Here is a 140,211-nt window from a genome sequence, read left to right on the forward strand (position 1 = left end):
TGCCGGCTCTCCCTAAGCACGTTTAACCCCCTGTGTTTCTGCTTTCTCTGCCAGGCTGCGGCACCCAGTGGGTGCGCTTTCCCCCAGCAGTTCCTTGGGGAAGGCACTAGGTAGGCAGCGAAGGGGCAAGATTTTGGGTCGTTAGGTTTCTGGGCAGAAAAAAAGCGAGTCACCTAGGCAAAGGCTTATTGCCACCCGTGGTGTCACCCAGTCATTCCCACGGAGGGACAAAACCTCGCTGAACGCTCTGCGGCAGCAAAATATAACTGGTAAAAGCACTAAACCGAATTAACGGTGGTTTTGTAGCAAGAGTCTTGCCCTCACCGGTTTGAGGGTGCTGAGGGTCCATGGGGGGGATGCAGGCTGCTGGGAGCCTGGCACTGAGGTGTGGTTTAAGCCAAGGCAGCTCTCCCAGAAATTGGGGAAAAGCCTTTTTCCCCCCTAGCATCCTATTTCCCGTACAGTGGCTGAGAGCGTTTAATGGGGCAGGAGGAGTCCGAACCCTGACTGCACAAAAACTGTGATTCGTCTTCCCAAGTGTGAGGGCTCACATCCCTCGGGCATTAAAGAAAAAAAGAATTAACCTATTTTTTATTTTGGCTAATGAAAATCTATGTTTGTTCTCACCACCCATATAAATGTTTAATCCATTTTTGGTTCCTGCTGGGCTGTCGAGCTTAATGGTGTCTTGACACTGTGAGTTCCCCGTGTTGTTTTATTGTGCTTTAAAAGAAAACATCCAAATAAAGGATCTCAAGAAGAGTCGTGTCGTCTGTCCCTTCCCTTCCATGTGCTTCCCTCCTCCCCTGCGGTCGTGCTGGGGCTTTAGGGAGAGAAGAAGGTGATGGGGGCTGAGCAGGGACATCGCGCTTAAGGATGTGCCGCCGGCGCCGGGAGGAAGGATGACACAGTGTTCTCAAAGTGTTCCTCCTGCATTGTGCCGTCTCCTTTGTCCGCTTCCCTCCCCTGTCATTATCTCTGCGTGGCTCCTTCTTTCTTTTCTCCGCGTTGCCTTTCTTAGGCTGAACTCTGCTTCTCAGCCCCTCCTGTCCTCCCCACGGCAGCTGCCGATGTCTGCAGCGATCAGCCATGGAAACAACCAGCTAGTCCGGAATAGTTAACAGCCCGCGATGCTAACGCGGGGCTGAAACAGTTCACGGCTCCGAGGGCTGTTCTCGCATAGAGATCTGAATTCCCGTGCGACCTAAGGCAGAGGAGGCTGCAGGGAGAGCTGCCCTTGGCATTAGCGGATACTAACGTCACGATTACGGACTGCTTGGGCATCCTGGTCTGCTTCCAGCTGAGAGGACGGATGTCCTGCAGTAATCACAAAACCTTCTCTGGGAACCTCTCCTTTCCCGAGAGCGTAGGAAATGTCCAATGGTGTCATCAAAACATTCGGACTGGGTTTTCCCTCGTTTAAGTAAGGAGTGGAACATGTGGAAACGCCGTTTAGATGTGCGAAAGGATGGAAATTTTCCGTTGCTGGTTGGAAATGGGAGCTTTTGCGGTCTGGGGAGCTAGGTGTTTTCTGTAGTTAGGGAATCTCCATTTTGGTGATGCCGTGTTTCGTAGAGGGTAGAAAACGTAGTCGGAAATGGTGAGCAACAGGTTTCTGACTCCACTAAGGGTCTGGGAGAGGGCCTGTGCTTTTTTTTTTTCGATTGTGCTTGTATTTGAAGTTAAAGAGGAGTCCCCCTTAACCTGCAACCGTGCATTCCGCTGGCAGAAGCGGTGCATTCGTACCACTCGTGCATTCGCGCCTCGAGAGGCAGCCATCGCGATTTCCCCGCATCCCGTGAGCTGCGCTCTGGGCAGGACTCGCGGGTGCAATTCCTGATGCCTGCCAAAGCCTGCGGCGGGGGGGCGGGGGGGGGGGTAAGGAGCCCTGTTCTGCTTTCCAAGGGCTCTGCCCACCGGGGGGAACGTGTGAGATGGGTTTGCCCGGAGCGCTGGGAAAGGGGGCTCTTCGTCGCCTGCTGGGTGCCGCGTGGTTTGGTGGCGGTGCCTGCGGTGGGTGCTCTAAAGTGGGTGTTGCCCATGTGCTCCTGGGCTACCTGCGGGCGCCGTGAAAAGGTGCTAAAGCAGCGGTGGTTGAGGGAGAGCTTAGAAGACACCACATTCTTCGGAAAGTCACCTTCCTCTTATCGTTGTCTCGCAGTGCACTTTGTTGTGGCAAATCACCTTTCTTTTCGTCTTCCATCGCAAGCAGGAAAAACAAGCCCTAATACAGCTTCCTCTGCTCTCGCTTTCTGGCTCATGGGCTGTGGTATTTAACAGGCAGAATTAAGAACCTTTCTAAATGTGTTATATCAGGATTGGTTTTTTCCTAAAACGTCGTATTTAAGTACGTTCCTTCCTTAAATAAATAAGTAACCGCTGGGCTATCATCACGTCCGAGGGTTTCCAAGAAAATTTACATTTTGAAAGACACTGTTGGAGGCTAACACGGCCATGCAATTACTGTATGTAAATCACTTCACTTGTTTCCTAATCTTGCTGAAGATGAAGTACAGTTTTTGTGCGTGCGCTTCTCTCTCTCTCAAATTTCCTTATACAATGAGGTTTTCTCGTATTTTAATTGCTGACCGCGATTTTTGTTCTGCCTGGCCTGATTGTATTTGTTTCATTGTGGGGGACATTTAACCTTGCAACTCTTTTGAGATTGGGTTGGATGGAGAAATCGTTGAGGGATAGATTGGAGTTGGGTGCGCAACTAATTGCATCCTCCATCCCAGAAATGGAAGAACTGCTTTCTTAATTACAGCTTCATGCGAAGGCTGGGGAATATCCGCTTGTTTCTGTGCGCCACGCATCTGCTTTTCTCCATTTTATCCATCGCTGCCAAATCCTGCTCGGCGGCTCCTGCCACACTTCTAATAAGTCTTCTGAGTTGGGCTTTTATTATAGCTGGTTGATGTCGTCATGGGCACCTGTCAGACAAAGATGGAATAGTTAGCGTCACCAGGAAGGAGTTTGTTTGTGGACATTACGTTCAGCGGGGCGGGATTCTGATAATACGAGCAGTAATTTCTCTGATTGATATTAGTTTCTTTCGTAGAAAGTTTTCCTCCAGGGAGTAATGCAGGGAATTGAGGTGGCAGGAGAAAAAAAAAACTTTAATGGAAGCATTCATCAGTCAAAAGATGCGCTCGGTCAAAATAAAATACACTTTGTGAATTGATTTTGTTTGGGGAAAAAAGGGGGGAAACAGTTGCAGCCCCAACATAACGAACCATTTGCGCATTTTCAGGACAAAATGCTAACTTTTTCCTCTCCTGACAGGACTTTTTTATAACCTGGTATTTCTCCCTGAAAGTGGAGTGGGTTGTAATAGAGGTAAAAATCTATGCGTGTGCTTTTAAATGTCCATCATGGCAGTGCTGTGAGCTGCTCTGGCTGTGGCTGCGCTAACAGTTCACTTTTTGTTGTAAGAAATGTTTTGACTGTAGCAAGCTCCTGCCTCTGGAATGGAAGTTTTCTGCTTCTTTTAGAATGGTGCATTAATTATTAATATGAGTGGGAATCGTGCTCTTTAGCATCCCTATGTTTAAAAGAAATCAATTAATTATTGCTATAAATCTCAGAGATTATGCTGCAGTTGCGCTGCTGGGAAATTGGCCATTAACTACCAGGAAATCGCCTATCTTCCCTTAGTCAGGATTCAGTTGTACCAACACAACCCTTTTCCTTTTATAAATTAACTATCAATGTGATGCATAATTGATAACCATTTATAATAATAACAATAATCTCCATGAAATTGTCATCTCGGTGAGCAGCAGCTTTGTTAGAGCCTTTACCCCTCGCGTGCTCAGCCTATTGGCGTGTGTTAACTGTGTTTTCTGGGAAGTTACTGCTGCGCTGGCAGGGGTTTAGGAGAGCCGTGAGCTGTTGCAGAGGAGCAAAGCGTGGGGTGGAAACGCCTGACCGGACTACGTGAATATGAACAACCTGAAGTGTTTCGAGAGGGTGGGTTAAGTGTTGCTCTCGCTGCTCTACAGAAAGGGAAGCAGAAGTCGAGGTTACAGACATTGTCCAAGGTCAACTTTCGGGCATCAGCCTGGATTTTCCTGGTTCACAGTGTCACCTTCTCGTGTGTCCTTTATGACGTGAACCCGGCGGGGTTTTTTTTTTAGTTTGTCATGAAAATTTTCTTTGCAAATAACGCAGAGTGAAAATGCGCCGACCACGGAGGAGCTGTTTGGGGGTCAGCTTGAACGAGCAGTACCAAGTTTGTGGTGATTGCTGGCTTTTCAGGATCTATTTATTTTTTTTTAACCCTTTCTAGTGCTTTGTAGGCAGAGTGGTTGAGACTTTGCAGTGCCATACAGGTGGCCACTCAGAAGGGGATTTCTTGCTGTGCTTATGCTCACGCTTGTGTTCCTCTTCCCCTTCTCTCCTTGTGGGGCCTCTGAAAAAGTAGTGGTGGTTTGCTTTGTTCCTAGAAATCACGACTTTCCACTAATTCTGCTCTTTCAGTGCGTTTAAGTGGGCTTAAAAGGGTGGTGGGTAGCTGGTGGGGGGCAGGATCCATCCCTGGAAGGTTTGTAGCTTTTATCAGGGTCATCTGTCTTCACCTTCAATTATAAAACAGGGTATTGAATCACTGGCAGTATAGCATAATTTGGTATAAAAAATAGTGCACGTAGCGTTGAATTGTTTGAATTCAGTTGTCAGCGTGAGGTCTTTTCTCGTAGGTCTCGATTCATGAATCCTGTTGTGGAACTTGCTTTGAAAAACTTAGACCTGGATTTTACAGCAAAGCTGTTGGGTGAAAGTGCCACAATAGCACGTCCAGGGTCTGCAGCCTCAGCTGAGGTCGGAGCGTTCAGGGATTAAATGAACCTAGCAACGAAGGCATCAGGCCTGAGAGGATTCACTCAGGGTCTTCCTCTGTGTCACCAAGATGCAGAAAAGCCTACAGCTGTTGTCCTTTCGTAGAACATTTCTTATAAATCAGCCACACACGCCGTTTTATGGATCGCTTTATTTCGTTGGCATTTAAAAGGGCGTACGCCAGGAACAGCAGCTGTGGCGCCCAAAGTTAATGTTAGCCCTTCAAGTACGAAGGTAAGGACAGGCTACGGTGACAGCTGGGATGTGTATCAAGCTCTAGTTGCAAATTCAAGGTCCATTGATGACTTTTACAGGGCGAGGCTTAAATAAGACATGAAAGTGGTTTGTGCATGTGTGTGTGCGTAAGCACTGGAAGAGCAAAAGCTACTTTCCCTTTTTTATATACTTTCTCATAATCTTTCAGTGTCTGTGAGCCTACAAAATAGCTTAATGGGTTTTATCTGCTAGGAATAGATCTTTAAGACAGAAATAAAACTGGGAAGGCCGTACAGCGCTTCGGCAGTTCTCGTGTACAATGTTTTTTTCTGATGGCAGGGAAGATAAAGCTTGAATTGCAGTCTGAGACGTGTGACCGGTGGGATGCTGGGGTTGGAAGCTCTAAACTCGCAGCTGTCCTTTCAGAACCCTGCTCTGCTGCTGGGGATGGGCAAGGCTCACCTGATGTGCTGGAAAACCTAATGAATCCTTTCGTTTCTCCGCAGGATCGACAGTGGCGGTATGCACGCCGATTCCTGTGAATCTTCCTGAGTTCCTGGGGGGCTGCTTTGCTTTTCGAATCAGAAAGTTACAAAATACCGTCAAGAATGGCACTTGTGGATAAACATAAAGTCAAGCGGCAGCGGCTGGACAGAATTTGTGAAGGTAAGAGTATGCTCCGGTTTTTCTATAGAAGTTAAGGTAAAATACCTAATTTTTCCTTGTGTTTTACAGCACTTAGACATAAGGAGATCCAGATCCAGGACTAGATCCCCTGTCCTCTCTGTTGGCTTAAAATGCAGTCATACTGTTGTTGAAACATTAGAAAGGATTTACTTGTTACTCATTTGAAAGTCATCTGTAGTCCTGTGAACAGGATTTTTCTTTCATTAGCAGGTCTTCTCCTTTTATCCCAATTTCTACTGAAATGATCTAGTCGGTCCCAATTTGAAACATTTAGACTATCTTTAGAAAAGGGTTGTGCTCTGTTGAGCGTGCTGCTTTCTGGAAGTCTCCTCTGGCGGGAGAAAGAGCCGGGATTCCGAGGCTGGTGCTGCAACTTTTCCTTCCCTTCCCACTTCGAGCGGTGCTGGTTGCAGCGTCCAAGACGAGCGTCACTCAGGGGGTGTGAAGGAAGACGACCTCCTGTAACATTGACTGTCCTCCTGTGACAAATAGATGGAAAGTTTAAAAGTTGTTGTTGGGGTATTTCTTATGGTTTGGGTCATAGTGTTGGAACAGCTTTTCTTTCGTTGGTGTGTGGGCGATGAGGCAGATTTGCTGTAAATCATTCTTTATTAATAGCATGTTACAGTGTCACAGCACACTGTAGAAAGGTGGCTTTTACCTTCTATCTCAGTTTTCCAGCAGAAAAAGCTTTTAGGTAACCTTTTCTATTGCAGCTCACACAGTGTAAGTTACTTAGGTTAGAAACCAAGTGATGGCAAGCAAGCTCTGACTTCTTGGTGAACGCGCCGATGATTCTCCTGTGCAGACCAACACTCGTGCAAGCTTCACCACCAGCAGCAAGAGCGGAACAGCGTTGTTTTAGGAAGAATATCTTATGTGTCTTAAAGAGTTCCAGTGTTCCTCTGCTCTTAAGGAGATGGATAGTGGCCTGCAGGGTAACAGTTTCCAATACCGGTTGAATGCCAACGTGGTGAAGTAGGTTTGGCTCGTGGATGAAAGCACAGAGCTCACAGGGGAGTTGTACTGTGTCCGTTTGAGCAGATTGTGCGGGGCTTTGTGGAGTTTCCAGTGAGTGTAAAATGCTGATCAGCAGGACAGGGTGTGTTTTGCCTTGATTTTTGTGTGTAATATATTGCTTACTCTAATGTGCCAAAGTCACGGCCCTTTGCTGTTGTTTTAAACTTGTCAGGAGTTTTTTGTGAATTTTGCTCTGTTAATTTTGGAGAGGGGGAGGCAAAGCAGAGAAGATGAGAGTTAAGAAGGAGTGTACAGGGTACCCTGCAGTGTGGAGCTGCATATTTCTGCTATTGGGTGTCATAAACACTCAGGTGTAGTACGCTATCTCACCTTCAAAATTTACTTTGAACTAGACTTAAAAGAGTTGTATCAGCTGAGCCTGGATTTTCAAAAGCTGCCTTCCTGGTTTGATGTTTACTATCAGATCTAGTTGCTGAGTGTACAAGAAATTCAAAAGGATCATACGACAAACCTGCTAACAGAGCTTTAGATGTGATTGAAGTTTAGATTATTTTCCTCTGATATATGAGCTTTTTTCCTTCTTTCTTGGTCAAAAGATATTCTTTTCTAATCTTTAAATGTGCAGCAGACATAACTTTTTTAAGTATACTTTGTCATTTGCCAGTTGGTTTGTGATTTGATTGAAATGAGGGGATTCACTGCTGTAAGAGACTGTCGTGTTGTATTTATTTAACAGATTAGGACTGAGTGTAAACAACATTGTAAAAATTACCGTGAAAAATGCAAAAAGCTTAGGCTTTGCTAAAATACTAGACTTGTAGGACAGCAGTATACTATACTGACATCTCTGGTGGCTGTTATAGGCTCCTAATCTTGGATTATAGCATAGTAAAGCGCTGAAGAGGGGCCATTCCGGCTGCTGTGGAAACACACTTTGAAAAAAATGATCATTTGTCTGGGTTTTGTCGTGAAGGGTGTATGGAATAATGGGTTACAGGTGACGAAACATTAGGGAACTACTTCAGCAGACTGAGGAGAGGAGTCTGCACTAACAGGATGGTGTTAGGTGAGAAGAATCTGTACTGCTCCATCGAGCCAAGTGCAGTGTGGTGCAAAGAAGCTGCTTTTAACGAGTTCCTGTTCTGTGGAAGCACTTGTGCAGCTTTTCTCTTTAAAAAGTGAGTGGGCTACAGAGCTGTATTTACCTGATGAAAAGCTACATGTTTTGTAGGACGCAGGTGGATTCCTGTGCTTTTTATGAAGTTGCAGGTACTGTACCCTCCCGTTCACTATGCGCAGCACAAACCCTTGGAGGGTTCGCCGGGGACGGACTTCATTCCGTGCAGCGGGACGGCGGTAGGTCTGGAGGTGAAACACCCTCAGGCTGCACGTTGTGATCGCTATCCACACCGCCAAACGGATCCGTCTTCACAGGGCTTACTAAAACAGAACTAGTCACATGTTGAGGGAAATGGCTCACAAACTGTCGTGGTATTAAAAGAGTATATTAAGAAGCTGCAGCGCTTGTATTACTCTGTTAAATGTGCATCTGGCGTGGAAAAGTAATCCAAGCTGTACAAGGGGGTGGTATCTTTGAAAACGCCGGTTCGTAGCCTTTATGGGCAGGTTTATGACTCTTCCAGGAGGGGAAGCAGTTCAGTCTCATTGCATTACTCAGCTTGACCAGTTCCTCTGGTTTTTTTTTAATACATAGTTACGGCATCTTTGTGTGGCGGCGTTACTTTTTGCTCTAAGCAGCCCGTTTTGAGCGTTTTGCACCAGGTAACGGATTTTGTTCTGTGGAAACTTAGGGGTGGGATAAAGCGCAGGCTTGAGGGGATGAAGGAGTTTTAGGGCAACAGCCTGCAGTAAAGACGTTTAGAGTAGTCTGTTAAGAATTACATGGTTTTGTGATGCCCGTCCGGATGAAGCGAAGTCAGAGTGTGCTCGCAGTGAGCTTGGCTTACCCGTTTCTTTCTTTTCTGGTTGTCCCAGCGAGTTTGGGTGCTTATTCGGTAATTGGATCCATGTGGGTGGAAAGATGTACCCAGGGAATGGCTGGGGCTTTTGAAAATAATGTATGCAGAGTGGTTTACATAATTCCTGTTTGTGGAATTGTGTCTCATGATGTAGTGGGTCAAAATATGCTTTAGAGGTGGAGCTGCTGGTGCTGTGTTTAGTTAGACTTGTCCAGCACCCCCTAGTTCAGATCCTGTTCCCATTGGCTCGTAATTTTGCCATATTTTAAATTTGTTTGAGCTGAAATTTTCCATTCCATGATGAGTTTTTACCTCGGGGTGAATTAAAAAAAAAAAAAAAAAAGTAGTTCCAGCAAAAATTATGGAGCTGTGTCTGAGTGGGAAGAGGAGAGGGGTGTTGGTTTCGCTGCGTTTGAAACAAAGCAGGGCCAGAGTCCTGCAGCCATGCAGCGTGGAAGCTGCGGTACCCCCTTGCTCTGTTTCGGATAAAAAAGGTCTGAGTTTTGCAGCAGAGTTGCTGTGGTGTCAGGACTGTGCCTGTTACTATTTCCAAATTTGGAGCAACCTTTGAAAGAAATGAAGCGAGCCCAGCCAACGCGGCGGAAGGTTGTGTGCTCTGTAACGCTCCCCCGGGCACAGGGGTGGTGGGTGCGAGGTGGGGACCTCTGCCAGAGCGCAGGCCTGCAAAGGGGGAGCAGCAGGATGGGGGGGAAGACGAGCGCAGAGTGGATCGGAGCAAGGAGGCAGGACAGAGCCTGCGCGAGGAGGGTGAGAGCAGGAGCCCAGACCGCTGGCCCTCAGACTTAGGTGCTGCGATGCTCCAGGTACGTGTGTTATTTCTCCTTATCTTGTAAGCCTGGCAGCTTCTTCCTGCCCGTCCTCAGCGCTCCCAGCCTCTTCTCTCTCCCCCTGGGCAGCAGAAAGTGAGTGAAGCTCCAGGTTGAGGAGAAACCGTGGCAGGCCCGTGGCAGCATGTACTGTTTTCCGTGCTATGCTGCTGAAGGGAAGGTTTGGCCGCAGACGGTTGTGTCCCTGGCTGCACAGTGCCCTGGCCAAGGTGGCTTGTTGCAGTTCAAACCGCCAGCAGCCGTAGCCCTCAGGGCAGAAGCTCACCGGCCTTTCGTTTAGGAAACAACCACAGAGATGGGGTGTCGTTTTTTCATTGCTACCTGTGGCAGAACAAGGTGTGCAGCAGTGCCTCCAAGAAACCCCGAGCTCAGAAGACCGTGGCACTCCTGGCGCCTGGCGTCCATCGCTCCTGTGGGGCTCCAGTGCTCACACAAGGCATTCCTGTGCGACGAAATAACTTGCTGCCCAGCCTGCTGCTTGCTCAGCTGTTCTTTATCCTGTGCTCCTGTGAATGTTGTTAAAAAAATATTAAATAATACCGGGAGCTAGACAGGGAGTGTGAGGAGTAGCTCTCTGCAGTTGCTGGCAGTGTCTTTGGGAACAGGCTGGCTGGGAAGCCAGAGAAGAAGGTGCTATGGCAGCGCGCAAGGTTGCGTTGTCATTTCCTCATGAAATGCAGAAACTTAACGGGGACAAGGCAGTAGTGGTGGCACATCCAGGATACAGGGTGGCAGTGTCTTCTCCGGTGTAAAATACGTGTTCCCCAACACCACTGAATTCCTCTCTGATGATCCCAAGTGCTGCCTCCGCTCCATACCACTGTAGCTGCGCTAGCCTGCTGTCTTCAGCACCACTGCCATGAAATCTTAGTGCCTGGCTTTATAGGTTAAAGTTTGCGCTGACATTTATGACTCAGCCGAGCTTTCAACACACACCCCAAAAGTGGCAGCCCTGAGATGAGCAAGAAGCAAAGAGAAAACATAATTGCAAGGCCAAGTGAGCCCAGACATTTTCTGATAGAAATTTTGCTGCAGGATTTGTCATCATCCAGTGGGAAATCATGTCCTTACGCATCAGTTTGTGCCACCAGAGCTGTCTGTACTTCGCAGAGTAGCAGAACTGTTTGCAGTGCCCAACAAGCCATTCGTGTTCTCTGTTTTCTTTCAGGTCCTTTGATATGTCTAATGGCCCAGAAATGCCAGCACAGTCACGTAGTACTTCTCACTGCTTAATGCATGAGTCTCTCGGCTTTTTGACTTGTTGATTTCTATTCTGAGTGGCACCCTCGTGTCCTCTTTGGATGAGGCTTCTCTGGTGCTACCCATAATTCGTATTTCCTGTAGGAATTCCTCAAGTATTTACCTTCCAGTCACTATAGTATCTATGTGTGGCCTTGACCCTCCACATACCCTTGTTGATCAGTGGGACACCATCATGGATACTGATGCCTCTTGGACAGGTCTGAGTTCTTTGATGCAATAGTTTGTCTTGAAAACCTTGAATAAACACCTTCCCTTGATATACTGGCCAGTTGGGATGATGGTTTTCTCTCCATTCCCATGTTTCCCCGTTGGTTTGGGGGCCATTCAAAGGAAGAGGAACAGAAGCCCTCGAGCGACGTACTTGCATCTCAGGCTGAAGCAGGGAACTCAAGATGAACTAGGAAACGCCTTTGTCCCTCCAGCAGCCAGTTTGTTTGATAGCTTGTTAATTGTTTGTTTGGGGTGGGATCTGCTGGGTGCTGGATTTGGACCAAGCCCTCGTTAAGGAGGGTGTCTGCTCTGACGAGTTCACAGCGTAGAGCACCGGATGGTTAAAAAAAAAGGTACATATGATCTGAAAAGGAGCTGAAGTCAGCAGCGGCTGCTCCGCACAGAATCCAAGCGTCCTAGAATTACTGAGTTGGGGAGCTCTCCCAGCTGCAGTTGCTGAGCCATCCACAAACAACCCAACAACCAAAAATCCGGAGAATTTTCTGCTGGGTTGGTGGTCTGGGTTTCTTGCTGAAGGTGCAGCAGGATGCGGGGAGGGTGCCGGGGAGCACGACGTGAGCGGAGCCGGAGCGGAGCCGGTGGGAGAAGGGTGGTAGCACTGCTGGGAGCCTAAAGCTGGCTCGTTTTTTTGGAAAGGTGGGAAGGGTTCTATGAAATGGAGGAGGTAATTTGGGGAAGGAAAGGATGGTTTCATCATCGACAAAGTTATCTCAGCCGTGGCTGCGTGAGGCTGGTTAAGTCATTTCAAGGGTGGACAGAAATTCTGTATTCCGCATTTCCAGCTGTGATGGAAGTCACTGCAAAGCATATCCAGTGATACTTGAATAAATACAACATATAGTGCTAGGTACTCTGGTCAATACCCACGTGGATCTGTGGCAGGGGTGCTTTTTACCTGCTGTTTATTTCAGTTTCTCATCCTTAAAAGTGGACTTAATATTCACACTGTCAATTATTGCTTGTGGTGCACTTTGTTATCATTAAAAAAACCCAACCAACCAACCTCCCTAAAAGTGCCCCCGAAGAATTGTAACGGTTCTGGCTTTTCAGCAGTATTTGAACAGCGTGTCCTTGAGGTCTGGGCTCACACACCACTAACAGCAGAATACGGAACAGGTTCTCATTCAACAACTACAGTCCCTTTGCACTGAAAAACAGAGGAACTTTGCTCGTGGAAGCAGAGAGGGGAAAGTACTTCAAAACTTCAAGGCAGTCAGAATGAAAAGTTGGGCCAGCAACCTGAATTCTGCCTTGTCTTCCAGGCCTTAGTGTTTTGTTAATGTGGTACTGTGTAGGAAATAATCAGTTATAAGACATTTTGGTACACGTAATGCCAGAAAATGAATTGTTTCAATGCTGAGCATCTCTCTTCCGGAACTTTGCATGTCTGAGGGTCTCAGGAGTGGCTGGGCAACTGTGGAAAGCGGCTGCCTGCAATTCTTGCTCCGTTGTAGAATGTAACAGTGGCCAAAATGAGTACGTTTGATATTTGGGTGGAGGAATTTTCTTCCATTCTTGCAAATTGGAATGCCAAGTAGCATCTGATAATACTTATTTTTACTGCTTAGAAATAGAATCGTGTTATCTCAGGAAATTCTTATCACCAGAAGTCATTTGATGAAAAACAATGAGTTAAAGATGATATCAAGTGTGGAAGAAACTGCTTATCCTGAGTAAAAGTGACTTATTTAGAATAAATATAGACCTTTTTTTATTTCTGGTGGATTTGAGTTTCTTTGTTCCGTGGATATAAAACACAGTACAAGGATTTCCCCCCACACAATAAAGCTTTTTATATTTTTTTTTTTTTTATGTTTCCACCTCAAAGCACATAAACTATCAGGCTTTTAAGGAAGGGTTGCTTACGACATTTTGCCCAGAGAAAAGGCCGAGTTCGCTTGTGAGATCCTCTGCCGTTGCACCCTGTTCTGCTTTATGTTGTCTGGCTGCTCCTGATGTTTTGCTCTTCTGAGTCCATATGAAATTCTTTGGCCTTTATGGAGGTGTCAGAAAATCACTTCAAATTCATGTGCAAGCTGGATTACACCTCATTTTACCAGTGTGGGCAATGGAAAGTGTGCCATCCAGCAGTGCTCTTAGTTACCTGTTTGCTGATGAAAGGCATAGCAGGTTTGAGAATTACTTGTCATTAACAGGTTTGGTTAATTTTTTTAAGATTTTTTTGAAATAAGACAGGGTCCTGTGGATGAAGAAAGGTCAAGCCACCTCAGTAGGTTCACAGACATTATTCAAGCTTATTGACCTTATTCCATGATTTTCAACCCTTTCACGTACCCAATCAAGAGCTCTCTCTATAAGTGGTCGTCTTTGTGACAGAGGTACTGCGTAGCTCGTGTCTACAGGTATGGGGCTGTCCTTACAGCATGGAGGCATAGTCTGCCCAAGTAGTCTTCCAGTTCTGCGTAGCCTTTTTTTTCTATACATTCCCGTGTAGGCCGTCTGCCTCCTGTGACGGGCCGGAGAGGGATCTGCATGACAAGATGCAGGACCTGAGCCAGATAGGAAGCCAGCCTGACAAGATCCCCCAGGCACCCGGAAAGAGTAAGACACATTTAGATAAGGTTTCAGACAAAAATTTCATTAATTTGGTATGCGGCTTTTTGGTAATAGATACATGACTCAAGCTGTTGCAAGGAGGAGAGCTCCCCTTTCCCTGAGCCTTGAGCGCTGTGTGCACAGAAATAGGAAAAAAATACTTGTGTTCTCCTTGTGTTTAAGCCCACATTTATGGTAACTTAATACATGTCTAACTCTTAATTCTGCCGTGTGTTTTTTCCATTTTCCCCAGCCTTAAGACAAGGCTCCATGTAACACGCTTTATAATTTCATGTCATTAATTAAGAAACAATTACAGCTGATGGCTTCAATACCATCAACTTAATTTTCATCTTTACCACATTTCCCATTTAAATTAACTGGTTTAGGGATTAACATGTTGTCATCATATCTGGGTTTTTTTCTCCTTGCTCTAAATCCTCCCCCGCATTTAAAGATTACTCAGAAAAATGATAATATCCCCAGAATATGCAACGGGAAGCCACGTTAAGGGATCGTTGGAGCGGCAGCCTCGGGGCAGCCCTGTTGCCTGTTCCCAAGTCCGGAGTTTGGGAGCGCTGGAGAAGCCGCCTCCAGCATCCAGGGGGTGGAAGTTGGCTGCTCTACCTCTTCCAAATATGTGATGGGAAATGATCAGTCCTCAGGGACAGATGAGAATAGGATGGATTTTCCTTCAAAATACCAGAAGAAACTCGGATCTAACTCCTGAGTTAGAACCTTTCAAGGACTGACAACGTTTGGATCTGGACCAGGCTGTAGGTTTGGTTCTGATTCTACTGGATATTTCCTAGTAAACATTTGGACAGGAGTAGGACATCTGGCTATGCTAAAAGAAAGCTGCAGAGAAACACATTACACAACTTTTCTTTTATATTTTTTGGTATCCACAAACAGATGTAGCGGATCGAAGTGGCTAAACAGTGACGGTTTTCATTATGTCTTTTATATCTGAGAGCTTGCTTCAAAGAGCAAGTTTCCTAGAGTTGGTTGTGCATTTTTGTTGCCTTAAAATTAAACGGCATTGATCATTTCTTACTGACACTTTTATATAGCCCAATAGCTTTACACTGTTAATTCATTTTGTCTTTTTTTTTTTTTTTTTTGATTGTCTTTTTAAGGTTTTTTAACACAAAACACTCTCTGCTGCCATCTAGCACCTCAAATCTTCCTAATAAACAGCTTCGGTTCACAAAATAGCCTGTAGTTATAGATTGACACCCATTTTTGAGAGAAAACAGTGTCGCTGCCTGCTGATGATAACAGGTATTTGATTGAATCAGCAAATGAACCATCAGCAAGGGACGCAGGGCTGACAGCGTCGGCCTTGGGGTCATCCCCGTCGGGGAACAGCCATCTCCCATAACCATCCTCATGGATGGTGAGGGACCACAGCCAGACAGACCTGCACATGTGGTCCCTCCACATTTGGTACTTTGATTTGGTTATTTCAGTACCATAAGGTAAAATAGCAATCTTTTTAAAAAGCAATGCATAAATGGTTTTTAGCTAAAGTAGTATTTCCTCTGGTTCTATTTTGTATTTGTTTTTTATCTGCGTTGGGTCTGCAAGGGTGTTTCAAGCTTTTGACATCATCAGGGGAAGTAAGGCAGAGAGACACCCTGAACCCCAGCCTGTTCATCTCCTCAGGACCGTGTTACAATCTAGTAATTAATTATTTTTTATGCAAAGCCCAGACATGCATGGCAGAGTTCAGAATTACAATATATATTCATTTAACAATGGATTTCTCTACTGCTTTCTGGGACAGATATAATTCCCATGCTTTTCATTACATGTGCTATTTAAATCTTGATCCTGAATTCTTATTAAAATTGATGAGATTTGACCTCAAAGTCTAATACCCAGTTTTGGAGACAAGGTGCTTGATGTGATTTCTAGAGGATTATTTTTAAGAGCATTCGTAGATTAGATCTTTGCAAATAGTTGAGGGATGTGCCCCATGAACCTCGTCTACCGGCTTTTAGACTGCCGTTCAGCATCCAGATGGACTTTTGTTTTGTAGCCCTTGAAAGTGTGTAGTTTTGTGGTACAGGGATACACCTGATATTTTTATTATGCCTTTGTGGATGCAGGAATGTGACAATGCTGTTTCTGCTCAATTTTATTGGAGTCTCCCCATACTTGAAGGCAAAATTGTTTCTGATTGAAGTTTCAAGAGCTTGTAGGGCTCGTTCCAGTGGCTCAAAGCGTGTTTTACAGCTGGGCTTCTTGTTCGTAACGGTGAGTGTATTTTAGGTGATTGATACCTTCCTGGATTTGTTACCTGCAATTCAATTTTCATCCTGGCCAGCAAATCACTGGGACTTTGCCAGGGGATCGGGATAACACGAAGGGCCAAGTTCCTGTGTGCTCGTCAGGGTGCTTCTGCGCATACCGTAGTAGGGTGGTTGGAGGTAGGGTGTCCTTCAGTGAAAGACAGGTGAAGAGAGAGCTGTTGGCACGTGGTAGCGATTTGAGACGTGGCGCTGGCTGGCCGGGAGGGTGGGCAGGAGCCTGTCTCCTACGCCAAATTCCTTCCAAGCCAAGACAGGCACAGAAAAGCAGCGGAGAGGCTAGCGGTCAGGTCCGCAGTGATGGAGTGAAAGGTCACTGTGGTTTCACGGTGTGAAACGCCTCCGTTCGCTTTCTCAGCACGACGCCAGCTGGTGTGAGGGGCAGAGGCTTTGCGTCCTCTCTCGTCACGTTGACGTGCGGGCTTTTGGGGGAAATCTAGGGAAATTGCTCAGAACAGCGCTGCAATACTGGGTCATCAGTTTTGAGGGTACACGTGTGCTTTATTTGGGAGGTAGGCTCCTTTGCTGCGCCTCCACATTTATTTAGGTACGATATCGACCTTTTTGTTTTCCGTATGCACGGGCCCATTTGTACGTAGCCAGTGGGAACAGCAATTGAACCCAGTTAGAGGTTCCAGTTTGTGCGTAACGTTGAGAGGCAACGTGTGTTAGTGCATTCCTGTAGCTTGTAATGCATGTGAGCCGGCGGTTACAGCACATTTCTATCCCAGCGCCAGGGGGGTTGAGTTACAAATGGACGTAAGCTTTTGGGTTTTGCTTCAAAGTCATCAAAATTCAGAGTTGCACGAGGCAATGATTCTTTAATAATCGGCTGATCTTAAAGAGTGTTTTGTTGTAACGTACCAAGTTGGTATTTGAGAGTGTTTTGTTGAAATTACAAAGCATCTATGCTTTTGGTTTGGAAATTGGTAAAAGCATGTGGCATGGCTTCAAGCACTGAGTGCTTTCAGATGCTGTTCTGTTCCTTTGATTATTGAAAATGATTCCAGCACAATCCTGCTAATTTTCTCTTTGTACTCCTCTAATTTCAGGAGACTGTTAGAAAGTCCATCTAGGCAAGAGTGCTTATTGCCACTGTGAGAGGGATTTTGGCAGAGCCAAATTTTAGCAAATGCAGTAATTTCCAAGGATTTGGAACATTTTCTTCCTGCTTTTCTTCTCCCAATTTTTTTTTGGTTTTAATTTGTGTGCAGACACATGTGTGTGTGCTCACGCGTTAGTCACGGTGCATGCTATCCCTTTTCCTCTCCACAGCATCCGTGGTATATACCACAGTATAGTTCAGCGCCAGCTCATTTCTGCTTCCCCAGCGTCCTGGAAGCTGAACGTAGGAGGACAGTGTTCAGAAAAGGCTTCCTGAGCTTCGGGGGTCATTAGGCACAATCACACGGTCCTTGAAAGCCCAGGCAGTGAGGGCAGAAGCATTTATCCTACCGCCAGCTTTGTACTTTGTCGCCTGAGAACATATGACAAACACTGATGAATCTTAACACCATCTGAATGTGATAGGTATGTATTATTATAGCCCTCGTGATGGAAGGTGTGTCTGCAAGTAAGAAATTAAGCAATTTACTCGCTGACAGTGGCAGAGCGAAGTATATATATCTATGATATGATAAAGGCTGTGCGTCCTGATATCTGCTTTCTCCTTTGACACGAGATGTACTTGCTCTCTAGAGGATTTTTCACTGCTGGGGGTAGGATTCCTTTGCCTTTAACAGAGAAATAGCCTTTCCAATCCTCATGCACCTTGCAGTGTTTGCCAGCAATGACATTTGGCGTATTCACTACATTGTTTCAGTTCCACTCTCTCCCAGAAGGAAATCATTTCGGAGAAAACATCAACATTTTGCTACATTAAAAATCATTCTTTTCCAATAGAAACAAGATTTAAGCTTGTAATCGGAAAGTATTTAAAATAATAAAAAGCAAAACTAAAACCAACCTGCGCTATTGTGTTACGCAGAGTGGTTTTCCCAACAACTTGCTTTGAAAATTTGTAATGAAATGTTTTAAATCAATGTGAATTGAATTTCACATCCAACCCCTCCCGAGTCAGTGCTACAGACACCAAAAAAATCTTGTTTACACAGTTGTGTTGCAGATTTAGCATCCTGATTTCTTATCGTAGGGTTGATGTGTAAAACAGACTCTCCTCATGGGAAGAAAACAGCACTTTCTAGCACTGTGTAAGATACTTGTTTCATATCCACGGCTGAGTTGTTTCCAGAACCAGACTTCATGCCATCCATTTCTCAAAGTGCTGTTCAAACGATGCGCCCACCTTTCTTCTACTCTGTTGTTACCTTTTTTCAGAGCAGAGTTCTTCTGTCGTCGTTGTATCATAGCAAAATTTACTGTGTATTAGATCAACACTAAACTGTAACTCAGGGTATTAAGTCAAAACTGTGTATTTTTCATGTGATCTGAAATACCAGAGCATTTAATCCCTTGATGAGCTTTTTCTTTTTGCTTTTGTGTGGGGGTTTTTTCCCCCCAAATACCTCTAGAATTAAAAGATAAAGGGAGAATAAATTTTCTGCCTGTTCCACAGTCCTTCATCTCCCCCTCATGTTGGGAATGCCAGCACCTCCTCTGCTCCCAAGAAGCGCAGATGAGATCGGTTGGGTTGTGCCCCGGTGCCTCCACATCCTCTCTTGGCCGTTGCTGCCTCCTGGGTCTGAGTTCAGAAACAGCTACGGAGTTACAGGAATTTGGATAGAGGCGCTGCTTTAAGAGTGCCAAAAAAAAGAAAAATAAAAGACCCTTACTGCTCATCCGTAAATAATTTCATTCCGGTAATTTCTTATTCACGTCTTGATTCACTGGGGGTGTAACATTTCCTCTGCAGCCGTGGTGGCATGGGAATCTGCCCAGCTCCACGGCTCCTGGGCACGTCTTCCCCGCTGGCTGTGGGTTGGTGGCGGCTCTTGGTCAGCAAGAAGAGGGGCCAGCAGAGCCCTCCAAAGAGGACATCTGCCCCGTGGCTGCAGGGAAAAGCACAAGTCCTGCAGCCCCTGGTCCTGCTGGTGTTTTCCTCTGCTTATCGCGGAGCACAGGAATAGTTAATCTGTTCCATTGAGGTCAGCGCGTGTGGGGTAAATCATCCATATGCATGAGTGTTCCCAGCAGAAGGTCTGAAGTTAAAGTGTCCTGGCTCCTGCGACGAGGGCGGGAGGTGAGCACGGCCTTGCCCCAGGCCTGCGAGGTTGTGCCCCTCCGAGGGCAGGCTGGTGCTACGGCGCGTGGGTGGTTTTGGGAGCCCAGGGGTGCGGCTGCTCCCGCGCTTGGGCTGAAGGGAGTTTGGAGGTGGGTCTTCTGGTCCTGCTGTCACCCATGTGTCCGCTGGAGCCGGGCAGGGCAGGGCCGCCAGCTACAGATCTGTTGGGTTGGGCGAGGTTTCTTCTTTTGTGTGTGTGTGTGTGTCATGCGACCCAAGGGCTTGTTAAAGCTTTTGGGTTTTTTTTCGGAGGTGGTCAGTGCTTAAAGCCCCCTTCTGACTTCTCTTGCAGTTGTTCAGAATCAGCATTTTGAAATTCAATCTCTCTATGGTGTGTTTCTCTCCATTGTCAGCCAGGGCTTAAGATGGTGGCTATGGTTATTAGTGATCTCTTTCAAGACAATGGTGGAAGATGCCCTTGATCTATAGACCAGCATTTTATTTTTTTTTTTTGTATACATTTTTGGTAGCTTTCTTCTGCTGCTTCAGAACAAATGGCACAGATCTCAGTGTATCCAGTTGGGAATACATTTTATTCTTTAGCAAAATGTTGTTGTAATAAAATGTTTTTGTTTGTTAAAATGTTCTCTGCTTTATTTATAAGCCACAAATGTGTCTTCCCATTTTGACTCTCACAAAAGAAGAAATTTTCCAATGTGCCTTAAGTTTGTTAGTTAATTCAATACGATGCCAATCAGATACTCTCTGAGAATTGCATAAATAATCTTTTGGGGCCCATGTTTTGCATGTCTGTGTAATATCCAGCATAATTTTAAAGACTGCGGTTCTTGGGGATGGAATTGGAGGAGAGAATGTTTGAAGAGGATTTATAATATTTACTGCAATAAAGAAATTTAGGGATTACTCAAAGATCCTGTCAGTATTTGGGTCAGAAATATAGCCCAGAGGTATTAGTATGATAGGCAAGTATAAGCATTAGACTGTATTAGTGATTTAGCTATCATAATAGCACAATAGTCTACCATGTGATGGCTAGTGCACTAAACATTTATTGTGGATTAGCCGGGAAAAATGCACAAGCTGTCTTGCAAACAGACCAAGGAAGGTGACTGTTATTCCTTTTACTGGGTCCGTCCTGGAAGGGGCACGCTGGAGGTGAAGAAATTTGTGATCACAGCAGAAAAAGGCAAAATCGTTTCCGTCTGAATTTTTTTAATTAAAACAGGAAGATGTTGCTTCACTAGCAGTGGTTAGCAAAATAAGTAACGGTTGACCTGTTCTTCTTTGAAAACTGAATATTTGAGCGTGAGCAGCATGTGGTAATTTAGATACATGTTTTGGGGAGCCATTTTAATATCTCCTCTGAAAACGGTGACTATATATGGAAATTTTTATTACATTCCCAAATAACAATTTTCTGTGGTGTGATTCCATCTAAATCCTTTTGCCTACTCTAAGTGTAAAAAAAAGCTTAATCCATATGAATATTGAAATACCGCTAGATACAAATTGAGTTTTGTCTGATGTTTCTGAGTGTTTTCCCATCTCATAAACATGTAGTTTTCCCAAAGAAAGAGGGAGATAATGGGCGAAAGTCTGCTATGCCTTTTTGCTTTGTAAGACCGGGCTTTAGATCCTTTGATCTTCCCCTCCTTTTCCGTGACCTCTGCTAGGGTCTTAAAATTATACATTCCAGATTACACCTCCACAATTTTCTGTCCTGGGATGATGAAAGGATTTGCGTATTACGATAATAATGTAAAGAATCCTTTTGGAGCCTCGTTAGTATGGCTAATTTGAAACTTCAACAAAAAATGTAATTTCCAAAGCAAATTACAATATTCATAAAGTGTTAAACAGATACCTAACTACTTTCTCGTCGCTCCTGTATCCTTGAGTATCTTGCATTGGCCTTTTTTTAGGCCCGCCTGCGTGCTCCCATTTAATTTGTCCTTAGCTGTGTGCAGTGGATTAGCATTTCATCAGGGTGGATTAAGATTGAGCTGACACTGAAGCTTTCTTTTTTTATTTTTACATGCCTGTGTGTGGGGATGAGCGGGTACCTGCACGTTCCGTTATCTTGCTGCCCGTTGCTGGTGGGTGCTCGTGAGGACGGGAGCCCTGAGCTGGCGTGGAAGGAGACAACTGAAATGGGTGAAACACGTGTTTAAAAAAAAACAACATTAAAAAAAAAAAAAAAAAAATTATTCCCCGGGGAGAAATTGCATTGAGGTTGCTGGCTGGGTCGACGCGGGAGATTTCATCGGGCTAAAATGATGTCACATGGAGCGAGGGCTTTAGCAGTTTTATTTAGCTCCTAATCCCCGCACACTGCTCGGCCAGTTGTCCATGTGCGCGCGCCCTCCCCAGCGGCAGAGGATAAAGCATCTGGGCTGAGCGCGGCCGCCCTCTTCTGCGGCTGCACCGCACGGGAAGGGTCTCTCCCTCCGCCGACCTGGAGCGAGAGCGGGTGGCAGCGGCCGCTGCATGCTTTCCCTGCTAAGGTTTCGGAGAATTAATAATTCAGGCAACGCTTTGAAAGGCAAAACCGCCGGTCAGTGGTTTCTGAAGTCCCGGGAGGGCTCAGGCGGAGCGCGGTCTGGTTTTGATGCACGCCGGAGAAGCGCTGAGAAGGAAAGCGCCTCCTCTTCTCCGTTTCGGCAGGACCAAGCAGCCTCGTGGCGATGCCCATCCCCAGCAAGCACCCCAACATCGGCCGTTCGCAGAGCTGGGACGCTGCCGGCTGGTATGAAGGCAACTGGGAGGGTGAGAACACCTTCGACTACCAAAGGCCGCCGGGCAGGAGGAGCTCCCTGACCTACGGCGGCGAGGGCGGCTGGTACGAGCCACCACGAGCGAACGATATCATCTTGCAGGGCGGCGCAGAGCTGAAGCAAGAGGCGTACCCGTACCAGGATGCCACCTTCGCGCCGGGGCCCCTCAGGAAGGGCTCCGTCCCCGACTTCGCCTACTGCGACCGGCAGGCGGCCATGGCGGGCCGGGCCTCCCTGCCGCCCCAGGATTACTACAGCGACCCATCCCTGGCGGCTCGGTCGCCCAAGGACCCCCGCTGCTACCGTGACCACATGGTGAGCAGGCCGCTGGCGAGCTACGGGGCGCCCGGCAGCCGGCTGTCCTGGGACCAGGCCCCGGGGCGCCCGCCCGCCCCGCTGGAGGCCACCCGCCTCTACAGGGACCCCAAGATGGCTCTGGATGGGCAGCGGATGCGCAGCAGGGATGTCTCCCCGGCACGGTACGGTGCGGAGCCCCCCGGCCCGCGGTACGCGGTGGAGCCGCCCGCCTTCCCCGGCAGGCAGGCCTACGGCGATGGGACAGAGCGGCCCCCTGAGCCGTCGGGGGGCAGGCAGGCCGCCCCAACCTGCCTGGTGGTGGACCCCACCGGCAGTGCCAGCAGCGGCTACGGGTCAGGCCGGGAGTGCGCCGGCACCAAGGGCCCCTACGACAGCTATGAGGCGGTGGTTGCGACCCCTTCCCACCCACCAGTGCCCCCCACCTTCCCCGGGCCGGAGGGGAAGAGGAGCTTCGACCCCGAGTTCGTGGCGCTGCTGCGCGCAGAGGGCATCTCGGAGAGCACCTTTGCTGCCCTCCTGCAGCAGGGCTTCGACTCCCCGAACCTGCTGGCCATGATGGAGGAGAACGACATCAAGTCCGTGGCGCCGAACCTGGGGCAGGCCCGCGTGCTCTCCCGCATCGCCCACAACTACAAGGCGGAAATGCAGCTGCAGAGGCAGGAGCGGAGAAGCGGGGCGCTGCGCCCCAGGACCCGCTCCAACAGCTTCAGCCACCGCAGCGAGCTGCCGGGCGACTACGGGGCACCCCTCGGCTCAGGGCCCGCTGCAGATGGCCCGGCCGCCCCGCAGTCCCTGCCTCCGCTGCAGCCGCTGTCCCCGAGGGGTGGGGAGATCCACCGCCGGCCATCCAGCGCTCCGACCCAGCACCTGCTGGAGACCACCACCTACCCCCCCTCCGTGGGGGCTCCTCCAGGGCCACACTTCCTCCCCAGTTCTGGATACAACACCCCCCTGCCTTGCAACACGCACCCGCGTCCAGCCTCTGCCTACTCTGCTCCAGCTGGCATGCCCATGACCACGGCCAACCCGCACGCCAGCCCCAAAACGGCCTACCCCACCACCTACACTGTCCCCATGGAGCTGATGAAGAGGGAGAGGACGGTGGCGGCGGCGTCACCAGCACCCAGCCCGCACGGCAGCCCGCAGCTCCTCCGCCGGCCGGGAGCAGCGGGGGACGGCAGCCTGGCACCCACCGGACCCAGTTTCCCTGCCCAGCTCTCCCCGTACCCGAAGCTCAGCAGACGCACAGGGCCCCCTGTCATCGTCTCCACCATGGCATCACCTGAACCAAGTAATTTCCGAAGGGTCTTAGCCCATATAGTAGTTTAGAACTGCCTTGTTGTTGCTTACTTTACCACCCACAAAAAAAACACAGTCAAATATATTGGGGTTTCATGCCTAAATGTTAGACACTTCCCTGTTTAGAAGAGGAGGCAAACAGGATTTCTTCCAGGGCCACGCTGGCTACGCAGAGCAAAAGATGCTGGTTCTTGCTCTGCGGTTAAATTCCAAATATTTTATTTGTTTAGCCAACTTCAGTTAAAAGTGAGTGGTATCTCAGATAATGCTTCCAGGGTTAATCTTGCCATTGCTGTTGTTTGTAGAGAATGGGAGATTAGATACTGCGCTGGCTGAGCAATTAGGACTACAGGGTTTGCTGCAGATTGACTTTTTACCGCTGTTATCAGGCGCAAATGTGTTTCTCCGAGGAAATGGTTAGCATTGTTTTGACTAAATTCATCAGATAGGTAATGGTGTTATTCGAGAATCGACTTACCTTTGGCCATTACCTAAGTCTTTTGTTCTTATTATTAATTTGCTGTTTTATCAGGCATACAAAATAAAACCCTTGATTTCCTTCTAGAGATGCTTGTAAGTGAAGTGATATAGCTGTTAAAGTAATAGGTCTGTGCTTAAAACTAAAAGCCTGTCATTAAGCACTAGAACAATAAAAATGAATGGTGGCTCCTCATCTTGCCTTCCCCTTCTAGAAGTGCTCAGGCCCTCGCCTGCTCAGATGTAAAGCTGGATAAGCTCAGCAGGCTCCACTCCTCCACTCTGGAGATGTACATTGATGATAACACTGAGAGCCTGACAGAAACTAATCCCCAAAACCACGCTGCTAAGTCCGAGGAAATGTGGCAAATCCATTCATTTGTGGTGTGACGTGTTTGAAAAATGGGGAAAGAAATCCCTCAAAATGTTGGTTTTTTTTTTCCTGGTAGTGACTCTACGAGCAGGGAATTTTCTCCCTGTGCAGTTCAGCCGAACTCCCATGCAAACAAGCCTCGAACAATGTGCCGTACCAGCGTACACGCACAAAGCTTTAATAAAAGGATACCATTTATAGGCATGGAGACGGTGCCAAACCGGTGATGCCATTCCACAGGAATCTAAATAAAGAATGATTTTGTGAGTGGAAAAGATAAAGTTGTCAAAATGCAGACGCTCGGCGCACCCCTTTCCCTGGCTTACCATAATGACACGGTTAGATACCGTTTCTGTCACGCGGTGCGCGTCCTTTATGTAACTGGTGTCATGTATTGGTTTCTAAAAAATGCTTAAATATTAGGCAACGCGTTCTGTGTTGACAAGGCTCAGACGCCAAAGTAGTCCATCCAGGCAGCATTTTTAAATAAACAATTTCCCAAAGCCTGAAAAAAAGACAAACTGGCCTAATGCGGGGAACACAAACACGTTCGTTTATTTGCGGTGCGTCGGTTTGAGCCGGTCAGGACCGATGCCGTGAAAGCCCTGGGGTGAGGGCCCTCCCGAGCACACGCGTCGGGAGCTGCGAGAAACGACCCCCTCCTTCTGTGGGTCTCGTGTATAAGCCGCAAACCCCATTCCCTAAAAATCCAGGTATTATCCCTTCCCTTTAAAGGAATTACCGGTGCGCAACGCGAGGAAGCCGGCAGCATTTCGGTGCTGCTGCGCTCTTTCTCGCTACTCAGCCCCCTTTTTTTTTATTTTTTGCCTACGACCAACTCATTTGCATGAGGATGACATTTGTTGCTCCAGTAATTTCATCTGATAATGGCCAGCTTGCAAAGCGGATCTGAAAACATATTCCTTAATTATGTGTTGCTAAGCAACGAGAGGGTTTGGCCATAATCACAGAAAGATTATCTTCTCATTGAAGTCCCTGAAAGGTTTAGCTGAAGTAGGACCTGTAAAATTGTCTTCATTTTTATTTATTTCCCTTTTTTATTTTCCAAATAGCCTGAGAGGTTTTCTTCCTGTTAAACTATACTTTAAAAGTAGAAGCCAAGGTAAGACACATGGCAAATGGCAGGAGACGGATTAAAAATGGAAGGCGTGGCGGTTTGTAGGTGTTCGAGCTGTGTTGAGGAATTACTCTGCAAGGAACACCATTGCTAACGAGTGTTCACACTTAACACGCGAGGCGATAAGTGAATATTACAAATATCTTTAAGATGTTTTGAAACATTGAGCGGGTGACAGAAACTTGACTAAATCCAGGAACATTGTATTTGCCAGCAGGAAGAGACAGGATGTGTTTTTAGGAGCGACGAGCCTTCTCCTGGCTGTAGCTTTGGCCGTGGATGCTTGAGCTGCAAGGTGAAAGCAAGTTCAGTATTAAACTCTGTCTCTAAATGGCTGCAAGTATTTTCTGTCAGTATAGGTTAATGTCTTCTCAGTCAGCAGAGGGTTATAAAATGTGTGTTACAGTCCAGTGGTGTTTTGAAGCTTCTTATATGGATAGGGGTTTAAAATAAACCGTTGGGGTTATTTTTGAAGTCTTGTTGGACTGTGTAGCGTACTCCTTCTACAGTGAGTTGTTTCTTTGCGCTGAGCTTTGGCACTCCATGCGGATTCTGCACAGCTACCCTTTACTTCGGAGTTTGGGCAGAGGGCTCACAGGAGGAAGGCATCTTCTCCTGCCCTTTATTTCCGATGGTAGGGACAGCATCCCAGGCAGGGATAAGGGCCTGCCCCCCATGCTTGTGGGCCCCTTGCCTCAGTATGGTTAGATACGGGAGATTCAGCAATGAGATTTATTGCTGCAACTTCTTGGCATTTCATAAAATAATTATGAAGAAGAAGTTAGATCAATTGCCCTTCCTGGGAGCTGCAGAGTTGTATGACGAGAAGGTGGTGAATAAGCCCGTTGCTGTGGCGGCAGAGTGAGCAGGGTGTAGAAGCCGAGGGCGATGTTTCCGGAGCCAAGTTGGCTTCCCGACCCGGGAACTCCCCAACCACAGCTCTGCTGCTCTCTGCATCACCGAGACCTTGTGCGTGAAGCCGTCGGGAACAGCTTCCCTGGGGAGAAACGTCGTCAGAGCCGGCTGCTCCTGCAGCCTCGCCATCCCTAGCGTCACAGGGAGCGCACGCAGCGAGTTCTCGGTGGCAAGCAGGAAAAAGAAACCCTGCAAAGCCCGAGCGACAAACCCATGTCGGCGGGCGCTCTGCTGCCAGAGCGGGTTTGTGGCCAGCCTCGTGCTGAAGTGGGTGGTAATGCCGGGAAATAAATAGTGTGGGTCAGCAAAGCTGGTAAGGGCAAACCGCGTCTAACGGTCACTGATCAGATTACTGGAGCTCCACCTCCAAAATGGTGCATCTTCAAATTACTGTGTTTGCTGGTATTTCTGTTAGATTACTCGATTTGTGGGGTTTTATTCAATGTTTCAGTCTTAAAGCAGTTGCCTGATAAGAAGTCTCGTGTTTTTGTAGCTAGCCTGGACCTCTCCCAGATGAGGGGTCGGTCCAGATTTCTGTTTCTGATGATGGACTTAGGGAGCTCCCATGAGGAGCAGGGATTCATTGCAAATATGTGTCTTCGATGGTTTTTCCAACTCTAATTTACATATGAAGATATGAAAGCAAATGATCACAGAGGGGAGATGCTTCCTGCAGGGGTGAGGAACAGGGCTGCCCCGTACAAGTCAGGTAGGTGTCATAAGGAACGAGGAGCTGAATTACTTGGCTGCAAGATTTGGTTAAAAGCCTGACCTTTTCCTGAGCTGGGACAGCCAGGCTGAGGGTAGCTGCCTTCCTTGGACAAGCAGTTCTCTCCAGTGCGAAGGAGACTCATCTTTGGTTTTATCAGCTTAGAGCCCAGCTAGAAATGCCTTTCACTGTGATTAGCTCAGCTCTGCTTACACTGTTTAACACTCGATTGTGATTCTTCTTATTGGTATTTTCCACCCTGTGACAGATAAAAATTGTGTTAACTGCGCACCGGTTGCAGGCTGAAGCGCTCTTCGTGTGGGCAGCCCCCGAGAAGGAGAGGGCGTAGTCAGGAGCAAGAGCCTTGATGGTTGTTCAAGGATGGCTGAAAGAGCAACGTTTCTCCATTCCTTTAAGAGTGCTGCATTGAAATTGTCATGGCTTTCTATGGGCAGAGGGAGATTACTGGTGATATTTCATCCACAATATGAATTTCATGAGCATTTGGTGATGTTGGTTTGTTCTTTGCCCTATGTACCGTGTAGCGGTCAGTTCAGAAATCAACTTCAGGTTCCCTTCACTATGTTTTCTGTACAGATTTAGCGTGTAATCACAATGTATACATGTGAGGCAGCTCAATTAACAATCCAGACTGAAACAGCACCAAAGAAGCTCCGTGTACTGAATAAATCTGATTGAATTTGCACATTGACCTGACAGACCATCGCAGGTCCTTGGAGCCATTCCCAGCTAGCGTGGTTTTCCAGGTAGAGTAAGTCCGCGCGACATTCACTGGCACAACCATGGACTAATGATTTTAACTGGGACTGTAAGGTCCATACAAAAATGCCTGACTGAAATAAGGAGACATGTCTTGCTGGTGACTGCTGTCCTGATGGCCACAGCATCGTTTGCAAGGCATTAATATGCAAAATGATAAGGGTGCTTGCTGGAAATACCCAAGGGCTTTGGGAGAGGCTTTGGAAGGCTCACAAGGACGCTCACCAACCTCAGCTGGGCAGAAGGGTGTGCTGATGTGTATCGTGTGGGGATCTTAAAATTGAAGTCATTAGAACTGCTCGCATTAGTGGGGTAAAAGGCTGGAGAATAGAGCGTGTGAGAGAGGTGCTGAATATTACCTTGATAAAATATTGGCTATCTTGGCCAATGTGCACACACGATTTACTGATTGCGGAGAAGACGCTTTTAAAATACTTTTTTAAAGGTTGAAATACGCCTTTTATAATGGTTTTATCAAAAGCAATATAAAGTGTCAAACTCATTCCAGTTGCAATTCATTGACTTTAGTGCCGTGGCAATAAAAATGAATTTGGCCTGTCGGAGGAGAACATGTTGCCAGTTGCACAAGCGTTGTCATCTTCAATTTACACTTTTCCTTTTACCCTGTGTCTGTAATTCTCTATCATTGTTAGGACTTTCATATATCCAGATCATTCTTTGACTATATTTGCTGACATTTTTTTAGCTTTCTCCTAAGTAGTTTCCATAGCTACAAACTTGGTGTTCACAGAGGGAAAAAATTTTAAAGGTTTCTGATCATTATTGTGTAAAACATTATTTATATTTCTTCTCCTTGTCTTTCTCATAGCATTACGCTACAGACCAGTTTAATGAAAATGCTGCACAACTGAATTGTCTGTTATTTTTGAAGGCAAAGTAGGTGCCGAGCTGAATCCTTAAAAAGCAGAAGACCAACATCATTAAGCCACTGATGTAGAATAAATGTTGCAGACGTAGGACATATATTAGTAAGGGTTATAAATAGCAACTCGCAGATGAGCTTTTGACTTTTGCACCTAAATAAAACCTGACGTTAACACCAATTCCACTGGCTTTTGGTAAAGAAAGCTAATTTTTAATCTTTTCTGTCCGCTGTTTCTAGTGTTTTGTTAAAGGTATTTGATACTTCAGGGGGGGTGAGATTCACATGTGCTGTTTTTCCAATATTTAGTTCCACCTCTGCGGTGTAGAGGTGCTGGGCAGCCATGCCCTGCCTCAGTGCGTCCTTGGGAAGGGTTTGGCCAGAGCTCTCTTTGGTCCTCTGCACTAGAGCAGCTTTGTTTAGCGAAATAGGAGGTTTCTGAGTGCCTGGGCCTGACCACCCGCACCCCGTCCGGGGCCCTTGCCTTGTGCACTCACAATCCAATTAGCTGCTCCGGAGCAGATGGAGCGGATTAGTGCCTGGCTTTCCTTCCTCCACCCTCTCCCCCAGTGCAAAGGGTGTCGAGGCCAACAATCGGCTTAAACGTGGGTCCCATGGCACGACATAACACAGCCCTAGCTCTGCCTGCGCGGGGCCACCCTGTGCCCCTCTCCGTGGGGGGGGGGGCTTCCCAGCTGCGAGGCTGCTGCCGTTCGCTTCCCCAGTGGGATGGCTCCAGGCCTTGGGTAGTTTGGAAGACATTTTCCAGGCATAAATTTCATTTTTTTGTTTGCAAGGAGTGTCTGCAGACCCCGCTGCCAGGTGCACGAGCAGCGTGCCCCAAGTTTGAACGGTGCCATCTCTGCCAGTCATGGGGTCAGTGGTGGAGCCTTGTGGTCCCTTCCCTCCTGCAGCGTTCCCTCCCGGGACTCTGGGGGTGCCTCTCAACCACCAAGCGTAGGGTGGCCGAAGGAAATGGCCTCTCACTACATCTTGCACATGGAAGCAGAGGTGGCCAGGGAGGGGCTGGGAGAAAAGCGAGAGTACAGTACTCTCCCTGCAGCTCCCAAAAGCGTTATAGTCGCTGGGAGGAGGGTGGTTTAAGGCTCTGTAATCCGAGAGATAAGCAGGTTGTCACTGTAAGAAGGAAACCAGCAGGGCTTACCTGAACAGTTGGAGCCGGTGGAGATCCTTGGCAAATACTCACATGAACATCCAAGATGGCATTCTCATGTTTTATTTATATATGCAGGTACATATACACGTGAAAATGGGCAGAAAAACTCTCAAAAGTCTAATCAGTGTATCAGTCGTTATCCATGTGGATCAGTGCTTTTGCGGAGTCTTCTTTGTTTGCCAGAAATGTCTTGTTTTGGTTATCAAGCAATTTATTATATCCTAGGTTGTCGTACTGACTTGGCAAGTAAATCATATAGAATCACAGAATCATTAAGGTTGGAATAGACCTCTGAGATCATCAAGTCCAGCCGTCCGCCCCACACCACCGTGCCCACTAAACCATGTCCCAAAGTGCCACATCTACACGTTTTTTTAACACCTCCAGGGATGATGACTCCACCGCTGCCCTGGGCAGCCTGTTCCAATGTTTGACCGCTCTTTCAGTACAGAAATTTTTCCGTATGTTAAATCTAAACCTTCCCGATGCAACTTGAGGCCATTTCCTCTTGTCCTGTCACTTGTTACTGGGAGAACAGACCGACCCCACCTCACTCCAACCTCCTCTCAGGCAGTTGCAGGGAGCGCTAAGGTCTCCCCTCAGCCTCCTCTTCTCCAGGCTGCACAACCCCAGTTCCCTCAGCCGCTCCTCATAGGACTTGGCTTTGCTTAGGGAGCAGACACAATGATAAGTAATAATTTAGGATACACTTGCAATGAAAAAAGTCAGAAAAAGAGGATCAAAACTGAGGTCCCCTTGAAATGTTCAGCATGTATTTTTCAGATCTGAAGGTGGTATCTCGCGGTGCGTTACCTCTGTGCCAAGGAGCCGTATTGGGAATCATGGGGTGGTGGGATGCAAGAACCTGACGATGCCCCGTTGACTTCTTTGCTGGTCTTTGTAACCCTGACACCTTTCCTGATGCTTGTTCTAACACTGCCAATCCCTGAGCAGTTTCAAGCTGCCTCCTGCACGCTCCTTTACTGACCCTGTAGATTATCAGCCTTTTTTAATGATGGTCCAGGCTCTTATTGGAGTCTCCCACTGCTACCCACAGAGGGAAAAAAAAAAAAACAGGAACGGTAATGTCACATGCAGTCATTTGTTGTGTTCTCTGCCTTCCTCTGAATGCTTTATTATAAAGTTTTAACTGAGTATTCAAATAGTACAGTAGTTCATGCAAGTGCATATATTTTGCTTTGTCAATGAAAGGAATCTTGATTACTACGTATTGTGAAAGATGAAAGAATTCAGTGAGGACAGCAGATTGCTTCTCAGTATCTAGACTGACCTGTTGGGACACTGAAGTAATCAGGAAAGCTGAAACGTGGCTTTAGCTATCCCACCTCACCAGCAATTGCAATTCCTATTCATCTCAAGCTTTCCCTGTCTTTGAATGCTTGCTCATGTTGAGCGGGCCTGCCTAAGAATGGAAGTTGTTATCTTACCAGCTGAACCATTTGGCTTAAGAATCTTAAATGCCCGTTTCATTCTTGTTTGCAGCGGTTGTGGTTCTGTTTCATCCGCAGTCAGGGCTAAAAGGTCCAGAAAGCAGAATTACTGTAATAACGCTGATGATTGCACTGTAATGCAGTGCCGAGCAACCTGTCACGCTCTGCACTGGAAGTTTTCCCCTTATGATTCGTATTTATTTGGCAGGGGAAGGCGTTCTCCGCAGTTGCCGTTCACCTTAAAAGCTCAGGCTCCCGAGTAGCGCTGTGGCATCACCCATGCCTTGCCACAGGACAAGCCTGGCAAGGTGATGGGTAAGATCCAGAGATGTGTCTTGTGGACTAGCAGCCCCACGCTCTGGCTCATCATTTCTTTTTTACTCCAGTTTTCTGTTTCCGATGCTTGCGTGAGAAAGGCCAATGAGATTAATATTTCGAATTTTTGGAGAATTTCTTTCTGGATAAGCAGCGTCCGAAATAGGGCAGTGAGTGAAAGTTGTGCTTCCATCTAAAAAATGGTTGTTTTGCCATTGATTTCAATAGAAGAAGGATTTTACCCTCTCCTGCAAAAGCCACCAGCTCCACGTAACTTACTTTTATTGTATTTCTTAAAATTAGGTCTACAAAACCCAGGGTTTCTTTAAGCAAGAGAAGCTGTAAATTTCACGCATTGAATGCCCGTGCATTATTAAAAATAATAGGTTATATTTGTCAAATGGATAATGAGTAGGTTTCTTTCTCTGTTTTTCAGTATTTTAATGAGTACAGGAAATGTTTGCTATTTATTTGCCTTCAGATTTTACCAAGGAGCTCTGGAGATAATTGTCAAATTTCCAAGTCCGTATCAATATTTCATGAAGTGCTGTTTTTCCTCTGTACATTCAGCAGTTAGGTCATTAGCGCTGGAACTGTTATTAACAGTCTGAAGCAAGACATAAAAAAGGAATTCCACTGAACACTTGCAAGTTTGCAATTGCAAATTTCTGAAACAAAATTCCAGTAGAGGACGTACGGGTGAAATAAGTATCGGTAATGTGGCTTGGTTTCAAACTTTGTGTGTTAAATCTGCTGGAGGATTTCTTGCTTGATCTCAGTATCTGCGGTTTGTGAGCCTGATCCGGCGAATGCTGGGGCTTTGTCTGTGTGTGTGTCTGTGAGTCTGTGTGTATGTGTCTGTGTGTCTCTGTGTGTGTCTGTGTGTCTCTGTGTGTGTCTGTGTGTGTGTCTCTGTGTGTGTCTGTGTGTGTGTGTCTCTGTGTGTGTCTCTGTGTGTCTGTGTGTGTGCGTTTGGCCCCATGCCCAGCACTGGTTGCAAATTGGGGTGTACCTTACAGAGATAGGATATCCATCCACGTCATGCTTTGGAAAAAAAAAAAAAAAATTCCACCTTTCTTACTGCCATCAAATTAAATTCTACTGAATTATTAAAGCTCAAATTGCTTTTAAATGTAGTACCGATCGGCACTGGAGTACTTAGTTTTCGGTTGTTTTTGCGCGGTCAGCCTGGCTTTGAGGTGCGGTACTGGCTGTGTGTTAAGAGCTATTGTGCTGGTTTGGACATTTGCCATTTAAAAGTGGTTTAGTTGTGCATATGGTTGAATGTTTTCTTAATTTCTGATGGTTCAGTTTTACGTGAAATCATAATATTCCTCTTCTCAGTCTGATTAGGCAACTTAGCACGTTTTTGGTTTACTCAGCCTAAAACTGCGAAGTGTTGGGCTGGCCCCTGCTCCTGTTGATGAGCTAGTCCGACTAGCTCACCGCGATGCACTCAAGAAAAAAAAATGATTTATAGGTATGGACCCACTGTGCTCTGCTGTAGAGAGGGTGCTGTACAAAAATAATGGATAAACTCTTGTGGCATCTTGACCCTTACAAACGGCTGGGTTGCCATACATGCTTCAGGAGGCACCGTGGAGTGGTAGCTGTGCAAAGAGCAAAACCTGACACTTTAAACTTGATTGAACTACACGAAGCGTGGAGCATTAGTGTGGAAATCTGAAAGCGTACGGAGGGGTGGAAGGTGGCTGCAAAGAGCATCCAGGTCTCCTGAAACAGGAAAAGTGCTTCAGAGTTAGAGGTGATTAAAGCAGAAAGGGAAAATACCCGAGGCTTTTAGATCTCTGAGAATGAAGCAGAAGAGGACTTCTAGCTGGAAGCAGGTGGGAAGTCGTGGGAGAGTCCCTGGCTGCCCCAGAGAAAAGGACCCCGGGTGAGGAGATGGGACATGCTGTGGCAGCAGGAGGTGGGACACACTGTTTACAGAGTGGTTTGAAGAAGGTCCTCAGAAGTGGCAGAAGACATCAGAACTGGCCTATCTGACTGCCTGTATTTTGGGATCGTTTTAAGGTTAGTGACATTATGGGCTACAGTAAACCAAAGCAGGTCACTTGTGAAAGCTAACAGCAAGGAGGATCGTGGTAGCAGTTGAGAGGGGGAAAGAGAAATGGCAATTGTGCAACATTGACACGACAAAAGTGTGTGGAGATAATGAATTTGTCCATGGCTGAATATTATAAAGTTTCAGGTTGTAAACAGAGAGGTTTGTCAGAGGGAAGGTAGTGCTTGGGGTGAAAAACAGGTGCTTTGCTAAGTAAAAGTCACCATGTAAAGGATTTGCAGCTGTGAAAGGTGTGTAAGAGAAATCCATAGCAGATCCATTTGACAATCCTGTTCTTCTAAGGTGACAAATGGAAAAGAAGGAGCTTGGGAAGTTGGTAGTAATAAGACTTTTTGTAACTTGTGCTTACTCTGTGTAACAGAAAAACTGGATTTTTCTCTCTTGGTAGTTGTTTCGTGGTGGTAGAATCATAGAATCATTTAGGTTGGAAAAGACCTTTAGGATCATCAGGTCCAACCATTAACCTGACACTGCCAAGTCCACCACTAAACCATGTCACTACGCGCCTCATCTACACAATAATGCTTCGTCCTGGGAAATTCAAAGGGAGTTCCCGTCCTACTGTGGCTCTGTCCCCAGTACAGCGGTGGGACTGCTTGGGCAGAGGTTGGAGACAGCTCACATCCACAGTGTCAGGTCCTTAGTAGGGGTGGCACTGGAGTGAAGAGTGGTGCTGGGAAAAGTGAACCCGACCGCTCGGTACCCATGCACGTGCATCCGTGTGCAGCCAGCAGGCGGGCTGAGGCAGGGAGAGGGGTAGGATCAGCAGAGGGGGAGACTGGTCTTTCACAGTCGTGAAGAAGGCAAACACATCGGCAGAGACATATGGAAAGCAGATCTCACAGAAGGACTGGGAGAAACAACATTGGCTCCTACGAGGCTTGGTGCTTGAGAGGTTTTGCACAGTGCAGAGCCGTGTGATGCAGCCGGTTTACAGCAGGGGAAGTTGCAGAGCCCGTAGCGAGAGCCAAAGGAGATGCTCCACCATTCTCCCAGGGGGACAGCGAGCCGCTTTTGCTCCAGGAAGGAAGAGGCGTCAGATGCCGGTAAGGAAGAGTGCTGCTTTAACTCCTTCTGAAAAGCCTCCTGCACTCCTCCCAGAGCCCTCAGGCTCCGGAGCAGAAGCTGGACTTGAGAAGATAAGCAGTTTGCAATGCAATTCTTGTCTTGCTTTTGGTGGCTTTATGGTTTGGTCGTGGATTGTCTGCAGCAGGTGCCAAGAATAGGTGCCTCCTCTTTGCAGTGCCCCCTGTGACGGGGAGAATCTGGCCGTACTCTGCATACTGGGACAGTTTCCTGGGGAATCTCCAGTTTGCTCTACTCACACTCTGGGAAGTTACTCGGCATGCTGAGTACCTGAGTGCCTCTTACCTATTTGTTTGTTTAATCCATTCGTGAGGCACGTAGCCAAAGCACCGCAGTACTGAACAAGGAGGACGTACTGAGACATGCCGGACAGCCCAGGCAGCAACCAGGCTGAGCGTAGGCCAGGCTGGAAACCACCCCGCAGGGTCAAAAGGAACAGCTTTCCTTTGGTGCAAGCACATCTGGAGAAGCGGGAGAGGAAGGAAGAAGGTAGGAGAGCAGAAGAAAGGAGAAAATACTGGAATCAGCAACAGTAAGCCAACCAAAATACAGCAGCGGGACAGACAGTGCCCTAAAGGTAGCCAGTTTCTAGGAAAGTATTCCACGCTTGGGAACAACGCTGCCGGTAACATTCACAAAATGTTTGTGTTTCGAATTTTTTGTATGCTCCTCCTCTCCAGTTGGCGTAGGTACGTGCTTGTGTTTGTTTGCCTCTAGCTTTTACCCTTCATGGTGTTAGAAATCCTCTGACTCGAGTCCATCCGAATAGAGCAGTGCCGTGTCTGGTATGTGGGTCGTGAGCCCTTGGGGTCTGAGCAATGATTTTCAACCAGGATTTGGCAAAATAGCAAGTTAAAATTGTTGAGTTTTTTTAAAACTGGTTCGTAGATCCAAGATTTCACTCCATGTTGTTTAAGATGAATTTTCTCATAAACGGAGTGTGTAACCTGTGCTTTGCTGCTTTGTATCAAGCCACACGGAGCTTCTGGGCATCAGCTGGGAGGTAATTTTGCAGGTCTCCTGGGGCGACGGCCACATTCCTGCTGCAGAGGTGTTCGGGGCAGAGACCCTCCGAGGAGCTGCACCTCTCCCTGCCTGGTTTGGGATGATTCTTTTTCATCTCCTGTGTGGAAGAGGATCATGAGGGTGTCCTCTGCGATCCTCTTTTTGGAGCCACTCTTGGAAGACTCAGCCTTCCTTTTGCCATCGCTCTCATGGCCGCAGCCATGCCCATCAGCCTCCCTCGCGTCAGACACTGGCGTTTCGTTGCATTCGGGCAGCTGGTTTGAAGCAGAAAACCACGAACACTCCGTGCTCAGTCACCCAGGGTGGCAGCCCGCCATGGCAAGGAGCGTGCGCAGCCCTGGGAGGCCACAGCCTCACGTTCAATCACAGCACGAGCATCTCGAGTGCACCCCTGGAAACTGTCCACGACCCATGTTTCTCCTTGGCCGGAGTCTTGTGCTTAGGAGAGGCATCAGTATGTTGTTTTTTTGCTGCAGCCAAGAAGTGTTTTCTCCTTTTGCCTTCCCGGTCTCTCCAGACGCACGGCGCAGCTGCCTCTTCCCCGGGAGCGCTGTTTTGGCACCGGCCGTTTGAATTTCCATAGTGAGATGCTTGATTGTCTCAGCACGACAGGTACCAGCTTCTTTCTGATCGCAGGTGTCAGGTGCTGGGTGGATTGACAGAACCCACGAGCAACCAGCTCAGGGGAAAGCTGCAGTTCCTCTACCTGGGGTTTTCTTCACTTTTCTGTAGAGTAATAATCTCTCTGTCAGGATGTACCCTGTGCTGCCTTGAGACATGTGCACGGTCTGAAATGTCTCTTTTTAGAGAGTTTCTCCTGCTTTCAGGTCTGATCTGCTGTTTAAAAAAGCACACAACCTTCCTGGTTAGTATTTTCGGTTTGCTACACGGCTCGCTAGTTCTTCTGCAGCAGCACACCGGGTCTCCACGAGGACAGCCGGGCAAACCTGGCCAGCAAGCGAGCAGCGACATGTGGGTGTCTCTGTACTCTCCCAGTGCCAGAGCAGGGCAGAGGGCTGGGAAGACCACCACCACCGCCTGTACCGACGGGGATTCTGGGGTGCGGTGGCCACTGGGTTGACTGATGCTCTGAGAACGTGCTGGTAGTCCCGTGGACCACGTTGTGTGGTTGCAGCCCATGACGTGAAATGTTTAGCTGCAGTAGGGATGTCCGGGGGATAGAGTGACAGCTCGTCAAAACTAGACAGCAGTTCTGTATTTGACATCTTGAGGTCAAAAACTGTCAGTTCCTTGATTTTTTTACAGTGTCTTAAGTCGCCTGGGGAGTGTTTTGAGCCTTGTCAAAATGTATTAATTAAGGCCAAGTCGTATTTGCCGGCTTGTACTGCTCTGATTCAGCGGCACGACCACGCTTGATTTTCAGCCTAATAATTACAAGTGGTTTTGGAGGATTCGGGGGGGCGGGGGGGGGGGGGGGGTGTGCTGATAGAGCTGGTTTCTGTTTTCTGCAGAGCTGCATGTGCTTCAGTTTTTACTTGCTCTTTGCCTTGGCTGTCTGTACCGTTGTTTTCCTCCTCCTTACGAACACGGCCAACTTTCTAATTAAGGAACCCACTCTGCAGCCGTTGTGGCTGTTCGTTTGAGTTCTTTGTCCGTACCAAAGTTTCCAGCTTCCCAAAAGATCTTAAGTCAGCCCGTGCTACAGCTGAAGGAAGATAGGAGCTTTGGCTCAGGGCAGGCTCTTCCTTCAACTCTGCTAAGAAGCAGGCGTGCCGCACCAAGCGCTGCCGCATGCAGCACATGCTTTTTGTCAGAGCTTCAAATCCACCCCTGGCTACGCAAATACTGCTGAGGTTATTTTCCTGTTGGATTCTTATATGAAAAAAAAAAATCAGTTATGAGAAATAAATATCAGTTTATGCTGGGCTTTACTGCTTACTGGGCTTTGAGCCTGAAAGGATTTAAAAGTCATCATGCTCTAAGGGAAAGTTGTAGCAAGAAAGAGGAGGTGGAGGGTTGCTCCAGCCAGCTGTTGTGATTTGGGAAAAGGCTTGTCCTGACCAGTGGAAAGGAGACCGGGACTGAGAGGCAGCCAGCACTGGTGCAGCTACGCCCAGTGAGATTAAGACCAAATTAGAAACTTGGCTTGCAGGGGTTTATCGTTTCCTTTGTATTGTGACATTAGTAAATGCAAATCTTTTTTATCTTGGTGGTTATCTTCTTTTGTGTCTTTTGTTAACGGGCATTGTCCTTCGTTCAGGCTGCGCTGATAACCGTAGGAAGAGGATGGAGAAGTATTCACGTGCGCTGTTGCGCCGTGCGAAAGTACCCGGGTACGCGAGGAAGGAGTATGGGCACTTCTTGCTGCCTGTGTGCCAGCTCCTCTTGTCAGCCGTGAGCTGGGCGAGAGTCCTGAAGACAATGCCATGTTAATGCATTGCAGTTCAGTGCTTTTGATATTTCACAGCGAAGCACAGTAACTTCTTCTTGTGTCGTTCCTGAAGTACACAAAATTCGGAACATACGCACCGCGTCACGATTAATTGCTCGTGCCAGTCAACCCAGAGGAAGTTGCTCAGATCAGGCCTGGTCGCTCACCCGGAGGGAGCTCCTCGTGTCCGCTACTCTACCTTTGCATCCCTAGCCGCAGCAGCACCTTCTGCTTTGCGGATTTGCTGTAGGTTAAAAATAAACCGCAAAGACCCAGCCGGTCACACCTGGTTGCTGTGGCGGTTTATAGCTCTTCGAGAAAAGTGGCGCTTGGCGCGATACAGTCCTCGTGCTGGCGAAACTGGGTGCGTGGAGGGATGGTGATGGGAGCGTACAGCATGGAGGAGGGTTTGCCCAAAGCCTGCTCTGCCCCATCAGTCTGGGGTGGAGTGGGAAGCTGGGGCAGGAGAGCACACCCGGCATCGCGTAGGGACTGCGCTGCACGGCCAGCACAGGGGAATACACCCACACCCCTGCCTGGCCGCTCCGGGGAAAGGGGAGCAGCCAAGGAGCTGCCCAATTTGCACCCTTTGCCCAGGACTCCTGCATGACTTGGCTTCGCTGTGGGGGGCCGCGCGGTGGCCTGGTGCTCAGCCGGGGTTGGGCTCTCCATCCCAGTAGGTCTGCTTTCCATCCCAGATAGGTCCCATATGGAAGGGAGCTCTCGACTAGCCAAAATAAAGACACTCAGCAATCTGCCAGCGCTGGTTTAAAGCGTGGAGTCTGTTACAGGCAGAAAGAAATACAATTTGGGGTAGAGGATACAAAATACATTTGCAAGGCATCTGAGCCTGATGCTAAGACATTCTTTCTTTCAATGTTGTTGTTGCCAATAGCTTCTCTTGTGCTCAGACCAAAACTATTTTGGGTGGAACATTTGCTCCCTACTTTCTAGCAAGCCTGGTCGCAGGAATGAAGAATGGATTCTTTTCACTGGCCGCAGCTGGTTTGAATGATCCCCACACTGAACCCATTGACTCCAGGCTCTCCTCATGTGAATCGCAAGGAAGTAGCAACTGGGTTTTTTTGTTCGTGTGCCTGACAGAGGCAGAACCGGCGAAGGAGCCTCACGTCGGCTGAATGCTTGAACCCAGGCACATGCCAGGGAGGAGTCCTGGTGCGCGCTGTGGACCTACTGCTGGCAGCCAGCACGGTTCACCAGCGCAGTCCGAAGTAAGGAGGCAGAAGAGGGTGTTTCTGTCGTGGGTGTCTGCGCAGTGTCCTCTCCCGCTCTTCCTGCAGGGCCCCTGCAGGGCACACCAGCGTGGCTGTGTTGGATACAGAAGATCCATCATGCTCATTCGATGCGAGCTCGAAGAGAACTCCTTCAGGAATTGTGACCCTTGCATTACATACAAAGCAAAAAAAAATAGTCTTGAAACCCATCGATGTCAGTTGGCTGGACCTTGAACAAGACATTGAGAGGGATCTGCTTCAGTGCACCTCTCTCAACGTCTTCTCCTTCCAAGGAGCCACAAAATAGCTTGGTTTTGAAAACTCAGGAAATCTTTTGCAGACCCTGTGGCTGAGATCTGCGTATCTTCTTGTAGGTGATCTCTCTGCTGAGAGCAGCTTCTGACAAGCTTCTGCAGAAGAATCACCTTCTTTTTTTCCTTCTGAAGGAAGAGGATTTCAGGGAAGCATGTAGACACAGAATTTGTCTGCTTGCAGAGACAGGGCAACAGGTCAAGGAAGGTGACCCATTGGTTGGGCTGAGAACCCAGGAGAGGTTTGGGAAAACTCATGCTCAAAGTAATGCCACTAAATGGAAAGAGGTTTGGGGATAATTATGAAGCCACGTCTGTGTTGTTAAGTATTCTTAAGCAAGTCAGCTGGCCATGTGTAACAGATTTATTCACAATATTGGGTTTTTCTTTGTGCTATCAAAGGTATTAATTAGAGGACTAGATTACGCTGAGCACTGTACAGTTTACCTCTTGGGTATTTGTGGAATGAACCATGAAAACACAGACATATTTGTGTGTGAAATCGTAAAGTGCTTGTTTTGCTGCGTTTCTTGATGAATACCGTGTCTTACTTCACTTCTTTGCCACGTAGCCTGTACCTCTTGATTACAGCCGGCGGGGTGGTTTCATGTCAGTGGCCGCTAATGTGTGAGGGGCTTTGGGTTCCCCTAGGACACAGGCACTACGTAAAATCGTTGTTGCTGCAGGAGCCTTCTTTTTTGAGATCCCAGGGAGTTTTCTCAGCACACTTGATTCATTTGATAGGTTTTGTAATCCGTATGATGTAATCAAGTGTATAAACGTGTAAACGGGGGTATGGTGCATCAGCATCCATTTTTGCTAGCTTTCTGTCCTGCAAGGCGGGAAATCTTGTCAACTTTCTGAAACTTCAGTGCAAGACTCTCCCTTCCTCCCCCCCACCTCCTTCCCAAGAAAGAAGTGAAATCTGATTAGTTCATTTTGCCATACCTCGCTCTTCTGGTGGGTTTGTGGCACAATTTTAAAACTAAAAAAAAAAAAAAAAATCATTTAATTGAGACTAACTATAGGGTGTATAACTAGAGCTCTTAGGCTGATAGGTGATGGGGTTTATTGAACTGATAAAATATAGAAAACTGTTAAAGGAAAATGGCTTACTGCAGTGATACTGCTCAGTGTGATTTACGGTTTTATAACTGTAGGCAAATCTGAAGTATTTTTCACTATCTTCAGTATACCTTATTAGGTAAACCTATAGCCTGTGCTTACCGACATCACCGCTGCCTTTCTTCTCTGTGATAGTGAAAAGACATAAAAATGAAGACATTTTCAGCCCATTATGCTTTAACGTGGTTTCAAGAGCAGTCAGTTTCTCTACAGTTTGGATTTTGTTTGCCTCTTAATGTGCTGAGGATGTCTGTAGGAAGCGCCTCCCAGCAGTTGCAGTGAGGCTATCCTTTGCGTGCACAAGAAAATAAGACACCTGAAATATGAAAATTATTGACCAAAATGTCAGCTCACAAGACACAAGAGAGAAAACACAGATCCTTGCAGGAGTGCTGTATTCCAGCATCCTGAGCTCCCTCCTTCAGCTCTTGTTGCATGGCTGAGGTTGCCCCCATGAGAAAAGCCACGCGTCAGAGCCGGGGAAGGCGAGGGCAGGGCTGCCCCATGCTTGGGTGAGGTCCTTCGTGCCCCACGCTGTGACCAAATGAGTGTGGTGAACGTCGGGGGCTGCTGGGACACAGCCTGGAGCTGGGACACAGCCTGGAGCTGGGGCAAGCCAGGGCTGCAGCACCATGGCCCCTTCCCAAGGCGGTGGGAGGGTAGGAAGGAGGCGCCCGTGGTGCTCCAGGGTGGTGCTCAGAGACCTCCATGGGGCCCCGTGTGGTCAGGGGAGAGGTGGGCGTTGAACTGCCGTAGCACAGGAATAGCTCATCGTTCTTGGAATCGAAAAATAAGAATCTGCCAGTGTGTTATCTAGATTAATGAAGATGAAATGTGCTGTATAAATACATCAGAAGCATGATCGTGCCGTTATCCCTTGGGCTACTCTGGCTCACAAGGAGAAAAGGTTGATTTGTATTTGTAGATGATTTTGCTTGCTCTGCCAACGTTCATTTTTGTTTTGGTACAAAACCCAGGGAGCGTGTATTTCTTCTGCTCAAAGATGTAGCAGACCAGCAAAGATTTTTCTAGATTATCACGGCTTAAATAGGTCTGTTTTAAGATAAATTTTTCATCTGTCATTACTTGTGAGGGTTAGTGATGCTATTTTAAACACTGGTGATAAATTAGGAAGGTTTTGACTCTTATTATTCAAGGAAACGTGCAATATTTGGACATTGAACATGGTTTCCATAAACCAGAAGGCGCTTGCGTGCAGTTGACCGGGCTGAGTGCCCTCCAGCTGGTGCGGGAGGGGTGGAGATAAAGCAGCTACAAGGGCAGGATTTGCAAAACCAGGAGAGTTTAACCTAGCCTTGACTCGAGCCCACCCTGGGCGTGCAGGAAAAACGCATGCAGAAACCCTCGACAGGGTGATGACAGATGCAGTGTCTGAGGGTGAAGAGGTTCTTTTGGCATCAAAGTTAGTGATGGTGCTTAGTAGGCGTTGCTTGGTCCACTGTCTTAGTTAAAGATGCAACACGTGTGGCTGTGGTTTATCAGTAATCGGAGGAGAATGTTGTTAGGGTCAGGGATGAGAAAAAAATGTTAGGTGTGATCTTGCCCGTTCCTCATCCAGGGCCCAAGAACAGCCCTGCTGGAAAGCTCTGGAGGGGTTTGATTCAGCCTCCAAAAGCCTTGAGAGGACCAGGGGGGGTGAGGTGGAGTGGCCAGAGGCACCGCAGCTGCCACCCCGGTCCTTGCTCAGAGCTTCCTGCCACTGTAGCAAAAGAAGTCACGTCTCTGATGATATCTGAGATCTTTCTGGAAGAGTTTTGGGTTGTTCCAGCCCCATTCAGGTCCCGAGGCTGTCGAGGTGGTGATCCATCAGGAGAAGGTGTGTGGAGGCTGGGGCTGAGGTCCCCGGCGCTGCCTGCAGGTTAGTGCCTCCAGCCCCCAGACCTGTGGCCCGTGTTTTGAAACAAGGTGGGAATGCTCGTGGCCAGGAAAAGCCTGATAAAGGGGGGAAGTAGAGAACATGGAAGTTAATCATTAAACATTTTGTGTTATCTTTATTTGGCCGGGAAAACTGAAGCCAGGCAAGGTTGGCAGGGAGAGATAATATCTTTTATGAGACCAACTTGTGTAGTTAGAAAAACACACGTGCTTTTGGGGACCACATGCTTTTCTTTAGATCTCCACAATTGCACATTACGTTAAAAATAAAATGAATTTAATTTTCAGGAGATTTAACAGATATTTGAAAGACCTGATTTTAAAAGCAACTCACAAAAAGTATCTCATTTTTTTTAATTTGATTTGGACATTTTAAGAAAGAGTTAATACCGCTGAATTACAAAAGACTTTTTTCTGGCTTGAAGTTTACTAGTAGAAACCTGACAACCGTATACATGGAGTCAAGATTTCTACATGCAGTTTCAAAAGCGTGTTCGTTGGCACACCTGAGAAGTCTTCCTAAGTGTAGGGACATGTCTTATTTCTTTCCGAAATACCTACAGTGCCCTTTTGCAACGCCAGGATGCTCTCAGCATACCGTAGTTAGTAGTGGGAGGCTAGTAAGGCTTTACAAAGGTGCAAAGTCAGAAGGTTTAAAAAGGGTGAGTTTAAAACGCAGAGTTCTCTGCCCTGACCACCAATTTCTTCCCTCGGTCTAAAAAAAAAAAAACCCAATTAAACGATAGATTTGTGAGTTTGTTACTAATCAGTGTGTTGTTATTAATCAGTGTGCTTCCTGTGTCACAGGAGACAAGATGCTATTATTAATAACATTTCCAGTGAGAGGTTTTGTACGTTCACCCTGACCTCATGCAATCTTCAGCTTACAATCCAGTTTTGTGTTGAGTGTTTCCTTTTTTCTTTTTGGAGTGCTTTTATTTTGCTTTTTTTTTTTCGATAGACTTTGTGTTGTCCAATACACCAATTTAAAATTCCCTCAATCCAGCTTAGTCTCAGCTGTATTAATGCATGGCTCGAGGGCACAAATAGCTAAAAAGCCCTGTATTGTGTGGCATCTCTAAAATCTTTTTTTCAGAGAAGTTGGATAAAGAGATTGAGGTTTCTTGGGGCGGCGGGGAGGTTTATGGGTTGTTTTTTTCTTCCAGCTGAGCGAGCAGCCTTGCAGGTGACTCAGAGAGAAGACGTCAGGGCAGGAGATGGTGCTGGGCCCTGCGTCACCCCGTTCCTGAGCAGGCTCCTCAGGGAAGGCGGCTGCAAGCACAGGGTGGGATCCTTCTTCGTTTTGCTGGTGTATCTGGGGAGACAGCTTTACAACAGTGTTAAAAACGATAAAATATATTAGTTAAGGAATATGGGTTGAAACAGGAGTGAGTTTCTTTTCAGTACTTTTCCTAGGATGTTACATACAGAGCTCTGTCTTCTTAATGCAGTCATGACCACTAACTCCTGCCCGAGGTAGAAACAGTCTTTTCCAATATGTAGTAAAAAAGAAAAAACAGAAAAAAATTGGGCTCGGTAAGGTTCAGGAATTATAACCCAAGGAGAAGGTCAGAACCAGCTGGTTGTTCCCCCGGCTCTGCTGCTGCCTGCAGGGCCATGCCCAGGCGGAGCGACTGGCCTGGGGTGGCCAGGGGACAATGACCGCAGCTGAGCTGCTTTGCTGACTTACCCCCCATAGCGGGGAAGACCCACAAGGCGAACAAACCTCCTGTAAGCTGTTCCTGCAAAGGATAAAATCAGCTCTCATGCACATCTTTCCTGTGCTGTGTGGTGGGATCATCTTCTTTGTCTCCCATGAAGTGCACCTTCTCGCCCGGCGAATGATTGATAACGCGCCTCGAGGGGATATCAGCCCGACCCAAGAAGGCGTTTCTGTTAAGGACAGCACGTGCTGAAATACGTGCTAAGCTGAAGCACGGGCTTGAGGGTTGCCCTGCACCACAGTGGGTTTCCTGGTGGCCTCAACGTCTTCCTTGGGTGAAAGCACAAGGGCCAGGAGCTGGGGAGCTCGGGGATGAGCGCCCTGCCTTCGGGGAGCGTGCCGGGGGACCTCCTGCCCAGGCTGGGGCCGTGCTCGGGGCAGCAGAAGTAGTGGAGTGCAGGTTGTGGTCGCTAACTCTGGGAGAGCAGGTGGGGTTTGGTGGTCGCTGCTGAGGCTGCAGTTTTGTTTGCTGTGTTTTTATGGTTCTGGGCTGCTTTCAGTGTCAACAGGAATTCAGCGTGTGCCCTTTTTTTTTGTTCAGTTTCACCATGATAAAATCCTACGATATACTTGTAAAGCATTAGTTGTAAATCGACTTTTAATAGCAAGTAGGTTGTAGTTAAGTGCTTTCAAATGTTAGTATTTAGGGTTTTTTTCTTTCTTAGTTATGATCCTCTGCTACAGAGAAGTGAGGGCGTTTATCTTAGGGAAATGAGTGGGATTCGCAGGCGTTCAGCACCTCCCAGGACCTTCCCAGGGTTATTCCCTCGCTCATGAATTTCCATTTTGCCATCCTTTCTGCACTAAGCAGACTTAGTCTCAAATTGCTCAAAGAGCGAGGGGAGAGCACGGGGGGCTCCGGGTACAGAGTGGGATGGGGAAAGAAATGGAAAACAAGTGAAGCAAGAAACTAGGACAACAAAAGCAGGAGCCTTGTACGGGCTTTAAACCACTGCAGGAAAGCTGGAAACGCGGCGGCGGTCGGGCTTCCTCGCTGAGGTTTCCTTCGTTTGAGCTTCGCCCGGGAAGAGAGGCGGGGATCTGAGAGCGGGGACGCGGCCGGGAGCAGCGGTAGGAAGGGAGAAAGTTCTCAAAGGTGCAGCGCCCTCAGCAGAAACGGTTCCCATTCGTAGGTCGAACAGCGGCTGTTTCGGTCTCCAGAAGGGATGACCTTGCAACAGGGTCGCTGAACAGACGGTTCCAGCTGGGCTTGTGCGCTTGGCAAGTGCCCAGGAGCTATTTCAGTAGGTCTTACAAGGGACAAGGCCCTGGCAAGACCTGTGGGTTTTGGAGTGCGCTCGCCGTCTTTTTTCCTTTAGTAGCGAGGAAGCTGTGGAAGAGCCCCCGGGAGCAGACACCATGCGGCTCACAGGGCTCGGGGACAACCAAGCACGTGCTTCTCTTTCTGCTGGTCACCACAAACGGCGTCACTCACTGCCCGTGGCTTGGAGGTTTTGTGCCTTTTATCACTTTGAGTGGAAACGCTGGAGGTGTCCAGGTGGATTTAAAGGATTGAAACCATCCCTTGCCCCAGGCCAGGGCTTCAGGTAGCTCCCTGGATGGTCACGGCTCCGGCCGCAGCCCACGGCCCGTCTGCGGCGTTTGCAGGAGGAACCGAGGCAGCTGCCAGACCTTTTCGGCACTTTGCACTTGGCCAGAGGTTGCTTTGGGGAGGTTCTTGCAGTCGAGCTGGGCTCTCACCGAAGGCTCCCCCATTGCCCTCGTGGAGAAGGCGTTAGGTAAAGCCTGGGCTGGATCCTCGGTGAGTTGTTCTCCCTTCCTGCTGTAAACGAATGACTTGAGATGACAACAGCTACAGGTGGACGTGGAAGTGAGGATTTACCTTCCGAAAGGCTGCCCAGGCTCCCACCCTGGCAAAGCAGTCCTGTCACTCCAGCTTGCTCATCTGTGCAGTAGGAGCATCACCGTGCAGGGAACGCTGCAACCTACAGTGAACAGCATCCGCTCTCCTTGCCAGCACAGAAACTCCTCCGCCGCCTTCTTGACCCTCCTGTGGGATCTACAGAGGACATCCAGCAGATCTCAGAAATGGCAGCAGAAGAGCAGAGCAGCGTAGAGAAAGCCCTATGTATATCTTGCTTAAAAGATTGATAGCAATTTCTGCCCAGCATGGTGGGAAGGACTAATGTCAGTGGTTAACACCAGCATAATTTCATTCCTAGAAGTATTTCACAACGTGGCGTTTTCTTTGTTTTCCACTCAGAATCACTCATTATCATGTGCAAATGCAAGTTTAAAAGGTGGGGGTGGCACACAGACAGCTAAGTGTGATTGAACCCCTCTCGCCTCCCAAAAGCTGAACCCAAGTGCTTGCTTTGATGGATTGCCTTTTTTCTTTTTTTTTCCCCATTCGAGGGGAATTTCCAGTCTAAACCAAAGGGCTGTCACTTGTCCGTCTGTGTGATAAAACCAAGCTTGCACCCCGCAACGCTGGCACGTTGTCGGCAGCCCCGCTGCTGGTCTGGGGGTGGTCTCAGGCGGCGGTGCTTCAGGCTGTCCCCGTGCCAGGGCTGTCGCTGCCGGTCAGGCGGCTCATCTTTAGCCTTGGTTTTTACATCTCATCTTCTGAAACGTCTTTACAGCCTCTGAATCACTTGGGGTGACTGAAAGTCCGAGTGTCCTCCTGCCCAGATGGCTAATATCAGCGGCTCTCCCCTGCGCCCTCATGTAAAGCATCAGCATCATTTTCCTTGGGTTTATTTATTTTATGGGTTTTTTTTAAAAAAAAAATAAAGGACAAACAGTGAAAGCTGTCCATTTCCTGGAGCAGCTCATTTGTTTCGTACTGCTGCAGTTTGTTTCCGTTTGGATAGAAGGGAAAAGATAAATGGATAAAGAGGATAGGGAGGGACCCGCAGGAGAGCTGGCGTGGGATGTCATCCCTCCTGCATGATGCCGTGCGGCTGGAATGTCTGTCTCAGCGGTGAACGTCACACGTATGAAATGGAAGGAATATATACTGCAGCTGAAGTGGCAGCACTGGAGAGAAAGTATTTTCTCAAGTTTCTGGGTAATGCCAAGAAAGCCATCCGCTAAGGACTACAGATACCATTTGTTTTCAGCTCTGGGCTTGGTAATGGAGCACGTTCGAGGAGAGTTTATTGGGTTTTTTGCTGCCTTCTCCATGTGGTTTTTCATAGGAGCTGCAAAGCTCAGCCCTGGGTGGTGGGATGGTTTGAGAGTCCATATAGTGTCTGACTCATAACCACAACACAAACCCTAACTGGGTTTTTCCCCTTTTTTCCCCCGTCCCTCTCTTAAAAATAAACAAAATTAATACAGGAAACAGCTCCTCTGAGCAAGCATTTTTTTCTCCCAGGTGCTTCTTTTAGCTGTCTTGGTAGCTTCCCTCACCACCCCATATGGCCTCTCCCATCTGCTCTGCCATCTCTCTCACGTGTCCTGGCAGCTCCCACTGCCTCTCCGGACTCGCCATCCCGTCCGTCCATCCTGCTCCGCCCTCCTCGGAGTCCCTGGCTGGCCCCTGGGGCCAGTGCCTCCCTCGGCATCCCCTGTCTCCCACCGCCTTGCGTGGCCGTTAGGAGTTTCACCCTAAGCCTTGCTCGGCTTCTCTTGAAGTCGCTCCTCTTCACCCGCCTGTGAGCTGGGGTGGAAAGTCACAGGCTGGTGCTCGTAGACAGCTTTACCCACCTGGAAGCCTGGGAATAACCCAAACACTGACGATTTGATGTGGCAGGTATACAGCAGAGGCTACATATTACTGTTCTATTACTTTTTTTTTATTGTATTACACTGGTTTATGTACTTGCAGCTGTGTCTGGATGTTCCTGGATGAGGTTTAGTTCAGTCCAGAGATTATTTCGTAGAAGAAGAGCGCTCCAGGGTTTTGCAAACCTTGTGGTTGGCTTCTCTGCTCCAAGACCGCATCCCCGTGGCATCGGCAGTGGGTTGTGTGTATCTCAGTGCTGTAATGGGGGTGTGCAAGAGGAGGTGAAGAGGTGTATCTGCTTCGTGTGTGTGTCTACAGGAGTTCAAATAAGTAAGAAAATACCACATATATATATATACTCCCTGTATTTTTACTGAGTGTTTTTGTGGTTGCTGTCTGCTACTGTAGTTCAGCTGTGGACTGTGATCATGGTGTTTGTATCAGCTAATAAGGCTGTCGTTTTATGTGGGAATTTCCTATGCATTTTTAAAAATACCTTCTTAAAGGAAGCCCTGAAAAGTTATCTGAAAAGGGAACTGGAAGAAGGCCAGCTGTTATGTGCTGATGGGAGGAAATGTGCTGGAGAGGCCAGGGGTTTGCACAGGCTCTTCCCGACACCAGGTACGAGTTTTTTCCTTTCCAGCAAGGACCCTGCCTCTCACGGGGGAGGATGGGCCTTGCTGCTTCTTTGCCCATCTTTCTGGAGCTCAGGAGTTTCTCTGAACAGTGGCTTCCCTCACCGGAGGGGACTGCCATGGACCTGTGAGTTGTCCCAGCAGGTTGGAAGTCACCTCAGCTTTGCCATCGTCCCCCTTCCCTGTGGCAGCCCTGGCCGCGAGCGTGGAGCCCGTCGGCTCCAGCTGCGTTACAGACATCGATTCAAACACCCAGGTCTCCTCTGAACGAGAAGATTTCGCAGCCTTTTCCTGGTGGGATCCTGGCAGCCTCAGAGATGCTTTGCTTTAAAAAAAAAACCCCACAGCATGATTATTTATAAAGAAGAGATTTGATGTCACTGTCCAAACCGGCTGTGTATTTGTGTGGCTTCTGTCTGGACAGTACCAAGTGCCTCCAGAGTATTTACAATTAGAAATAACAGTAAATATCTGTTTTCCCCTGACTGCGAGATAAAATCTGTGTCTTGCTGCATTTTTTCATATGCATTTACTATGAGAAGCATGTATTAACAGGAAAAGTTAAGTGAAAGAAAGAGCATCACTTGTGAATGTGCTGCAGCAGAGCAGGGTGGTCCTCTTGGTCCTGCAGCATCGGCAGTGCTTTCCAAAACCATCCCCGTCCTCACAGAAACCTTCCTTCAGCACCTCTTTACACCTTTCTCCTTGCAGGTGATACCGCTACAGCTTGAAACCACCACCCCATGTGCTGTCTGTGAGCCACAGAGGGGGCTTCCCGGAGGTTTCCCCTCCAGGCACCCCCGAGGCAGGATCAGCACTGGCTTACAGCCCGTGGAGAGGGTTGTCCAGGGCCACCAGGGAGTGGGGACCCCTGAGCTACCTCGGAAAGGCACTGCGTGACCCCAGCTTTCCGGCTTGTAACGCAGGCGTGGTGGCTGGGACAGTAAATCTGTGGAAAATTTGAAGTGCTCAAGTGATGGCAATGTAAGTTCAAGAGAAAGATGTGCCTAAATCCCCTCGTCTTGTACTCGGAGCCTGGATTTTAGGGAGGCTGACAGGTCTTTTGATGTTTATGTTACAAGTCGGTACCAGCTTTGGGTAATAAACCTTTGTTCTCCTTCTTCCTGACCCCGTCGTCCGATTCCAGGACTCTCCTAGGCATCCAGAAGCATCCAAAGGTCAGCAGGACCCTTGTCGGTTAGAGGGCTGCGTGTGCCGATGGATTGCTGCCCGGTTCTCCAAGGTGTTTGCCTTGGGCCAGCTCCGGGTGGTTGAGACCCCCCTGTCTGCAGAGGCGGCGGGGGTGATGCTGTTTGAACCAGCAGGATGGTGATACACCGGTGATGCAGAAACACAGATCTGCCAGGCTCAGCTTGTTGCTGACAGATATCCCCACGTGCTGCATTTCTCCCAGGTGAAGCGTTGCCGCCGGTACCACCAGTGCGCCGGCAGTGCTCTGGTTTGGTTTGGGCATCCGTGGCTGAAAATCAGTTCGGCAGATCCGAGGTAGTTTGCACAAAGGCCGCCTAGGTCCCTCTGTCAGCTGCCTTGCCCCGCTCTCTAGCCAGAATTGTCAGATGCAGCACTGCCAGTATCAAACGGGAGGGAGAGGCAGATTTTTTTTCCTTGTTTCTTGGATGAGGAGTGTCTCCAGCTGCTGCTGCCGCCGGTGGCAATGAGGACGGCCGCTGGAAAGAGAAAAAAATAACTGCTCCAAGCCGTGAGCTGCCACGTGCTTTGGAGACGGGGCATCGCACAGGGACGACCTGCCCTCCCTCGCCGCGTCCCGCGGCAGCAGTTCCCCGCGCTCTGCGGGGGTGCGGGATTGGGATGGCGATGCTACGGGGCTGCTTTTACCTATGCAGGACCAGGAGATGGGCATTTCCGAGAAGGGGTGACTCCTTCCAGCAAGCGAGTGGCATTTCTGATGCTGAAACCCAGTTGATGTATACCTCAGGGAAGGATTTGGCCCTTTGTTTCTGGGTGCTAGGTGAGATCAGCACAGCCGTGCTCTCCCCCAGTGCTTTGTGTATGTTTTCTGGTGCTGCCGGTGCTGCTAAAGGCTATCAGCCTGCTTCTGTGTTCAATATCCGCCACATGGAAAAGCACGTTTCATTTTTAAGTTAAAAAAAAAAAAAAACAACAAAACCCCACGCACACACACACAAAAAAAAACCCAAACAAACATAAAACACAGCGTGGCACAGATTAAATCCATTTGAGACGACTCGAAAAAAAACCCGCCGTATGTGCAAGTCAATAGGAGGAGGGGAGTGGAAGGGGGAAAAAGCAACTGTGACATATACAAACCCTTTAGTGTGCATAGCATAAGATTTTTTGGCTGGCACTCACATGATTTTATTCAAGGGCTGGGAAAGAACTACGATTAGTTAAAAGCTTCGGCAAAGTCTGGAGGGAGTGCTCTGAAGAGTTGGGAGCCGCGCAGAGGTGACTGTAACTCCTCTCGCAATTTCAGACTATTCTTCTGTGGCTCAGGACAAAAGCCTTTTCTTTTCCCTCCGTGTTCAAAGAGACATTTGTCTTGAGATGTTGCAGCTGTGGGCCGCGGGATTGCTTGTTTGAAGATACCCCCTCGTAGACGAAAGGAGAGGCAACGCACTGAAAAGTGGTAGTATTTTATCGTGTGTGGGTTCCCCCCCCTTCTCCTCCCTCCCTCCTCCTCCACTGCCATGTGTGGTTTTTAATAAGAAGAAGAATGTGGAGGCAACATTTTCCAGGCAAGGGGAAATTTCCTGTTTCTTTTCTGTTTGTTTAATAAAGTGTGTAGTTGACTGTAAAACTGTAGCTACTTTGTCGTGAACGGGTAATTCAGGCGAGTGTCAGGATTGCTTCTTGATGCACTTTTATATACTGCAAGTGAACATGTTTAAAGCCTTTTATTCTTTTTTTTTTTTTTTTTTTTTTTAATGCTGCGTGGCGTAGGCAACTGAGATTAATAAGAATTAGGCAAATGGCTTCTGCTTTTGTTTCTGTGAGATAGTACCAGCCGTCTTGCGGTCACACAAAGGCTGCCATTTAGCAGGGAGCACTCCCTAATTCTCTTGGCAGGGGTGCCATTGGGATCGGATACAAGTGGGTGGCAAAGGGGAGGAGCGGCAGGAGAGGACAAGCAGGCTTTGTGTATTAAAAATGAAACAAAAGCACTTTATACGCGGGGCTGCGTGCAACAAGCAGCGCTGCCTGTGAGCCGGGGTGGAGTTTGAGTTCTCAGTGTGACTGCAAAACCTTTTCTTTTTTTTTTTTTTTTCCCTTTTTTTTTTTTTTCTCCATAAACCCTTCCTCCTCTCCCTCTTCCTTAGCAAGCTCTCCCTGCAACGCTGGCGAGGGTCCGCGGGCGGCTGAAAACGCCTAAAAAAAAAAAAAAAAAAATACATACCGAACAATACTTGCCACAACTTTGCGAAAAAAACGGCAAAATTAGCTTCAGATGGCGGGGGAGCCGCCGAATTTGTGAGGCTGTTGGGAGGGAGAGCTGATCCCACCCCAGCCCCAAGGAGAGCTGGAGCTCTGCCTCCTGCCCGCACCACCCCGGCGTGCTCTGCTGCCCGCGCGGGGCTTGGGTTACGCGGCGGCGGCGTCCTCCTCGGTGGAGGGAGCCCGGTGGTTTTGGCAGAGCGAAAGGGTTAATGCTGCGATGTTCTGTCAGAATTTGGGCGGGGGGGGACACGGGGGGGACGGGGACGGGCATCTGGCTGTTTAATTACTTTCTGATCCGTGGCGTACCTTGTTGATGAAGCAGTCGCGCACAGAACAAACGTGCTGTGTGCGCTTGGGTTAAAAGAAAAGCGGGCTGAGTTTCGCTTGGTTTTGTCAGCCCGAATGTTTGGGTTTGAACGTGTTTACGCAGGAGGTAGGAACCGGGGCGGTGAAGAATAGCCGCAGGGTGGTGGAGAGGCAGCAAGAGAGGCAGGCGAGGAAAATACACCGTGGTTTAAGTTGCAAACCTGCCAGTGGCTTTTATTAATTTCCATACATTCTGCACTTCATCTCGTATTGATTTGCTTCAAAACTTTCCTTGTCAAGCCGAAGTAAATTCCCTCATGGAAGCAGGAGGAATGAGAGACGTTCCTCTGCCTACCTCGCAGTTTCCAGCCACCCTTCGTCCTCAGCAACTGCACTTTTGTGTGCGGGCGAGGGTGACATGCCTGAGAAGCCTCTGTCATCATGCACAATTACATCCCTAATCCCAAGCAAAGACACAGATGCTGTTTCAAAAAAAAAAAAACCAACAAAAAAAACCAAGCGATGTTTCGTTTGACTTTCAAAGAAGCTTATGTAATGGCAGCATAATAAAACCGTTATTTTGGGGCTCGGATTAAATGTCAAAGTTTCAGATAACCCGTGGTTTTGTCTTCCACGTGCCGTGCGCGCAGGAAGCCACCACCAGCCTCCGTGTGCCCGCTGCTCTGCCGGAGGACGGTCCCGGTGCCCTGTTGGGCACCGAGCTCCAAGCTCAGCTTGCCCAGGCAGAGGCCTACGGCTGCGCGGCGTGGGGATGGGGATGGTGGCCGCCGGGGCTGGGACCACCACGGCCGCCTTGCCCTGCGTCAGGTTCCTTTTTAGTTACAGTTGTGGTGTGAGGCTGGTAGGTGACGCCCTAAGCCTTGGAGATCGTACGCTTCCGTAAGCGTTTAAGGCAGTGTTATAATTCACTGGCTTGTTAACCTGAGAAAATAATCTAGCCGCGGTATAGTGCTTCACAAAAGGATTGTGTAAGTGCTCTGAGATTTGTACATGTTTTCATTCTTGCTTATCTGCTTATGGCAAGCTTCTTTCAGTTATCCAAATCGTCTCGGCACTCTACCCTGCCTACTGACACAGTTGCGCTTCCATCTGGATGAAATGCATGCGAACATAATGTATTCCTTCCAGTACACGCTGAAGGAGATCTCAGTAGGAAAGACAGAGAGAAGGAGCTCTTCCAAAAACGTTCACATGTAACGCTGGAAATCTTCAGCCGGGTCTGCTGGGTGGGTTGGTTCTTCGTTTCTTAAAGCAGATTCAAATAGAACAGGAACGGGGAGCCGTTAGACCTGCCGGTTTCCATGGGGTGATTTTTGCCCGTGTGAAATAAATGTAACTCCGTGCTGTCCCACATTTCACGCGCAGCAGCGTCGGTCCCTCCCCGGGGCGATGGTCTGGGTGCCGGCGTGGTCTGGGAGGCAGCGCTTTGGCCCGTCGTGCCCGCGTCTGTCACGCACGCATCAGCCGGTGGAGCTCTCGCTGATAGTTTACTTGGCAGCAGTCTGGACAAAAAGGCACATTTAGTTTTCCCTTAAAAAAAACCCAAAACACCGATGCGTTGCTCTTCTCATTAGTTTCTCCCCCTCGTTGCCGTTTTTCTGGCAAGTGGCGCTGCAGTGACACGACTCCTGGTGTTGCCCACAGCCCAGAGGGCTGGAGCGGCTCTCAGCCCTGCGGACAAGGGCCGGCAAAGTAGCCCCCTGCTCTCGGCGTTAGTCCGACTTACTCAAACAGTGCCCCGGACCAGTAGCATTTCTCCTGTAATACTCCATGTGAGATGTTCCAGTCCCCAAAATACCCCACACCAGCTCCTCGGAGTTCCCTCAGCCAAGCCCCGTGCTTGTCCAGCTCAGCAGCATCAGCAGTTTCGCTGTGAGCAGCGGTACCTGTGGTGTCCTGTGGCAGGGGAAAACGCTCCGATCCAGATGTAGCGAAGGCATTTACGGCGTCTGACAGCCCCTCGGTAAAAGGATCGCCCGGCCGCTGTGCTTAAAGGCGACACAGATGTTGGCTGGTAGCCCTGGGAGGTTCTTGGGCAGAAGGGGGATTTTGGTAAGGAGAAGGGCTTTGCTGCGGCTCCTTGAAGTTTCAAACCCAAGCCCTCCAAGCCTGGCCATCTCACGGCGCGGCAGCAGAAATAAAACACTGCTTTGTGCCCTGAGCACCCGCTCCCCCCACCGGCGCTTTTCCAGAAACCGCCTGGGTAGCCGAAAAAGATAGCTGAGATATTTTGGTACAGTCCTAATGTAATCAGTGCCCTTACGGAGTGGTAAATGGAGGCGTGGGAATTTCTAAGTTGACTTGTCCAAAAATGAACCAGTTAAGCCCCAGCAGAGCAATAAATAGGATATAAAAATCGAGCTTCTGCAGCCCTTGGTGGTGATCGTTCCTTTCCTCACCTCCGCCTGGACAATGTGTTGTTGTGAAATGGGGAAAAAGAAGCACCTGAATACACGTATTTTTAAGGGAGGTGAGGTGTGTGTCAGCCACGACGGAGCAGGGTCTACAGCTGTTTCATCCCCTGTGTGCTGGTCCTTCCACACTGGCTCCAGCCCCACATCCCAGAGCGTCCTGTGGGCTGCAGGGATGCGCTGGGTATGGTTTTACAAAGTAAGCTGAGCTTCACCGGTCCCACCTTGAAGCCTTTTGGTAGTTGGTCACGTAACAGAATGTATGCCTGTATGCTAAAGAGGTCTTTGGTGTCCTGCTCTTTCTGTGATTTTCCAGTAATCCTTTTTTTTTTAGTGCCTCTCTGTTTGGACTTGTCTTTCTGAGGTGGTCACAATGGTAAAGTCATTCTGTAAAAAAACAGATCGAGTGCCAGCGTGCGTTTGCGGAACGAAATCCCGGCCCTCCTGCAGGCAGGGGAAGACATTACCGCTGGCTTGGGTTTGGCTCCTAAGATGCCAACCAAACCGGTGGAAGAAGCCGGCAGCCCCGGCTGATTTGGTTGAAAGGCGGCCTGTGTCGCTGAGGATCGGCACGGAGGAGACACGTCCCCATGAAGCCACAGGTGGCTGCAGTGGGGGTGTCCATCCCCGTCCTGGGAGCGAACCTCGCCGCGTTTTCCCTCCATCCGGGGCAGAACTGCAGTCGCACTCCCAGAGGGACACCTGGCCCTTGGGCACACCTTGGCCCTGCGTTGCCACCATCCCCTGACGTTGGTCGGACGAGCTGAAACCACGTCTCGGTGCCCGTCACCCTGCACAGGAACCCGCTGCCGCCGGTGTAAAAGCCACGCTCCTTCTTTTTCGCAGGTATTCGCCCTCAGATCATGAACGGCCCCATGCACCCCCGGCCCCTGGTGGCGCTGCTGGACGGGAGGGACTGCACGGTGGAGATGCCCATTTTGAAGGACTTGGCGACGGTGGCGTTCTGTGACGCACAATCAACTCAGGAGATTCACGAGAAGGTAACGTGAGCGGCGCGGGCGCGGGCAGGCCGGGGGGCGGCGTGCGCCTGGCCTCCCTCTTCCCGGTCTTTTTGAGCAAAAAAACTCCACAAAGCTGCACTTTGCGTCGATGAGCCCGTGACGTCAACAGAAGTCGCTGCAGATTAAAAATTCATCGAGGCTGTTTTAGAAGCCAGATGTTATTTTGGAAAAAAAAAAAAAAAAAAGTCAATTTATCTCTTCGCATCAGGTTTTTTACATCAATATTACTAAGGTTTCTCATTTTTTTGCACCTCCTCGGGGTGCAGGGCAGTTGCTCTGGCTTGGCTAACGCCGTCCCGTGCTGCAGCGGTTGGGTCTCCTCGGGTGCTGGCTGCACCTCAGCAGCTCGTTTCTCCCCAGCAGCGAGCGGGTGAGGTTTGGGCAGCGCGCAGCCAGATCTCTGCCGTGTGGATGGGTGTTTCTGCTTGGAAGCTCATCTGCTTGTAAATACTTTTAAAATCATTCTTTGTGCACGTTTAGATAAACGAGGTTTGAAGTGATCGGAAATCCCTTCCAGGATCTGGGAAAGAGAGCTACAAATAGCGTCAGTGCTGATCTTTGCAGTGCTTCGGGTGTTAAATGCAGGGGAAGGAGGACGGAGGGGTTTAATGAGACACTGATAGGTGATAGGTGAGCTGATCTCGGAGAATTCGGATCGGTTTTGGATTTCCAGAGCACCAAAGTAGCTTATGGTGAGCACCAGTGGAGGTCTGAATCACCACTGAAGGGAATGGAGTGCAGCCTTATGTGGCTGTACAACCTCACACCAATCTTTTTAGGTGCTCTTGAAAACCTACAGGAAAGGGTAATGTGATAGTGTGACAGGTATTCGTACTTCCAGCACACAAAAGAAGGTCGAGGAGCTGCGAGTGACACACAGTTGTGTTCAAAAACAATAGATATCGCCGTAAAAGGTAATTCCTTTTTAAAAGCAGGGTTGCTGCTGGTTGGAAGCAGGAGGATTAGCAGATAACCGCCTGGAAAAGGGTCCAGGGGAGCAACTGGCTCAGTTTTCCTCTGCCTCCTCTCCCCAGATGTAACGTCATGATTTTCAGATATTCATCCAGTCTGTTCCCAAACGGAATGGCCTCGGTGCCGGTGGGTCACGCTCTCGATGGTTTTGGTGACACGTGGAAGTGTCGGCTTGCGCCGTGCCTGGGTCAGACAGTAGGTCAGCGGGAAAAATGTACAATTCACCGTGTAACATCCCTGGTTCAGGAGCTGCAGGTGGCCCCTGCAGGTGTCCCGGCGGCTCCTGACGTCTCCGTTCTGTTCCAGGTATTAAACGAAGCTGTCGGGGCGATGATGTACCACACCATCACGCTGACTCGAGAGGATCTGGAGAAGTTCAAGGCCTTACGGGTCATTGTTCGAATAGGCAGTGGCTACGACAACATTGACATCAAAGCCGCGGGGGAGCTTGGTAGGTCTCAGCTCTGCAAGCGATTCCCTCCCGCATCCCTCCCGAGTCTTTCAAGTCAGCCCCAGCACCTGCTGGCAAAGCGGCGTGGCAGGCAGGACCTCCCAAAGGGGGGTGGTTCAGCCCCTAAAATTACAGGTAGAGTTTTTTGCATGTAGAGACTGTTAGGACAAGAAAACTTGACCATGAAGTAGATGAAATGGTGCCGGTTTAGAAGGCAGCTTTGAGGCTCCTACTGTGTTAAAACTGCCCCGTCTGAGCCCCTCGTTCCCACCCTGTCCCTAGCTCCCGGTGCCCCCTCGTACCGATGGATATTTGTATGGCTGTTCTGTTTCTGGCACAGGAGAGTCCATCTAGCTTTAGAAAATTTGGAGGAAGGTGGTTTATTATATTTTGTGAAGCAGGATGAGTCCCTCGGTCTGCTCTGGTTCTCAGAGGCATGCCCGCAGTGCTGGACGGTGGAGCAGGAATTGTGCCTTGGGTTGTTGCTGCCTCCTGTGCCACCTCACCGAAGGTGCCTGAGGGACCTGGAAGGGGACATTTGCTCTGGGTACATGTTAGGTGGACTCCCAAAATACGGAGGGTCACGTGGTCAGACAGCAGCCCCTGCGTCCAGCTGCGGGGTTTTTCTGCACCCCTGGGCTCGGGGGGGTGGGGCGTGCGTGCAGGCTGCATCGCGTGGCTGGCGTACGGTGCTGGGGCCACCCCATTTCCATACCGGTTTGGGTGGTCACGGAGACCTTTGGCTGCCCGCCGCCAGCTGCAAGAGCTTGGTCGTATCCGTGATTTTAGCAGCTGGGTAGCAACCGGTTTTGATCATCTGATCCCAAGATTCAGTCTATCCAGCCGTCCTGCAATAGTGTTGAGGGTATCTTGTATTAAAGGTTATCTCTGGGGAAGGGAAGAATAACAGCCATTTCACGTGAGCTGTTTTACGAAGATAATTGTGATAAGAGAGTTTCAAATAGTCATTCCTAAAAAAGCAATTCTCAATATAGTGAATTATTTTTCGAGAGGAGAACGGTGTCTTCTCAATCTAATGGTTTCTCCATGTTTTTAACTCTTATTGTTATTATCCATTATAACAATGTTCCGAGGCTTTGAACATCAAGAAAGGAAAAAATATAACGAATAAAGTAATGGGATACTGCAGTATAATCCTTCTTTTTATGCTTGGCAAATTGGGTGGCCAAATGATGTGGTTTCAAGTAGAAAATGTAATGACTACCCACAAATGTAGCGTAAAGTTTAATTGGTATTGCTTTTCACAAGGTAGTTTTTAAACTGTGCAGTCAACAAATGACCAGTGTCTAAACACAGCGCCTGGCCAGGCGCTAGCAGCTGCCTGCGCCTTACTGGCCGGGCTGGCGGGACCAGTTTGGACCCACTAGAAGACCCCCCCCCCCCCCCCCCCCCCCCGGGAGCAAGATGCTGGTGTTGAACCTTCCGCTGTGGGTGTTTATAACCCCCCGGTGGCGGCAGCTCCTGCTCGGGGGGCCAGAAGCGTAAATCACAGCGGGAGAAGCTCGCGGGAAAGGCAGCCCCGTGCCCTCCAGCTCCGTGAGCGAGCGGTCCTCCCAGCAGGGTTGGGGATGGGGGCCCTGGGTGGAGCTGCAGGCCGATGGGGAGCGCTGCCGGGGCGGCCCGTCGCCCTCCAGCCTTCTTGGCTCTTCCGAGGAGCCCCGGCCTCTGCCCACGGAGGGGCAGGAGCAGTTTTACTGGTACGTAAACGTGGGCTCTGCTTGGGAAACCCTCCGTGCCCCTGCGTGAGGGGCTTGGGCAGGCGGGCAGCGTGGGTTCTGGGCTGCACCCGCAGGTCAATCAAAAGTTCCGCTCTGTGGAAGCGCTGGGGAGTGGAAAATGAGACAGCATCAGCTGTAAGAGCTTGAGGGGACCAGAGCGTCATGTCCCCGTCACCTGGCGGGGCGAGGAGGTGGACAGTGTTGTCAGGGGTTGGTTGGGCAGTCAGTTTTTCTCCCCGTTTCTGTAGGTCTCTCATCAAACAGCCATGGGATGAAAACCAGTTTCAAAACCAGAAAAGCAGCTCCTGGCAGCAGGAATATTGGCAGGGGGATGGGAAACAGATTCTTGGTTTTGAAGTGGTGCCCCTCACAGTGGAAAGGGATCTTCTGAGTATCTTAACTGTCTTTATCTCCTACTTTTTCGTGGTTTCTACTCAGTAAAGCGCCTAAATACACATCTGTCGTTAAATCACGTTGAATCAGGTGGGATGTAAGCACGTGCTTAGCTGCTCTGTGAAATGAAGCACACGCTTACACACGTTACCGAGCCGGAGCCTGGCGGGGGCAATGACCAGGGAGGTGTTTCCAGTGAACTGAATACTTGCAGCTCCGAGCGGGGACACGGCAGTTTAAAAGAAACCTTTTGGGGCAAAGGAACAAAGGGTCTGTTAGCGAGGCCCCCGCGCCAGGGCAGGCGGGTGTGCAGTGACAGTGCTGGGGCGGGAGAGCGGCTCCGGTGCGGCCGTGGCCCCCTGCGCTTCCCAAATTTTGGGAAAGCCTCCCGGTTTTGTGGCGGGGAGCTCTCGGTTCCCCCTGCAGGAGCGCGGGTGGGTGTTTGCGGTGGGCAGAGGCCACGGTGAGGGTGCACGTGGCGTGGTGGTGGCGGTCACCCGTGTTCTGAGTCCTCTGGTGTGGGGCTGGTTGGTGGAAGGGGAAGCCGGCCCTGCCACACCGACCTGGCGCACCGTCCTGCTTGAGCGCCCCAAATTGCTGGTCCCTAAAGAATGTGATGGTTGAACAGTCCCACTGCGGAAAAGGAGTGACTTGTGCCAGCGTGATTTAAGTGGCTTTGAAGGCAGATTAAACTCAACAAGAGTAAGCTTTTCTGTTGCAAAACAAACCTTTTGCTGCTGCAGTTACTCCTGCACAGCGGCTGCGCTTGTGCCTGCTCCAGCGAGATGCTGGGGCGTAGGGGAGCCCTTGAGCATCACCGTGGCTTTTGCAGAGATTTCAGACTGCTGTACCTAACCCACGCACGTCCTTGGAAAACATCACTCCGAATGCTTAAAAAAAAAAAAGGTGGGCTGGGTGGGTGACGTGAGGGTGAAGGGCCAGGAGCCCCTCTGCTTTGCTGTGGGCTGGGCGGCCGGGGCTGCTCCCCGGCCCCGATCCACGGTTGTGCTTTGCGGTGTCGCCTTGTGCAGGAATCGCCGTCTGCAACATCCCCTCGGCCGCCGTGGAGGAGACGGCCGACTCCACCGTCTGCCACGTCCTCAACCTCTACCGGCGGAACACGTGGCTCTACCAGGCGCTGCGGGAAGGCACGCGGGTGCAGAGCGTGGAGCAGATCCGGGAGGTGGCCTCCGGCGCCGCCCGCATCAGGGGGGAGACGCTCGGCCTCATCGGCTTCGGTACGTTGGCGAGGGGGCGGGCAGCCTGCGAAGGGGGCGCGGGGCGCTGCCGGCCCGGGGCTCGGCCTCCGAGGAAGACTCGGCACGGCTTCGCCGCCCTGGGAAGGACCTCAACGGAGCGCTTTCAGAACCAGAACCACCGCAGTGGATCGGTGTGAAGTCGGGAGAACGTCTTCTGCTGATTTTTGGCGGGGGGGGGGGAAAGGGCTGTATTTTGTGAGCTGAGTGCTTGGACAAGCGCTGGTGAAACCCAGCAGAGCCCCAGGAGGGACCCCGCCTGGTGGGGCTGCCGCCCTCGCCCAAAACACCCCGTCCCTGAGCCACAGCTGCACCAACCCGGCCCTTCCTGAGCCGTTCTGCCCTGCGCAGTGGCAGGGCTCTGTAAAGCCGTTTGTCCTCAGTTCACCCGTCGCTGTAGGGAGTTTCAGCCTCAGAGGTAGCCTCAGCCCCTCTGCCGACAGCCCTCCTGGACCCCCCTTTTGGGAGCGGACTCATGGGGTGGCTCAGGAGGTGCGTTCAGGCAGCAGCAGCAGCTCACCCAGCGCTTGGTGGCCAGACACAGTGACAGAAACTTGAGCAGAGGAGATTTTAGTGAGGTGCTGGTTTAGGGAGCAGTTCTGCCTGCGTTCCTGAGCCCCTGCCCCCCCAGTGTAACTGAGCCCCAGCCCCCAGGGTGGCTGCCGTCGAGGCAGTGCCGACCAGGAGCCAGACCACAGTATTTCCGCTTGCTTTCCGTGCAGCAGGCCTGTTCCCCACGTGCTTCATGCTGTTGCCTTGCAAAGCCCTGGGCTAACGAGTGCAAAAAGCTGGCGTGTTTAAATGGGGAAACTGAGGCAAGGCGGGTGGGTGAGGTTAGAGCAGGAGAGCCGGGATAGCCCAGGTGTGTCCGGCAGGGCCGGGATGAGGGCGGCAGCGTGTGCCCAGCTGTGTGCTGGCAGCTGGACGCCCATGCAGGCACCCTGTCCCCTGGTCCACCCCGCACGGTGGCGGTGTCAGGGGGGGGGTGTGTGCGTGCACGGGGGGGACATGGCTGTGCCCCACACGGGTGACTGGAGCCAGCCCTCGTGGCAGCGGGGTCTCCAGCACCACCAGCCATCCTTCCCCAGCGCAGTGGCTGGGGTAGCCCTTCGCTTCCGAGCCACGGCAGTGGTCTTCGTCAGGCCCGGTTAACCAGCCGTTCGGCGAGAGGCTGAAAAAACCCATCCCAAACAAATTGCCTAAAAAACACGGCGCTTTCTTTCCCCTTCCCTTTTTCGGCATTTCTTGGTAGACAGGGGGTTGTTTCTCGGCGATGACCGGGGCTGCACGTCGGTGGGGCTGAGCTGCACGTTGTGCCTCCCCCACCAGACCTGCAGGGCCGTGGACGGTGCCGCGTCGTCCAGCGGCCCTGAGCTGGCACGTGCCTGACGGCCTCACGCTTCGTTTTGTTGGGAGTTTTCTTTCAATTTTAACACGAGCCTCCCACATCTGCTAGAGCCGAGCACAGCCCTCCCTCTGCAAGGTGGCCCAGGCTGGCTGTCTTCCAGCCAGCATCCCTTTGTCCTGGAAGCCTGGCAGGTCCCAGGGGACCCCCACAGCAGTCCCCAGGCCAGGCTGGGGGGGCGGGGGGGTGAGGCTGTGGGGGGCAGCTCAGCTGCGTGGAGCCGAGGAGGTGGGAATTGGTTCGATTACCCCGTCTCTTTCCTTCACGCACAGGTCGCACTGCGCAGGCGGTCGCGGTCCGAGCCAAGGCGTTCGGCTTCAACGTGATCTTTTACGACCCGTACCTGCAGGACGGGATAGAGAGGTCCCTGGGAGTCCAGCGGGTCTACACGCTCCAGGACCTGCTCTACCAGAGCGACTGTGTCTCGTTGCACTGTAACCTTAACGAACATAACCACCACCTTATCAACGACTTCACGATTAAGCAGGTAATTGGCCTCGCGAGGAGAGCGCTCTGCTCTTCGGCGGGCAGGCCCCGAGCGGCGGGGCTGGCTGTGGGTCCCTCTGCGGTCACGACCGCAGCAAGCCAGTGCCTTGGTGCCTTCAAAGTAGCTCGTTGCACCCAACAGCTTGTCCCATCTCCCCATGGTGTTTACTGGGGGGGTGGGGATGCTGCAGGGTAAGCGGGCCCTACGCCCGCGGTGACAGCAGGAGGGCGGTTTTGCTTGCCGATCCCAACCAGTGATGGACTTCCCAGAGAAAACCCACGTCCACCAGCATGGGGGTTGCTCTGGGGTGCGAGCACAGCTGCTCAGCACGAAAAGCGGGGGTGCAGTCCCGCCCGGAGGCACCCCGGGCACCCGCTGCTGCGTCGGGGTGGCGGTAGGACGGGGTGGCCGCACCCAGCTCACCCTCTCGCGCCCCTCTCTCTCTCTCTCCCCGGCCGCCGCCAGATGAGGCAGGGAGCGTTCCTGGTGAACACGGCGCGCGGGGGGCTGGTGGATGAGAAGGCCTTAACTCAAGCCCTGAAGGAGGGACGGATACGAGGGGCTGCGCTTGACGTGCACGAGTCCGAACCGTTTAGGTAAAGCTTGTCCTCGGGTTGCCGTCCCACGGGGGACACACCACCTTGTCACACTGGGGGGGGAGAGTCCTGCTGGTTTGAGGCAAGGCCGCGGCACCGCGCAGCATCCCTGGGGCGGGGGCTGGCACCGGATTTAAAGGTGTTGGGAGGGACCGGGCGCCTGGAGCGAGCGACGGGCCTGTGGTTTACCAAACCGCTCGCCTAGGAATGGCTTCGCTGCGGGAGCGTTGGGTATCTCTGCCCGCAGGCTGCTGCTAGCTGGGAAGGGTGGGTTGTAAGCGGGGGCGCAGCTCGTCTCACCGCAGATTGGGGTGGTACTACTGGTTTGCTCGTGTTTTCAGGAACAATTTAAAGATTTTTCTTAAAAAAAGAGAGGGAACCTCCGCGCCCACCCCCTCCCACCCTGCGCTGGGTGACGCACAGCCTGTCCCCTCATCCCCGTGCTGCTGCAGAGACACCCCCAGGCGTTTATTCCTGGGGGAACATTACGAACAACCACCCAGTAGGTTGGTTTTTCAGCCCTGTTGGCTTGGTTTTTTGGGGGGTTTTTTGGTGTGTTTTCAGCTTGTGCCCTGCACTGGAGCTGTGCTGCTTCCCCCAGCGTTTCCGTGGCCGTTTCGGGCTGGCAGGACGCTGTCGGGCTCCTTCCAGCCCAGGTGCTGCCAGCAAGGTGCTGGGGACCGAGGCTCGCACACGCAGAGGACAGGCCACACGCCTTTAGCCATTTGTAACGTATTTTATTCTCTTTTTAAACACTGATTAATCTTTCTGGTTTTGTTTTCTTTTTCTCCCTGCTCCCAGTTTTGCTCAAGGCCCATTAAAAGATGCTCCTAATTTAATCTGTACGCCCCACACGGCTTGGTACAGCGAGCAGGCGTCACTAGAGATGAGAGAAGCTGCTGCTACTGAAATACGGCGTGCGATCACAGGTACCCAGCCCCGCGCCGAAGCTGGGGTTCGCTCACGTGTGCGCCTGGCACGTGAGCCCGGAGGGGCAGAGACGGGGCTTCACCCTGCCCCATGTCTCAGCAGGAGACTGGGAAAGGAGTCAAACCCTGATTTTTCTTCCCAGCGAACGAGCTGAGAAACCAAACTTCACTTTTCTGTCGTTTGGGCATGTTTGGGGTTAGGTGAGGGGGTTTTGTGTGTTTTGGTTTGGGTTTTTTTTTAAATCAATGGGGCACTTGTGCAGCATGGCAAAGACTAGTGTCCGTGACTGGGAAAAAAAGGACAGCGAGGCAATTAATTGCTGCCTCTTCTAATGGTGCCAACCCCAAAGGTGGTGCAGACCAGAGCCAGCTGCATGCCAGAACCAGATCCCAAAGCAGTGAAGGCACCTGTGTCCTGCTCTTGCTGTAACTGAGCTTGCTCCAAGGTGGGGGTCGTGATACTGCAGCAAATGGGTGGTCCTCGTGTCCTAAAAATTGCCCTCCTTGTTGCTGTGGAAGGCGTAGCTTCATGTCTGGCTAGCCCTGCTTTGAAAGCGGCGGGCTCAAAGAAACAGCTCCCCTGAAAGCAGAGAGTTGGGACTGAGGGTAGGAAACTGGTCTCCAGCCCTGCACCTCGGGCCAGCCAAAACATCCTCCTGAAACAAGGGATACGGGAATTTTTTTCCCCATCCTTTACGCTAACAGATAGAGTGAAATGAAAAAAAATTGTAGTTTATTGGAGAGTGAGAAAGCTGGGACCCGCCTGACACGTACTTACCTTTATTACCAACTCCAGGGCGCATCCCAGAAAGCCTAAGGAACTGCGTGAATAAGGAATTCTTTGTCACAACAGCCCCGTGGTCAGTAATAGATCAGCAAGCGATTCATCCGGAGCTCAATGGTGCCACGTACAGGTAAGCCAGAGAACAGGACCACCGCAGCCCGCCCCACCAGCCGAGGGCCGGGCCGGGGTTCCAGCTCTAAACTGGGCGGGAAAGCCCCAGCACCAGCAGCGGCTCAGCCGGTGGCTGCGCAGGCCCCCTCCTTGGGGACCAGGGGTGACATCGCTGGGGGGGTCACTAACGCTGCTTGGTTTAACCACGGGTTTATGAAGCCTCCCGTGTACAAAGCCTTCGTTCCGGTGGGCCAGCAGTCACTCGTGCAGCTTCTCCATCAGCAGCAGGACCCCCCCAGACCCACCAACAAGCGGGACATCACTCCCAAACCGAGGAAGCGCCTGCAGAGCCGCACGCTGACCGCTGCGAGCCTGCCCCAGCCCGTGGGTTAATGAGCCGGGGTAAAACCGCCCACCATCGGTCTGTAGGCAGGTGGTCTGATTTCCACCTAAATCCCCCGAGATTAGGGTTATTTATTGCTGCGCTTTGGACAGCTCAAAGCACGCTGACAGGAGACACGAGGACTCAGCCGGAGCACGGGCAGCCTTCAGCGTATCACCATTGCCAAAAGTACTCTGAAGATACAAAAAAAAAACCCCCTGCGGGGCCCGTCGGGTCTCGTTCCGGGGCAGAGGCAGGCAGGAGGACATCGGGCAGCAGAGCCCTTGAGAAGGGAAGGCCCCGAGCAACGCCGGGGCCGGGGCCCTGCCCGCTCCCTGCAGGTCACAGGCAGAAGGTGTGGACCAAAACACCCAAACCCGGTGCAAGCGTCCCCCTTGGTCCTGCTCCGAAGCACGTGGGCAAGGCCCTTGCCCTGAGGACAAGCCTCGACTTCCCAGCTTACCCGCTGCAGGGTGCTTCATCCTTGCTAAGCTCCTCGGAAGCCAGGACCCGGCGCCCCCCTAAACTGGGGTCAGCTCACCCCCTTCCCGGGCAGGTAGAGCCTCCCTTCCCCTCCCCCCTTTCCCCCTCTGCTTTCCCCTAAGGTGACGGCAGCAGCAGGGAGGCGCTGGTGGTTGGGGCCTTCAGGGCCAACAGCCCTCCAGGGCGTTCTGGCCTCGGCCCCATGTCTCTGTGGGCAGCTCAAGAAATGCTCATTCCTCCTTTCTCAAACACGATGTACTCTTGGCCCACGTGTAACTCGCCCTGCTCTTGGAAAGGAAGAGGGGGGTAGATCCAGCCCCGTTTCTGGGCCGTCCTGGCTGGTCACGTGAGGAAGACGCCGCTCCCCTTCCGTAGAGGGAGAACTTACAAACCAGATGCAGGTGCTCAAAGGTGCTCGGGCGCAGGGACGATTAGGTCGGCACGCTGAGCCTCAGCGAGCGTTCAGAGACGATTCCTTACCCCATTTTTCAAAAGAGAAAGGCTTCCTTACGGTTCAAGAGCCTGTTAGAAGGTACTGAGCAAGATGCAGTCCTGCTGTCGTAGTAGAGGACGCTCACCCCCGATGCAGCAGCACTGGTTTAGCCTTTAACATGGAGCATGTCCCTTGTGATTTCAAGAGAAAAAGCAAGCTCAGCTCCAGCAGAGGAGTGGAGTCGCTTAGCTGCTCCGTTTCTCCGTAGCCCCTGCAGCGGTGGTTGGGTGATTCGCGCTGTCCGGGGCGAGCTCTGACGTGCCAAACCTGCCTCTCTCTGTCCCCTCCCCAGGTATCCCCCTGGGATGGTCAGCGTCGCACCGGGAGGCATACCGGCCGCGATGGAGGGCATCATTCCCGGAGGCATCCCTGTCACTCACAACCTTCCCACGGTGGCACATCCTTCCCAAGCTCCGTCTCCCAACCAGCCCACAAAACACGGGGACAACAGGGAACATCCCAACGAGCAATAGCAGATAATTTAAAAATCATTCAATAAACTTAGGACCAAGAGACGTTGGAAAAGAAGTTTTACGTGAACTGCAAAAAAAAAAAACAAACAAACAAAAAAAAAGAATTTGCTACGAAATTTGTAACGTTGATTTCGGACAGACGCATCATTGATGTTCCAGTGTTACCGACCAAGCGACAGCCGCCAAGCCTGGGGAGAAGCCCTGAAGGAATCACCTGCGTACCGAAGCGCTGAAAACTAGGACGTGATACGTTAATGATCAACTTCTGTTCTTGTGTGTTAAGTTTCCTTCATCTGTGCATCAATCACATGAATAAAAATAGATATTTGCCCCCCCCCCCCTCACCCCCCTCAGTTCCTTGGGAAGGACAGGGCTCCTGCACCTGCGCCAAACCCCTGCATTAAGCCATCTTTACCGAGTTAACGTAGAAATGGTAGAGGAAACCATTATGTGGCTTCAGCCCTTTCCTTACTCTCGCATCTGGTTACCTCTTCTAACGGGAGGCATCAGTACTGGCTGAGAAGCGGAAGCAAAAAAAATAAAATAAAATAATAATAATAATCATCATCCTTTTTGCAGTCTCATAGGGCTAGTGCCGTGTAACAGAAGTTCTCCTGCCAGGTTTAACGCCAGCCGTTCCAGCTGGGAGCCGTGGGATGGGGCGGGGAGAAAGGGCTCCTGGCAACGGCCGCTGCCCTCCCCGCTAACGAGGAAACAACCTGCCAGCCTCTCCTCTGCCCGACACACTGAGTAAAGTAGCTGTGCATTCACCTACGCCCTGCAATGATGCAAGAAAAAAAAAAAAGAAAAAAAAAAAAAGAAAAAAAGAAGAAAGTATTAAGTTTCACACACTATTTGTACTCAAATATATTTTCTCAGTTTTAAATCTGCAGCTATTTTATCAAGTGGAAAAAAAAGAAAAAAAAGTCTTGAGCTGGAAAGGGTTCAAGAATAATGTTGCATTTCCTTATGTCTCAGGAAACACTTTTTATGGTAACTTGTCAGACTGTCTATGAACAAACCCCACTTTTTTAGACATTGATAAAAGTCTTCTTTTCTTCACGTGATATTTTATACAAGAACACTTCAAAATGTGTTATTAGATGTGACTGATTTTAACAAATCCTATTAGATTTGTATCAACTAGTTACATGTTATATTCATAGTCTTTTGTGAATCATCGCCTTTTTGTTTTTAAAAAAAAGATGGCCTGTTTTGAGCCTTTGTATGGGTACATTCCTGTTTCTGTGACAAAGAAATCTTAAGCTGTCCCAAACAGAAAAAGAAAAAAAAAAGAAACCAATGGCTATCGGCAGTATGTTTTGTTTTAGTGTGTTACCGTTACTGTATTTGTTTATTGTAAAGGTGGACATTTAGCGTTCAGTGCAGTTTTCAATAAAAAGTGATAAAATTTCTATAATTTCTGCAAGGTCAGAGCTCTGGCTGCAGTCTGACTAGCGCTTCACCTTGAGGACGAGGAGAGGGCACCACAGGGGTGTAGCTCCGAGCACACGGTGCCCCCCCCGAAACCGAACGCGCTCTCCCAGCCGGGAACGGGTAAGTTGTGCTGCGGCGACCTCGGTGCCGCCCGGGCCCCCGCGGCAGGAGGGCGACGCCGGGAGCGCCGCCATGGGCACCGGCCACGGCTCGGCCCTCGGCTCCGGGCCTGGAGAACCGCCGGAGTCCTTGGTGCCTGCAGGTCCCTTCCGGGACAGCGCGGCGGGGGAAACGCTGGCGGAGCTTCGTTTCTTCTCCGGCCTTTCAGGGGTCGGTCCATAAGCTGGAAACTTGTTTGTGACGATCTAAAAATCCAGCAGGACCTTCTCTGCAGCGTAGGTGGAAAAGGACCGCTGTGGTTTCCAGGGAGCTGCGAAGGCACCGACACCTCAACCAACCTCAAGAACCGAAGCATTAACAAACGGCCGGGGGACAAAGCCGCAAACACACCCGAGGGGTGCCAGCAGCTTCCAGCCTCGCTAGGCAAGAGGCCCCTGCTCTCCTTTCTCTCCTTTCCGCCCCGAGTTTCACGCTGCGCCGGAGCGCCGGCACGCCCGGCCTGGGATGGGGCAAAGCGCTTGGTCTGGAAAGGGACTAGGGAAAAAAAAAAAAGCTGAAACCACGAAGTGTCCAGGTTACAAAACTCCGCCTTTTGCTTGCTTTGAGTTAAGCTGAGGGGCAGTTACCAGCTTCAGACACGTTAAAAAAAAAGACATCACCCTTCATAGATGAGTGACCGCTCTGGCAGCGATGAGCAGAACACACCAGCGATTTTCATTGAGCACCACGAGAAACCAGGAGGATAAAGCAGGGTAGGGACAGAGAAAGTGTTTGGGAAACACCTACATGGCGGTGAAAACCATGAGGAAAACACGTAGTTGATGTTCAGGGTTTTTAAAGGAGGAGTCACAGCCCAGGTGGGTGCAAAGTACTTCCCGTGTCGCAGGATCTGGCAGTTCCTTGGGCACCCGCTGCCAGGGGTGGACTCTGCGCCAGGACAGCCCCAGCCCAGAGCCCAGGGGGAGCGGCCAACGCTGTCTTTCTCATCCGACACCCCACCTCCCTCTCGCCCAAACCCAAGGACGGAGGCAGGAGCCGGCCGGCCGCTTCTCCCCAAGTGCTACAAGCCCAGCGAGAGCAGAAACGGAGCGAGCCCAGGCTGACAAACCAGGGGACACGGTGCAGTTCTACAAGTTCCCCCCTCGCTGCTGGGCTTCCAGCGCCTGCGCCCCACACCAGGAGGAGACGTGGGGAAGGGGAAAGGGAGGAAAGACGTGCCACAGCAGGGGGGAAGCTGCAGCTCTCCAAAGGGAGCGGGCAAAGGAACAGGAGACGGAACAGTCGCCGCTGGAGGGTTGCGCCGTTACGTGGCCAGAGCCGCGCTGCTGTTGTCAGGCCCCAGGACGGCGGGCAGGGAGGCGCCGCTGGTGATGGGTGTCAGAGTAGCTTAAAAAAAAAAGAAAAGCAGCTTGAAGGTGACAGATGCTAAATAAAACCTAAAAAAAAAAAAGGTGTGAAGGGAAGTTACTGAACAAAAGGGGGGAAGAAAGAGGAAAAGCAGCAATTGGGGACCCTGATTTAAGTGCGCACAAACCGATTTTGTTAATGGAGGAAACACGATGTAGTAATATTTGCTGTAAGCTCTGCAGCAGAACTTTGGAAGAATCCAGAATTACTAAATTTTAATATATTAAAAACAAAAGAAATACAGGGATTTGTCACTGAGGAATTCATAAATAAAACCAGAAAAACCGACCAGATGTGAAGGAGGTAGCAATGAAAAGCCGAGTTGTGTGCTAGGAGAGCTGCTGCGAGCAAGACGAGGAAGAAGAGGACGTCAAGAAACCCAGTTGGATAGATGCAGGCGGCTGAAAGAGCAGAACTTGCCGACGAGCTGCAAGGCAGCCTTTGCCAACGGCTGTCCGTGTTCGTCAACCTCGGGGTCCGTCACTCGAGGAGAGCACCCAGTAACATACACCGACCACCGCGCTAGCACAAAGCAGGGGTTTGCATCTCTTTAATCTACAGGTACATGAGGTTTGGATGACTTTTGAGTCTGAAAAAAAAAAAAAGAATACTTCACCAGTTCCGAAATGACCCGTGAAGCGCGTTAAACCTGAACATACCATTTTACAGCACATCAGAACAAAACAATAATGATCAAGAAAACCAAGAGCCCTGACGGAGCAGGGCTGTCCTCTCATACCAGAGCTAGCTAAGTACCGGGGAGGGCGGTGCATGCTTGTGAACAACAGCTGGACTGAGCTGACTGCACGGGGAGCTTCCACAAACAGCGCAACCGACGGCACGGGGAGGTGTTGAGTGGGGACGGGGATCGCCGCGCCACAACGCCGGCTGCCCACGCACGGCGCCGGGGGACAAGGGAAGGCGTGCGCGGCCAGTTTGGCTCAAGGTGGGCTTTCACCTTGGTTATTCTCCGCAGGTGACAAGGAAGCTTCGCCTCCTTCAACGGAGCGGCGCTGCAGAAAGCCAAGGGGCGGCGAGGCGGGCGGCGAGAACCCTGCACGGCCTTTCCCGCACCCCTGGAAGGAGCCCGCCGAAGGCAGGAGCTCGTCCTTCCGTCCCTTCGCCGTGGGCTGCCCAGGGGAGCTAGTCCTGGGTAAGCTGGGGTTGAATTTCCAGCGATCTGGTCATGAGCAAGAGCTTCCAAACCTGAGGCGTATTCGGCCTTGACCTAGGAGGACCTCCGGAAGCGCAGGGGCTTACACCGCGCCCGGTGAGCGATGCCACCAAGGACACGGCGCGGGCCAGCTCAGACCGTGGCGATTCCCAGCCCAGCTTACTCGGCGTTCAGCTCCCCGACAGAAGAGCTTCACCTCCTCAGCTAGACAAGGCAGAAAAGGATTTCACTGCAAGGGAAGGGGGAATAAAAAAAAAAAAAAAGGACCAAAACAAAGATTTAAAAAAAAAAAAAAAAAAGCAATTTGGAAAGCAAACGTGGAACAGGAGCAGGAGGCTCGGGAAGAACCTCTTTAGTATCTGCGGTTGGCTGTTTGGTTCAGGTCCATCGTACGTACAGTGCGGAGAAGCATGCATTCTGTCACCTGAAAATTTGCACATGCACCAATCAGGAGATCTAATGGCCAAAAAAAAAAAAAAAAGAAAAAAGAAAAAGGTGAAGACGTTTCCTAATAAACCTCAACGGAATCCGTGACGGGAGAATTGCTACGTTAATACAGTACTTCATTATTTCTAGACTTCTGGTGTCGTCACCAAGTTTACGTAGGAGTTGTGCACATTTCAACACCGTCTAAGCAGCATTTGGAAGAAAAAGCAGCAAGTTCCTCAGGGTTTCCATAGCTCTGAACTACATAAAAATATGTGCTATGGGGCTTCTTCCCAAATTCTAATGAAAACAATTCCATCTACTGCAGAATTCCTTAGTCAGCCACCACACCATCAAAAGTGCTTTTCAAGACAACCTGAATTGCACTGCATATGTAAAAACTGGCATTGACCTTTAGTGTTTCAGTGAGATTTTTAGATAAACTTTATCCATTACAGGTTACATGGCTAAAGTTATCAAATATAATAAAATTTCTACTGGAGAATATACTCTGAACTTACAATCTTAGGAACTTACAGAAGTTGAAGTATGGCCACATCAATCAACATGCAAGAAATTCCCAGGTTTACATACCGAGAAATACATAACACAGTGCTTTTAAAAACAACTTTAGCATAGATCCTTCTTTTTAATTCCAACTGCCAAGGGTGTTCTCACTAGATTTAATGACCGAGGAGCAACCCTTTAAAAAGGTGTTTTTTCATTTGCAGCAACGTTGAAGTTGATGAAAGAATAAAATGATAAAATGATAAAGATTGTGTCACAGCAAGGCGGGGTTCTGACAATGGGAACTTCTCAATCGTGTCCGAGTTCTCAAAATTTCACACCATTTTGTTTAGCATATGCTCACCGGAATAAAATCCCTATATTTTAGGTCACTTCTCTGAATAAATATTCTTAGTATACTGAAAGGAATCTATTAACTATTAGAAGGAGAAAAAGAAAAATACCCCAAAAATAAAAAAACCCCCACTTTTTCAGGAAACAAATCATTCCACTCAACGAAAAATTTAGCTTCTCTTCCAGTTTGTTCCGTAGAGTTTAGCTTTTATTATATGGGCACAGCAGTAACTAAATTATTAGTAAAATAACGAATGTATTTTTGCTTACGACTTGCTGTGGGTATTTTGTGCAAACAAAAAAAAACCCTCACGACCTGACCCGGGCACTAGTGAGATTTCACATCCAAGGGCCGCTCACGGCAACGTGTCAGAGTATCTACGAGGTGACGCAGAACACCGAGTTCTGCTGTAAGAGAATCTCGGAGGGAAGAGTCACCCGTCTAACGTGTGCTTTCGGAAGTGCCCTTATTTGAAAAGATTTCCTGGCGATCATGAAGATGCTGGTATGCTTTTCCTATTACACAACCTCTTACACAACCACATGCGGTACATTTATAGACAGATTTACAATCAGAAAGAAAAATGGGTTTTGTGTTTTTTTCTGTCTTGATAATAAAATTAGCTGTTTTTTGTTTCTTTTTCTTTGTTTTTTATACAAACTGTAGTCCAGCCCATTTCGCTCTCTCCACACGGCAGGTGAGCTTCTAGACTCTCCCCGTGCTGGCTAGAAAAATCCTTTACAGCACGTTTCCCCCTCGAATTGGGTCGTTCCGCAACCAACTGCTAGAGCACAACGCTAACTCCGGGTCAGACACTCTGCGCTGGTCATTCGCTTTTCAATTTCTTCTTCATCCTCCTCATCAATCATTCATCGTCGTCATCCTCGTCTTCCTCGCCATCGGAAAGGGAGGTACACGGGCGGATCTGCCGGTACCGATCGAGCCACTTCTCGACCATCTGGGTGACCAGCGGATGGTTGCGCCTACGAGAGCTCTTCTGCATCGCGACCAGGACCCCTCCTTCCGTCACGCAGCAGTCCAGCCACTCCCGAAGCAGCTTTTCTTGCTGCTCCTCGTTACCTATCTTTGGGGGAGAGAAAACAGACTGAGAATGAGGCTCGAAACGTTACGGGCAGACTTGAAGCACAGGCCGCTGGTGATGCTGGGGGCGGGGGGGGAGCAGCCCCTTTTCAGAACTGACGGGGGTCGCGTGCTGCTTCCCCGCAGCTGGGAGTCTCCAACAGCCAAACTGGTGGTCGCTGCGTTTTCAGCCAACAGCGGAGGGCTCTGGAAATACTCTCCAGCGGTTCTTCCCTTCTCCATTTGTCAGCTGTGTATTTCCAATACAGCCTTCCTGAATCTCAGTTATTTGGGAGCAACTCATTATTTTATGGTAGGCACCACTGAGGAGGGCAAGTCCTCAAAGAGCCTTCTAGCTTTCCAAAGCACTTTTCAGGAGTCTGTCAGTCCTTGCAGTGAAACATTCCCTCTTGTAAGACAGAACAACTGCTGCGGCTTGCCAAAAAACCACCCCTCTCTAGACTTAACGCCCATACTTCTCCTCTGGCTACAGGATGCCCACTCTTTGCAATTCATTCAGGTTTTCCAACCCTCCCTTGCCCCACGTAGACACCTGACCGAAGTGGTTCCCTGTCTTTATCATAGCTATTAAAGAACAAACGAGTTGAGTTTCATTAGAAAGAGTTAGAGCACGCTGTAACTACTGGCCAATATTTGTGTTGCACCCTTTTAAAACCAAAAAAGGCCCATTTCAGTCTCGCGTTCGTGTCCGAATCCCGATTTCCTTTTCCAGGTACGCGGCTGGGACAAAGGCTCCCGGCTCCGCGGCTACTTCTTACCTCTTGAGCTGAAAGGAAGTGGATGTGCAATAATTTCCTCTCGCTATCCACCAACGGCAGGAACGTGACCGTAACGTCATCGTCCGTGTTCAAGTTAGCACCAGCACCGCGATTGCCATAACCATCGTTCTCCATGGCAACCAGAGCAGAGAAATGGCCCCTCGTGTAGCCCAGAGCAATGGGACTTTTCCAACAAAAACTCTGTTCCCATAACAAAGGCAAATACACACCTAGGGCGAATTGAAACAAAGGGTGAGACGCAGAGCGACAACGTTCAACAACGAAGAACTTCGATACAAACCTTGTGCTTTCGGCTGAACACGGCAACAGCAGCAGGTTAACCCGCGTTTGAGGGGTACGGGGTTGGGTGACACTGACAGGGGTCACCCTTTTCCGTACAGCTAATTATTACTGGGGTAACAAGAGCTTAGTCAAGTATCTCTGCAGCTGTACAAGTTTAGCCATGAAAGGCATTACGATCACAACCAACACCACGTTATACCGTTCCCCCAAAATCGACGGTCTGCAGTACAGCGATGAAAAACAAGGTTAGAAAAGCAGGTTTTTTATGTTTGGTAACTCTCCTTAGGAAAAGAAAATAAAGAAAAAAACAGATTCTGCATCGCAGAAATAAAAGCTGCAGTCAGATGTCTATTTTTACCAGAATAAAAATTCCACCATCTGCTTACAAAACTTATTATTAAGAGAACTTACTGCACTAAGTATTATTCAGCACCTAAGTATGTAGCTTGTCCCAGAGACAACAGGACTTCTCATAAACATTGTATTAATAGATTAAATTAACCCACATCAATTATGCATATCCAGCCTCCAAAACACAAAAAAAAAAGCGCCACGGAAACGCCGATACCATTTCGCTCCGATACAACCCATGACTGATGCCACAGATTCTGAAACAAACTGGGTTTTCTCCCCACCGTTTTTAGCAATAAAGACAGCAATTCGCTTGAAGCCTCAAGATAAACCTAGAATTCCTTTCTTCTAGGAACATAAATAATTCCTGGTGTGTACTGCTGCAAGACAACTTAAGCACAAGCACGCCTCACCTTGTGACAGCTTAAAATAGCCAGGCATAAACTTAAGTGCGCGCGTAGCATAGCAACCTCCCGTAGTACAGCTGCTGCCAGCGAGCTCGGAACAGACGCTGCAGCAAAACAAGGCACTTCAACAGCCACGGAGATGGCAGGACAACGCTAAAATGGAAATCTGAGGCAGGGGGTGGGTCTGGAGGTTTTGCTTCAGTTTAGAACTCATCTTTCTCTGCTGAAAAAAAAAAAAATAGTGGGGGCTACCGGTACGTTTTTGTCCCTTTCTTCCCCATTCTTGAATCAGCAGTCAAGAAATACCTGGAAGTCTTTCCATGTCTTTTAGATGAAGGTTCATACAAGTTTTTACAGCATCTAAGTCTAAGGACAAATCTATTTAACACCTTCCTAGCTCTCCTTCCTCCCATCCCCGTTACAAAGAAGTCTCACTGTAATTCAATGCTAAACACAAAAGGGGCAGGACAAGGGATTAAGTGTTAATCAAAAGATTTCAAGCCTCTTCATTTAGGGAAAGAACCAACCATCGAGTCAAAATTCAGAGTCACGCTGAAAATAACAGACCAAGTGCAAGGCAATGAAGACAGTCCCTCCGCTCCTGGAGATTCACTCTTCATGCACGCTCAGAGAAATCACTTCATGCTTTTTTCCAATCTTTAGTCTGAACCATCAGCAAAACAAGCACCGAGGGTTGGAAAGTGATTTATCGATACTGTATGCTTCATTCCAACATGGTGCTGCTGCCCACAAACGGGCTGGTTACGCCACCGAGGCCTTTCAGAACTGAAAGCATCAGCACAGACTCACGGGGTTGGAACAGACCTCTGAGATCATCAAGTCCAGCCGTCCGCCCCACACCACCGTGCCCACTAAACCATGTCCCTAAGCACCACATCAACGCGTCTTTTGAGCGCCTCCAGGGATGGTGACCCCACCACTGCCCTGGGCAGCCTGTTCCAATGTCTGACCGCTCTTTCATGAAGAAATTTTTCCTCATGTCCAATCTCAACCTCCCCTGGTGCCATTTGAGGCCATTTCCTCTTGTCCTATCACTTGTTACTGGGAGAACAGACCAACCCCACCTCACTCCAACCTCCTTTCAGGCAGTTGCAGGGAGCGATAAGGTCTCCCCTCAACCTCCTCTTCTCCAGGCTGAACACCCCCAGTTCCCTCAGCCGCTCCTCACAGACCTGTTCTCCAGACCCTTCACCAGCTTCGCTGCCCTTCTCTGGACACGCTCCAGCACCTCAGTGTCCTTCTTGCCGTGAGGGGCCCAAAACTGCACCCAGCGTTCGAGGTGCCCCCCTTCTCCCACAAGCTGTGATCAGAGAGGGCTATCATGCCAAGGTCCCCTCCTTGCACTCACAAACCGTGCCAGCTCCTCAGGATACTTCGGCTAGCGGGGTGGGCCGGCCTGGGCTGGCTGCCGGGTGCCCACCCAGCCGCTCTCTCACTGCCCTCCTCAGCAAGACGGGGAAGAAAACACAAAAGCTTGTGGGTCAAGAGAAGGACAGGGAGATCACTCACCAGTTACTGTCATGGGCAAAACAGATTCAATTTGAGGAAGATTAATTTAATTTATTGCCAATTAATACAGACAGTTAATGCCCTGCTGACCTAATCTGGTAGGTTTTGACCCCAAGCACCACCCAGTGCTGTTGGGGCTACAGGAATCACTGAGAAGCAAAGAGTCTCATCTCTATGAGCATCTCTTGTCTCATCTGACAATGCAGAACTCCTGTCAGGCTTGACTTTTCAGGAGTGGAACTCATCTGTTTGCCTTGATGTAATCTCTACATTCAGCAATGTTTTGGATATTTTTTTCACCGCTGTTTTATCTTAGTAAAAATTCCACACTAATAATTTCCCCAAGACAGAAGGATGCGTTACGCTTTCCGTTCCTCCTCAACATGACGTGATGAGCTCCACAAGAAGGGAACTTCAAGCATTACCAGGGAGAATATCTAGTGCTTTTAAGATTTATACAAGTCAATCTGACATAAATGGAGATGGCAGCCTAAGAACAGCTGACGTGCACACAAGCCACAGAACATAAGAGCACGGGCCAACACCTACCCTGGAAGCCATCCACATAGGACTTCAGTTTCTCCAGCCTGATCTGATGAGAATTTCAGTCAGCCACCGTTTTTCCTGTTTAATTTTAAAAGCTCCATATTCATGCCCCTAAATACACGTGGCTAGATCAGGAGCTGAGTAAAGGGATCTTTTGCTGTTGGAGCCTTAATATTTAAAGGAGCATTAACAGTCGATTGCAACATAGGGAACAAGGGGGCTGTCAGTCAATGGATTCGGAGCAGTTACAGCACGGATGCCTGCATAAGGAACCCCTGGAGAAAAAAATTCTGATCAGGGAGGAGATTTTGGGAGTGGGCAAGGGGTTTACAGTACCTTCCAAGGTGCTACCAACTGAGCCATGATGTTAAGCAAGCGGTAAAAAAAAAACCCAGTTCATTTCCCCATCTCTGTTACAACCCGCAATCCATCTTTCCTCTTTCTTTTTTAGGGAATATGATCTTAAACACAGGCAGGGTGCTATACAGCAAGGCAGAGAAGCCCGAGCACTCCTCATGGCTTCACTCACCAAAGGGGCACGCGCTAAGCAAAGCTCCCAGACCAGCCCCGAACAGCAGCCCTGTACCACTTACAGGAGACTTGTGCCACTCCGAGTCTGACGGCTGTTGTGTTTAATTAGCACACATTAACCACAAAAATGTGGTTGGACAGGGACCAAAGTCACTCCAGGTACTCTGACACAGGAGTCCCGAGTTCACCTGCGCAGTGTCGTGTGTTTCTACGGGTGGACGGAGGCGGTTTGTGGCGAGCAAATCGCAAGTCATAAATATTTCTCTGACTAAATTCCTGGAAACACGTGCCTAGCAAAAGGTTGTCCCAGACACCTGGTTACCTTCTGGTTCAGAGAGAGAGAGAGAACAATTTCAGTATGTTTAGGCCACATAACACTTGTCTGCCTCAACGCCCAAGCTATGGAATAGAAACGTTTTGCAAACTGCTCAGCCTTTGAGTTCAAAGCCACACGAACTGCAGTGCCAGAGAGATATTCCATGAATAACTGTTCTTTCCCAGTCTCTCCTTTCATCATCTCAAATGAAAGATAACAGGTAACTATAAAGAGTACCAAAATTTTATACTCTTCAAAAAAAAATATTTCATTTCCTCACACAAAGAAGTTTTACTTGAGGCCAGGAAGATGAACCATGGGCAAAACCAACACCCCAACACCCTGTTCCGTTTACTGCTGAGCACGTACAGATGCCCCCAATCCCCTCTGACGTTTTCATTCTCTAAATAATAATTTAACTTAAATAATAATAAATAATAATTAGCGTGTAATACAGAGGGAAGTCGCCCAAACACGCATTTGGCTTGCAAAACAGAATAAACATCTTTAGAATCTACAATCCTATCTCTAAGCAAAACCGGGCTGAGTCAGCCAAATTAACATCTCCATATTTATCTTGAGGACAGTTAGGCTGTCTGCCCAGCAGACTCGAAGGACAGTCGGAAAGAACCCGACCAAGCGATGCAAAAATGACGGCACCACTTCAGAAACGGGTCGGTGTTTACATCACACTTGCCGCAGAGCGGGGCATGACCGAGGCACAGATAAAAGTTTAAAAACTTTGTTTTAAGCACACCACGGAATGCCCTTTTGCAGAACGTGAGATCTACCTTATCAGCCGACCAGCGCCCTGCGATCGCAGCTACGTCACCTGCTCTTCCGCCCCACGCGGCTTCTGTGGGCCGAGCCTTTAGGAACAGAACCCCCTCCCCTTCAGCCTCTGCGGCACACGGTCCAGTCGCCACCTCTTGTTACTCGAATCCACCACAAAGCTCAACTTGATCGTTCCCCACCCTACTTTAACTTCTCTGCCCTTCCCCCCCCCACCCTTGCCTCTTGCTTTAAGGGTGACTCCGTGCTCGTAAGGGCCGCCTCACGCACCCCCTCCTGCGGTGCTGCGGAGCGACAAGGCACGTCCCCGCGGCCTGAACACGCTCCCGGCAGATACCGCTGCCGCTCTGGAGAGAAACTATGCCAGTAGGTTCTACCTTCTGCCTGCCTCGCCCCCAGCTCTGTGAGCCTCCTGCAGGAAGTGCTAAATACAGTTTAGTTTCCAAAATGAACACTGACAGCCACAAGTACCTCAAGCGAACGGAATTGCCAATTCCCTTTATTAAACCCCTTGTGTCTTACAGCAGTACAAACCACACAACTTTTGGGAAGTTTCCACCATCAGGATATTTTATATATATTACAGACGAAAGGCATTTTGAATGGGGGGGGTCAAAACTCATTTTTACTGTGGCTACAGGCAGCATGCCCACTATACAACGAAAACCTGCCAGTTTTGAAGGGATTGTTTTGTTCTTTTTAATAGCTAATGAAAATCTACCTACAACAGAATTCCATCGTCTTCCAGCTTAAGGGAAGCTGAAAAGGGAGCGACATTACGTTTATGATTTACAGCTGAACCTTGTTTAAAAACTAAATTTGAAAAACTAAAGGCTTACCTTGAAAGCGGGTATATCCTAATGTTTCTCCTCGGAAACTCTTATAATATTTTACTCCATAAACTATAATTGGTCTTCTAAGAATATGTGCAAGTACAAAAATGTGTGTCTGCTCCAAACTTGCTCCAGGCTGAACCAAAACACAAAGACAGACATCACTTGAAACAGAACTTACCGTCCTCTGTGCTGAAATTTGAAAAACAGCCTCCAAGCTGAGACAGAAAATGCTTTTAAGAGTGACCTAGCTTTGACAGAAAAAAGGGAAGACTGGAAGACTATTACATATCAGTTGGAAATAAGCAAAGACATTTCAGCTTGCACAAGAGCTTAATCTGTCTGTAATAATAATTTGTCCTATTGCCCAGATTCAGTCTAACCTATTTCATTCCCCAGTTAGGAGTGAAACTACATGTTTAGTCTAAAAATAACCTGTCCTCAGATGAGCAAATTAAGGCAAATACCTTTTGGTGACAGGAAAAGAGCACATCCAAAACAAATCACAAGAAAACAGCACCAAAATCATGTTTAACAAGAGGAGCTAAAAATATTCCTATAGTTGGAAGCTTATAGGAATGTAAATCTCGTTTTAGAAGGGAGTTACAAAACATGAGCTAGCTGAGGTAGCCTAAGCTAGTACGGCCTAGGAGGTAAGTGTTGCAGGAGGCAGGACGTTAAACAGACCATGGTGTATTCGTTTATTCTACAGACTTCCCTCCGACACCGAGCGCTCCACACCTCCTTGTCCTGTACTGCTTGATGGTAAGCTCAAACCTGAGAATTTAAATGAACCGTTCCATCTTGGCAGAAGAGCCTACCCAGTACTACTGCTGGCTTAAGAGGAATTTTTTCCTTTATACACGAAAATTCTCACTCTGAAGGACACTTTAGGTTCTTGAAATTCTTTTTCAGAGCTTCAAATTCCCTTTCTAACAGCCACCTTATACAGCAGTTCTCTTACCTGGCTCGCAAGAGAGAGTATGAATGCCCAATCTTCCTGCCACTGTTCCTCTCGCAGTGAGAAATGTAAACCAAAGCTTTGGGAATACCACGATTCCCACTCTTTCCAGCGTGTATAGAACCTAAAACGTTACAGATGGAGAAAGAGTAGTAAAGACAAAAATATTTACTCAACCACCACACACCTGACAGCAATATTCAACCCTTGTAATCCTTTATCCCAAGCCGGTGAAGAAGGGGGAAGAAAGAGAGCCTACACCAGGAAAGTGGGATTTCGATTTGTTCTGAATCTTCAGGAGGCCCCTCCTGGCAATCCTCATTCCAGAAATCACTTGGGATCGCAATGCTTACAGCCAACACGCCGTGATAGATCCGAGTTCCTAACAGGCTCCTGGCTAGCCTGGTACTTCTTGTAACGGGTTTTCTGAAGCCTTATTTAGGCTTATCCAAGTGTTGATGTACAGGGAAGACAACCAAGACATTCCGTTCCACATAAGAGGAGCTGCTCATTCTTCTCACTCAAATAATACAGATATTCTCCATTATTGACCGTATCAGGAGCAAATTAACTCCAAAGTACTTGTGCATCAACTTCAAACCACAGTAAAGAGGCAGAATCTGGTTTGCCTCAGTTTTTGGAGGAAGGAGTATGGTAATTTCACCTCATATGGAATAGTTACAAAGCAGCGTGGGTAAGAATCGAATATAGAAGGTGGGATTAATCAAATTTACACTGAAAGTTTTAAAGCCACAGGATTTCTATTTTTCTGTTTAAATTAAAATTAGCATTTTTGTACGCTAGCTTAGTCCTCGTGTTTTCTCTTTCTTAATCAATTACAAAGAAAAGTGACCTACACATTAAAAAGCGGATGCTGGCTTTTTAACCTTTTAAACTCAGTCTGATCACGGCATTATGGAAAGGCCACAGCTCCACATCAGGGACAGGGGTTTAGCCAAGAGTGCTAAGCCAACTTCTAAACCACAGCCTTTGCTGTGAATACAAAGAAACCACTCTGAAGTTCAGCTTATTAAAAAAGTCATTGAAATGAACTCATTTAATTAAAATCTGAGAAAATTAACAGACTCTGTGTGTGTATGAAGAAACCTTTACTATGCCTTCAGTAAAGATGTAATCACCCTAAAATCTTGGTGTATATAATGGCTGTCACCACCCAGGCTGGCTTTCCTGTACAGCTAACACCTTTGCATGGCTGAAAAGGCCTATTAGTAAGACATTTTGATAGGTCTATGTGCTCATTCACAGTAATACATCCACAGGGAACCTTCTGGATCTATCTACCTTCCAGTTCCTATCCAAATACATCAACTGTTTCCATCCCTGCAGCTGATTTTGCCTGTTTTCTCCTAGAAATCTCTAGCCAAACATCTTCTGCTAAATGAATTAATTGCCAGGTCTCCTGAAAGTTTAATGAGATTTTGCTAAAGAAAAAAAAAAAGAATAATCAAAAAAAAGAGTCCTAGCCCACAAAATTAAAACTAAATGTATCTTCCCACGTAGAATCCATATAACAAGTATAGGATGTACAGGATGATCAACTGGCAACAGCACTTCACTACAAGACTTCTCAACACCCTCACTCTGGATTTTTTTGAAAGGAATTACGGCTCAAGTCTGACCTAGCATCACCACTAACACGTCAGTTGATTCTTCAGGAATCTCCATCACTCACAGCCCCTGCAGGCAGAGCAGTTCCTATTAAGGACGTGGCTCTGTAGAGGTTTGTACTAGAACCTGCACTAATTTTTTCCAGTGACAAACCAGCAAATACAATTATCCAGACTAAAGGCAGGCAACTGTATTCAAACAACTATAAAGGAACACATGAATCAGTTAAAAAAAAGACACCACCCTGTGCTTCCAACAAGGACAAAGATTAAGTAAAATGCAAATTCTGCCTAGAATGTGAACTAAAAAGCTTAACCAGATTTAATACACTCTAAACAGTGAGTGTCATGCTAGATACAACAGTAAATCAACAATAGTTAACACTAACATTTTGAAACTTTGGTTTAAACCTCAAGGGCTTGCAGCATGTTTTTGGATACCATGCTTGTTTCTGTTACCATGAAGAACAAAACCTGATCTCTCATAAATTTCTGTTCTGGCCTCAGGGGAACTGCTGGTGATGCCAGGGACATTCCTGCGTGGTCGAGATGCACACTCCGCTACAAACTACTCTGGAGTAGTGACAGATCCCCTCGGAGACAGGTTCTCGGGAGAATTGTTACTGAAGCTGCCCTTGACTGACTCCAGCTCTGGATGCCCATTGGGGAGTTTTCTCCAGGCCGCTGGGGACAGCGGTGACAAAAGCTACTTCTCGGTACCCCTCAAACGAGCCTCTGTTGTTGACGTCCCGTACAGCACGCGGAGCAAGGGGACAGGCTCCTTCTCTAGCATGCCTGCTGATAGCGTTCCGCTTGTCCTTGACTACAAGGACGTAAGAAAACTAATCGCCTGGGTCTTACACGATTAGTCTTGATGAGTCTCTTCCCTTAGTCCCCTTATGCACTTGAGAGCTGTTGGACACCACTGGGGGTCCAGCTGTAAGAATTTTTCCTCTAGCAGAGGCAAACCACAGTATCGGACTCAAGAAGGTTGCCAGGGTAAAACAACAAGAGTCGTTCTACAGAGTGACAGATTAATTCTATGGCCAAATGACAGCACCAGTTAAATGTCATCACTCTGCTTCACTGCCCTTCTTTTAGCAGACAGAACAGGAACAAAAAGAGCAGTTCCGAATAAAGCTGTAACTAAGCAGATGGAATGAAAATACCGAGAAGTTTACACAGGACTAAAAGCCTATCTTCTATTAACCATCTTCTGCAAAGCTTCCACCCAGCAGCAAGGCACGGCGTGTGCGTGATTTACATCGCAGGGATACAGAAATTCCAGTCTTAACAACTGGGGTCGGCGCACTCCTGACAAGCACACAGCGTAAAGTGTTTTCACTCTGGTTTAAAGGCTATTTGCTGAATTTCGCATACCGTCACCGAGTTCAGAAGGTCCAAGTTTCTATTGCTCACATTTAAAATACACTGGGATCTAGATTACCACGTGAATCCCCCTGTAACTCAACATCTTTGAGGCACACAATCCACAGTAAATTGGGGAGTGGTGGTTGAGTTGCTTTTTAATACTATACTACGATCAACTCCTATGCTACACGGAAAGCTATCTTTAAAGGTGACACAAAAAACCTAACTTACCAATGCGAGCAGTCGTGTAAACTGTCGTGAAGAGCTTTCCGCAGCACTGAATCCTTGTCGTAAATGCCCCAAGTGGCTTGTAGTACTGAATCAAGCAGGCAGTCCCCTGCAGTCCGATTCCAAAGTGCATATAACCTGCTGTCCAAGCGCGTACCCAGCTCCAGTGACCAGTTAATAATGGGAGATTCCTCTTCTAGCTCTGCAACATGACAACAAGCTCTTTTAAAACCTACAGTCGTTTGAAGTCTCAGAGACTGAGCAGCACAGTAACAGCACAATCTCAGTAGTTTACCCATTCACACAAGCAAAACTAAGTTTTCCTTTGTACTACAAAAACAGGTGAACTGCAACAACTAAAGGCATTACTTGGGCAAAATACTGCCAAGAAAAGAATAAAAAAACCCCACGCCATAGCCTTAAACAAAGCAGCGCATCACTTGTTTGAGGATTGTTACTGAAGCAGAAAGATTTGTTCAGTTTTCTTTAAAGAGCTGTAAAGCTTTAAAAATCTTTACAATTCAAAGATAGATTACAAATGTGCTTTCTACAGACTTCACTCTCTCTCTCTCCTCATAAATAGACTGTAAATGTTAAAATTAAAATAATTCCAGGGTGAAGATTAACTTGAAAGCATCAAATCTGTATTTAAAAAGAAATTCAGGCAAAGCATGAACATAATATACACACACACGCGCGCTTTTTTTCTTTTTTTAACCACAGAAATACTCTCTGAGGAAAAGCAAGAGACATTCTAGGCATTCTCAAAGCATTTACCCTTCTGAACATCTCTATCAAGTACTTCGTCAAATAACTTTTCTTGGACCGTGGGTGGTAAGTCTTCAATATCTGGAAAAAACCAGGAAACAAATACAAGAGTCACTTAACATTGCTGTAAGAGACACACGTTACCCGCTGGTGCTCAAGAGAACTTTCACAACAGCTTTCACCCTATCACCCCTCATGTCTCCTCTGAAAAGCTGCTATTATTTTCAGATCTGTCATTTGTGACCATAGGCTTCCAAGAGCACGCTGAAGTAGGTATCTCAGACTGACTGTCATGCCTTTTATGCAGAAAGGGTCATCACAGCATGCACAGGCTAAGAACGGATTTCTCTGAAGGAGAAAGTGAAGTAAAAAAACCACTCTGAGGTGTGTGAGGGAGAGAATTTTCAACCTTACTGTATTTAGGACAGCTTCAATCCCAAAGAATAGTTTTCCACCCATCTGAATGGCTTCCCCTCCCTCGTCTCCCCCAACGGACACACACAGTTCACCAGGAGACCTGTTTGTGTACGGAACAGCCACTTTGTCATTTCACAGACGTCAATAAAATAGTTCAGAGCACCCCAGGGGTTTGCAGGCCACAGTTTGCAGGTTAGGAAAGAACAACTGGGGAAACTATTGAGCTACGACACGGAAAACGCCACTACGGACAACTGTTCCAAGGGCTTTACAGACAGAATCTGCAACTGTGGATCTACCTCTAAAAAAAAAAAAGGCAGAAAATTGTAGAACGGGCAAAACTCTCGTGACTCCTCTATCACGGAACACAGCAAACGCTGTCACACGTTCTAAACCACAAACATCTGCTACACCTTACAGATTTGCTCGTGGCCTGCATTTCAGTGCAGGACAAGCAGTAAAGGGTTGCTCGGCAGAGCAGCAACTAGAATAACTTTGCTAAATTCAGCACAATTGTGACACTTAAACATATAAAAGTTAAGAAAGTGAATCAAATAGTTAAACAGAAACACCCAGCATCCCTTCAGGCAGTCTAAGAGATAACGACCGGGCTCTGCACAGAAGATCTCTCTTCATTCCAATGTCCTATCTGCCAGTCCTGCTCAGATATCCAACACCCAGGGCTTCTAAAACTGAAGTCCCCAACAGGAGTTGCCACTGAAGCACATTACTGTTTGGTGCAGGCAGGGTGGGCTTTGCTTTGTAAGACTGATTGGTGTTTTTAAACTAAAACTGGCTCACAGTGCCCAGCGATCAATTCAAGAGTTTCACACTCTAAGATCCATGCACTGGCTCTTCAGGAGGATGCTAGCCATTTATCTGAAAGATCGAGTGGAAACTGGTTCCTAAACTACATCGTATCGGTAACGCCTGAACAGGACTGTGTGATTTCTACCTCTGTCCTCAGAAATGCCACCTCGAGACCAACTGCTAGCTGCTGACTACAGAGGATGTTCCGTTGACTAACTGTGCTGGAAGTGGCAATACACTGACAGTCTTGATGTACAGAAGCTTCTAAACATTCTTAGTCCTTAATTATTTCATGGCTATTACACATGTCAGAAAGTTGCATAGCGGTTTAAGACGTGTCTCTTGAAAATACTGAACAAATTCCTCATATCTGGCAAGAGCAATATTTTTTGTTGCCCCTCTTCCCCGTCTCTCCCCCAAACAGCAATGAAGTGTCAGTCTCCAGCCACCTCGTACACCCACACCGTCCGCCTCTCACACGTGGCCCACAGAGTAAGACTGAATACAGCACCTCAATCAGATCGTTGGTAGACAAGTGGTAAATATCATCCAGACTTTTTGCAGAGGAGGAAATGAGGCAACACTCAACCAAAGAGGTTCCAAATACAATTCTTACAGCGCTACTGCTTTAAACCAAAGACAAATGGATCTGCTGATTAGTAGTTGCCACCTACATGTTTTCCTACCTCTGCTGGCAGCATTTCTAGTGAAGTAAACAGCTCTTGAAGACTGAAAGTCTAATAGCTTTTTGTTAATAGACAAACATTCTCTTGATCATGGAGTACCTCAAAATAACCAAAAAGTGCCACTGCTGTAAGCAGGTACAAATGCAAAGAATAGCTCTGGGCCTTAACGGAAAGGACTGAAAGCTAAACACAGCTATGTGAAAAGTCGTATTAGAGCCCAGAAACGTCTGGGCTCCAATCTTAACTTTAAACACAGCTTCTCCTTCAATTTCCTCGTGTCTGAAGAGGGTAACAGATGTTCACTTTGCAGGGTTGACGTGTGCAAATACTGAATATTAATAAGCAATAAGCAAATTCAACTAGTAGATCTGACCTAAGCTATTAAAACTTAAATAATGAAGTCTATACATAGGCACCACCCCATCAGAAAGTCAAGAGTATACATCCAAAACAAACAATTCTTAACTATGTGACCAAAAAAAAAAATTCTTCCATCAGGAAGATGAATTTTGTTCACTACCTGCAGGTAACGTAAATGTTACAAGGTCAGTCAGGAAATAGCAAGCAAAGTCCCCCTTTCGTTGATGAAGGGATGCAGCGATTTCACGACGAATTTGTTCTGTGACCTCTGGACACACCATGGCAGGAATGCACTTCGCTGCATGCTGCGATACCTGTAACGTAACACAGTTATTATTTCTAGCTAAACATGAAGACTTCAGAGCGACAATCACCAGAGGATGGTATTTTGTTAGCAAGTCATGCAAGTATAAACATTGGCACCCTGAAAGATTAAATGTTTAGAGGCTCTCAATGAATTAATGTCTCATTTGTAAGGTTAAAAACCTCTTTAGATCAAAGAGGTAAATTAACAGGTGACCACTTCCAGGAGGAAAAGGAAATGCAAAAAAAATAGTTAAGAGCTAGATAAACAACAGGAAACATCCCTCAAATCTTACGCATGTAAGTCTACATATAACAAAGAACTTTTTTACCACAGCTCAAGACAGTTTCCTACAAAACCTAAGATATTTAAATTTCTCAAGATTCTAATCATCACTGGCAGCAGGGACTCATTCAATGATATGCGGCAAGTGACACAGGGATGACACTGGATTAAAAAAAAAACCACCAAAACCAACTCAACTTTAAGACACACAATTTCACTAGTTAATATCCTGGCAAAGGAAAGTATCGCTGTGGCTCAAACACTGCTGAGCGTTTTCACAAATGGTACGTCGAGTAAGTATTCCTAGAAACTGAAACAAAACCAAACAGAAAAATCCATGACAGTCTTTCAGCAAATTACTTCGTTTTTAAACTTGTAATGCCATCAACCCAGATAGCTACGTAAGCAGCACAAAAGTACTGATATTAGCCACGTATAAACATACACTCTTCTCAAGGCTTTAGCTACATTTATCTTGCTTCATCTACTCTTTTTAATTACTCAACTCTACACATTCCATCATCTTTACGCGCTCCTCGGGGCATGCTACTTCCCAGGAACACATGCATTCAGAACTGCATTAAGCATCAAAAGAGGGAAGGAGGCAGAATAAAAATTTGGCTCCCATCAGGTGAGGAAGCAGAAGTCTGAGATTAAGAAAACAGACCCAAAAAAAAGGCAACAGAATTACTTATGGCCTAGTACGAGGGCAAAAAGATGGAGGAGGGCAAAGATCACCAGAAGCGAGGTGGACTGTACAAAAATATACAAGGAAATGGAACATATAAAACCAAGGAGACCACAGAGAGGAACCAACCAGTCTATAAAAGAGACAAAGAGTGGAAAAAACACAGCAATTTTGCAAAGCAAGAAATTTGCCTTTCTCCTTCTGGAGATACTCAGCTCCTTCTGGACAAGGAGCTCCCAGGAAAACCAGGGAAGAAAGACCAGGTAGCCTTATTCATTAACAAAACTCAGAAAAAAGCCACGCTGTCATTCATCTCGATGTTTTTTGCTTTCAGGGCATTTCCTCTGCCCCACCCAAAGCGCAGGAAGCCTCACAATAGCTCACTTCCACCACCAGTAACATCAGAACGGGTGCCAAGACCTCTCCTTAACGAGAGAACTGCACATCCTCAAGACCACCACGTACATACAGTCTCTTAAAGTAAGCTGGCTTCTTGAGGAGAAACATCAACAAAGGCACAAAGCAGCAATTCATGTATTCTACCAGTATTAGCCTCCATCTTCTAGCAAATAAAGTTACACATCACTGGCTGCAAACAATGGAGAAGTTACACACGGTTCCTATTCCGTCCCTGCAAGGGCCAAAGCCACTCACCTCCGTCAGCAAAATGGCGAGCATGTCTTGTCTCTGGAAGCGGATCGCCAGGTGCACCAGCGTGTACCCGACGTCAAAAGCAGAGGGGCGATTGAGCAGGCGAACTTCATCTGCAGTAAGCTGGCGGGCAATATCTCCTCCCGATGACTTGTAAGCTTCAACAGCAGCTAAATCCCCTTCTACGACTCCTGAAGAAAAAAAAACAACAAACCCAAACCAAACCCCAGTTCATTACAGCTAGTGAATGAGCCATTTCGGATCAAGCTAACTTACTCAGCACAGTTTACCTCTACCTATTCCAATACAGACCTAACATACAAACATCAACTGCGTACCAAGAAACTTGCAAGTTTTTATTTATTGTTTTAAACAGAAGACTACAAAATACTTACACTTACCTCACCTCCTAAGTCATTTCCACTATCCAAACCAGCTGGAAGATACCAGCAGATCAAAAGCCAGCTATGAAGAGTGGCGCTGAGGCCCACTGATGAACACCGAGCGTAAACAGACTCACCAGTGTCTCATTTGAGCAGCAAAGGAGGGAAAGTCATTCATTCAGAGCACAGAGATTAGTTTGATGATCCTATCTTCCCTTTTAACTTATCTTAAACTACTGGATCTAAGAAATAAAGCTATTAAAAGGCTTTTAGAATAAAAGGTGGGGTTTTTTTCCAAATATGCTTTAAAAGTGTTGGAAGAGAGTATGGAGCGGAAAGTTCCTCTTCAGCTCACTAGCTTTGCTACTAATTGAACTTATGCCATTATTCAGGGTACTCTGTTAAAACTGAATTAAATAGAAATTACACACACACACACAGAGACACTGTGTGTACTTTCTAAAGCAAGACTCGGGGGGGGTCACAACGTGACCCTAACATCTTCTAGAGCCCCTGGTAACCTCTACCTTCTGCACCAAGCTTCATAGCAAGGCCACGCATGCTGAACGCATTCCTTAGCTGCAATTATCAGAACACACCATCAACAAGCTGTGGTGGTGGTACCTGTAACCAGTTCCAATATAAAACTTACTAAATTCAGAAACTCCTTCAAATAGAAAGATTCTAGGTTAGATACATGCTTAAGAGAACAGTGTAATGCTGAAGAAACAGAAAAGTGATCTTAAAGCCATATTTAATAGACAAGTAAACTGAATAGTTCCAATTCGCTACTGAGAAGCAGCCCTATTTGCAGCAGCTCAAGAACAGAAGGCAAAGAGTGCAGACCACAGAAGTGAGAAAACCCTCTCCCCTGTTTTCTGCAGCTAAACCTCCTTGTCAGCTCCCAAGAGTCAGCAGCTGAACAGAGGCCATGAGGCTGGAAATTGAGACTCAAGTCTATCCTTCACTCAATTTGCTTACCAAAACTCAAAAACTGATCAGAAGGGAGAGGGAGGTCTCAATCAGGGCACTCACTCCCCTTCAGGACTAAGATTCAAACAATAAACAAAGAAAAACCCCAACCAAACAAAAACAAACCCACCAAAAACCCCAACCAAACGACCAAAAAACCCAACACAACAAATTGAACTGCCTGCTCCCAGAGAAGCACACTAACACCAGGTTCTGGTTAACCCAGGGTTTAGGAAAGCATCCTTAGCTCAGCCAAGCAGGCTATAATTTTCAAACTGAGATTACAAAACTTAAAGAGGGAACACAGGGGTGAAAATCGATTATCAGTGTAAGACATTTCTCTACAAAGTTACCAGCTCTGCTTAGTAAGCCTCTACAGATAAAAGTTAAGATTATTCATTTCAACGGCGGTCTAAAGTAGAGAAGCTCCAGAAGACACACTCAACTGCAAACTTCAGTCATACAACATCCACCCATTCATCAAGGACCCAAGAGTCCTAACAGGCCAGGGCAGAATGAAAACAATACAGGACAACAATTTCTTAGTTCTCTGATGCATGTTCCTGGTCTGCCTGTACGGGAAGACATTCCCATTCCACTCCAGCGTTAATGTCTCATTCTGCTTACGTGCCTGCCTGCGTATTCACCTCAGATGAGTTAAGGAGTGAGTTAGACAAGAGTTATATCTGTGCAGTTTTAGTTCCTGTTCAATAAGAGTTAGAGTTTTCCTGATGAAAAAATATGTTATTTTAAAGAAAGGAACTTCTACTGATGGAGAAAAGCTATTTCAGTGGAGGGAAATGAACACTGAAAATTCATGGGTTTTCAAGACATTCTCCAAAACACACATCAAAGGAATGCAATATTGGATGTGACCAACATAGCTCTGCTCCTGCTGCAACATTTCCACTTCTGGGTGGAACTAAAACACATCGAAGCAAAAGGTACTGTTTTGTCCATATATGCCATATCCATAACAAAAAGGCCAAGTGCAGCATTTTATTTCCATGCAATCACATTTATGCCACTGACAAGGCAATACCAAGGCTGCTTGTGCTAGGATTCCAATCAAATGCAAACTGACTTGTTGGGTTGTTTGGGCCTTTTTGTAGATGAATACACATACAATAGATATCAAAGTCAGACAATTTCTCATGACCTACCCTCTTAAAACAAATTATACTACAGCTTTGGCACGAGATCACCTACTGGCAAACACTCAAGAACCCACAGGGAGAGAAGAATCTTGATGGAAGAGCAGATTCTCTGCTACCTTATGACACCTTTACTTTTTTATTACTAAATTAATTTAGGAAAGACACCTTGTTAAAGACCAATAGCTACTTCATACCCTTTCACATTTTAACCAGTTCTATTGACAGGGCAAAGATTCCAGTTATCATATCGTCACCTTCAACCACACCACCCAATGGCAAACATACCAAAGACCACCCAAGACCAGCAGGTGGCCATCCTGACAACCCAAATATCCCAGACTAATTTCAAAACTCAAATATACAAACACCCTCAAAATGATCTTTTGATGACAGACGATCAGACCCAAATCAACCTAACAGCCCCAGTCAGCCAGCCTGTCAAGTACACACTACACAGTAGTACACGCTACTACAGCCTTAAGTCAGCGCCTGGTCAATTTGTAGTTGTAATTATTCTTTTAGTCGCCCACCCTCAGCTGCTAAGGCAACTGATTATCATCCCACTCTTAATCAAACCTCAGCAACAACTGAGGTCTAAGACTGACGCTGAGAGGCAGTCATGTGAGGTTTGGCAATGCCTTCAAGCACTAACCACTACAAGCTGCAGTAAGGATCCAAATCAGACATGTGCTGTACGCAGCACTGCCAGTTCTTGCAGTTTATTCCCACGTCTCGCAATACTTGACATTCCTAAAAGCCCCATGTCCTAGAATTAATTACTAAAATTGTTATATAAGCTGTCATTTTAAAAGTACATTTCTAAACCTCACCGGTGAAGTTCAAGCTAAAGATCAAGCCATACCTCAAAACCAGGCAAACTGTGTATGCCTGCTAGGCCTGATTTCCAAAAATGGAGATTGTAAATGTATTTTAGGTATTGGGTTGGCAGTGCTTTATCTAGAAGTGAAGAACAGTGATGATCTGCTAAATGACACCTCAAACTAGCACAGTTGCAGCTCACGGAGGGATGGTGATGTGACCATGGGCATGCATCGTATCTGCTCATCCTTTATTCCTTAATCCAAGCAGCCAAGTGACCAGCGAGGGGGGCGGCATCATTTTTAGATCAAGTCCAGACAAACTCCCTTCTGGATGCAGTCATTGTTTTGTAACCGAGTCTCAGCAGATAAACATGACACACAAAACCAAGCCATACAGAGCTCGTTCTGCATCATTTTTTGTACAGAGCCCATTACAAGCCTACTTGCTTCTAAGAAGCTTCCTCTTGCCGACCTGCTGCATGCCCTAACGTCTGGTACCAACCTGCACTGAAATACCGTAACCCAAGTACCCAGAGCATCACTACCGCAGGGCCGGTACTCGATGGTCACTACAAACCTCTTTGGTGCCTCTTAGCCACAGCAAGAAAAGTCCAAATTTCTCTTTACCCAGTCTACCAAACATCCACTCCATTTTAGCCACTCCAAAAGAACAGGGAAAACTTCTAACAGCTCGTCAGGTGCCAGCCTGCTCACAGTGCCAGTCAGTACAATCCAAGGCCGCAGCAAACACTGAGCAAAAAATAGAGTAATAACTGGCAGATTGCCAGAAATCTCAACCACAAAACACAAATCTTGCCCCAAAACTATGAGGTAAAGTTGCCTACATGCAACATCCCTAAGAACGGCCTGCAACTCCTCAGTTCAGTATCACCACTCTAAAATGAGATCCTGATATGCTTTTATTGACAATAGGAGGCACATTCCTACAATGGCTTTGATTTCTGTCCGATGAATGAGAGGCTCCTATTCATTAAGCCTATTTAAATAAAGCTTAACAAAACACTATTTACAAGAAATACTACAGAAATATTTACTGATGTTCTAATTCAATACATTTCATAACACACAAGTGCTTGATTACTTGCACAAGCAGCCTCTGAATCGTGCTCCGACACAGCGCCGTGCCAGTTGGATTACTCCCCACTGACACCCACCGCATTCCTCAGACTGTTAAAACGTCAAAAGAGTGGCATTTGCCTTAAGATTGTTCACACGGCACCCGTGAGCGCCCCAGCAGCCAGACCTCTTGCGAGGGCATAGCTCCCATCACCTACAAGAGCTACACAAAGGCCAACAGACCCTTATGGCTCGGTGTCCACTTCTGATCCACGGCAAGAACAGCTTTTCTTCAAGGTGGACTCCAGAAATGTTAGCTTGGTGTTGCAACCGCAGACACCAGCCTGTGTGTGTATGTCCCAACAGGTTTTGCTTTGCTTAATGCAGCACAAACACAGGACTTACAGCCTGACATCCTAAGCAACAGGAGAAGAACACCAAGTCATATGTAAGTCATAAACACGAGTGCAAGTTTGTATTTTGCGTTTACAGGTTCAACTGTGCTCCCATTTGCAATTCAGGCATTTCCTCTTATTGGAATATTCCTTCACAGCAGCAGGAGCCAAGGTTTTTATTTTTGCTAATAAAGCCCCGACTCTTACAGACAGCACAGATCAGGAATATGCAGTCTCAGTATACAGGAGAAGATACATGATAGAGATTAAGAAGGTTCACGATAGAGATTAAGAAGGTTATTTAAAAAGACTAATTTAAAAAAATATTAGTCACCCAATAACAATTTGTATTATCTTGATCCCGCATTCTTCCTGCTATAACCATCTTCTTTATTAGATACCAATATTACCTTTGCTCATATTGAATAAGCCCATAATTAGCCTAGCTGCTAAAACCAAACTACTCCAGCTAAGGTGCTATTAAGTTGATTCTTTACAACATGTAAATATTTATAGGGTTTAGCACAGTTAAGTAAACTTGGAAAGCACACAAGAGCTTACAAGCGTATCTAGAAAACTAAATCCCATTTGCACAGTCCCAGTGACTTCAAGAAAGCCAGATGTAAAAGTTTCCAGAGAAACTACTACAGCAGCAGCCTGCATTTACTTCATGATCTGTCTGATACTTCTGGAGCGCGCTGGCACAACCTGCAAATGAAAGAGGCAAATTCCTTCCAACAGACGAGCCCATCAGCTCCACATACGCTTCCCAACAGCAGCGAGGTTTAAATACGCAGCGAGAGAGATAAAAAGCAAGTAAGAGCAGAGAGTAGTAACCTTCACTCCAACCACGTTTGCTGTCAATTTAGTTAGAGGTTCCTCAACAATACCTCAGGAGCCGAACTGCTGTGGAGACAATGAGCGACCGCAGAGCAGCAAAAAGCAGGGGGTCAGCCAGCCTCCAGCAGCTAGTTCTGCAGTAGGCTTCTGACCCTCAAAAACTGTGAAAGCATCACTAAAAAAGGAACACACGCAGTCTTACCCATACTAGAGGGCAGGGATTCTAAGTCTTTGAAAAGGCTGAACAGGATTAAGTCAAAATGAAACAGGCAAACCCAAGGAGAATTAATTCAATAACGTATCTGCTAAAATAAACACAACGCTTTTTGCTAAATTAAGAGCGTGAAGATGCCTCTGTTTAGATAAAATCTCAAGAACGATGCAAAGACTCGAGATTTCTTTGATTCAAGGAGGTAGCAATGTTACAGTAAACAATGCGTGCTCACATTTGAGTAGACTACAAAAGGAAACACTTCGCCTTAAGGAGGTCATTGTGCCTCATATGTGGGACAATTGTAATCAACTTCAATTGCTGGGTAATAGAAGGCAAATTTCTCAATCAAACTATACATTTTAAGAGTCAGAAGTAGAGACAGATCCTTCTGTAACACACACCAGATCAGAAACACGGAGCCCTGTGCTGCTTCTCTTCTGCTGCAGATAAAATTGCAAGCGGTCTACACCACATACATGCTCTCATCTACTCATCTACAGACCAATCCTAAGACTGGTTTAAGCGCCAAGGTGACCTTCCTGCAAGTGAGGGGCTCATCAACTGACCCATTAAAATCTAATTCTGACACTTGTTAAAAATCTTACTGCCCCTCTAGCATGGAGAGGGCCGAGACCTGTGGTTTGACCACACAGGCTATAGCATTCTCTGGAGCTCAGGCCTCACCCTCTTCCAACTATTCACCAGGGGCGCATCAGGTGGCCATAAAGAAAGTTTCATTATCAATAACTACTCCACCATTTCAGCATTTTGAGCACCAAAAACATTCAGTCTGAAGGATTCTTCCTCTTAGAGGAAGAACTCATTTGCAAGCACATATGGCACATCAATTAATACAAAAGAGAGGGATTGTCTGAAAAACCTTTATGGGCCTCTAACCACATCCTTCTGTTCATTCTCCTCTTCCCTCATTTCCAGGTCCTCCCTTGTTAGTATTAGCACACAATCAACAGCAGATCACTCTCTAGGTAGTGACAGCTTGAGTCAGAACCTTCTGTATACTCTTCTTTTTTTTTTAATTCTTCAAGCTCAGCAACTTGCATCAGCTTAAAAACAAGTAACTAACTTCCAAGACGACACATACCTTACACCTGAAGCCATCCGATGCATCAGAGTATGACTATCGCCTATTCTTTTTTCCACACAAACAGCTCTTACCCCTACACACAGTCCATGTAGCATGTTTCTAACGTATCGTTACGAAGCAAAGCAGCACACGTGTAAGAAGGACTGTTGAAAGATGTCCTTACCCCCAATCCCATCTGTCAGAGGTATCCACACCCCTTGTCGCTTTAAGCTGATCAGCTGCTTGCAGGGCTGCACCATAAAGGGAGGCTGGACAGTGGAAAATCATGAATGATATTAACCATCAGTGCTTCCAAGACAAATTTTAATAACTATTTTTAACTTGATCATTTATTTAATTGTTTTTAGCATAAAATATCACCAAGTGCTCATAAAAGCCGTCAAGAGACCAAACTAAAAGTTTGGTTCAGGAGTTAAGATTTTCTACCAAGGAGTGAAGCATGCAGAGTTTTACCTGCTCTGAAAGATACAGGCATACACACAAATGTAAAGTGTTTATGACAGGATTATGTGTATGTTCTGGTTTGGGCTAAACCAGAACTAATTCTGTTTTAGTGCTTTAACTTTTCAGTTCAGTCTCCTCTAACTAATGGCACTTTCTGAAATAGCAGCCTGTTTTTCCAGACAGTGACTGCTCCAGCAGTGCCAAGGCCTGATGTTTATAGTTGGTACCAAGGAATGGGATGCAGAGAGGCCCTGGCTTGTACTGGTTCTTGTAGCGACCAAGGTCACTGCTAAATCTTGTACTGCGTGTTGGGGTGCTCGAGGTGAAAAGGGTCACAAGCAGGAAAAAGGCCACCCCTGCAGGGAGGAGCGAACCGGACAGGTGACCCAAACCTGACCCACAGAGTGTTCCATCCCATAGACGTCATGTTCAGTGTAAAGCTGAGGGATCACGAGGGTCAATCTCTCTTCTTCGATGGCCGACATCTGAGGAGGACTCTGTCTGTCCTTCTGTCGTCGATCCCGATCCGTGCATCCCTGAATCCAGTGCCTGAGCCCAGCTCCTGCATCCCATCCCTGTCTGCTGCCCAGTCCAGCCTGGGACTGCCCTAGTGCCAGCCCTGCAGCGTGGGGGGGACGTATCGTCATTGGGGTGGGGGGAGTTGGGTTCGGTATTGGGTTTGTATCTATTTGTACATATTGTTTATTTCATTATTTCCTTATTATTATCATCTTTTCTTTTATTGTTATTTCATTAAAGCTGTTTTAGTTTTCTTTTCCAAACCATAAAGTCTCTCTCCCTTGTTCTCTCTCCTTTTCCTTTTGGGAGGGGAGAGAGGTTAGTAGAGAGCGTCTGTCATTCATCAGTGGCCGGCCCAGCCTCAACCCGTGACAGTACAGGACACAGACGACACGGCACCAAGATTTCTCACCCAGGTGAAAGTCGCACACTTACATCCTTGTTACGTGGCACAGCAGACAAGCATGCCAAGTCATCCTTCCCAGTATCACAAAGGAACGGGGGAAGGAGGCCAGGCTGTACAGCTCACACCAGGGACTCTTGCCCTCCCAACCATCCCAACAGGCACTGTTTGCCCTATTTAGCCAAGGCCAGCGTGGCAGGTCATCACTGTCAGTGACTAATTCACGCTGTATTTCCCCAAACAGTTCCAGGCAGCCTAAACCAACACCAGCAAGGAACACGTGGCCTTTCCCCACCTCCAGCAGCTTGTAACCACCCATACACTTCCCACTCCCTTATTACAGCGTGAACAGCTCCATCAAGGTTCAGCTGTATCGTGGATGTGGTGAGGAAACCAGTCTGGGTTTACTAAAACAGCAAGACCGAAAACCAAAACCATCACTACACTACCCACAAAAACACCCCGTAACCAAGCTCCACAAGCTTCATTTTTAGCAAGATTAGTTTCCAGATGCACTTCATCTTAGTGCAAACATGCCAGGAGGACAGAAACAAGCCGCTAGGAGGACTACTCTGGGTGGCGGTGCCAGCTGAAAGCACCTTGGACATCAGTCCCTTCAGGCTGCCTTTATTGTCAGCGAAGAGCTACGTGCTCTGCAAGACCAAGAGCAGGAGGTGGCCTCCATCTCTCCTGCAGCTCCAGACCAGACTGGGACACTGCCCAGCCAACTCCACATCTAAATCTGGGCAGAACAACTCTCCTTTTCCCACAGGGTTTCTGAATGCTTGGGTAACGTATTTTAGAAAACTGAAGGGAGAAAAGGACAAAGGAAAAAAAAAAAACCTCTATGAGAGATAAAGTAGTCAACAAAGGAAAAACTAAGCAGACACATATGTAGGAACACTAGGAACGAACTACCAGCCCTTTTAAGGATGTACTGCAAAACAGATTGCTCTAAATATTTTGGATTTGTTTAAGAAACACACTCTTAGTTGTTTCTTTCATACAGTTAAGAAGAATGCGTATGCACTTGGTTTCAGAGCTGCCATCCCCAGCTGGGGAAGTTGGGCCCATGATGGCAGCAGCCACCTTACTGACCCGAACCGAAAGAGAAGAGCACACTTCTCACTTACAGCAGTTAGTAAGCAGGGTTGGAGGAGAAAGGAAAAGGAGCAGAAATGCAGTTCACTTTTAATCTGTGGGCTACAGTTCGAGCTCAGAGTTGAGCACACAACCCAAGGTTCCCCAGCAGCGCCCTGCAGCAGACACACTCTGATGCCATCCCTGAAGTGCCAGGGGAGAGGAAGCTTCAGCAAGTCCTAAAGCGTAAGCCCCAAGCAAACGCTGAACACCAGGAAGGTTTTATAGTCATGACCATCTTCATCCATTTGTACTACCCAAATCCAGAGCCAGGTGCAACCAGCTTCACCAGTCCCCCCAGCAGTCCTGCTCTTCTTGCACACCAGACTCCCTGAACCCCACAGGCCACCAAACCCCTCTTACAGTCTCTTTGGCACAGCTACCACGAGTTACGTAAAAGACAACGGAGCTTAATTTTAAGTATACATTAGCTTCCCTGCCTCCCCCAAGAAATGAGTCACCTGGAGCCTCACATTAACCTTCTACTAGGCCAGTACAGCAGAAAGCACTGGTGTCCTTGCAGAAGCCATTTGTAATTTCTCACTGTAATCCAAACTTGCATTTGTAGCAAGTCGTTATTCAACAGCCACACTTACTAGATGTTCTGCTGTGACTTTAATAAACTTTAACCAAATCATCAGTTCTAAAAATCTCATCCTTTCGGGAAAGTTTGACAGACACATCCGCTGCTGCAAAGCCCAAGCCAGTAACAACACCACAGTCAAGTACATTCACTTGCAGAGTTTGAAAGGGGGAATGCCACTAATCCTTCTGATGCAGAAAGAATACCCTCCATCAAGGAAACTATTCATGCTGAAATGCGAGAGTTGCACTTATTTTGCAGCCTAGATTCGCAAGGAACAGAAGCCTTGATGGCATGTTTATTTACCGAGATGGGTACAGCATTAATGGATGTCTCCAACAAAACAAAACAAACCTAAAAACACACAGTTACTTTTCTAAATCCACACAAGATACACATGTATCTTCAGGCTTCAGCTAAAAAGAACAGCTGTGGGGAAAAAAAAGTAGTCTGATACATGGTTTTAATAAAAGCTGACATTAAATTTGAAATCTAGTAAAAAGCATTTTATACTAGAGTCGAGATGGGAAGAGGGAGTTCAACTACACAGCTGTCCGAGAGTATCAAACATTTTCCTCGGTACCTTCTGAAAGACAATTTCTTCCAAGAGAAAAGAAAATAACCAGTCTGCCAAGAATTACTCCTACTCCTGCTCCTCTGATCTTTAATTTTAACTTCAGGGAAAGCTACACTTCAAACATCCAAAGATTTTGAACTGATACATCTCTCCCACGTAAGACAGTTCCAAAGCAAATGGACCCACCACAACTGATTGAGCTTGAACTTGGAGGTGCGCAGTGTGAAGTGACCGCATCCTAACAAGCCACCACTTGTCAGCTGGACTGTGGTAACAGACCACACACCAGCTCTTACTCCATCGATTTTCACAAACTTACTTGACATTTAACATGAACTTGTCCTGTTTTATAACTGTGTTTGGCTAAGGACTGACAAGCGTTCAGCTCAGCTAACGGTTCACAAGAGCTCCAGCTGGCTAACAAACAGTAACTCACTAAGTCACAATAACTCGGCTGATTTCAATGGTAAAAACATACGCTTCAACCAAAATCGTTCACTTGACAGTTAAATTGTTTATGTCACACTAAGACAACAAAACAACCAGCACAACTGTGGCTTATTGCCTTTAAAATTGCTGGTTAAACTGGTATACCTTCCCAATACAGATACACTCTACATCCGGAGACAACCACAAAAGAATCTACGAAGCTTTCATCAACCTTCCTAAGGATATTCCTGCTACAAGCGGTATTTGGAAAAATATGACACCTGTGACACGCTAAATAAAATTCTGAAACGAAGGATTGATAATTAACAGCTTTGGTTGCTGGGTTTTTTTCCCCCTCAGTTAAAAAGCTGAAGTACAGTAAGTGTTTAAGTTACAGAAAGGAATCCAGGAAGACTTTCAGCAGAACAGTAGTAAAAAAATCAGCAGAACTCCATTTGCCTTCTAGCTCTCTCATCAAGATCCCTTCAAGATATCTTCAAACGGTTTTCATTTTAAAAGAACCAAATCATTATTGCCTTACAAAATTTCTATGAACAGAGTTCTGAGTTTCATGTACAACTGTATAGTCACAAGCAACATTAAATACTTGCGAAACTCATGTTCTTCAACACAACCATTCCCACACAGATTAAATCTGAAAGTGTGAAATACTTCAAGGAACACTGGAGTACTCCAAAAAACTTCACTTTTCAAAAAGCAGAGTGAAAAAACCCTAACATTTAATATAATTTCTATCAGAATGCAAGATAGACTCCCGTAAGGCACAGGAACGACCTCCAACAATTGATCTTGGGTATCTGATAACTAACAAAATACCCTACAGAATTTCAACTGCTTCATTTCAGAAGGAAAAAGCACTGCACGTCTGCTAGTATGTAAGGAGCTGAAGGTATCAGTAAATAGAGAGGCATCTAACTATTTTCAAAAGGAAACATGCTTGCCCAGCTATTGGCACAACACAAAAATAAACTGGGATATTTATTAGCTCAGAGAAAGCCAACCCACGATACGCATACACACATTTAAACCTGATCAAATATATTAAATAAAGCAGCTCCACCAGTTAGTTTTTTGGTTACCACAACCGTGAAGCAACTTCATGAAACACTAAGGAACAGCATGAGACAGACTAGTAGCGCCAGAGTTTCAAATGAAGTGTTTTACTCTAAAAATAGTTGCGTATTTCAAGTGTTTAACCTGCCTGTATGCTAGGGCACAAGATATCTGCTTCTGGGAAGCTCCAGCACAAAAGTTAACTCACAAGGTCAGTAACTGAAGAAAACCCTGCTTTCATATGTGTCTGTTCTTTAACAGCATTGGGAGAACTATCCAGAATTTCCTTAGGAAAGCACAAAAAATACAAAACAAAATTGGTATTTGAATTTTTTGAAGCAGTTGACTACAAAAATACTTTCAGAAACCCTGTAAACATTTACAACACAGTATCTGTATTAATACAACATTATTACTTTCAAGGTCAGTATTACACATGCAGTTTCTTGGAGCTACATATTTTGGTGTTATTTTTAACATCTGACAGAGCATCTTGTACTGTTGCAAGCTCTACACTGTTTACAAATACTCCCAAGCTGCAGCTGCTGATTCTACTAGCGTATCTTGCCATAGCAAAAAAGAAGAGTAATTTTAATTATCCAGTAATGGCATTTTTACAGTACTGTATGCATTACATTGTTCTGTAGACTGGTTTTGTCATTTTTTTTCCACCTTTCGACGACTACAGAGAACAACAGGATTTGGTTACAAGGATATCCATTTCTACAAAAGGTCAAAAAAGTCCAAGTGTAGCTGGGAAACATGGCTAACCCTGTTCGGATCAATGAACTCTGCACCTTCGCTTAGCAAGTGCTATTTCAGGAACTTCTACATTTAGTTTACTTTTTAAAATTAAAATGCAGAGGTTAAAAAAAGCTGTTTTGAAATCAAACGTCAAGTTTACGTTTTCATTCTTCCTTCTCCCAAAATACCTAACCACAGGCATGACAGTATAAGGTAGCAGCAAACAACTTACCCACACAAGCATTTAGAAACAGCCAGTCAGTCTTTTTCATCCTGTTTTTTATTTGCTTTAGTTTTTTGAAGTCAACTTCAAGCTCTTCCTTGCTGCCAACAGCTCCAGCCAATTCGATCCTTTGGAAGTCCATTTTCACATCCGATTCACGTTTGGTTGTAGGTGGAGATCTTCTTTGGCTATTCCCACTACTACAGCTTCCTCTCCATCGAGCTCTGTCTTGCTCGTTTATGATGGAAGAAGCCTCTTCCGTGTCTGCCAGTTCTATTGCTTCTATGTTGTTAGGCCTGGGATGATCACACACAACACATTTCCTGGCCTTCGCCCAGTTTTCGTATGTACAAACAGAACAAGTCCAGTGCTGAGCCCTTGTGTTCAGTTTATTTCTGTCATTATATTCCTCACAAGGATCCACAGAAAAAGGGACTGGTCTTGAACCAGAACCCGAAGACTGAGGAGACTCTGTGGGACTCCTGGTCCGGCGCTGAGACAAGCACTGAGTACACCTTATCGCCCGTGGCCAGTTCAAGTAGGTGCACATGTGGCACGACCATTTATTTGCACTTTCCATACTGTAAGATGATTTAACCCTTGGTCTTGCGCTAGAATCTGGACATATCAAAGGGCTACTCCCTCCTTCAGTGCTCGTAGGATCCCAGTCTCTACCAATATCACTTGAACCACTCTTAAATGGATCTTCTGTGATAATTGTTCCACTAGGTCTCTGGGCACGACACATGGTACATTTGATTGCAGATGGCCAATTTTCGTATGTACAATACTCACAAGCCCATTTAATTCCACGCTCTGTCATCGTGCACTTCTTGAAATGAACTGCGTCAGGCAGAAAGCTAAGTAATCAGAATACATCATTAGTACACAACAGCTGCATAGGAGCTCTGTTTCAAAGAAAAAAAAAAGTAAATGAAATTTAACCCAGTTGATGCACCAAATATAAAAATCAGGATGGACAAATGGGCAATCTTTTTTTTTCTTGCTACTACTAGAACATTTAGGAGGAGAAAAACCACTATGAAAAGGGTAAGACTTGAGCTAACAGCATTTTAAATGCAGAATTCAAGATTTCCTAGTGCAGAAGTGGAAAGAAAACACAGTCCTGCGTTTCTGGAATTTCTTAAATTTGCACAGAGGCTTCCAAAACAAATTCAGAAAACAGACACACATTGAGCACTGAGAATACTGGAGAAGAGATCAGTATGGCTACAGAAACAAGTCACAAATATTAAATTATTAAAACAAAGCTCCATATGAATACAGCAATACGAGAAAATGAACACAAAGTCTCGGTCCTGTGAGGTCTATTACCAGACGGCACAGGATTTGGAAGGAGTGTACCAGGTGGGCAGGTATACAACCAGTAAGCAAGCTGGGGAGGGACTTTTTACTAGGGCCTGCAGAGATAGGACAAGGGGTGATGGTTGGAAGCTGGGAGAGGGCAGGTCTAGACTAGATACAAGGAAGAAGTTCTTCACCCTGAGGGTGGTGAGACACTGGCACAGGTTGCCTAAGGAAGCTGGGGATGCTCCATCCCTGGAAGCGTTCAAGACCAGGCTGGATGGAGCCTTGAGCAACCTGGTCTAGTGAGAGGTGTCTCTGCCATGGCAGGGGGGTTGGAACTGGGTGATCTTTGAGGTCCCTCCCTTCTAACCCAAACTATTCTGTGATTCTATGATATGACACAATTCTTTTGGAAAAGCAGGGTGTAGAAGTTTACCTAAAACACATACATTTGAAAGCTTTATAGATGTGCTTAACCAAGACTAGGCCTTGATTGGACACCGCTCCTAACAGTAGTGTTATGAAGTTAAAATACCACTTGAAAGCAAGCACAAGCTGTGTGTTGACAAGCTAACATAGCATTTTCATTCTACAAATCCCGATTTCAATCCAATTCCAACTCACTTTTTTCCTCTAATGAAGAGGGGATTCTGTCTTCATGCTGGCTCAGACCTTTTCCTCAGATTGCCAAATATGAAGGATGAGACTAAGCAGATAACTATTCCTGTAAACAAAATGAAAACAGACTCATTATAGGTTTCCTACTGGACCTGAGTAACCAGAAAGTTAATTATTAAATGCCACACCTATGCTGATCCCAATTTACTTGTTTAAACTCAGTCATGACCTGCTGGGACTAACATAGACTGGTTAAAATAAACGAGAATTTATGAAGAACCAGTTGCCACACAAGTGATCAATCAGCTGAAGAACTAGATCCAAGCAACACCAAATTCACACCAAAGCATCTATAAACACTGTTATTGCAACCTGAAACTTAGGGTAGGGAAGGAAAAAAAAATAAATAAATAAAAGCTTTGTGTAGAGGGCATAATAGAGGGAAAGGGTGAGGCAGGTAGATAAAGGACACAGAAAAATGTATAATCTATTTCCTCCCTTACCACAGAATAGTTACCCAACATATATGACTCAATTATGTGCTATTTTTAAGCATGCAAAACTGTTTAACACACAAAATTTGTCACATCAATTGACTGACAATGCTCACTCATCATGCTGCAACTCTCTTGGCTAACAAAAACACCCAGAGTCTAGTAAACAAAAACTTGAAAGAGAAGATACACAACAGGATTAAACTCAAAATTAGACACATCGAATTAAAAATTAGTTTATACCTGTTCTCCAAATAGGAAATGTTTTAGGAGTTAGTACGTTCCTTCACCGAAATACCTTCGCACACACCTTGCTCTACCAAGGCACAGCTAGATGTCCATTTAAATTTGTCACCCTTATTCCTACTCTCTTCCTTCTGTGGGCTCCAGCACACAGCCTAGGCTTTTTTCCAACAGCTCGACTGATCTATTCACCAGATCAGGTGGCTGCATGAATGAGGGGCTATCGTGTGGCCAGGACAGAGGAGAGGGCAGGACTATCCGTTTCAGCAACGATCCATATTTATGCTTCATGAAAGCAGATGAGCAATCAGGAACACATACAGCTTTCTCATAAAGTTCGGGTTCTAACATTACTTATTTGAACAGCCTGCAGAGCGCTTCACTCCCACCTCTATGTTATAAAACTGTGTCAGACTAAGGAATGTGCTGAGAAGGCAATTAGGCTTCCTACTGCTTCCCCTCCACTGTTCCTCATAAGTGTCCATGCCCAATGGAAGACAAGAGCAAGATCATACCAGGGTCCCCATATCTGTAATTAAATAAGTGAAAAGTACATACATATACACGAGAATACAAAGTCAACTTGATTTTACTGCAGGCGACTTCATAAAGAAGACGTTTTACAAACTTGGAGGAAAAACAGTTTCTCTGCCCCATAAACATAGATGCTAGATTTATCTATTCCACGTCGTCAAGGCTTTTCCCTCCAATTCCCAAAATAAGTTTATCGTTTCTTAATAGGCTTAATTTCTCTATAAACAGCAGAGCTTCCTGAGATATTAATGTTTCCTGGTTAGGACCATAAGCCAGTTGCACAGGGTTTTCAGAAAAGAGAAGGAAGCTGCACGGCGTCCGGGCACCTGCCAACGGCCACCAACAGAACTGTCAAGAGCAGTTTCACTTGTGCTACCACAGACAACCAGAAAGTGGCTGTCCCAAAACTTCAATGCCCGATACAAGCCTGGGAGTAATTTCCACCTGAGCAGAAGCTGGTATGTTTTGAGCAGGTGATGCTTTCCATCAAAGGCCAGATCTGTACACAACGCGAGACGAAGCCCCAGAGGGATCTGTAACTGTAAATGGTCTCCCCACCTGCCCTCGTTTGCAAAGCCTTAAACCCAGCAGTTCCCACTGCAAACAAATCCCAACCCACATTTGGGATGGGGCAAGAGAACAAAGCATCATCTGTTTTACGGTCATTAAGACTGGGAAAAGAGATTGCTGCTCAAGTTGAAGAGCAGCTGGTTGCAAAAACGATCTAAACAAATACTCTTTAGGAGATACTCTTTAGGAAAGTAAATAGCACAGTACAGACTGTGTTACAGCAAAGCTTTCACATGTATCATGAGATTAGGTTTTTAGCTGCAGTTATTCTCTGTGCCCCTTAAAAAGCTAGATGCTTTCAGACATAATTCTTAAGAGAGGCTGAGTATCTGCAGCTCTGAAAGCCTCCGAGATAGAAGCTCACCACCTCAGAACACAGGGCCTCAGCTTATTATGAAGTAAAGAGTATAAAAAGGCTCAATAGAGCAAAGCAATTTCTGCTCTCCGATAGCTCTGCCAACACCCGCTACGGCACAGCTAGATGAGGAAATTTAGCAATTCCACGTACCAGGTTTTTTTTACTTTTAGATCTCAGCTGCACCCCACCCCAGGGACACCAGAACCATCTGATTTACTGGTGACACAGGACCATCATCCAGCCACTGAGCAGTTTGAAGCTTGTCACATTTTTTCAGAATTACTTCTTTGCCACTCTGTCTTCAGGTTAACTTGTTATTTTAGATTCTTCACAGAGGAGAAGTTGAATCATGTAGTACCTCCTCTCACAGAGGAATAGCACAACAGTGACTGTGAAGCGCAGGTGCATGCCTTCATGTCCAAAAAGCATGAGCAGGCAAGAAATTAAAACCCACAAAACTCCAAGCAAGTTCCGATTGATCAGTTTATAGTGTGCTAAATACCTTCTGCATAGACTAGTAGAGTAATTCAGTACACTAAAGAGGAGAATACATTAAATTCTGATACATCAACAAAGAAAAATCAAAATATTGTCTGACTACCTTTTTACTAAATAAGGTCAGCAGAAAAGGTCACCTAGAATAGCCACAAATTCTTCTTTTGCTTTGTTTCAGCTTGTTAAGCGTGTGGGAAAACACAAAACGGCACACAGAAATTGAGAAGAAACAATAAGTCCTCAAATAACATTTTTATGACAGGATACATTCTATTCCCCTCAATGTAATTATTCATTAGGTCCAGACGTTATTTTTCCTTTGGCTCAAACAAGGAACAATATGGAGCTCCAGCTCATTAAATGATCAAGCCCTTCCCCATAAACAGGCCAGACGCTGCTTTAGACCAATCTACCCTACGGATTTTTTGCTGGGATGGTGCTGGCATCTGTGCTGGCAGAAACCTTACGGGATTATACTGATCCGCGTTCCCACCTTAACTCCTTTTGCTCATGAATACGGATTTTGGAACAAAGCTAACTGCTTCTGTATTTACAGGGAAAAGGGAGCTTAGGGATCAACTTAAGCCTTCAGAAAGACTTGCAAGGCAAAAGAGATCCACCCTCCTTCGCCCCCATCCCGATGTAGCTGCCTCTCTTAAGCTGCTCCAAACACAAAGGCAGGCTGGTTTATTTTTGTTTTGAAACACTGAAGCAACTTTTCAGAGCAACAAAACAGGCAGAAGTATCTTGTTCTGAAAGAGAGAGGGGTGTCTCTAATCAAACACAGAAACTATTAATGCAACAGTTAATCAGTGGAGAAGTAACACCTTTCACACATCCAACCACAAAAAGCAGCAGAGATGAACAAGACTGCGAGTCAAAGCAAAAGATCAAACAGCAGCACTTTCACTGACAGTATTCTTTATGTATTATGAAACACGGTGTACTTAAATGTACATCTACCAAGAAAGGGTCTCCATCTGACAGCTGTAATTGCTCACTAACAGCTGGATAATGTTGCTGGGAAGTTTATGTATACACACGATGGACAAACAGCTTTTTAAGAAAAATTGCCTATGATTAACCCTGCATAATGTGATGCATTTTCAGAAGTGTTCCCCCTTGTACATCACCACCCTGAGTTCTCCTCCAATTACCCATAAAAAATTAGCATACTTCTTAGAAAACTCAAGTTCACTTATACATAAATAAGCTTTCTAATTAAAGCTGTAACAGGAAAACCTGTTAAAATCACATCTGGACTATCACCTCAAATGGTTTTGATACAATATGCACTAGTCTGAATTCAGATAGTTGTAGCTGGTTTTGTTCTGCAAAACTGCAGAACGTTTTTGAAAGATGCACAAGATGAATTTGAGGAATCAACTCTTCACAGTAGGAAACAAAGCACTGGTTTGATTTCACTGTTTACAAACAAATACATTTATAAATGCTGCCACTCTGCTTCTGACTCTAACCGCGGTATTTTTTTTAAAGCTCCCATAAGCTGAACCAAGAGAGACATCAAACAAAAATTTTGCCAGTTTTTAAATACAGCTTGTAGGAAGGAGTAGAAGATAACAGAGCTGCACACAAGCTTAAATCAAAAAGGCCAAGGTGCCTGTTTCAAACCTGTAAACTCTCTGAAAACCTCCTCAATGGCTTCTTACAAAAAAAAGACATTGCTGTTTAACTGGCTCAAATTCACTTTTGTGATCCGGGTCCAAGAATCCTTGTGAAGTATCACACTGTCAATACTCTTTGACTAAAGTCAACTGACATTTTTTAATCACTTATTTGAAATGTATTGCCAAGTATTAATAATCGATTTCCACACGAAATTTGCCTTGCCTAATTTTCCAAGGTGGAATTCTACTGACGCTTTCTTCTCTTAACTTACTGAACCTACATGCTCCACCTTCAACTATTCACTGTTCTTGCATGACTGCTTTCTCAAGAACTCAGCATAAGCCTCAATGCATCAGTGTATTAAAAGCATAGAACTTAACCTCGGCTTCTATAGTTTGAAGGGAACTAACAACAAGTTCCATTGTTGTCTCTGCAAATTAGTTTTAAAAAAAAAAAAAATTAAGAACACTGACCTTGTCAATGGGACAACCAAATCAGACCAGTGCTCAACCTGGAAGCCTTGCAGTAAGGGCAATAACTACGTATTACAATAAAGAATGGAAGATTATTGCAAAGTCACAAACATACAAGTATTTTCTGCCGCATTTCTGAAGCAAAGAATTTAAGAAGTAAGCACAGTTTGCTTTAGTTGTTAGGACAGTCCTTTGAAAATGCAAGGATACTGTCCCAAACAGACGAGCAAAAAGGAGAAAATACTGTGTCACCTCAGGAACGAGCACTGAAATAGTTTTCGACAAGCTGCTCTATGAGGCGGGTTTTTGCTCACAACATTTTTATTACTTTAAAGAACACCAGCCGGCTATTTGCGGTGCAGACAGCAGGCACTGGTCTCGGACTGCAGCCATCATTGCAGAACGCAGAAACCCCTTTCTTATAAAAGACAGGCACAAAGCAAGAACCGTGTGGGAAGACAGAGGCTTTTGTCAGACTACATTATCCTTCCCATCCTCACCCCAGTAAGAGCACCGCTCTCAAAACACACAAGGATCACCTCTGCTCTTCCGAGTAGCAGAGCTGCTCCTTTGCTCCCCATAAACAACAAGAACAACAGGAAGAATGCTGCCATCTTGGGAGAGGCATCATTGAGTTCAGACTGGCACAAATCTCAGTTCTATTACAGACCAAATCATCGCCATGTAAATCACAACACAAACTATAAAGCTAATGGTGCATGAGAGAAACTGAAAATATTTTAGTTATAGTTGAGTAACTATTTACAATCTAGTATGATATACGAGTTTTAACATTTTTCTTCAGTTTTGATAGTCTAGGCTGTCAACAAATAGTCTGTCCTGTGGATTTTTCTTCATTACGTATAAGTTTCCATCTACCCTCATAAGTGGGCAATTTGTTAAAATCTAGAAGACTTGATCTTTCACAAAGAAACATGCTGCAAGAAACGCAGTTCTCTTAACCAGAAGAAATTCTGAGAAAGTATGCAGAATTAATAAAAAATTGCTTTCATTTTGATTTAGTTTCACATCTCCTTTCAAAGCATCTTAAGTCTACCTTATTAGGTACTCATGGTATTCAGAAAAGTTACACTGCTTTAGCTCCAACTTTCTGTTCAACATTCTAGTCACACTTCCAATCCAACCGCTATCATTTCAAATAAACCTTGAAGCCTGACTTCCCATAAGCAAGAGAATTTACATGCTGTTTTAATGCAAGAGGATGCCTAATTCCGCAAACGTTCTATGCAGTAAGAAGTCAAACATTCGGGAGGTTACAGATCCGAGGAAACATTTGAAATACAGGAATTGACAATGAACTCTAGGTTAGGATGCAGAGCTAGCTACAAACAGAGTCTTCGGCAAAAGCTGAAAGCTCATCACCGAATTAACAGGTATTTGACAATACTAAACGCTCACTCTTTCTGCTGCCTTTTTTTTTGGGTTTATGTTTACGCTTTGAAGCATTTTTCTGCTCTTAACCACTACAGTTAATGCTGATGTGTAACTTGCAAAGTCCAAATTTCCATTTTATTTGTTACTCATCTCAAATGCTCTATTAAATTTGTGACTAAAAGCTAGGAAAACCTTAACTGCTGAAAACAACCTATAAAAAACAATAGCGGCTTGCAGTTCAGTCCTCTTTCTTAGTTCAGGAGACAGTTATGGTTTTCAGGGGTTTTTTGCTTTGTTTTAAACTCAATTAAACATGAACAACTATTTTGATGAGATGTGACTACACATTAGGATGGACTAAACACAACTGCTTACTTAGAAACCAATACCATTTGGGAAAACGAGAGTAAGCAGATCAACAGTTACATAATACACAGCATCTCCCACACAATCCTAAACAAAAACCCAGCAAAGTGACTCAAAATAATGAGCTACGATAGATTATTCACATAAATGCATCCAGCGACATTTAATTAATCTGATCATCATGAACAGTCAGCAACAGATGAATACTGACTCAAGATCAGATGTACAATTCAGTAACAAACACACGTAATAAAACACAACAGTATTGTTACAACTTCACTTTTAAGACATTTGCATTGGACAAAGTACAGGCGTTGAATCAAGAGGATTCTTTATAAGAAGTGAGGTCAAACACAAAAATACAGCTTATCTGTGTTTAGACTATATGCCTAAACCACGAGACTCGTTTTTGTTTAGATCTCAGCCATCCTCACACACGATGAAGAAAACCAGATGTCTTGCTCTGAATAAAAACACACTGTGGAGCCAGACATCAAAACTTAAAAACACTTAAACCTGTCCAGCAACCAAGGAACATTATACTAAGACTTCTACCTTTGACATTGAGTTCTAGTAATTATCCTTTGGACCTCCTCAGTACTGGCTGACCATAAATTAGATTATGGCTACATGCAGACATAGTCACCATTTGGTGGAGAAAAACCGCCTGCCTCTAAATGAAACAAGGAAACACACACTCAACGTCAACTGCTGTGTAGTTTCCTCTTAATTAATGGCAAGCCACCTTCAGATACAGTTCAGGACCGTCTTTGGTCTACACATTCGCAACTGGGCTATATTTTAGACTAGTTCTAGCTCAAGCAAGCCATACAAGCTACCGTCATTTTATCCAGCTCTTCTTAAGGTACTGGCTAGACAGCAAAGTATCAAAAAAGAGGAAGAAAAGGAAAAAAAAAGGGGGGGGGGGGGTGTCAAAAATGCTATTATCACAGCACACACAAACCACTACTGTGTATGTCACTGCTTGACATAGTGCAAAGAACGAGTATCAAGCATCACAGTGAAAACAAATTCAAATTCCTTCTAGAGAAGGAGTAATGCCAGGTTTTTTGGGTTTGGTTTGGTTTTTTAACTTCATGATCAGTAATCTGTATTCTGCTCATAATGCACATCCAACAACTCCAAGCTATCACTCCAAGGTACTCAGCGGCCAAAAAGTTTCAGGGTAACAGCTCTAAACCAGTAAACCTTCTGCTTTTGGCGGGTGGGAACAACTTTCTGCTAGAGACAACACTGAACAACCTTCTTTAAATAAACCATTTAAAAGCCATGAGGTGACAATTATTTTTATCCCTGCCAAGCTAAACAGTAACACAGAGGTCAAAAAAAAAGTAAATAGTCCAGCAGACCACCCCAACCCTTCAGCAAGACAAAAATTTGCTTCTCAACAAGCACAGAGTAGCGGGAAGCCTTTGTAGCCAAAACCTAAACCCACAGGCCCATCCGACAGAACGCATAAACGACAATCAGACATTGTGAAGCCACCCAGGACAAAGTGCTCCTGACTTACCGTGGCAGCGTGAACTAAAAAACCAGAAAAGGCCTAGCATGAAAACAAGTATGTACTCAACACTTCCTGAAACTGTGGACGATTTAAGACACAGACCTCCAGATTGAAGCTGTTTCAGGGGAGTATTCAGATAGCAGCAGCTAATAAATATGCCAGCTGTCTCTACTGAATCCTGCTTAGATACTGGGAAGATGAATGGAGACAGAAGAAATACTTTCAAGCCCATCAGCCTGAAAGACATACAAGTCAACACTTACACGATGCACTTCCAGTCTTTACAGCCACAAGGAACAGGATTCTCTCATAAACCGACAATCACCTTCACAAAGCAAATTTCCTTTCTTCCCTAGAACCATCCACATCTATCAAATTTATGACTGTCATTTTTCTTCCCGAATAATCAACTGACTGCATCAAGAACCGCACCGTTTTGGAATGAATGGACCTACAAAACTGCGTGCAGCTTCAAAGCCACCAAAAGTTTACTTGGTCATAATAGTTCTAATCTACTAAGAACAAAACAGACCATTCAAGTTTATTTCTCTTTCCAGAGACACGTAAACCATGGTTCTGACAGTCTTCTCTAGCTCAGGAAAGCTAACTCCTGAGTATCTAGAAGACAGTAGAACACCAACGTAACTTAAAGTTATTTAATGTCTGTAAACTCCCCAGTAACTCAGACTTTTTCATCAAACAGTTACTCAAGACGAGATGCTAAATCAAATCGACCTCTAAGAATCACACAGAAGATTTTTAAACCTTAACATTTGTTTACAAAAATAACAGCAAACGTAACCCAAACAAAACGTCACCATGTACTGGCTTCTGGCACAGTGGGAGGAAGAAAATTAAAAAAAAAAAAAAAAAGAAAGACTGCAGCCACCTTGCTCACAACTGACAAGTTTCAGAAAGAAGTCCTATTTACACTTACCAAAATAGACACAGGCCCATCCTTCCAGTCCCCCCATCCTCTGGACAGCAGGTTGCACGCTTGACATTCGTTTTGTACCTAGCTCTCATTACTTCAAGTATTTTCAGCTCAATTCTGAACTCAGCCTTAAAGACAGATCTGAGCCTTCTCCAGCATTTGTCTTACAAGTACTAACTTTTGTTAATTTAAAATGCACATGAGAATATGACCAAAATTAGCAGCCGTTCTCTCCAACAAGAAAACTCCACCTTACTAGAAATTAAAAAAAAAAAATGACGCAATAGTATCCTTGTTTTAAGAACAAGCAGAAGAGATACCAGGATAAATTCAAATAACCAAAGGGAAAAACACCAAATTAACTGTGTCTGCTGTAAAGCAGAAAACGCAAAAGGGCCGCAAACTTGGTTGCTCTGTAGGCAAGGTGCTCTGCACATACCAGCAACTATCACTCTTTCCAAGGTATCATCCTTGTAAAAATATCTACCATTCCTCCCTTCTTGAATTAAGGTCTCCGTATAAGCCCCCTCTGGAAGACATTTCCTTCTTCAAGGATCACTGCACTCATTCCTTGCTCCACCCCCTCCAGACCTCTCCTCTCTCCGGTCTTCATCAAAATGAGTTTTCACATAAATGGGACAGCAGTGCAGGAAAGAAGTTGTTTTGAGAAATGCCAGGCGGATACAACTCCAGTCAGACTACAGAGCTTCTGAAAACCTGCCCACGCCACAAAAGAAGGAAATACAAAATCATCCATATTATCATAGACTATCTTCTCAGAACTGATATTAAAAGTACTACAGTTCTTCTAAAGTATGTTAGCTGTTGGACACCAAAGAGATAACAGTCCTATTCTCAATCTTCTATTTCAAGACAGTTCCAAAAGAATTAACCACACACATCAGAAGCTGTGCTTCAGCAACCGGTGATGCAAAAATAAACACTGTCACAAAATCAATCCGATTCTGTGGAAGTTAAAGCAATGTCAGCTATGCAAGAGAAAGAGTAAGTACCAGGAAAGTGTCTGAATTCCTGACATTTGAGATCTTAAATAGGAGAGAGAAGTTTTCTTTTTCAGGTGTAATAAATTCCATTCAACTGACATTACAAAGTTATAATTATCTGTTATTTAACTGATTTTACCAAGCTACACCATTTGACAAGTGAAGTGGTAAGCTCTTCATCAGCTGTGTCAAAAAAAAAATTCTCTTTTCAACTTTGACTCATTCCCCTCTTCATATGTAGTAGTACTAAAAAAAAAAAAAAAAATTAAGAACTCTGTTACAGCTAAGCCAGCCATTTCAGCTGCCAAACTAAAGTATAGTTCCATTTTAGTATCAGGAGACTGTGGATCATAATCCATGCAGTTAAAATGAGGATTACTTGTTGACATAAATTTTGAACAGCTCAAAATAACCCAGTCTTCAAATTTTGGGGAGAGCAAGGAGCACGAGGGAGAGGAAGGAGCATTACTAACAGAACCAGCCGCAGCAGTTTAAATGCTTTGCTGTGATTAGTAGATGGTACATCTCGATAAAGAATGTATTGATCTAAAGTTCTACACAGTCTCAAGCCAGTGCAAAACTGATACAGCAAAGAGAAGCTGGAAAGAGAAACGTTAACACCTAAGTTAATACCACATGAAGGAGCCAGTAAATCTCACATTAAAGTGCCTGAGAGTACATTTGATTATTTAATTGACTGCATTAAAAAAAACCCTCCCATACAGTCAGTAAAGAATTTTCTACTTACACTTCTGACTGACTTACAGATCCGTCTTGCACAGAACACCAAAGATGGATGGGATTTCCCATCCCCAAGGAATTTATATACTGAATGACGCACGATTAGCATGGCCACACACAAGGCTAAATAAGACTGAATATGTTGCCTTGACCAATTTGGTGTTTTAACTGGTCTCCAATTTAAGTCATGCTTCTGTGACGAATGCCATTGATGCTTTTACGCCACTCGGCATTCCAATTAAATTAATATTTCTAATTACACTTCTCTACAATACAGATTATGGCCTCACCGGTCATCCCCATCTGCCTGTCCTTACTTAAGCAGCACAAGAAAAGGTAATAATTCCTTTTTACTTCAGGAGAATTACACCAAATAATTACAGAGTTTCACGACTCCCACAAAACACAACGCATCCAAAAGCATTATTCTCTTTTAATGCTGTGACAGACTTAAATCAGAAGGGATCTTTTACAGATGACATGCTAGACGCCGCATGCTGAGACACCAATTCAACCTGGCCTTCAGAACGAGGCAAATGAAAAGAGTTTTGGAACACCTGCTGCTTACCTGTTCCCCCCCTCTCTGAGTAACCACTGAGAAAAGGAAAAGACGGGCTTCACAAATCTCTTCTGCAGCCACCAAAACCAAAATGCTAGATAAGCAGAAGGAAAGGCAAAACTAAGTGCAACAAATCTCTCCTGAACTGCTGTTACAGGGTACTGTTCACACCAGAATGAGCTTTAATACAACACATGTTAGAGAAAGGAGGAAGTTAAGGTATTACACAGAAACCATCTCACCTCTCAATTTTTGCATCAATGTATTGAACTCACGTGCCAGCTTCACCACTTATGACCCAGTACGTAGCTAGTGAGTAGAGACTGCTGAAGCACCGCACAAAGCCTGTCAAACAACATTTGTTTACTACACCGACTCCCAAGAATTCTAGAAAAAGTTGTCATTATTGTTATCGCTGAAAGCCACCGTGGCAGCAAAAAGTTCTCAGCAGCTGTGCTGCGCCTGCCATGCAGAGACCCAGATTAATTTCTCTCCCACCATTTCTCCCACCCGCTGCTCCTAAGAGAGCGGCGACTCGAGTGGGGACGGAGAGCCGGAGGTGTGGGCTGAGGGCTGGCAGGAATGCCTTTTGCCACTCCAAAGGAAGGACTCGCAGCCACATCCGTGACCTCCGCAGAGAAGTTTACCTTATCCTGGCGTGGAACTGCCGCAGTGTGGGACTGTGAAGGTAGAGTCAGAAAGGCGCTGAGAGCGCGGGTTACCAAGGTTTGCCTCCCTCCTTAACTGAACTTTTCCAATTTTTTTTTGTTTTAAACTTCAGCTCACCAAACCAAGCCCGATTTTGAGATACTTCCCACGCTGCACTTCATTTCTGATAACGTAGCGACAATACGCGATACCGTACTACAAGCCACATCATGGAAGTTCTGCCACCCAAAAATCACAGATACAAGCAAGCAGCTCCCACCACCTCTTCTACCATGGCATACAGCTCAAAACAAGCATATCCCAAAAGAATTAAAAAAAAAAAAAAAGGGGGGGGCGGGGAGGGGGGAAGAAGTGGGAGGCAGCCGAGCCATGATCTCACCCCAGCAGAACGAGGTACTGCAGCCCAGCGTCTGGAGAAGCAGCCACGAGAGAAAAAATCGGAGTTTCCTGCCTTTGTAGCGAGGCTCTCTGCTGTAACACAGCTTTCCCAGCGCGGGGGTACACACGGCGCTGCCGGGACGGGGCCGGGGGCAGGGGAGGGGGGCGGGGGGTGCACGGAACACCGCATCCCGCGGCGGGCGAGCGGGCTGCCCTTCCCCAGCGCTCCCCGCCGAAGAGACACCCACCCCCCCCCCCCTCCCCTTTCCACGCGGGACAACGACCCCAGCGGGGCCCGAGCCGGTCACGGGGGCCACGGAGGAGGCGACTCCTCACACCGTCCCTCGGCCGGGTCCCCCCCCCCACCCCGGCCCCGCAGCAACCCGCTCCGCGGGTCGCCAGCCGAGGAACCACAGCGAGCTGGCTCGGCTCGGCTCGGCTCGCCCCCGCCGCCGGGCCCCCGCGGGGGGCCAGCCGGCCGTTTCCCCCCCCTCATCGCCCCCTCCTCCCCCAGCGCTGCCCGGGCAGGGGAGAGGGGCTTTACCTCGCCGCCGCCGGGAGCCGTCCCTCAGGCACTCGCTCGGCGTTGGAAGCCGCCTGCGCCCCGCGCCGCCGCTGCCGCCCCCCCCCACCCCCCCGGCCCGCTGGCTGCGGCGTCCTCTCCCCGCTCAGGACATGGTCTCTCCCAACGCGGCGGGTTGCCGCGGCCGCGGGCGCTCCCACTCGGCGGGGCGGGGGGAGCCTCCCGCCCCGCTCCCCGGGCTTCTCTAATGGCGGCCACTGGAGCGGCCCAAAGCAAAATAAACCCCCATACGGCCAGGAACCCGCACGTCAGCCCGGCCTGCAGCCCTGCCCGGCGCCTATTGGTGGAGCCTGAGCCTTCACCTCCGCCAATCGAAGCGCGCTTCTTTGGGAAGAACGGGTGATGTCATCCCCGCCGTTGGGCCGCCGGGCCGGGGCGGTGCAGGGGTTCGCCCCGGGGGGCTCCGCGCCTGGGGCCAGGTCCCTGAGGGGGCCGGGTCCCTGAGGGGGCCGGGTCCCTGAGGGGGCCGGGTCCCTGAGGGGGCCGGGTCCCTGAGGGGGCCGGGTCCCTGAGGGGGCCGGGTCCCTCTGGGGGCCTTTCTGGCGGCCACGGTCGGGGCTGCTCCCCCGCAGCCTCACTCGCTCCCACCGCCCCGTCCCCTCGGGGGCACCCCACGGCCTCCCCCGCCTCGGCTGCCCCTCGCCCCTGCCGGGCCCCCCCTGAGGCAGAGCTGTGCCCGGGTCCCGCCTTGGCCTGCAGCAGCGGGGGGTAAATGCACAGAGTGGGTTAGAAGCAGAAACAAGACCGTCCCCTTGGCTTGACATGCACGGTCCTAGTGGTGCATCGACATAAAAGTCTCCTGTGGAAATAATCCCTCGTAAAAACCCCTTTGCGATGGCAGGTGGCCAGGCAGCAGCCATCGAAAATACCCCTTCTGTGGCAACCGATCCTGCCAGTGTCCACACGGGAAACCTGCCCTGCATAGGATAAATAAATCTCCATGGAGGGTCCCGTGCCCAGGCCAACAGCCCCCAGCCTTTGGTAGCTTCCCATTAATTCCCTCAGTTCTTCCACAGCCCAAAAAATACTTCCCTAAGCGCCGGGATAAATCGGCAAGGTTTTCTCCATGTGTGTCGATTGTGGCCGTTCCTCACGCGGCGTGGTGGGGGTGTGCGGTTGGAGTTTAGGGTGTACCCCCCCGCGGCCTGAAGGACTCGTCAGCAAAGCCCCGTGCTTTTCTGGGGTGAAAAGGCCAGGAACAACTGCTCCGCCTGCCCTTGGGGCAGTCCTTGTGCTGGCTATACAACCGTTTTTTTCTTTACTTTCTGCTCCACATCTTCCTTAAACTGCTCTCGTAGCAGAAAAAGCGTATTTGCCCACATCCTCGCCCTTCCCTCATGGGTCTTATATCATTTGATACCTGACTTTTTTGTTTGTTTGTTTCCACCGCAGTTGCTACTTTTTATTTCGGGCTTTGGCAGATGTTGTAGTGCTTTTTATTTCCCTGGTTTCATTCCTTGTTCCCGGCCGGGGCAATAGAGGGGACTCCGTTAGCTCATGCCTCAGGCTATGTGTTGCATTGGGAAACTCATCCTCTTCTGACCAGTTGGATCCACCCCTACTCGCTCAAGCAGCATAAAAGAAAAGCACCTGAGATGTTCAAGCAGAGCAGTGATGCCTTGCGCTGGAGAAAATCCCTTTGTCCAGCAGACAAACAACTAGAACTGGAGGCAGGACAAGTAAAATGTAATTACTTATGGAGACTGACATCGAAATTTGTCTCTATTTGCAATTAAATTAGTTCCCTATAAACATCAAAAACTGTTGCGGGGGGGGAGAGTAATGTGATTTGTCTCTCCCAGACGAGTTATTTGCTAAATTCTCTTTCTGTCTCCACTGAACAAGCTGGGCCCCAGTCTGTGTTTTGGGAAAAACCAACAGTTACGTATATTTAGCTATAGAAAAGTTGGGGACAACTGTATTTTCTTTCACACACCCACGTATAAGATCCAGATGAACTTGGATAAGTCACGTAAAAGAAATACTCCCGATCTTAAGGAATCGTGCCATCTCTGTGCTTAGGAATCAGAAAATGTATCCCTTGCTTTTGGCGCCCAGGCAAGATGATGGAAGAGCTGTCATGTGAGCGAACAACAAGTAGTGGGGTAAATCCTAACTGCTGCCACGGCTCTACAGCAGCGGGAAATTTCCAGAAATAATTGTTACAGGTTAGACTGCATAAAAAGATAGGAAAATAAAAGGAATATGTAATTTTGGGGGGAAATATCACTTCAAATTCTTCCAGAATATTTCCTAAACCTGTCGGAAAATCATTGGGTGATCACGGAAACATATCTTAAACAAAACACAGCGCGCTGCAGCACGTTAGGAGCACGTAATGTACTTTCACAACACAGAAAAGAGCTCTAAGGAAGCTAGACTCGTATCATTTCAAAGGCTTTTGTTACACAGATAAGAAAAGATTGTGGCAAACAAACAAAAAAAAAAAGATTTTCAAAGAATTCTAGAGACAAGTGGTTTTCATATCTGCATAGTTGTTCTGCAGAACAGAAGCATTCCAAGCGATGAAACTGGTACCTGTATAGTGTATGAAAGGCAACGCGTGTGGTAAAATTGAGTTTGAAAATAGTTGCCTAGAAATGTTTGTTTCGAAAGTGAATCCTGGCTCCATCTCCAAATTACGAGATGTTTTTGATGTTGGCAACATTATCCCTAAGGCCACGTCTATGGCTTTGTCTCAAAAGACTGCTGGCATCTCCCGCCAGGTTTACCTCGCAGGAGTTTGCCATTTGCTCTAGGCTTAAACAATAAAGTACAATAGGAATGACCTTTCAGCGGTTTAGAACATTGATATTTACACGTCTATTTTATCCAATAATAGCTTTCAGGCTTCTAATTTGGAGAGAAATCAAAATCTGCATGACTTGATAACCCAGTTCTCAATAGATTTGGTATTTGATCATCTTTTTCTTTTTTAAATGCCAAAAAGACGATTCTATTTTTGTTAGAGGTAGCAGAAGTTGTGTGCAAGAACTAATTTCCTATATTCCACCCCAAATTTTAATTTTATTCCACCAGTTTAAGGACAAATTTTAACTCCCTAGTAAGGAATTTGGAACAGTCATATCCATTTGACAGCTTAATACGTTATTTTGGGAACTTCGCTTGGCGGAGCTGAATTCACTCATGCCTTGGAGGTTGTGTGCCTGCACTGACTGCGGGTGCAACTGCCCTCCCTAACTCAGAGTAAACCCAGAGCAAAACTCGTTCACATCTCAAAATATAATTTGCACACACGTCTTCCAGCTTTCTTTCTTCCCCCACTTCCCAAACATCGCAAATCCCTGTTCCTCTAACGCCCGCTGCTTTCTCCCCACCTTCCTCACCCATCCTAGATGTCTCCGATCTCCTTCTTTTTTCCTTCCAGTCCCTCTAGAAAAAGAAAGAGCTGCTCAGGAAAGAACGGATAGTAAATATCCTCGTCGGAGCTCGCAGATTTGATGAAATCCGAAGGGCGCGCGCCAAGTCATGCGATTTCGCAGCAGTATCGGTGGAACCCGGCTAAGAAACCCACCTGGTTCCTCCCCCTTGTCAGCCTGGAGCTGCCCCACCAGCCCTTGTGCAGCAGCCAGTAGCACAGACTGCCTGAGGCAGGAACCCTTTGTGCCTCCGAGGTGCGAGCCTTGCTGGCAGCCAGCGAGGCAGATGGCTGGGAAGTTCCCTTCCTTTTCTGCGAAGAATTTATAAATTCAGGAGCTTTTTCAGAATAACCCAGAATTGCAAATTGCCGCTATCTCGTGTTAAACAACAGCATGTTGCACCCCACTGCCTTAAGACGCCCTAGTTCTTCTGTCCAGATGCTCACCGTTAGTGAAAGGTTTCTTCCCTCAACCCTCCCTGACGTTTCTGGTCTGATTCACTGTTGATAACTGAGCGAATGATACCGAAAGCTATAATTAGAAAGAAAAGCATCGAAACATTTCACAGCAGCATATTTCTAGATGTTGTATACAATAGCTGGAGGACTCAGGGAAGCAAAGCGGTGCTTCAGGTAAGCAAAAAGACAGAGACCAAATTATTTTACGCTGGCGCAGGGTGGTTTTTGTGCTGCAGCGGAATTGCCTCAGCCCGAGTGCAAAGATTGCATCTAGTTAGCGATGTGTAAGCGCAGATCTCGCTCTTATGTAATTCTCTTTACCCTGGTAACTCCTCGCTCTCAGGCAGAGCCCTGGCTCCCATTAGGCGATTCATCCTCGGCTTATCCAGCAGCAGAGATGTACGTGAGCACCAGATGGTTATTTCTCAGTAGCTGAACTTTGTATATGCAGAACTCCCTGCTCGCGCCGGCTCCTCAAAGCCTGCCCTTGCCATTGCTTTATTCGGTGTTTTCAGGCTTTTTATAACGAAGCAAGATTCGCAACTGAACTGAAACGCTGAGCTAAAGGGTGAGGAATAGCAATGCACAGAAATCCAAAGGAAGCACCGGTTTCGAAGCTATTGAGCACAGGGTGTGTTAAATGATTGACTGATTTGTTACCGTTTTTCCATCCTCTCTCTGAGTCAGCCTCAGCCTTCACACCCAGTAATTCTCATACTTGTGGCTCCTTTTCCCATTTTAGTTCGAAACATGAAAATGTTCAACTGCAGCTAGATCACTATCCCTCCTATCCAGGTAAGGGTGAAGTCAGAGGAGGCATAACGCCCCGACCAAATCCGCCCTTCCCTGACGCAGCTGCTGGGTGTTGTTCCCGGCTGCCACCCTGAGACCCGTAAGCGAGCTTCGAATAGTTGCAGCTGACCCTCGGGCAGGGAAGGAAGGCAAGGTCCTTCCCTGTCATTGCCACATGCTCCCGGTCGTTATGGGAGAGTCGCTGCCCTCGCACTAGCCCTGGTCTGGCCTCATGGCTGCATCCAGCGGGAAAACGGCTTTGCTAGTTCTACCCATCCTGCTGGCTCCCTGTTTAGCTCTTTCTCAAAAGAAACATCCTTCAGAAAATATTTTCAGTCATAAGTTTTCTTCTGACTTCCCCAGGGGCTTGGCGCTAAGAAGGGATGTCATGCACATGGGTCAAACCCTTCTCCTTTTCGTCTTTTTTACTGCAAGAAAAGTGAGACTTTATCCCATACCCTGAGCCACCAAACACACCGGCACAAGAGGCAGGGAAAGAGCAACCGAAGAGGAAAGTGGTCCTTTTCGCCTCGCTGTCTGTACCCCGGGGAAGACAGAGCCATCTTCTCCCGGAGGGCAGTCTGAGGTAGGAGCAGCTCACATCGCACAGCGGAGCGCTCATCCACACGTTCCTCCTCTTCTTCAGCTACAGGGCTGCCCTACTGCAAAAGCACCGTGGCTCCCCAGGGGGCCAGCAAGAGGCACCTCGCACCTCTCCAGGTGGTGTGCGCCCAGCAGAGGTGGTGGTGGGGGGTGCCATTGTTTTAGGGACAAAATAGCTAGGAAAGATAGAGAACAAACAAATATAGCTAGGAAAAACTGTGCAGAAATATGAAAAAAAAAAAAGTATGTACTGAGTTGTTATCTCCTCAATCGCTTTGAAATGTATTTCAACAGCAAAAAAAAAAAAGAAGGTTAAAAGTGGGGAGAACTTCTATTGAAAGCTTCAATATGCACCATATTCTTCTTGCTTTCTCTCTGGTTCCACAGGGAGCAGAGGAAGGGGGTGAAGACGTAAATCCATCGGGACAGGGCTTTCCAGCTGAAGGGTTTGAGCCACATGATCGAGGAATCTTAGAAACTTCCCTCAGTTGGGCAGACGCTGAGTGGGCGAAGGAGTCTGTGCTGGATGGCCGACAGAAAAGCAACACACACGGAGAAAAATGGGAAACTGGGAGGTGACGGGGCGGCTGTAGTCCAGCCTGTGCATCCAGTATAGCTCTGGAGACTCCGGGAGGCTGCAGGATCTGCCCGTCCCAGATGGTGAGCACAGCGTGGCTGCTGCCGCTGCTCTAAGCATGCATCAGCAGGTTTGTCACCGCCAAAGAATGCAGGGGGGAGGACAAAGAGAAGAGGAGAAAAAGAGGGAGAGAAGTAAGGAATATGTGAAACAGGATTAAAAACAAAGGGAAAAGAAAAATAAAGCAGGAAGATGCAAAGAGCTCTTTGAATGCGCTGTTGAAGAAAGTCACGAGGGAGGGCAATGACAAGTAACAATGCAACTATAAAAGGAAGCAGCAGCCTGAGTCCCTGTCGGGGCATGCAAGACATTTGTGAGGACTTGAGGCCAAAATCCTTGAGAAAAATGGACTCAAATCTATAAATTAATTGCTGTATAGAAATGTCAGGCCAAAAGAGGCTGGATTCCTCTGTGCAATGGCCAGCGTCTCTCTTATCCTCCACAATGACGGATTTAAGTACTACCAAATACCAGGACCCCTCCAAACTGCTTCTGCCAGCAGAAAAAGAAATGGTGACGGAATTGTGGGGTGAGGGTAACACTGACTGCTCCAGCGCTGCTAAACGAGGGTAGATAAATATACCACGCTGTGCCACCACGGGTTTTGATGCCTAGGTTAGGTGGCTCCCTCCTCTGAGTACTGGCTTTCGTGAGCCCCACCGACGGCGTCACCCCTCCCCAAACACCACATAGAAGTCGTAAATACTAAACTCGGTGGCGGTAGGTTTGGCTGTGAAGCTGAGAGACAAGGACTCATGCAATTTTCTGCTTTAGGTGAGCAAGGCAGTGTTATCAGGTGGCTTTAATGTGCCCCAAATCCAAGCCAAAGTTAGCAGCCATTAGTGGTCAACGAAAGAGGAAAGGGAATTGGTTGTAAAAGAAGGCTACCCAGGAGCGTACAAGGCAACAGAGATGTTCTGTGTTCGGTTTACAGAACGCAGTACATCAGTGCCGAGCGTAATCAGCGCCAGCTAATCAGATTATTTGATGAGCCAGAGGGAGCAAAATCTATCTTTGAGTTGACGTAATCCACCGATAGACTGCTTAAGGATTCTGGATATGTTCATTCTGCGTCTCCAAAGCCTTTGCCATACCTATTCATCGAGACTTATCCTTTTTATGAGCAGATCTAGGATTAAACACATGTGGTTCACATAAAAACCAGGAACAAAACAGGTGAGGGTGAGACTCCGTGGGAGCGTAGCTAACGAAGCGATGCTGATTGCCACGCTACCGGTTCAGCAGGATAGTGAGAGAATATCGGTAACGCCAGGGGTAGTTTAACGCTGTTAGTGGAGACCTTATAAGGATGGTAACTGATGAAGTTAAGGAATACACGAGTCTGGAATTAAAATGTGGAAAGGACAGTTTTCTGGAAAGTCCTCAATTTTCAAAAATAGATTTTAATTTTAATTCAGGCCTAGCCTGGGCAATAAATTCTTGCTGCTTTAATACCCTTGCCTTATTTTAGAGATACGTTCTGCAGAACGTCTATACCTTCTCCCAGCATTTCTCTTCGCAAATAGGAAGCTTCAACAACTGGATAAAAAGTAGCTTTCAATCTTGTTCCTACTTCTAATCTTACAGAAAGCCATTTAGCAGGATACCTCATAATGCTTTGCCTTATTTACAGACACAACTAGGGGAAAATAAATCAGAGAAACATAAATATAAATCATTTTCAAACCAGATTACTTTCCTGGAAGGGCAGTTCTTCGATTGTTTTTATTCTTAACTTTAAATGAATTTAGTAATTCTACATTGAGCAACTATTGTTTACTTGGATCAGGCATCGCAAAAGCTGCTGCGCCTTCCTTTCCTGTATGTTATGCTAAAATGATGGGTAGAAACAGACTAAAATAATTGCACTAGAACATTGTCTAGGATCACTGTCTCCCTCCCACTGCACGAAGAAATGCTGAAGCAAAGCTGAGACATTTATCGAGCAGCAGGAGCTCATTAGCTTGTTGTCAGTACTCTCTCCCATTGATAGCTCTTACGTGGCTATCTGGTAGGTAAGCAGCATTATAAATACTCTTTTTGTAGCACACATTTCTGCATTCATGGAAAAAACATGTTTGTTATCTCCCAAATAATCCTTGCCACCCTGATAAACACAGATTTTGTGATTGGGGAACGTCTTGCTTCAGTATTCCAACCACGTCCCAACTGCATGTGACTTTGTCTTGCCCAAGCTCTTTGAAAAAAGTTTAAGCCTCAACAGCCTCCGCTTCCGTAAGACAGACAGCTCTGGAACTGCCCATGTCCAGGGACAGTCTTAAATTTACAGGGCTTTAACACGAACAGACAATTTACAGTATATATTGGGACCGTATTCAGCTGAAATTGCTTAAATATGACAGCAAGTTAGATCTTCTGTAGAGGTCAGAGTAAGGACTGGGTATTAGAGAATTCAGAAGTATATTTAACTGAGGAGTAAACTCCTGTCTCAACGATTGATGTCATAAGCCAGCCAGATCCATGTATAATCATTTGTCTGTACATCTCATTACTGGCCAAGCAAAACAGAAGCAGAGAGAGCGAGCCATTGACTTACGTTTCCCTGATGCAATTCAAGTTAATCAATAAAACCAATTTTTAAAAAAAATTATGTAAAAATGTTGAGCGCCCGCTGAAATAATTGGAAGTTGGTGAAGCTGCTCAGTCTCACGAAGGTCACGTTCCTCCACTGGAGGCTGGACCTTTACACACACTGAAATCCTTGACGAGTAGGGGTTCACGTGCTTCTCTTCCCGGACATTTCCCTGCTCTTCTTGCAATGCCAGAGTTTCCATGTAGCCTGATTTCCCCAAGACTTCCCACCATACATCCCTCTGTCGAGTCAACTGCTGCAGTCAAGGGACCTGGGCAAACACCCAAGGCCCAGTGAGAAAGTTCAGATTTGGACCTTTGCCCACAAGCCCTATTTGATCAGGATAGAAAAATCACGTTACACTGAGCATATTGGTAATATTTATTACACAACTGATGCAGGTAGAATCCAGGCATCACGTCAGAAGCAGGAGAAGGATGTTCAGATGACGGGGCTTGCATCAAATTAGGAAGCTAGGAAGCTTATTTCTCAAATGGAGCAAAAATCTGCTCGGATTAGTGCTTTCCTATACTCAATTTCTGCCATTTCTTTTTGGTGCTCTTTCTCTTATCTTGCCATCCCAGCTTTGAATTTGCCACTCTCTTATTCCAAGTATACTTCTTGCCTGGATGGCTTAGTCTTCAAGAGGTTTCATGCTGTTCTCAGGCACTCAGTGAAAAGGTCAAGTGGAGCCGGTCTTCCCTCAGAGCACACATCTTGAAGCTGAACTGTATTTGTTTCTTGGCTGTCTTCCTCTCACATCAGAGAATATTCCAAATAAGGTCTCTCTGGTGTATTGCTCAAAATCAAAATAGCTTCATCTTATTTAAGTTTGATAACCCCTTGAGAAAAGTCCCTTGGACTTTGACTTCCCTTTAGAGCTGCTGACTGCCTCGGCATATGGTCCTGTTAGATCTTCTCAGTTAAACACTGTTAAATCACAGTTCTGTCAGCTCTCAGTATTTTAATGTTTTTCTTGGAGTATTTGCTTTCTGTCCTAGACCTCCTGCCTCTAGAGTCAAGTGATTAAGTTAGACTCTGAGGTTTCATTTTCAAAGTAGATTTCTAATCCTTAAGGCAGTGAAGAAAAGCATAAAATATGGACTAAATATAACCTCAGGGCAAGCTGAAGGTTCAGAAACTAGAAGTTAAGACAAAAAAAGAACTGCAAATCTTGGTTCCCAAAACTCATTATTTAAAATACATTTCAGCTGTTTTTGAGAATGACAGATCAGGTTTTTTCCCCCAATGTTCTTGACTGCCAGTTCCACAGTGCAGAAGACATTTCTTTTTGTGGCGGTGCAGGACCAATATCCCAGCTTAGCAGAGAGGGATGAGTAAATTTGCTCTCACCAAGAGGTCACTCAGGCTGAGGTCCTTACATCTAGTAGTAATCACAGTCTTCTGAAAACACGCTGGGAAAAATAAGGGATATTAGCATTTGTGTGCTGGGTTACATTTTGGGTAGATATGCCCTGTTTAGCTAATTTTCTCATATAGCAGAATACCTAAGTGTTCCTTTTCTTTCCATACCATCAGTCATTGCATTTGGACTGCGTGGCTGCGGCAGGCCATCCCAGAGGTGACTGTGCCATAGCTCTGGCTACAATATTTTTCCTGTACTTGTCTACAGTTTTACACAGCTTTGGTGGTAAATGTGTATCAGATAAGGTCATGGAATCATAGAAAGATTTGTAGGAAGGGACCTCCTGAGGTTTTCTGCTTCACCCCCTGCTCAGAGCAGGGACAACTTTAAAGTTCGATCCAGCTTGAAAGAGAATTCATGTTGCTCAGAGCATCTGAGCCTGAATCCCTCCGAGGATGGAGATCCCTCAGCTTCTCTGAGCCCCGTTCCAGGGTCTGACTGACACTGAATTTATTTTTTTGCTAATATGCAGTCTAAGTTTGCACTAGTTGCTTCCAAAACATGTACACTCTGTCTCTTTTCAGTGTTGTAAGCCTATACAAAGTTTAATTTAGCTGTTTTTCTCTGAGAGATAATGGGACTAGAGATCATGAAACACCAAGTTTGCTGAGGCTGCATGAAAAAAAGGATTCTAGATTAGAAACGCAAGCCATTAAGCTAGAACACCAAGAAAAGCTTTGGCTTCTTTTTCTTCCAGCCTAATACTGGAGAGGCCATGACAAAAATCATGATTTAATTTTTATTTATCATACAAGAACTGATTAAAGGCCATTATTTCCTTTCCGCTTGAATTTCAAAGTTCTAAAATACTTTACCAAAGAAAAAATACTGAAAACTTGCCAAAAAAAGAACAATGTCATTTAAAAAAAAAAAAATCAAAGAATTTGGGGGTTTTGTAATTTACTCAGGAACTCTGAAATCTACTCTCCGAAGCTCTGTGTGACCTCCTAAGGTCTCCACTGTCCAAGCCATGGAGCCCAGAGTGCCCAGGAGTTCAGCCATAGGCTCTGAAGTGACGGGGATGCCTCATCATAACATGGAGCTTCCCCAGAGATGCACTCCATCAAGTCCAGGGCACCTCCTGGTCCTCCTGGCAAACTGGCAGCGCTTGTTGGTGTTGACTCAAACGTGCCGAAACTCATTAGCTTGTGCAAACCCGCTTGGTTTCAACGAAACGCCATTTACCACAACATCTGCATTTTTGGAAGGGGCTTAGCGAGCGATATTTCCCATCTGAAAGGGAGCATTTCGCTTATCATCTGGCAGCCATCTCTCCACCAGCCATTTACCTACGAGCTGTTCCGAGACGTCCTGTCTTCTAAATGCAAGGAGAAAGCACCGTATGCAGCTCACCACGCTTGAAAATGTCTCAGTACGTTTCACTGCATCTAAACTAGGCTAAACAAGTTACATCCTAGGCACGCTGACCCCTCGGGGGAATATGAACAGTCAGTCACATTACGAAGACCTAATTTAGTCCCGGTGTTTGGAGATACACATACAAGCTGGATTTTACAAGGTCACCCCCAGCAGAGAAGAATTTTTTTTACTATTAGCATGAAGACCTTGAGTTTTGAAAAATGCTCTTGCCTTTCACCATCACCTGCATGCTATTTTTCTTCCATCTCACCCACATTAAGTGGTCAGTAGAAGGGGCTGTAATTTATGCAGCGCATCAGACAGCTATCTCAGGGATTACATGTAATGCAACCGCTTTCATTTTAAATGCTATTTTTAAATAAATGGTCTCAAAAACGCTATATTGTTTTAAAACTGAAAAGGCGATGGAGGCTGCCTGGCATGGATGGAAACCTGAACTGCATTTGGTGACAAATAAAAGCATTCAGCCACAAAAGTGATGACTAAGAGGAGATGAAGAAAAAAAAAAAAAGTTAAAAGAATGTGAAAGACATTTTGATATTTAGGCACAATCTCTCCCTCACCTTGTCCAGAATATTTTTAAAAGGTGAGTCCTGATCCTGTGTAATTCTCCTTTAGAGTCAGTACCAAACACTTACACAGAAAAATTATTTAGATCCGCCAGTCACTAATTACCCTTCCCCGTGGTACCCATCTCCTTGGGTGCTCTGGTTTTCTCCATCGCCGTGACAACACTTCCCGCACCAGCGGAAATATTTAGCTCGCATCTTCCTGTAGAGTAGCAATTTCCCCATTTTCATAACTCAAGCCTTCCTCAGCGAGCAGCTGCAGTATCTGCTTGAATTGTTGAGTATTTATTTTGTGGGGTATTTTTTAAGTCCTGATCAAATTATTTCGAGGGAAAGATACCTACAGCATCTTAAAGAACAGCTGTTCATTACAAATCAACCCCAGGAAATATTTTGTCTGTTTATGCTATGAATTGGCAGAGCATAGGCCTCTGTATCCTGAAATATTCTATCATCTCCCATTAAACACACGGGGAAGGGAGTCTCCATTCCTAGCTACAGATCACAAATTTAAGCAGAGGAAAGTAAACATCCAGTTTAGCTTTCACCTCGGTGCATTTGCCGAGGTCTTTATCATATTATTTGGTTCCAGTTCATCTGAAGTTTCTCAACAATATCCTTAGGAAAATAAGTGAGTACGTTGTGGGGTTTTTTTCCTTTACTGGGCATCGGTTTCTCTGCAGTGCTCACATCCTTCTTGGCTAAACTGACACATGCTAGATGGATAAAGATATCTATAAAAAAGGAATTATTTTCTAACCTTTGCCTGGCCAGGGGCCAAAGCAAGCTGTATGATATTTAATCTTACGTTTGCACAGCATAGCATGAAAAAGAAATGTACAGTGGAACTCTGAGGGGGCTCAGTCAGCTCTCCTCTGTTTTTTAGTGCTAAGTTACACGGAAATCTTCCTCTTCAGTTAAAAAAAAAAAGTTTTATTTTGGCACAGTGACATCGGTGGTTGTGGGTTTTGGGTTCGGAGGCTTTTTTGGGTTCCTGAATCCTGCCTCCATCATGCTGCTGCTAGCTGCAGGCAGAGCAGTAAGGACGGGGCCTGCGATCCTGCGTCAATCTGGTAACAAACAGTAATAACAGGCCCTGAGCTGTCAGAGGAGGATATGACCAAGCCTTGTTTGGGTAATGGAGAATTCAGCCACGTCCGATGACTGTCAGCTGAGATGATCTCAGAGGGAAGGGAATTTGCCCACAACACATAGCTTGTTGCCCGCCCACGGATGCAATTTACCCCTCCACGGGGATATTCCCGGCTTCTCCCCCTCCAGCATCCCTTCTCCGCTGTACTCACACGCACGAGAGTTTGCATTAACCAGCGCGGTCCTTGCAGGGGCAACCTCAGCTCTCCCCTGTACCAGACCGGGTGGTCAAAACTGGGTTAATTTTATTTTGCCCTAAAAGCGATGTAAGTTCTGTGTTCTTACTACACCACAACTCGTGGGTGGGGGGAGAGCGTTAACCCCTGCAGGATTCCCCACCCTTAGTGGTTCCCCGTGCCCGCGTGCAGACTGAGGCAGCCTTCGTACAAGCGGTGGAGCTTCTACAAGACCCTGCCTTTTGGGCAAGCAGTGGTGACGTACGAGCCGTACTGCCCAGCCTGCCCTAGGACTGAGCTCTTTCCCTGAGTCGCAGGGCAAGCGGCTTCCCCAGTTTTGTTTAGGAAGTCACACTAATTACAGAGCTATTGTCTTCTTCATTTAAGCAGACAGCATGAATCCCAATGCTATTAAAATCCCAGTGGTTGCAGCTTTCCTCAGGAGCGGTGAGCGAGGAATGGCTATTTGTGGAGCAAGCTCACACCCACGCTGCTCTTCTGGGGTGACGTCGGGGAAGTGGCAAACACTGCACGGTCACTGTAAATTCACATTTGGCTGGCCTCCTTGCCTAGGAGCCAGGCCAGAGCAGCCTGGAACAGGATCTGTGCTCCTGCTTCCTACCGTGACGAAGAAGGTGCCGCAGGAGGGCACAAGGAAAGTGAGTCATTCCTGTGATCATTAATTAATTAGTGCCCTGCTGCTCCTCCAGGCAGGCCAAACAGATTACACACGGCAAAACTGACATAAACAAGTAGAAAATTCTGCTCATAAAGGAATTTGGGAAGATGTTCCGTCCCGAACCTGCCAGAGCCCCAGCGATCCAGTTTGCTCCCTTTCCAGGATGCTCACAGGGGCTTGGATCCCTTAGGCTTCTCCCTGACAAAGGTGGGGTTCCCAGATTTCCCATGTTCAGAAATGACTCTCCCTGGTGAGACAAATGCTTCTGTCTCCAACCTGGATGGAGAAAGCTTTAGGGTCTGACTAAACCACAGCCAGGACTACCACTTCCCAGTGGATACTCTGTGTTTCCTGGCGAAAGGCAGACACCTCTACCACCAGCACCGAGATGACGAGTTAATGGCAATTACCGCGTTGGCATCTCCAGGTTCCTGAGGCGCCTACCTCCGCATCCTGGGCCAGCAGAGAGCTGGGTGAATCGGGAGGACGGCATCACTGCCAGCACGGTCAGGAGCCTTCAAGTTCGCTGAGACCACCCTGCATGGGGCAGAAGGGAGCCCCCACTCTCTCTCACCTCCCTGCACTCAGAGAAGTCTGCATCTTTAAAGCCGTTCCAGACATACACAAGTGCACTTTGTAAGAGAGCCACTAGAAAAAGCCAAACCTCCCCTGGATTTGCGCACTCCCTTATCTCTTAGCATTCCTTGCCTTGGAAAGCAAAAGCAGCTGCCTGCCAGAATACAGCCTTCCCTGGTGTCCCCTCTGTACCCCGCCCCAAAGCCACCCCACAGGAAAAAAATCACCAGAAAAGGGAATATTACTACAAAAAAAGGGATCTTCCAGTCCCCACTTGCTCAGAGAAAACCAGTCTGGGGGGGGGTGGGCTCAGTGGGAGGGTCCCTGCTGCCTGCCTCCCCTCACAGTCCCTGGCAGCTTTCTGTCCCACTCCCCGAAGCTGCTGGCAGAGGGGAGGCAGGGGCTGGGCACAGCAGAAGGCAGCAAATGCGAATGATGCTCCCAAGAGCGTGGGCTGCGTGCCAAAGAGTGCTGCCAGGTGCTTGCCATTTAAATGGCTTAATATATTATATTATATTATATTATATTATATTATATTATATTATACAAAGATCAATATCGGATACATGGTCTCCCTGCCTGTCTTAGAGCATGAGCTTGTCCAGAGCACACAGCATCCCACCACGGCTGCGCCGAGGCACAGACTCCGACGCATGGACACAGCTCCTGAAGGCAGAGCTTGCTGTACAGCGTCCATCATTCTCCACCTTACCCTGGCTGAAGCACCGGAGGCGTCGAGAGAGTGCAGGTACCTACCCCTCATAAACCAACCCTCTGCAAATTCTGGGTGTGCTTTTTGCCCAAGTACAAGACCAGCCTCGGCAGGGACACGATGGCAGGGTGACCCTCTGACCTCCGTCTGCACAAATCTGCCTGATGATGGAAAAGACCTCAAACCTCAGAGAAGGGTGCGTAGCCCCAAACTCACGCAGTCTGTGGGAAGCCAAGTCGTTTTAAGACTGGCGGATAAAGCCACAACAGAGGACCCAAACCGCGTTGTTAAGCCCCACAAAGGCGAGGTCCGTCATCCTTCCAAGTGCTGTAGGCTCAGGCCCAAACTCCAATTGCTTTATTGTTGTTGAGTTACAATGGTCTGTGATAAAATCTCCAGCTACATGGCGCGTTTCCCTGGCACGGATTCAGGCCAGCAGACGCACCTCCATGCCTGAGCCGTAGCAGAGCACCCTGCAGCCATCCGCTGTCTCGGCATCTGGGGCGCAGCCACCAAATCCCTGCGGCATTTCACAGCCCCTGCTCTAGCAGGTGGCATCCTGGTTGGCAGCAGCCACACAGCACCGAGGGCGGCAACATTTGTTCATTAACAACTTTTTCTGGACCTCTGAGTTAAGGATGAGGCACTGCACTTGGTTAAGTAAAGTGTATGAGGTCTCGCGGCTGCAATAGTTTATTAATTTGCCTCGTTAATCTAATTCCCTCGACTCTTTCGGGAAAGACTAAATGAATCATATATAGACATGAAAGGTCAGCACAAGATGAAGAAACCTGGAGGCCTGGCACAGAAAAGTCAAAACTCATTAAAAAATATTGGCTAAGTGTTGGTGGGGACCAGAAGCTGAAATAACAAATATTTCTCACCAGGAGGAAAATTCCCCTCTCTTCTGTATATAGGTGGAACCCTATGGAAACCCCACGTCAGACTGTAAATGAGGACAGTTTATAAAGATGTCTGCTCTGCGTGAAGCTGGGAACCACGGCTTGCGGAGGGGGTTTCCGTGATGCATTTGCATTTGTGGATGGGTGCCTCTGTGCTTCTGTTTTCTGAAGTACAGACAGGGCCTTGCAAGGAAAAGACCCAGAATTACGACGTATGAAAAGCAAAATGCTAAAACAAACCTCGTGGTAGGTCACCACAACCCCTAGTAAGTCAAACGTGAGATAATCTTCCCTTGTTTACCCCATTAGTTATATGTGTGGTCAGGGCCGCAATTAATACTTCGGTATTTTCTGTAAATCAAACTGGGGAAAAGATTCAATTTTGGATTTTCAGTAATAAAAATTTTCCCAAGCAGAAATTCTCAGAACTAGGCTGGAAGCTGTCCTCTGATGAAGAGCTCGAAGGCAGGTTCCCAAGTCCAATTTACCTGATTTATAAAGGCAGCTGAGACTCTTGACTAAGAGATGGGTTTCAGGGTTTAACCCTTAACCACACTGGGGAGACCTGGAGCAGAGTAGGGTTTCGGGGATTCTTCCAACCAGGGGTTAACCTTTGCGTTGTGTAAATGGGCATTTGCAAAAACCTCATGCAGAACATGCAGAGAAGAAATTTATAGGGTCAGCCTCCCTGTTTTCTTCCACAAAACAGGCTCTCTTTCAGCAGTTGTTATGTTTAGCTGTTTTGCATGACTGAATTTCCATTCCCTAGTGGCACGTGATGTCCCAGCTTAGAACCGCCATCAGTTTGATGTTTAAAAGGGCTGCCCTCCCCTAGACTTCAGAGATTTCAGATTATAACTTGTCTGATTAACTCCCACCCCCTGGTCCAAATTGCAGCTCCGTAGTTTTTCTCCCTTTGCTCTAGCATAAAGCGTTTGAACAACCCTGTGAAAAGCGCCAGGTCCTGCAGGGTCTCCACAGCAGACAATTAACCCAAGACAAGGGTCAAGACCTGGTCCCGTCTCTTCAGGATTTAATAATCCTTTCATCATTATGACATTTAAAAGTCATTAACTGTTTCGTTCACCTCGTTTGCAGAAAGTTTCCAGCCCAACTGCCAATATCTGCCTTATCTAAATTGAATATCGATGTCATTTCTTACTCAGACGTCTTAGAGGGTATTGATCATGGACATCTCAGCTTCTGCTGTGAGATACAGAGCAACTGAGAATAATTCAAGGGGACCTTTGTCAGACAGACCCTTTCTTCATTGGGAAACCTGCAGACGGGATGAAGCAGTCATCAGACCCCGTATTCAAAACGAGCCTAGCGTGGCAAGGGCGGGCTGGTAAATTTAAAGCAGATTATCCCAGCATTAAATGGCTCAGGCCACCAACACAGTCCTGCAGGAACAGAGCCGGGAGGATGAGAGACAAGACCTGGACGAGTCCCTGTCCCTTCACAAAATTTGGGCCTGGCTAGAAGATATTTTGTCCGTCAGACACCAGCCTGTTTCCCACGCAAGCACGGTCCAGGCCTAACAACCCCAAGCGTCTGCAGTGATGGGCGACCGCGCGTTCCTCTTAGATTTTGGGGGTTTGTGCGCAAGAGGGATCAGTGATGCACGTATGAACAGGCAACAGGTTTTGGCTTATGGATGGCACTAGCGGTGGTCACGCAAATGCCATTGCTTGCTCTTTCCCATGCTCTGCTCCGATGCTGGAGAGCTTGCTGCTCAGGCTGGGTCCATCCCCGGGCATGCAGCGGCAGGCAGAGAGTGCTTGTCAGCTTCTTCCCAGGCAGTGGTAGGTCTGTTTGCCTTCACCCGTCACTGGTTTCCACAAAACCACTGGGAACTGAGCATCTCCCTGACCATCAGCCACCTGAAGTGGGCAGCATGTCCTGAAGTCACCCGAGGCGAGCAGTGAGCCCAGCGACCGACAGGCAGTGAGATTTCCTGGGGAATCAGGCTAGAAAACAACCTGGCTCACACGAGGGCTGTAAATAAAGACCCTATAAACAAAGGAAGGCTGGAGCTCCACGTTCCCCCAGCCAGCAGCCTGAATTCCCACTGGTCCTTGTGGTACCTGTGCCACCTGCTAGACACGTCGCTAAAGCCTTCCTGCCACTCGGCATCCTTCTGCTTTGCTCTCCCTTACCTGTTCTGCTTTCTCCCCCTGTGAATAAAACACAGTTGTTTCCTGGAAGGTTTTTTAAGGCTTTTGCTTTGCAAAGATCAACTTTTTCCCTGCATGAAGCCAGCTGCATTTTAAGAGGTTGGCTACGCCGTGCGGGAGTGTATTTATTTCCACGCAGAACCGATGGGATCCACCATCACCTGCCTCGTGCTCGGTGTTTCTCTGCAGCTGCACCAAGCTGCAGTTGGAAACATTGCAGCTGCTCGACTCTCCCATCCTTCTGTGAGGGATTTTAGCATTTTTTTCCCTACGTTTCTCTGCTGAAGCAGCAGTGGGCTGGATTTCTGATCAGCCCAGTGAAGGGCAGGCAAGGTGCAAGGCAGCCACCCATGGCATTTGGGAGACTCAGCCCGGACGGAGGAGGTCGGTGCAGGGTCTCAGAGAGATGCTCTGACGTGTCTGTCAGATGCCTGGGGACATTTAATACTGCTGTGATCCCTGAGAAAGGAGCAGTTGGGGCAGGGAGGAGGTGGACATCGGCTGCCAAATTATAATCCCTGCTGTGGCAGGGATGAGTTTTAGGGTAATGCATTTCTCTCTCTGCTCTACACACATGGAGGAGGTGGCTGGTTCGCTAACAGAGATCCCAAACTGGGGTAATTCAATAGTTTCAGCGGAAGAATCAACCTTAAATTTGTCTCTACCCCTTATACAGCAGTGGTCAGAACCGTCATTGAACTCCACACCCCGTCCCACACAGGGAGCCGTGTGTCCTGCTGCAGCCACCCAGCTCCCCGCTCTCTCCCGCTGCATTAATCAGACCTTTTCCAAAGACATTTACTAGCTCTTTCCCCGTTCAAAATCCTAAAATAATTGGCAGTAGCTATTTAAAGCCCTTCACAGACCGGCGCACCACGGGTACAAACAAAACCCTTCTGGGTCAGCCCAGCCTGGCTCTTTCTAAACAGGACATAAAAAAAAAAAGACAGTCACATTGCCCAGATGAGCACAGAGACTCCTGCTCATCAAGAACATCCCCGGAGGTTTGCGTGGCCAAGCCCATGGGTCACGCAACTGCACTTTATTAATCTGCTTAGCTCATGGCCAGAACAGGCATCACAGGTTTGGGTAATGCTCCGTGTCCCGGGATACATTTGCAACTGAATTGATGAGACTACTTCTTCAAACACACTGCACGCAGCAGCGCAAGGGAAGAGGACCTCTACGTCTTCTGGGGGGTTTGTGGGATGCCGTGGTGCTGCTGCAGGGGTGCAGCCTGCAGGAAAACACAGCGATGCTGCTCGCTGCAGGAGATCAGCAGCGCTGGGCTTCGTATTCAGAGAGGGACCATGAAAACATGGATGCAGGAAACGAACAAGCCATTTGAGCGAGCCACAGCGGCATCCAAGCTGTAACTCCAGCCCATGGTTTACTCTGGAGTTTAACAAAACATAAAACAGATTGCAAAAACGTTTTGCAAATTGAAAGGAGAATTAGGAATACAGAGAATTTCTTGCCACAAATACTACGTAGCTTACAAATGTCAGCAGAAAATCTTCAAAGTGTCGGTAAGGTCATTCCTATAAATAAATCATCCTGGCCCCAAGGAGCCCTACGGAACTTCCCGGGAAATATGCATCCCGGCAAATTGGACCTGAAAGAGGAGACAGGTAATGACTGCTCCTTTCAGTGCTGCAGGAACTGAGAGTTTAAATGGGACCAACAATAGCTACTCCATTTTTTAATCTCTCTGATGAATAATGCAGTGCACTCAATAAAGCAATGGGCAATGTGTTCCCACAAACAACCTGATATCAAATACCAGGGGCACTTGCAGTCCCAGGACTGCCTGTTCACTCAGAGGATAAAAGCAGAGACGGATCCCGTTAACAGGAGTCGGATTTGCACACTCGGGCGCCCACATGCAGCACCTGGCACATCTAGTGCCCACGTCCAACTGCGTGGCTCCCCCTGGACATCGAACCTCACTTAGGCAATTCTGCAAAATACCTGCGAGGCAGCTGCTTTGGTGGGTCCCTCTCTGAGAATTTATCCGAAGAGAAAAATAACCAGCTGGCAGCTTGGGTACCACGCAGGAGGTGATGTCCAAGCCACAGGAGCACATTACGTGGGTTACATGGCCTGGATTTGGCTGCACTGGCATGCTGTGCCACTGCTGCGAGTAAAAATCATCCGCGGGTGAAAGGGAAAAGTAATATGTAGGGAATGATCTGATTGCGTGTTTTAATATTTACGCATTGCAGAGCTCACTATAAACTATTTTGCAGGCAGAAATTGAAATGCTGAAGAGAGAAAGCATCAGGGCTAATGCAAGCGTTGTGAGTCACGAAGGGTTTGCATGTCTTGTGATCGACTTCCATGGCCATTACACTGAAACTACTTGCTGTTCTTCCGGGAAGTAATTGGATTCAAAAAGAATAAACCATAATTATTTTTAAAGTACTATTACTCCATCCTCATCCTAAAGCTTCTGCTGACCTTCAATAGCACAGATCAGATCCAGGCACCACCTTTTAACCTCAACCCACTTTAAAATACTAATCCTTATGCACGGCACAGCATTATTATCCCCTTGCCGGGGGCTGGGGGAAGCGTGGCAGGGAGATGGGCTGAGCGGCTGGAGCTGCAGCGAGCGGGGGGTGATGCACTAAAGCCTCTCAGCTCAGACGGAGGGCGAGCTCTTGCCTGCCCTGAGCAGAGAAAGCAGGAGGGGGGCAACGATGTGCTGGGCAGTGCAGGGGGCTGGGGCAGGAGTGAGCTCCTGGGACAAATCCAGGAGGGTGGCACCGCCCCGGCACACGGGAAGCTGACCAAACCCATTACAAGATTGAAAGGCTTTTACTGTAATGTCTATCCTGTTGGGGGGGGGAATGAAATATTTGTGTTACAATATTCTCATGGTAAAATTTTTTGCCATTTTTTCAGTTAACATTAAAAAATAGCTACACTGGGATGCAAATCAACCTCTGATTTTAATTATTTTGCTTTGGAAAAGAAAAAGGATGGGGAAGCTTTCCAAGTGAGAGAGAACCGCATTAAAAGAGGGAACATGTGCTTTATGATTATTTTTCACAAAGGATGAGAATTGTTGATTAACCTGAAAATGCAGCAGGAAAGGTTCCCTTTGGCCTGAAAAGGCTTTTCTCTCAAAAAAAAAACGGTTTAAAAAGAAAATTTATGATCAATAGCCAGTTTAGATTCTATAATGAGCTCAACTGAAAACGGGTGGTAGACACGTTCACATCCTACAGGAGTGCTAGATGGATGAAGCAACCTCCTCCCTAACTTCCCACGTCTTATCCAACACTGCGCAATCAAGAGATGTTGCCAGTAGCAACGATGAGCGTTTCACCTGTTTGAAGGTCTCTCTCTCTCCTTTGCTTTAGCTGCCTCCTCGGTCCTGATCCTGCTGCACGTGGCATACCGCCAAAGGCTCTGCATGCCATGGTCTGTCCTTTCTCTCCCACCAGGCGTTGAGACTGGAGCTCCCTGGAGCCCACGAGGGCTGGTACAGACCTTTACGAGATGCCTGGGCACTGCATTTCATGCTCTGCTCATTTGGCATCTCGCTAAGTCCCTGATGTCATGGGAGGGGAGGGGAGAGTGGGGTAGAGTGGGGTAGAGTGGGGTAGAGTGGGGTAGAGTGGGGTAGAGTGGGGTAGAGTGGGGTAGAGTGGGGTAGAGTGGGGTAGAGTGGGGTAGAGTGGGGTAGAGTGGGGTAGAGTGGGGTAGAGTGGGGTAGAGTGGGGTAGAGGAGGGTAGACTGGGGTAGAGGAGGGTAGACTGGGGTAGAGGAGGGTAGACTGGGGTAGAGGAGGGTTATAGTTGGAAGGGACGTGCAATGACCATTCCAACCACAATGGGATGGCATGGGTCAGTCCATTAAAAATGAGGAGCTCCGAGAAGAGACTGAGCGAAGCTGCCCAAGGTAGCTCATCCATCCTTCTAAGTTACGAAATCAGAAGCTGCCAGGTCACCTTCTGAAAGCAAATGTGCATATAGCTTTTGTCAGACATAAGCCAAGCCGAGTAGGGGCCTTACCTTCTCCCAGCTGTGGCCAGCAGCCGACCTTCAGTCTTTGTGTCTTCAAGCAGATCCCATCCCCTGGTGTTCAAAATACTTATCTACTCATCCCAGTCGGTTTCACCGCGCAAAATGTTTTCTGAAAATTTTATTAAAATGTAGAAAACAAAACGAAAACGGCAGCTGGGATTTTTAGTGAATAAATGAAGTTAATAGTTTAAACATTTTTAAAAACTTAAGCTGTTCTATTTTAAAAAACCCTCATCCGTTTTTACCAGTGGATCTTCTCCACGAATACGCTCCACACTCCTCCAGCCTCCCCCCGCCGAGGGAAGGCAGCCAAAGCCTTGCTGCAGACAGCAGTTGTCAAGACAGCCTCTGATTTAAACAGGGGCTAGGTCATTTAATGCTCTACAGATGGCAAACAGCACATTACATTTCACCGGGAGATAAGCTGGCAGACGCTGCCGCCGGGCCAGCAGCAGCGGGCAGGCTGCCACGCCACGCCACGCCACGGCCGCGCTCGGCTCGGTGCACCCTCCGGAGTCAGCGCCCAGCCAGGGCCCAACCTGCTTCTTTTCGGGGACTTCGTTCCCCGCCTCCCAGCGCTCCATCTTTGCAGTCGTTCCGTTAGGGATCAACTGCACCGTCCATCCGGCCGGCCTGCAGTACAGGCTGTCGACACCAGCTCTTCCTAAACGCTGCTTGGTTTTCCTCGAGGTCTTATCTACGCATAAAACCTTCTGAAAGATGGAGACCAAAGGGATGATAAACGATCTGCTCTCCCAGCACGGGCTAAAAAGTCACGTTCAACTTTATTCTATTCAGTCCCTTTGGGGTTCTCTCGCCTTCCCCTGAAAAACATTTGTTGTTGTTGTCGTTA

The 140,211-nt window shown here is 47.3% G+C and overlaps 2 protein-coding genes across 3 annotated transcripts; one reads left to right on the top strand and one right to left on the bottom strand.

The window, feature by feature from the left end:
* Nucleotides 1–5,663: 5,663 nt before the first annotated feature.
* On the top strand, nt 5,664–67,084 carry CTBP2 (C-terminal binding protein 2). Of its 2 annotated transcripts, none has more exons than XM_086466475.1 (9): nt 5,664–5,721; nt 55,955–56,109; nt 57,409–57,553; nt 60,717–60,923; nt 62,619–62,833; nt 63,299–63,429; nt 64,231–64,358; nt 65,155–65,272; nt 66,904–67,084. In XM_086466475.1, exons 1-9 carry the CDS (start codon nt 5,664–5,666, stop codon nt 67,082–67,084), a joined length of 1,338 nt encoding a protein of 445 aa, XP_086322601.1. The 2 variants fall into 2 exon arrangements, with proteins under 2 accessions (XP_086322601.1, XP_086322600.1); XM_086466474.1 differs by lacking the exon at nt 5,664–5,721 and adding an exon at nt 21,802–23,500.
* A 6,019-nt stretch (nt 67,085–73,103) lies between these two features.
* ZRANB1 (zinc finger RANBP2-type containing 1) lies at nt 73,104–117,092 on the bottom strand. Its single transcript, XM_086466915.1, has 11 exons — nt 117,073–117,092; nt 104,168–104,267; nt 102,245–103,095; nt 89,139–89,326; nt 87,368–87,521; nt 84,944–85,015; nt 84,170–84,368; nt 80,943–81,063; nt 79,985–80,114; nt 74,370–74,599; nt 73,104–73,594 (listed from the first exon to the last, which is right to left on the bottom strand). Exons 3-11 carry the CDS (start codon nt 103,056–103,058, stop codon nt 73,376–73,378), a joined length of 2,127 nt encoding a protein of 708 aa, XP_086323041.1. The 5' UTR covers nt 103,059–103,095; nt 104,168–104,267; nt 117,073–117,092; the 3' UTR covers nt 73,104–73,375.
* Nucleotides 117,093–140,211: the final 23,119 nt, after the last annotated feature.

The sequence above is a fragment of the Leptosomus discolor genome, chromosome 6 (genome assembly GCF_034619465.1).
Source record: "Leptosomus discolor isolate bLepDis1 chromosome 6, bLepDis1.hap2, whole genome shotgun sequence".
Lineage (NCBI taxonomy): Eukaryota > Metazoa > Chordata > Aves > Leptosomiformes > Leptosomidae > Leptosomus > Leptosomus discolor.

Bases quoted from the DNA above. Each gene is read 5' to 3' on its own strand.
- CTBP2 (XM_086466474.1), top strand. From the start codon at position 21,802: ATGCCCATCCCCAGCAAGCACCCCAACATCGGCCGTTCGCAGAGCTGG. The intron at 56,110-57,408 runs GTAACGTGAGCG...GTTCTGTTCCAG, and splicing joins CTCAGGAGATTCACGAGAAG to GTATTAAACGAAGCTGTCGG. The intron at 57,554-60,716 runs GTAGGTCTCAGC...CGCCTTGTGCAG, and splicing joins CAAAGCCGCGGGGGAGCTTG to GAATCGCCGTCTGCAACATC.
- ZRANB1 (XM_086466915.1), bottom strand. From the start codon at position 103,058: ATGACAGAGCGTGGAATTAAATGGGCTTGTGAGTATTGTACATACGAA. The intron at 85,016-87,367 runs GTAGTGAACAAA...GGTTTTTTCCAG, and splicing joins AACATTTACGTTACCTGCAG to ATATTGAAGACTTACCACCC. The intron at 81,064-84,169 runs GTAAGTTAGGTT...GTAACGTTTTAG, and splicing joins TTACACGACTGCTCGCATTG to GTTCTATACACGCTGGAAAG.